Source organism: Dermacentor variabilis, chromosome 4 (assembly GCF_050947875.1).
Source record: "Dermacentor variabilis isolate Ectoservices chromosome 4, ASM5094787v1, whole genome shotgun sequence".
Lineage (NCBI taxonomy): Eukaryota > Metazoa > Arthropoda > Arachnida > Ixodida > Ixodidae > Dermacentor > Dermacentor variabilis.
The window spans coordinates 150,741,460-150,885,638 of record NC_134571.1 but is presented as its reverse complement, the minus strand read 5'-3'; the positions used below and the strand labels follow the sequence as shown (position 1 = coordinate 150,885,638).

General features: G+C 47.6%; 2 non-coding genes across 2 annotated transcripts; one reads left to right on the top strand and one right to left on the bottom strand.

Annotated features, from left to right (window-relative positions):
* Window positions 1-133,220: 133,220 nt before the first annotated feature.
* On the bottom strand, window positions 133,221-133,295 carry TRNAS-GGA (transfer RNA serine (anticodon GGA)). The gene has a single exon. It is a non-coding gene; the product is annotated as a tRNA-Ser (tRNA).
* Window positions 133,296-133,379: 84 nt separating this feature from the next.
* TRNAS-GGA (transfer RNA serine (anticodon GGA)) lies at window positions 133,380-133,454 on the top strand. Its single transcript has one exon. It is a non-coding gene; the product is annotated as a tRNA-Ser (tRNA).
* The last annotated feature ends 10,725 nt before the right edge of the window (window positions 133,455-144,179 follow it).

Here is a 144,179-nt window from a genome sequence, read left to right as displayed (position 1 = left end):
TCGTTGCGCAGCATTTCGTCGACTTGTTCTCTTATAGTTTCACGTTCTCGCTGTGAAACTTGGTAAGGGCTCTGGCGGAGTGGTCGAGCGCACTCTTCGGTGATTATGGGATGCTTTACGACTGGTGCCTGTCGAATCCTTGATGACGTCGAGAAGCAGCCTTTGTATCGTCGGAGCAGACTTCTGAGCTGTTCTTGCTTAATCATGGGGAAACATGAATAAATGTCGTAGTCTGGTTCGGGAACCACGGTCGTCGGGATAGATGCGGCGGAATCCGAAAAGACAAGCGCATTACTGGTTTCCAGAATTTCCTCCATGTAAGCGATCGTCGTGCCCTTGTTGGTGTGCTTGAACTCCTGGCTCAAATCGTCAGCAACACTTCAGTTTTCCCTCCGTGCAGTCGTGCGATCCCTCTTGCGACGCATATTTCACGGTCGAGCAGTAGACGTTGGTCACCCTCGATGACGCCCTCTACGTCGGCAGGTGAATTTGTGCCGACGGAAATGGCAATGTTGGAGTGAGGCGTGATGCTGACTTGACTTTCGAGCACGGTTAAAGCATGGTGACTACGAGAGCTCCCAGGCGGTATCGCTCCATCTCCCGAAAGCGTTAAAGACTTCGGTTTCAGGTCGATAATTGCACCGTATTGGTTCAGGAATTCCGTGCCGAGAATGACGTCTCGCGAACACTTGGAGGATAACGAAGGTGGCAGGGTAAGTCCGGCCATGAACGGAAATTCTCGCCGTGCAGATTCCAGTAGGCGTGATGAGGTGTCTTCCAGCGGTCCGAATTTGAGGGCCTTCCCATGGAGTTTTTACTTTCTTCAACTGGGCGGCGATGGGTCCACTAATGACGGAGTAATCGGCTCCTGTGTTTACTAAGGCGGTGACACGAGGCCGTCGAGAAACACGTCGAGGTCGGTGGTTCTCTGTCGTGCATTACAGTTCGGTCTTGGTATGGGATCACGGCTGCGTCGCGTTGACCTGTGGCCGGTATGTGACGTCGTGAAGTCTTCTTTCATCGTCGTATTCTTTGCTTCCACACTTCGTCGGGACGGCTGCGTGTCGTTATGTCGTCGAGGTAGTTTCCTCGGCGTCTTCGTCGGCGGCGGAGGATCTTCGTCAGTTCGACGAACAGCAACCGTACCTCCATCGGTTGCTGCTTTTAGTTTTCCATATATGGGTTCGCTGACCGGCCCTCGGCTAGGCCAGTGTATGGTTGGCGCTGCGGCGACAGGTAGCGGCCTGGTGATGGCGAACGAGACGGTCGTCGAGGGCTCCACTGTGTGGCGGCGAGGTAGTCGATGATGTCGCGAGGTCGTTCACCAATTTGTGGTCGCGGCGCGTTAACGGCGAACCCTCGCAGTCCCATCTCCCGCCGTGGGCATCGGCGGTAGACGTGACCCACTTCTCCGCAGTGGTAGGAGAGCGGGCCGTGGTCAGGAGCGCGCCAAATGTCCGTGTTCCTCGTCTAGCGACGAGCGGGCGGGCTGGCAGCGGCGGCGGTGGACGACGTAATTGCGGCGTTAAAGGGCCACAGCGCGGTCATGCAGGGGGGCCTTGACGGCCGGCGACGGCGGCGTAGGTCATCGCGTCCGGCTGGGGCTGTGGGGATTATGGTTGCACCTCAGGAACTCCAAGGGATCGCTCAAGCTCATCTTTGACGATTTCGGCGATTGAGGCTACTGGAGGCTGCGACCTGGGGTACAACTTCTGCAGCTCTTCCCGTACGACCACTCTGATAGTTTCGCGCAGATCGTCGGTGGCCAGTGATTGAATTCCTGTGTAGTTGGTAGAGTTCGTTCGGCGGTTGAATTGCCGGTTCCGCATCTCGAGTGTCTTCTCGATGTTCGTGGCCTCGCGAAGAAACTCGTCGACGGTCTTCGGTGGGCTTCGTAAAGTTCCGGCAAAGATTTCCTCCTTCACACCACGCAGATCGTCGGTGGCCAGTGACTGAATTCCTGTGTAGTTGGTAGAGTTCCTTCGGCGGTTGAATTGCCGGTTCCGTATCTCGAGTGTTTTCTCGATGCTTGTGGCTTCGCGAAGAAACTCGTCGACGGTCTTTGGTGGGCTTCGTACCGTTCCGGCAAAGATTTCCTCCTTCACACCAAGCATAAGAAGGCGGTCTTTCTTCTCCTAGCGCATATCTGGGTCTGCGCGGCGGAGCAGACGGTTCATTTATTCCGTGAAGATGGCAACGTTCTGGTTAGGTAGCTGCACTCGGGCGTCCAGCATGGCTTCGACCCTTTCCTTGCGCACGACGCCCGTAAAGGTGCGCAGGAAGCCGCTACGGAAGAGGTACCAGGTTGTCAATGTCGACTCCCGGTTCTCAAATCACGTTCTGGCGGCGTCTTCTAAGACAAAATATACATGCCGCAGCTTGCCGTCGGAGTCCCAGTTGTTAAAAGTCGCGATTCGTTCGTCGGTCCCCAACCAGGATTCCGGGTCTTCAGTCGCTGCTCCATGGAAGGTCTGTGGGTCCCGAGGTTGTTGTAGGATAACGGGGGACGCTGGGGCAGCCATTTGGGTTGCTTTGACCACGATCTTGGTCGACTCCTGAAGAAGTTCGTGCTCTGGGGGCATTCCTTGCAGTCTGCGGCTAGCACGCTGGTCTTGGGCGATGTTGGTTTTGTCCTCGGGCTTCGGGCTTGGATCGCGGCTTTTCGGGGGCGTTCGGTACATGAACGCACTAGCACCTCCGCCAGATGTCACGTGGTAGTGACCGTTACGAAGGTAGCAAAACTGTGATTAACGAAACGAGCGTTTTATTGGGCAAACTTGTGCGCTCAAAAACAGGCTACACTTAAAGAACAACGGTAGTGGCGAACACACTCGGCGATCGTCGAAAATCTTATCAGCAAGTCAAGTGCATCGGCTTTTATAGATCAGTCGTCGAATGCTCCAGAGTAATTGCTGGAACCCGCATGCCTTCCACAATGTTCTACGCCATTGCCGTCTTGCATACATGCAATCAGATTACACAGGGTTCGGCGACAACAGAGAGCGGATGGAACCATCGCTAATATTCCAGAAACTTCCGACACATGCAAGCGCGTCCTGCGCGGTGTCTTAACATTTGTTAGGCGGTGAAACGTGTCGCCAAGAAAGACAAGTACACGTGTCAATATAGTAACGTCGTCCGCGTAGAAAGAATAACCAATACCCTAGACAGTGTCCAGTATATTAGCCAACTTCGACATCGCCAGATTGAATAACGTAGGCGTGAGTACGGATCGCTGTGACATACCACAGCACCCCAGTTAAAAGGCTTCCGATGTTATCTTCTGTGACCTGAAACATGTCCTTCTATCCATAAAGAAAGCCTTGGCGAAATGGAAAACCCGCTGCATGAGATTCAAGTCCGATACCACTCGTAGAATGAAAGAAAGCGGATTTTATCGAAAGCTTTTTCCACATTAGGTCCATTTAGTGCCTTCATATCCCTTGTCCGCAGGTCATGGAGCTAATGATTGATCCTGATCATAGTACCCTGAGTTGAGAGGGTGGACCGAAATCCTATCATCGAATGCGGAAAGAACCCATTGCCTTCAACATAACGGGTTTGCCTATTTAAAAGAGTGCGCTCACCCACTTTACCCAAACACGATGTCAGGGGAATGGGGCTGAGATTTTTCAAGCAACATGGCCTCTCCCTGTGTGGTTAACAGAACAGTAGAAGCAAGTTTTCACTCATCTGGGAAAGAGTATTCCTTCCATCGGCTGTTGATTTCCCGCGTCAGGAACTCAGTGCACCCTTCCTCTAAATTCCGTAACATTTTATTTTTGATTCCATCGAGCCCTGATACTGATCTGACCATTATGATCCTGCTGCACCACCTTTATATAACTTTCAGTAAATTCCTTATCCATATCTTTATCCTCTTTGCCATTATATTCCAAGATCACGTCAGGTGTATCGTGCCAGGTCTCCAACGGAAGGTATCTGTCAGCCAGATCCTTCAGCAACTTCTCCGTGGTGACCGGGGACGTGGGGATAGTCAAGCTGTTTTTAATACAGCTTTTTTCCCTCATCTCAACTACTTATGGGAAACTCCATGTGGTAGATAAACTTGAACTAGAACTTGGGTCCCGACACGTCCTCTAATTAGATTTAGCCTTTGTCTCATCTAGTAAATGTCTGAGGAAACTGCAGGCGCCTCCCCTCTATATGCGACCATGAATAGGATTACATACTGCATTTGATTGCTGCTTGCAAACTACCGGATAATGGTCTTCAATTTCCCGATTAACCATTGCTGAACACTTTCTAAGCCTTCTATTCAACCTCTTACATTTCCATCTTGCTAACATTGACTGCTTCGCTTCGAACAAATGCGCTAGGCGACTATCTATTTACTTTGTGTCAATATCGGTCTTTACCTCCTTCAGTGGTCGCCTCCACGTCCCTTCTAAACTGACTAGTACACTGTTCCAAGGTCATTTCACTTCCCTCGTCTTCGACTCTCTGCGCTCTTCGTTCCCTAAATGCATCCAAGTGATCCATGCGGAATGTGCGCTCCTTTTATTAGCCACTACCAAAGTAATCGTGCGTATGTAATGGTCGCTACGAAAATCTATGTTAGAATTGGACCAGGATGAATCCAACCCCTCCGCCGAACAAAAGTGAGATCCCGTATCGAATCTCTACATGTCGACATGCCGCATCTGTTGGCATACGAAGGTTGGGTAATTAGAGTTAAATTAAAGTCTAGTGTATGCTGCCATAGTATCCGCCCCTTAATAGTGCTATAAACATACTTCCACACATGATAGCGTGGATTAAAGTCCCTCCAAGAAGCAACGGCGCACCATTAGCCAGATAGACCGGCTTGGTCAAGAGAGGTTTGAAACGCTGCTTCGTGTCACGGGGGCTGCTTTACAGATCCGTGCTCCTCGGACATGCCCGTTGCGGACCTAAAATTACCTCCACCATAATATATTCATTCTTGCTACTCGCCATGTGAAGATCATGCCTAATATACGCCTACGTCCTATTACTGACAGTTGCGGTGCCCTGCTCATTATCTCTAACCGCTGCTTGCTAACCCGTTAAGGTCAGGCTAGACGTCAGTGTTTCCTGTAACATGATAACCTCAAGTTACACCCCATGCGTTCTAACAAACTGCTGCAGGTACTCCTTCTTATGGTTGAATCCCCTACCATTCCACTTCCAAGTACTAAATTGACTATTAAACAAAGCAATCTTGACCATATAAATTCGGTGAACTTGTTTTGAGCTTAAGACCAGTCGGCGATTTCTCCTGCCGGGCTAGCAGCCGAGAGCACTCCCGCTCCATAACAGGGACCATCGTCTAGTTTATATATACTTTAATCTTGCCTAATCTCTGATTCGTGATATTTTCCTGCTCTTCTTTCCACTCCAGCCTACTAGTGATCTGGTTTAGACTTTCTTGCAATGTCACCATTATTGCTCGGAACCGACCTTGCCATGAGTGCGTGCCGTCGAGAGTAGGGCCCTCTTTTTCGGAGCCGGCGCCGCATCGTCAACCATGTTCTCTAGTGCAACCTCCACAGACCTCGATACCTCAACCAAGCCATCATGTTTGCTAGGCTTTTTTAAGCTGCCGCCGTTACCGAACGGTAAGCCCCTCCTAAGTTCAGATATCTCTTTGATAAGCCCGTCAACGGCTGCTTTTAAACTATGATTATCTCTCTCCAAATGGGCAATCATATTTTTATCCCTCTTACCACCCACATGCTCCTGGCGCTACCCGTCCGGTGCTCATGCCGCCCTTGACCTTGTCAGCCAAAGTAGTCTGGCCTCCAGCTGCGCATCAACCTCCACCAGCTGCAGGAAAGCGCACCCGCGCCTCCCTAAAAACGGAACGGTTCCTGGTGGATGGAGTACCAGACGGGGGTCGCATCCTCGACCTTGCAGTGCTCCTAGAAGGCGAGTGCCCCTCGGAGCGTTGGGAAGCGCTCGCGAGCTTCGCCTTCTCGGCTGTCTCCTGTCCCGTCGCTAGCGCCGCCCAGGCTCTCTCCTGCCGTCCAACACGCACGACGCAGGGAAGCCGATGCCGTTGTCTCCATGGTTTATCCACAGTGAAGTGTCGGCCGCCACAGAGCTTGCCATAGGGCACTCAGTTATGATCCTCTTCATGGTTCCGAGACCCGCATCCTCAGAATTCACGACAATGGGGCAGCAGACAGACATCCGCCCGATGTCCAAGCTTGCCGCACAAATAACAAATAACCACCTGCTTTCGATACAGGAAACACCAGACCAGGGTTGGCCAATGTCTAACGAAATTGGCCACCCTTAGCTCCTCAAAAACAATAATAATCGATCCTCTATTTTATGGATGTTTGGAGCGCAGTAGCAAGCGGATTGCGATCATTAACGATGTTGAGCTCACGTGTCGCAGAGCCATCCATAATGTACACATTACGAATGTCCCCTTTACACGTAGTGCTTGGGGCCATCTCGTATGCAGTCTTCAAAATCCCTGTCTGTCACTCTGATAGACCTGAGTCTCACATATCGTTCAGGATTGCTCCTTTCTGGCATACTAGCCACCAAGATCTTTTGCATAAGGTTAAGGCAGATAACACCTTACTTAAACTGCTGAGTACATAAGCCTGCCGCCTCCACGATAGCATTGCGCGCGGCTGTAGGGCTTTGCAAAAATTCAGTCAACTCGGGGGGGGGGGGGTCAACGACGACTAATTTGCTGTGTTCTGGCATCGGTGGCATGTGCAATGCCTTCACAATGCCATTCTTGATTACCGAGCCTCCGCTCCGTTCACCTGCGCCCCTTCTTTGAGGCATCTCACCTTGTCAATCGGCCTCACCCAATACAGGCTTCGTCATAACTCTACATTTTAGGTTGAACACTGTCCGCCAACTCAGGTCTTCAGTAAATGAAGTGAAATGAATGAATGAATGATGCCTGTCTGATGTCACATTAGGAACGCATAACCTTTAACTCAGAAACTCATCGTTCATTTTCACAGGGATGTACTCGAAATATCATGGTCCCGGCACCAGTTAACTTTCTTCTCCCAGGTCTTCTAGGCAGACGATTCTTCAGTCTTCGGCACCTTCCGGCGACAGCTCTCCATCAGAGAAGCTAACTTTGGAATACATCGGTTTGTATTCAGAAGTTGCGAAGCACGTAGCGCTTCCCGCACATGTTTCACAGTGAACATTACTGTTGCGTAAGCTGCCGTGGCAACAGCAGCTTGCGACAGGGGGGGAGGGAGTGACGTCACTAGTCTTCCCTGTATAGAAGATCCAGCCTAGCAATTGATTTCAGTGTTGTTGCAGTACCGCTACGGGTAGGCTACGCATACTTGCTCTCCCGAGGAGCAGCGTGGATAGGATGATCTGGAAAAGGAAAAAGAAATGGCAATACGATCAGCGGTGGCTTGCTGTGAAAATTACCATTACTGTAAATTACCACTACTACAATTAGTTTAAAGCAATAAAGCACTGGAAAACTTCCCACAGCAGTTGTAGTAGTAGTTTTCAACAGCTTCTCTGGACATCCACTTCCACAGGGCCGGGATGGCAAGTGAATTTTTGAATCGAAATTTTGGGTTGAAATGCGACGATCCGGCAGTACAGAAGAGGATTTCTTTGGGGTCTTGCTAGCGCAGGGAAAGTAGATAACGGGATGAAAAGGGTGCTTCCGTCGTCTTAGCGAAGACGAGTTGCGAATCTTAGAGAAGACAATTGGCAGAGCGATGTCCTGTGCGTAGTCGGAGGGGTTCAACAACGTTATTGCTACAATGAAAATGCGTTCATAATGCGCATGTAAATCCATTCTCCCCGGCAGCTCCGAGTAGCCATTGCGAGAACTGGCAGGCAGCCATCTTACATTCTCTTCGAAAGGGGTCAGTGTGCAACTATTCCGAGAGAAAAACCCCGTTTCTGTGGCATATTAATGAATCTTTAATGCGCAACGTCCCTTTAACGTGATGAGTTTTCTTGCTTTTGTTACGTAGCGTGGCAGACAGTCGAAGTGGGGAAGCCCAAAGAGGTTTGACAAATTATAGTGGGCTAATGGCGACAAAGGTGAAAATCATAAAATAACTATTTTTTTCGGCCTAGTCTTGCATAATCAGTGCTGACATGTCATATGAAAGCAAAATTTCTTCCGATTTTCGTGATGCCACGTGACGTGCGAGTGAGGTGGATGTCGCGCGAAACACTTTTGACCAAACGGGCAGGGCAGATTGCAGAAATGGAAGGGAAGCAATTTGAAATAGCTTTAGGTTAGGGAAGCTACGTTGTGTTTTTGAACTACGCTGTGCACAGTCTGGCTTCTGTGCGAACATGGTTCTGCAATCTGGAAGAACCTGCTGTCAACGTGGTGGACGCCTGTAATAATACATTTCGACAGTTTCGCAATTAGCAATCATTATCGAAGGAGTTCTACAGCGTGAAAATGGAATGGGTGCGCTCTTTATGAAAGTCAATGCCTTCTAAGCAATGATACAATGGAAGGCAACATAACGTCTCACACGACTTTACTAACCTGTTTTCATAACTATTCGAGGAGTGCACTTATACCTCACATTCGTTTACAAGTTACAGGAGCTGTCCGAAACGAAGTGCCAGATAGAGACAGAGAATAATCTTTATAAATAACGGGGGAGATATGTAAATATATGCTGCGTTTTTAAACTAGCACTACACTGTCGTCTGCTACATAGAGCTTGCACTGCCGGAAAACCGTGAACTCATGCTTGCCTTGCGCGAAGTCGAATCGCAGGACGGACTGCATGCGACGGGCGCTACGTTGCGACATGAGGGGAAAATGCTTCACTTCCGGCACTAGTCAGAAAGTCTTGTGAAATCGAACAGACCCATTGGTGACCACGCATATGCTGCAGCGTTGGCCTGCAAGCTCTATCCGTTTTCAGTGAGTCAGCTGGGGAATAAGAAAGCAGTGAACAGTAAACGCAACTACGCAAAGGGGCGCGTTAACTATTTCTATATGCGAAGCCTGTGTACATTGAATCATAGTAGTGTCATTAGTGATTACCTTACCGCAGTGTTTAATGTCAAAGATAGTGAAAAAATATTACAGCGACTGATGTTTTCTTCGCATTAAGGTGCTTTTTTTCCACAGTGTTGATTCAACCAATCGCCCGAACACCGCAGGTTTTAGCAACATTCGAAGCCCTGAAATTACAGAACAGAGTAGCCTGAAACATTTGTAAACAAGCGTAGAGCTGAAATATAAATGTTCTGGGTAATTTCTTCCTTAAATTACTTCAAAAGCTTTGTTTCTGTTTTCATGCGCAAGCGTTTTAGTCGGTTAAGTGGCTGTCTATTTCTTTGTTGCCCGACAGTGAATTAGTAACGGTAAGTATTGGCATTGAAGTTTTCTACTAAAACATATTTGTAGGTCACTGATTCCCAAATAAATTGAAAACAGTACTGATACAGGCTACAGTCGGTGACAGGCGCAAGGCTGGAACCAGCTAGCGCCCCACAGTGCCAACTGAAGATCGCTAAAAGGTCTTCGTCCTGCAGTGGACATAAAAAATAAGCTCGTCATGATGCCGACAATTACGGTAGTTGGTGACAATCAGACAATTACGATTTCTACCTGCAATACCGTAGCCCAATTTCCACTTGTTTTTTATCTGTGAAAGAGGGAAGACTAAGGTGAAGTCGGTTCACTGCTTAACGACATTGCTCTGTTAATGTACAAGCTACGCTACTTTGAAAATAAATACTGGCAGTTTCCAGCTTAAATATAACCTTTGGATACGTAATGATATCAGCATAACCCACAAAATTTGCCACTACATTTAGTCTTCATTCCAAAACCAATCGCTCAAAAACAGATCTCTACGTTACAGACGGTCGTTTCAGACGCGCAAAACCGCTTGAAGTCATGGAAATAAGGGAACCTAATAAACAACCCACTGCAGCTTCTACGGTCTTTATAAATTTTGTGTGCTTATATATACACAGTGTTATGGCACAGTACTTTGGAAACAGATGTGTTTTTAAAGCAAATTTTTGGGCGCAGTTAAAGGCACTTTTTGGTACGTATCTGGCCTCTAACACGCACCGCGTGTAACGGGATCGCGGCACGGTCTAGGAAGAGTTCAGTGAAGAGGTAGTTTACCAATTTGTCGTTTCTAGCATAGAGGCTCATACAACATTTACAACACGGAACTGTGGCGTTAGCGTCTACTGAAACTAAAAGCAGGGCGAATAACCCAAGTTGAGAATCATGGTTAGCAAATGGATTTGCATAAACTTCGTCCTCTTGGCTTCTAACGACGCTGTTACTTTGCAAGCTCAACGTTTTCAAAAAGGCTTAGCGCTTCATAGACTAACTAGAGAGAACTGCGGCGCTAGTGTCCACGGGAGCTGCAAGCAGCGCAGTTCCACTAGAATGGGAAGGATGCGTAGTACATGAATCTGCCTAAATTTGTCCTTGTGGGTTTAAATAGCAGCGTGACCTTGCTGAGTGACCATTTGTAAGAAAGTGCTACAATATAAATAACTAAGTATCATTATTAATATTATCCGATGGCAGCATTCGAACACTGGATCCGTAGCAAAGAAGCCACATACCTGTAATATTTTCATTTCGCAACGGACACATGGACAAGCCGAACCACTGCAATCAGTAGCGATTATGCTTGCTTGCAGAGTTCTATTACATTTTCCTTAGGAATGGTATAAATTACTTTGAAATTTAGGCTAATTTAGGCCCCGATAAAGCGTAACAGATAATGCGACAATGAGGCCTATACAAAATAAGAACGCCCGCTTTAGATAACATTCCGTATTTAGCCACGGAGACATTCTCCAATGTGATATGGGGTTCTGTAGCCTACTATGTTGATCGTTTTCTCAATATGCACTTTCATAAAAATTCAAAAGGAGAATGCACATGCTGCAAAGCACTCTAACAGAGAATTGTGGCTTGAACAAACCGCATCAGTGCCTAATCAGTATCTTATTCTATTCCGGCAGACCTGTTAAAAACTTGACAGTGCCTTCTGAAGCAGCGTTTGCATTTATGAAGCTACTGAAAACTCCATTCCTTCCTGTAATTAACGAAACCGCCACGTACACTGCCTATACATACAGGTGCACTGCATGAGCGCATGACAGACGTTGACGATATTCTTTTTTTATCCCTGTTGTGCTGTGTAAGGTTTGCGAGAATGTGCTGTAGAATTCGCTTGTTCTGACATGTACGCTTCATCAATGGAAGCATAGACCGCGTTCGCTTCAAAACATCAGTGTATGGCAAACATGAATGCAGATTTGCCCTTTTTCGTCTAGTCGTTCGCGGTAAACTAAAGACTGATGTAGATACGCCGTTAAGCACACTGTTAGGCTGGTCATTCATTGCATCATTCCTTTGCATTCCTAGGCTTGAAATCTTGTAATGATATGGAGATATTTCCATACATAAAGGACTGGGGGTGCAAAGTCGCATTCTTTTGTATAATGTTCTTAAAGGTACTAGAGACTTTCAAGTACGGGATACGTTGCGTTTTTGCCATTTGTTCATATTGCTCTTAATTTGAGAGCAAAGGAGTGCAGCGCGTGTGAGGATTTTGTTTTCATAGTGCGTAGGCCTTCAAAATTATCCGTGCAATAATCGCTTTTTATCAAGTCTGCAAGCTTAACATTGTGAAACTATGATGTATTGAATGTCTTGTGCTTTGGCTGAGCAGGCAATTTCTCATGGCTATGTTGTATACCAATAGCGTGCAGGCTGCACGTCTCTATTTTCCCCCTTATGTCTGTCCAGCCTTTGCAAATTATTTTTGTGTTGGTCTCACGGTTGATGTTTGAGAAGCATAACACACAACGTGTAAGCGCATTGTTCTTTTTTGGTTCTTGACATCGTGCCATGCCTTTCACCAAAACTCCTTTCCTATTGCTCTTGCGCAATATGATGCATTTTATGAAGTGTCTGATCCAGCATTCTTTCCTGTGCAATTACCAAAGTAAAAAAGAAGAAACAAACTTTTTTTATAAGGAACCACTGCTTCCTATTGTGTGCAAATAAGAAAAGCTTGCTCAAGGTTGCAATAAAGACAGCTCTTATGGCTTAACTTTTCCAATCTGCATTACCTGTTTCAGACTCCCTTGGGTTTTTTGAGGAATTTGGCTGCTTTTTAACTAAGTAAATTGAGATCCGCTAGTTTAACACGGCTGTATGTACGGCTTGCTGAAAAATGAAATATGAAGACGTTCCTCTCCCTAATACACGACGTATTAAAGATTTTAATAGCCACAGTTAAACCAGAATCCGAAGCATTGCTATCAAAACCTAATAATATTGCAATTGTTTTGAGCACCTTTTGTTATTCCTTGATTCATGAGAAACAAAGAAAGTGTCTTGTGTTGAATACCACTGTTGTTGTATGGCAGTTTTCTTTTGTTATCTATATTTTTCCTTTTTTTCTGTTTTTTCCAGGCTCATGTGTATTTTTACAATCCACTTCCTGTTCGGGCCTGTGCAAAGGCGTACAGTATTGTTAAATAAATAATATATATAAACATCGTCGTCATTTCATCGTGATCGTTCATTGGCATTCATGCGCGGGATACGCATAGTTGACTGTCGCATGCTAACATTGAGCAAAGCATTTCACGGTGAAAATGTATCAAAGATAATTGGTTGTATGATTTTATTTACAAATGGTCTCTAAACAAAAGTAGAACTCTTTACATACACCAATGAAAACTTCGCTTGAACCGATTTTCACAGCGCTGGGTATCCGCTATTTTTTTTAATGCCACTCATTCTTTCCTTCATTCTTCGTACTTTGCGGTTGGTGAGTAAGTAGGCACGTGCATCGACTAACTGTCATCAAAAAGAATTTGAGGACGCTTAAGCTCTGCTTTTAGGAGTGGAACGCGATAGCATTCAAAGATACCTGACTCCTTCTCACGCTTCCCGACCAATGTGGCTGATGTAACTGTAGTGTTTACCTTGAAACGCTGGTTCCGAACGCTGTGCACGAAGGCGAGCATTCTTGTAAATTTTAGTTGGTTTTCCCCAAGCAACCGCAGCACTTGCCGCGGATGCGCGGCGGCAAGCGCCATCTGGATGGTGTTCCTAGGAACCGAGAGGGGAGCGCCGCTCCTAGTAAGCCAGATCTCCAACGCCAGCTGGAAAATTGCTTTATATTTGAGTTCCCGCGTAACAGAATTATGTTTTCTCATATAATCAAATTACACTCCGGCTCTATTATGTCTGTCGATTCTTTGTAAGTCGTGCTTAGCGAATTTTCCGATGCATATTGCTTTGTGAAATTCAATTATTTCAGTAATGCCGCTGTGCCATGCCGAGGACCTGTGTGGTTCGTGATAATTTTTCTCATATGGGCATCGCCGCACGCACAGAAGGGGGATTTTCTGCGGCATCGGGCCCTTCATACTGTCGCCTTAATATAATTATGTCTGACCGCTGGGTGAAATGGAAACTCTGCCTCGAGAATGGCAGCCCAGGGCTCAATGCCCTAGGCCGGAAAAGCAGGCAAAACATCTCGTTCCAAAGGCGCCAGCTTTCAGAAAAACTCGGCGCGTGTGCCACGTGCTATTTGTTGCCTACTTTTCCTGTGAAATTTCGCGCTTTGAGGAGCCGTGTTAGAGTGCACACTCTCCAGGACCGGATAAATTTCTCCCGTACTTTCTCATAGTAGTTCCCGCTTCGTAGAAATTCTGCGAAGTTTTACCAACCTAACTAAAAAAAATTACAATATGGGGTTTTCTCCCAACTTCATGATGACCCAAGTTATTTATGTTCTAACATTTATTTGCTGGAGTACAACTCCTATCGCTTTATCATAAATTCTATGACATAATCATGCGTGCGTGGGATTGTATGCCACGTAGTTGCTGATGACGTCGCAATTAGGATTTCTCTCGGTCCCGCTCGTTCACTATCCATGTAGAAGCCAAGAATCCTCACGTAATGTTTTTCACTATTACGTTTAAGCGCATTTTCGTACAGCTCACAGTATTCCCTAAACAATGGTTCACAACTGCAGCCATCACAGTTCACAGAAAAATCCCATTCATCGGGTAAATGTTTGTGTATGGTGTCCTAGCCTATCAGTTAACGATTCGCTGCCTACGTATGCATATTTTACCCTACGAGAATTTGCACCTTGCGTGCAGGACACGAAAGAGACTGGTGTTTCTTCCTCCTGCATCTGTGCCCCTTTGCGAATTGCATGTGCTTGAATGTTTGTGGTTAGGAGAACATACATATACTGTTACTTTTCAAGCCACTTTCTTTACATCAATGTGCTTGCACGTGGCATACCGTTTTCTTCTATATTTAAGTAAACTATTTGCCATTCAGACAGAAAAGTGATTACAGTGACTTGCATCCAACAGACGTTCTCTTTTCCTTTCAAAGCTCCCAAACTTCGCGCGAACAGATGTTTTAAGAATACACTGACGAGACAACGTTGCTGAAGGTCGGTTGAAAACCTGTGTATGCGACAAAGCATATCGTAGGAGAGTCTAGGAACGTCAAAAGCTGGAAAAGCTTTTGCTACATGGGTCATTACCTACTTGTGAATAAGTGAATACCTTATAATGAATGAATTTTTGAATTAATGAATTTATTTGAGTGAATTTGTGAATACCTTATATAACGCTCTCACAATGGCTCGTGTGATTGCCTTGCCTCGTGAGTTGTTGGGGAATCTGATGAGTATGCGTGTACTTTCAGTATAATGACGCTACCTCATTATTAGATACCAAGAAGTTTGTCTGGTAATGTTTTATGTTGGAAATACTATTATCAGTCAAAAAAAATACGACCCTGCCGTGGTAGAGACAATGTTGATCGCAATAGCCGGTGCTAGCTACGTCCAAGCCCATCTGCTGCATGGAAAAGAAACAAAATATAGCTGGTACCAGCTAAGCCTCAAGTGCGGCGATTGGCCAGTAGGTTGCCTACAAGTCACGCCAGTGGGTTGCTATTTGGAGTTGTTACATGGAGCAGAGTTATGTGACTTCACAAAATACATAAAAAATTGTCAATGGTTAGCACACCATCCTTTTTTGTGGTGCCGTCATGACTTCAGCACTATAATCACAGTAGCAATATCAAGCCAACAAATGCTAAATTCAATACGCCTGAAGGTTACTTACAGCGCAGCAATTGGCTAAAATAGCAGACACCACCATTTTCTCGAATAACGGCTTCTAGGAATCAGAAGGTGCTAGTGGGACGTCATTATATTGCTACTTGTGATTTATGAATGTCAAAGATGGGTACACAGAATTCAGACGTAATTAACAAACGCTAAAGGACATTGGCGCGAGCCAGAAGAATACAGGACTCCAGGCTAGACTATCGCTTGTGTATTCTAGTGTTCTGTGTGCTTCCCATCCTCTTTCTCCTCTTTCTAGCTCTACGCATTCTCTTAGTTCGACAATACGCTGGAACTTGCCCAATTTTCCTCTATAGAAGATAGATAAAGAATAGAAGGAAAAAATATAGTGGGCACCTGTACTAAATTGGTGGAAGCACTTACTCACTGGAAGTTATACCGCCTGTCACACATAACATGAACCGAATTTTAAAATATGTTAATGCCAATTAGCGGTATAGAACCAAGGTGATGTTATTTGCTGTCGCTTTTAGATACTCAGATTACTTTCTGAATTCAGCCTAATTGCATAATTAGTCTCAATTATTTATTCATATCTTCTCAAATATTATAATTACATAAAAAGTGTCAATGAGAAAGCAGTAGAGCAAAATGAAAAACGCTCGATACAGGTTTATGTTGCTCGATACGTGCTACATAAATGTGTTTTGCAAGCATGAAAGAAACCCGCGAATACAAAAAAAAATTCCGCACGACTGGATACTCAAGGCACTTGCGTGTTTTCGTGGGCATCCTTCACCTTAGAAAGACACTTTTATGTAGCACGTATTGAGCAATAGAAAGCTCTATCGGAAGTTTTCGATGTTGCTCCACAATTTTCTCATTGACACTTTTCATCTAACTATATTATTTAAAGATTTGATGAAAGAACTATGAATAATTATGTAATTTGGCGGAATGCAAAAAAATAATCTGAGTATGTCGAAACGACGGCAAACATTGGTTTGGTTCTGTCCAACAACGTGGCGTTTGCAAAGTCCTAAAGTTGTGCTCAAGGCACGTGGGAAACTATATAGAAGAGCCAGTCACTCGCCCAGCCCAAGTAGGCCATGACTGGCCTAATTTTTGTCCTCATCAGGGCACTGGTATTCTCGCTACTGTGGAATGCATGGCTAATGCGCCTACACGTTTTTTAAGCAAAGCTGCGGTTCCTTTCGTCCTCTCCTTTCTTTTTGCCGGTGTTCCCTGCGGTCTTTGCCCACGGACTGGTCCCTGAATTACTGGTATTACCGCGAAGCTTTGCAGTGCTGCTTTGGTTTAACCGGCTCACTGCTGTTCCGCGATGAAAGCCAAATCAACACGCCACCATCGCTCGCGAACGGAAGGGAAAGTAAGCAGTTACCTCGACTAGCAATGTGGGCTAACCGGGTATTTATGGCAAAACTTGTCATCGCGGCATGATTCTCACGCGTTATGCTAGGAGAATGCCAGCAAACTTGAGAGTAGGAAAAAATCGAGAGGCAGACATAGACAAAGAGACAGGAAGGTGGCTGGACTAACAACTGAACTTTATTCATGAAAACGACGTCCCCCAAGTCCGTACTGAACATGCGCAGGCACAACCAAACAAAAACACGGTCAACACCATATCTATACACGTCTATCTATACACGTCAAGGTAGTTGTGGCCTCTCGACTGAGAGTTATATGGAACTGTTACTTTTTTACCTGTCGGCAACTTTTGTTAAATTCGATGGCAAGATGTTTTTACAGAAGAATGGTATCTGTATAGGGTCAAGTGTTGCGCCGGTACTGTGCGCTATTTTCTTAGCGAAATTCGACAAGTCGTTGTCAGACGCCATTACCGATTACCGTGTTGCCCGGGTGTTCAGGTACGTCGACGATTTCCTGGTTCTCTTAAATGTCAGACGAGGGGATTGTCTCCCTGATATCATTTGCAGTATTTTATCAGTTTTTCAGCATTGCTCTCGGCATCTTAGTTTCACCCACGAGGCACCACAAGGAAATTCCATCAAGTTTTTAGATCTGACTCTAACCTTTCACACTCAAGGTCACATTTGCTGGGCTTATAGTCCAAGAACAAAAAAGACGTTGCTACCGTACCAATCCGCTCACTCGAAACTGGTCAAGCGTAGCATAGCCTCTTTGTGCTTGTCGAATGCGGTGGAAAAGAGTTGTACGCATCTAATGCAAGACAGTGCCGCCCAGCAAGAAAGGAGACTGTTAGCGGCAGGCTATCCAAAGGCTTTGATCACAGCAGTGGCTGAATCTGTGTACAAGCGTTTGAAAAAGAAAAACAGGGAGGATGGCGAAGTGCGCGACAAAATACAAAAGAACTTGGTGGTCATGCCGTATGTACATGGCATTTCTCATAGATTGAAAAAGGTTGCGGCAAGAAACGACGTCAGTTTGGTTTGTTCTGCGCCTTGTAAGCTTGCAAAACTTTGCAGTAGGGTCTCGCAGCACAGTTCGCGAAAGAGTACGTGCAATACCAAGCATGTTGTGAAGCACCGCACGTGCGACACATGTGTAGTGTACAGTATTCCTTTGACATGTGGTAGAGATTATATAGGACAAACCGGCCGCTGTGTCAATGATCGCATGCGTGAGCATGCAAATCTAATACCCACAGGCACAGGAGGGAATCTTCCGCTGCATTGTAAGGAGTGCGGTTGTAATCCTATCTTCAATGACGTTTCAATCTTGGCGAAGGCTAAGACTCAGCAGGAAAGAGAACTGATTGAAGCCTATCGCATTTATAAACTTGGCCCCGAGAAGTGTGTAAGCGCGCCATCTGTGTTCCTAACCAAGAAAGAGCTATTATTTCTTGATAACTGTAGACGTGTATAGATATGGTGTTGACCGTGTTTTTGTTTGGTTGTGCCTGCGCATGTTCAGCACGGACTTGGGGGACGTCGTTTTCATGAATAAAGTTCAGTTGTTAGTCCAGCCACCTTCCTGTCTCTTTGTCTATGTCTGCCTCTCGATTTTTTCCTACTCTCAAGTTTGCTGGCATTCTCCTAGCATAACCATGTACCAACTAGCCCAACAGGCCACTCTCATGATCTCACGCGTTGTTGTCGGCAAGCCATATAATCAAGAAATATTTCTCTTGGCGCACGGAGATATCGCAAATTAAAAAAGAAAGACATTTACTAATTCAGCTAGCAAGTACAACTTTGGGCGATGATGTTCAAATGGGCAAGGAACACCCGCAAAAATTGTATTGCTACAAAGAATGCTGCGAACGTTTTACCTTAGGATGAAAGTACGCCATCGAGTTTGAGGTTGACGGTAAATTTATTACCATTTGCGAACTAACGGGCAAAGCTGATAGCTACATCTTGTGGCGTTTTGTACAGCTACAATGCAGTGAGAAAAAGTTAGCCGTACCTCGGTGTTACTGGCGAAGTGCTGTACGTTAAGAATTATGTCACTTTTAACGCTATACAGAAGCATTTAGGTCTCATATATAAGTAAGTGCAGTATTGCCTTTGTGTGCTTGCTGGTCAAGTTCTGTGTCGCAGGATTTCACTACCATCGTTGTTGCTGCCGCACACGTCCGTATGTAAGGCCCCGGGCGCTGTTGGAAAGCTGTCTACCAACACCAATACAATAACATAAGGACAATTGCAAAGTACAAGTATACACGGCAGTTTTTCGCAGAAATGTCCAAGTCGCACGCGACCTCACATACATATTACTTCTTAGACCAGGACATCCCGTTATGCATAAATGAATTGTCGCAGTTGATATTGAAGTAGCGCATGATATTCCACCCTTTCTTTGATTTCTGACATTTTGGCTATAGCATTTCACTTTTTCGCACCAGATAATCCTGTCTATACAGCACTCAAATTTGAGAGACGCAATACTGCTAGTGAGCGGCTTTCTCTTCGGCGTAATTCAGCATTAGGTATCGACATAAATCTGGTACACCTGTATACGGTCGGATTGTGAGTCTCTAACACACACAGACCTTCATATAAGGTGCTGACCATTCTGAATTAGTTCTTTGATTTTCTTAAATTTCCTATAACCTGGTTGCCCCTTTATTCGGTCACTGGTGCCGATTCTTGGCCTATGATTCAAAATGCCTATGCGTCGTTGTGACACAAGGGGTGAAAATATAAGCCTAACTGATCTTGCAAGACGTGTCGATGTTTATGCAATTTGTATTCGAGCAATGTAGCAATGCATGGTATTTCTGAAGCATATTTGCGATCTCTTGCTGGCCTTTACAAGACTTGCGTTGCTTTGGCAGTATGTGGCGTAATCGGGTAAGCTCGCATGTGGATATGGCCCTTGCTTGCGAACGTCGCACATGAACATGGCCATCTGACGACGGATGTAGGCGCCTACGTGCTGATAACTGTGGAATGACAAAAAAAGGAACGTTGATGGACCGACAATAGATAGAATTTATTGACAGGAACGACAGAGAAGTCGACCTGAGCTAGTATGCTCTAGTCTGTTACTCCGCACTGGGGGACGGGTCACTGACGCGCGGCTGTTCATTAAACAGTATGTCGAGTGTAGTTGCTTCGGTCTGGGTAGTACCCATCCCACTTTCATCAGCCGAAGGCGACAAGAGATTTAACATTTCTCTAACATTGCTACGGATTGCCTCTCTGGCATCTGGCTCCTCATACTGGAGGCATTTGTACCTTGGATCGAGAAAAGAAGCTCTCTGGCGTGCTGACACCGACCTCTGCTGGGCGTCCCAGTCCAAGGAAAATCGCCGAGATATCTCCATCCGAACTACTTCTTTGAAATTCTCGACTTGAGTGTCACCCGTGCTCTGAAGCTCTAGTTTCTTCACTACTGCTTTCGCCACTGGCCGAACCATGGAGACTGGGGACACTGTGTCGCTGCAGAGAATGGTGGTTGCAAGATGAAGAGGCTCAAGGACCTCACAAAGTTCACTGATTACATTCCATTCTTGCTGACTGATCTCAAGGTTCTGCGCTTTTTTTTGCTGCGACAATTGTTCGGTCAGCAAGAACACTTTGTATAGCAGACCGATGCTTGATAAGCTTTGTAAGCATCTGGTAAGTCGAGCTCCATCTTGTCGTACAGCTTTGCATGAGGCGCTCTGTGGGTAAGCCGAGTAGCTCCTGCCGCCTACTCAACTCATCGCTGGCGACGGTCGAAGGCCTAAAGTGAGCAACCAACCTTCCGCTCTTCTGGCAGAGGCCATCAATCTCCGTGTTAGACAGAGCTTTTTTGATGCTCAGGTGGAGACTGTGCGCTGAACAGGTAACGTTATTTGGTTCTAATATACCTTGCAGCGCATTCACAGCATTAATGCCATTAGATGCATTATCAGTGACAACAGCCGTTACCTTGCCGTCCAACTCCCATGCCGAAATTACTTCTTGCATTCGCTGCATGATGTTTTCTCCTGTGTGGCGTTCTTGCATCTCCTCCGTTGCTAAAGTGAATGCTTGCGACTTCCACTCGCTGTTCAGAGTGTGCGCAGTCACTGTAATATATGAATCCTGCACCCTCGACGTCCAACAGTCTGTGGTGAGGGCAACAGTTGTGGCTGCGTCGATTTCAGACATTATCTTGTCTCTCAACTGATTATGCAGAAGCTTTATTCGATTTTTCAGCTTAGCAACTGAAGGTGGGCTATAACTTCGCTCCACTACTCCCATGAAATGCCTAAATCCGGCGCTGGCTGTGAATGCCAAAGGCAACTGGTTAACAGCGACCATTTTTGCTAGCGCCTGGTCAATATCCTCCTGTCTTTCAGTGCACATCTTCCGTCGTTTTCGAGGCTTAGGCGCCGCAGACGGCCCAGGACCAGTAGCAGAACTGATAGTTTCATTACCATCAGCCGGATCATCCCCGGAAACTTCATCAATATCGCTGACAAAGCCTGAAAAAAGTAAATATATATCGGTGAAATCCTCCCCCCGCCACTGATTAGGACAGTAATATAATTAAAAGAGTCCAAAGAATTTTATTGAGTAATTTTTCACTAAATAACGGGTCTACTAAGTATAACTCAAATTAAAGTTAGGTAAGCATGTGTAAGTATCATCAGCAAACTGAATTTCTAAGGGAACCATCAAAAAGAGGCAAGTTGGGGGCATTTGGGGGAATATTTGAGGCGAAAGTTAATTTTTATAGTTTAACTGTGTGTCCTGAGCCTAATAGCAAGTGCGAAAAAATATGTTTCTCATGGAAGCTATAGAATCTATTTCGCCAACAAAGCTATCTGTTAGGGCAGGTATGTGAAGCATTCCTCATTCAGAAACCAATTCATGGCAAGGAACCTGCTCTGATGTACGTCCTCCTAAAGATATATCATCCACAGAATAACGTCGTTTCGAAATGTTTTCTTTCTATTAATTTGTTTGAAAGTGACGAATGCTTTCGATAAAAAAAAGCACAGAGATCACGTTTGGTACAAAAACTCGAGTACCTAAACTTTGCATTCTATGAAGACGTAATGGTGACGCTCGTGTCGAATAATGGCCATGATACGTTCAAGAGAGTCAGGCGCGCAAAACATAATTTCTAGTATATCTGATGAGCTGGGTAGACTCAGTCTTCGCAAGTACGACAAACTTCTTTAATAATAATTTTGACGGCCATGGATTAAATTACGTGAATGCGTAAGGGAACATTTATATCCCTCCAAGGCCTGCTGCGGAAAGCAAGTAATCCATCGAAACGACCCATTTCAACAGCTATTCGAATAGAACATTCCACTTACGAGTTTCGGTTTGCTGGCTTCTTTAGAAGTCAATGTTCATTCCGAAGGTGCATAGCGAGAGATGAGGTTGACATATTAACGCGAAACTGCTCATTACAAACGCCGCACCTTGCCGTGGTGCCGTCCGAAGATCTTTCGACATGTTGCCATACCCAACTCCTCAACTTGCCCATCACTAGCGATGAAGCGATCCAGCACACCACTATGGTGGCTAGAAGAGTAGGTGGGGTGTCCGGACCGGTCCGTCTGGAGCATAGTTCGCCACTTCTCCGCCTCATGAAGCAAAAGTGGTGCTTCGCTCAGTGCAACGGTTTTCAGTGACGCATGTAGTCTGGTACTTCTGGCAGACGGCGCGCAATAAATGAAGCACGCAGAGCGAAAAACTCATCTGTAGCCTTCAGTTTGTTCAATGAGGAGATACCGATCTCTGTTATTGCGTGTTTGCAAGTTGCTAAAATATGTTAAAGCTTCTACGACCAAAAGGCGAGCGGCATTGCTAGCGGATGCTCATATCCGATGGCGAATAAGCGGAGCCCGCACCAAAGAGTGGCGGTATTTCTGCTTCAGAGAAGATCAACATGCAAATTTATTTCTTCACTCTGAACTATAAATCATGGGGGTCTAACACAGCAGCGGACACTGCTTGTGGGTGAAGGACACTTTTAGGAACACTTCTTCAAGCGCTATTTTACCTACGTTGTCGACTACGATAAGTTTATAAAAGAGGCAATAATATGATGCTTCCGCTGCATATCTATAATATGATGCCCTAGTAATTAAGGGCGAACATCATTTGAGACTGATTACATCACGTCATTATGATCACAAACCATCGGAGAGATCAGATCACCAAGCTGCGAATGAACCCTTTGCAGATTGCGACGGCAATATTTCTGTGCCGGAGCTTGCGGGGCTACTCGTCGCGTACATACTGCATCATGCTCGGTCACTGGATCTGGAAGTGGAAGGTTCCAGGGCTGCTGCATTTTCTATTTTAAAGAAATGGTTGTTTTACATCACGCTCAATAATTATAGCTCAATTGGAAGCGTGTGAATTTTTTTGCAAGCAACTGACGGCTGCACCCCATAACTCGGGAGGAAAGGTAAGTTCGCTTATTCCTGAAATATTGCGAGCTACGACGTAAACAAATATAAGGATGTATTAGTACGCTTAAAAAAAGGGGGTCGACAGCAAGGCTTAATAACAACGGGAGTTGTAAATTGAGCACCAAGTGCAATATCCTTGCTCCAACCAGAGTTCTTACCCCTCGTGATGGTTCAGTGGTTAGGGCTGTGTTGCTGGCGATGAGGTCGTGGATAAATTTATCTGCCATAGTGGTCGCGTCTTGAACGGGTCGGAATACAAAACGCTCGTGTACTAAGGTTGACGCCGATGCTAACGACAATCAGGGCACTCCGCAATGCCCCGTTACGTTGTCTCTCATAGCTATCTCATGTGATTTTGGACGTTGAACCTAATTTATTTGATATATCGAAAGTTGGGGGGGCTGCAGGAAATCTACGAAAAATATCTGAGTAGTTCACAGTCTAAAACTCAAAAATACCTCCGCACTCCTTCAAAGTATCCAAAGGTGTAACGATTTCGCATAGAAGCTGAAAAAATGTTTCAGCACGTCGTGTTTTCAGAAAATATCCCAAGTACCCATAAAGCTTTGCTTGCGCTTGACATAATGGTATTTTAAGCATATCAGCGATATCTTCAAACAGGCATTTGAATTTTCTGCGTACAGACGCTCTTCCCTACGTGCGGACGACGACGCGTGCAGGAGAGCCATTCAACTGACTACAGAGCGATTTTTTCGTCATGATGCGGAGAAGCTGTGCACTAGTCTCAGTCGGCACGTCTACTCCTTTGCCACCAGAAAGACAGTGCTATTTCTCCAGCGCTCTTCCTCCTTTTCTACAAGCTGTTAGACATGGTTCAACCGTATTTAGTGCACCACTTGCTAAAGAAATTCGTTAACGAGAAGCCAGATTGAGAAGCCTCTCTTTTACGTCCGATGGGAGCAGACGACGGACAGACAAGAAAATAAAGCAGCTTCGCGTCACTCTCGAGCTCCAAAAGCAATCTTTTTTGTTTTTTTTTTGTTTTTTGAAAAGAGTTGCAACTTAAATTGATTGCTTCCATCTGAAACCCGTTGTTCTGATTATCGGTGTCTTGAAATCCGGATAATCTGATAACCGGTTTTCAACACCGGATTCGCTTCCCGTTATCCGTCAAACCGGATAGCCGGTTTAACGGATATTTGCAAGCAATTAGGTACCACCGCATAGTTTTTGTGATTCCTGTTCATTCGATATCCATGTCGGCAGGGTTGGCGATTACTCATGGTCTCGGTAAAGTTACGTGGTGTCCAGTAACTATCCTCCACGTGGTCTACAGTGCGCGAAATGCCCACAATCGCAGACCTTGTTCGAAGCCCGATCGTTTTATATCAATGTCAGTATTGTTAGGAAGCGCGCATGGGCTGGCGAAGCATGAGGGAGGTCACGTGACGCCCTTTCCCACGTGATTTGACGTTCGGCTCTTGAGTACCGTCGCATAGTTTTTGCGAATCCCACTCGTTTGATATCCATGTCGGCGTGGTTGGTAATTACCCATGGTCTCGCTAAAGTTACGTGATGTCACGTGACTCCTTTCCACGTGGTTTGAAGTGCCCGAAATGTGTACCATCGTAGAACTTGTTCAAAGACCGCTCGTGTGATATCTATGTCAGTATGTTTGGGGACCATGCACGGGCTTGCGAAAGGTACGTGAGGTCACGTGACACCCTTTACCACGTGATTTGAATTTCGCTATGTGGGTATCACCGCGTAGCTTTCGCGATTCCGATTCATTTGATATCCATGTCGGCGTGGTTGGTAATTGCCCATAGTCTGGCTAAAGTCACGTGATGTCACGTGGCTATTTTTCACAAAGTATTACGTACGCGAGGAGCGTGCCATCGCTAACCTTGTTCGAAGCCCGATCGTTTTATATCCACATCAGTGCGATTGGGAATCACGCAAGGGCCAGCGAATATACATGAGGTCGCAGGACAGCGTCTATCACGTGCGTAGCATCGCATAGCATTCGCGGTTGCCGCTCATTTGACACTCATCTCACTGTGTTTGTGAATCGCATGTGGGCTTTCCAAAGTTACGCAAGGTCACTTGACACCCTTCACCACGTGGTCTAGCATACCCTTCGCGGGTACTATCACAGAGCTGCTTCGAAGCCGGATCGTTTGATATCCATGTCAATATGGATGAAAATCAGCAATATGCCGGCGAAAATACGTGAGATCCTGTAACACCCTCTTCCATGTGATCTCAGATGCGTTACTTGGTTATAATCGGAAAGTTTGTAGAAGCTCGTTCAATTTGATATCCATGTCAACGGGCCTTGTAAATAACAAAACAAAATGATGAGAGGTCACGTGACGCTCTTTTCAGCTGTTTTTATGAACTTAGGAATCACCATTTTCTTGCTGGATGCCCCTTTGTTTCAATGCATGTCAGCAAAGCCATCAAAGAGCTACGTTTTGCATGAGCCTGTTAACGGCAGAAATTTAATGTCCATATCACTGCGACATTTCGATGATATATCGCGCGGGAAAGGCATTTCATTAGTCCGACGACAGTGCTCTAAAAGAAAGCCCTTCAGTTTTGCTTGGTCGGCGCAAAATTACAAGATTTCGCTATTATTTTGAACTGCTATAACACTTCAGCAAAAGCATCTTTGGATTAATTCACTGGTGTTATGATTAAAATATATGGCGCGTAGAATATATTATATGGCGCTGTGATTAAATTGACTTACGCTTCGAATAATATAGCTGGCGCTTGGAATAAGTTCAGGGGGACAACCTGTGGTACTATTTTAGAGAGCACAGCAATTCGGAAAGATAAACTTAAAGAACGAAATGTAAGGAACGAGACAGGAAATCGGGCTCGTGCGAGCGGCTGCAAAAATAACCACGAAAGACTAACAGAAGGGAGAAAAAGGTAATTTGTGCAGACGTACAGATGCGCAAATACCAGGGTATTCGAATATCCGGCTATCCGAATATCCGGTTACTAATAACCGGATAACGAATGGAATATCCGGAATAGAATATCCGGAATATCGAATCGGATAACGAATAGAATAACCGGAATCGAACCGAATAACCGGTCACTCCGGTTATCCGGTTTTCAAATTCGAATAACCGGCGAATCGAATAACCGGATAACCGGTTTTTCCGCAAAACCGGTTTTATGTTGCTGCACTAATTACCTCAATCGTCACTCGTTTCTGTCTGGCCTCGTGAGACGCTGCAAAGTCTAGTCAGCCGCTCGCACCTGTCGAGTGGTGTCAGTTTGTAACAACTGGTGGAGCCGTGAGATCCGACATCCACTGGTTTTCTGCGCGAGGTGAAACACTGCATCGTGAGTGTCCACGCTGGATTCTTAGCTTCGAGATTTGATGAATGCGAGATTTTTCTAAACAAAGCAGGTAGAATCTGTCATTGTCACCTAGTTTCTGTGAACTTCAAAGCAGCAGTGTGTCCGGTAGAGAAAGCAATGCGGAAATCGGTCGTGAACCGGATTTGGTCGAGCTTTTGTCTGGTTTGTCGCGAAAGAGTTGTGTCTGGATGTATCCAACACACTCGAAGAACCAGAGTTGATTGAGGCCTTTCTAGCGTGGGAAGCTGAGAATGCGGAACTTTCGAAATGCTTTGAGACCATTCGGGAAAGGGTAGAAGACAGGCAGAAGCACGCTAGCGTGCACGTGAAAGTGAAGAGAGCGAACTTCAAAGGCAAGAGCACGAGAAACAGACAGCGCGAATTCGCACGTGGAAAAATGCGGCATGATTCCAAAGTAGAACGCCTTCGAGAAGAACGTTTAGGCAACAAGGCGCCCTGTGCAAGAGAAAGCTTTGAGCCAAGAGAAGAAAATGTTCCTGCGAAATGGGGAAGAAGAAGAAGCCGACGGAGTGCGGACATGCTTCGTGTCGGCTCCAGTACTTTCCTATGTTTTTAGCAGATTACTGAACTTCTCGTGGAAAATCTTACCAGCGATCGGCGGAAGCTTCAGGACTTCCATGATTCCAAGTTTTGTCAGGTGGGCCCATTTTCTAGCCGATAAGCAGGCACCTTGTGTCCCGCCACGCAGGTGGGCAAGCTAAGCCTAGCATCTCCACGTACGCCACCATTGCGCGGCCGGCGCCAGGCCTAACGTGTCGCAGGAGCTCATTGGAGCTCCCACTCTCTGACGGCAACGTTCTAGGTTTTTCCCGGCATTAAATGGAAGTTGCCCAGATAGAAGGAACAGAGATTAGGCCGGAAGATTTCAACGAGGGAGTGAGGTGGTGCGATGTCAAGAGGAAGAAACAGGCCGTCGGTGCGACCGAGTCGGCGCATAACCAGCAGGTGCGCATGCAGTGAGGGACGTTACCCAGGTCGACTACGGGATTCACCACAGCGCAGTACCAAAGGAAGGACGCCCGTCAAGAGCATAAGATTGCCACGGCAAGCGGAATGCCAGAGTTACCGCCGGACAATTACAATATCGTCGTACGCCCCCGAGGCGGTTTCAACGTGCGCGATTACGGGACGGATCGCATTTACTGCTGCCTACGTAACGCGGCGGGTGTGGGCAGAGAAGCGGCCGGGGAAGATAGCATCTGCCTCAACGTTAAACAGAACGTCATGGTGCTCAGCATGCCGTCTGGAGATAGAGCCAAACATTACGGAGCCATTAGCTAGCTTTGCATAGGAGATTCAGAATACGAGGCGAACGCCTTTCAAGCCGCCCCGGAGTACACATTCAAGGGCCTGATTAGGAACATTTTCAAGACCGAGAACCCGGCAAACGTCATCGTAAATCTAGTGACGCAGCGCTACGCCGGAGTGCTGCACGTTAAGCGCATGGGTAACACGGACAACATGATTGTTTTGTTCTACGGATTCCACGTACCGAGATAAGTATATTACGGACCTATGCTCGTCAGATGCTCCCTCCACAGGAAGCGGATTGACATGTGCTACGAGTGCGGGAGGCTGGGACACCGCGCCGACGTCTGCCACAATCCCAACGACAAGATTTGCCGTGGATGCTGACTCAACAATCCGTCGCCTGACCATCGATGCGAACCGCGGTGTCAACTGTGCGGCAAGGGACACTTCACGGGAGACCGCAGGTGCAAGGCGAGATACAAGACCCCATACATAGTCAAACGTCGCCAACTGGAGCGAAAAATACAAGAAGAGGAAAAAGCGACCACAACGTAGGGCAGCGGCTACAACAGCAGCAGCGACTGTAATGTCAACACAGGCTACTACCTCATTTCTCCAGAGATATGCCATCATTCAGTCACCGACAACCGAACAGGACGTTCGACTAGCCGCCGCGGGAAGGGTGGCGCGGCAAAATCCCGATCCTGATACCGCTCTCGCAACCGGACTCCGACGCTGAGAAGCACGTCGATGATGCGCAGTTGTGCCAGTCTGGGCACTGCGGCTGTCGGCGATATCAATCAACAAAGTCAGCAGCAGCAGCCGTGGAAGCAAAAACAAGGTCACAGGAGCACTGGGCAACCGGTGAGCTGGGCGGCTGTCGCCGCTTGTCCCGCCGGCGGTGGTGCTGCGGCGGGCCACCTCGGCGGGCTCGCCGTCGGCGGCAGCGGTGAGAACGAGCTCGAGCGAGCGATAGAGCGAGTCCTACAACATCTAGAACCACTCGAATCAATCATTGCCAAGCTTAAACGCGAAAATGCACACCTTAGAGAGGAAAATTTCAAATTGAAAGGCGAAGCTCCACGACCGCAACAACCGCAGCGACATCAACCGAGGATGCCGCCGTCCTCGGCGCCTCGATTGCCGACTCCGTCACGGCCTGAGCCAGTCGTGATGGACAGTGACGTCGAGAGCAGCTCGGTGGAGACGGCGGACGAATGCGACGATCGTCCAGTTACCACGAAGAGGATCGCACTAGATCCCGCAAGACCTGACATCAAACTGCGATGCTGCCGTTACGAGAAACTACAGAAACGAGTAGACGGCATCTAGAAGAGCCTCGAGGAACGTTTAGCAAAACAGACCGCACATATGAACTAAATGTTTAATGATGCGGTAGCTAAGCTCTCTGAGCAAATGGCACAAATGACTACATAGAAGCCAGGCTGTCGCCGGCTGCGGTCAGACCAATAAGAACGACGAGCAAGCCCCACGCTAGACAGCATGAACACAATCAGCAGCAGCGAAACACGCTCACAGATGTAGAGACGCAACCGCCGTTCCAACCGTAGCAGCAACCCAGTCGCCTCGATGGCCACGGGTTAAATTAAACACAAGCACCAACATGGCTGCACACGAAACGAATCACACTAACACTAGGAAATAACAATACACAACCTGGCAGTGGAACTGCCGGGGCTACAGGAGGAAGCGGGTTATTCTCCAACAATGCATACGCAGCCGCGAGACGAAACCGGACATGATCCTTTTGCAGTAAACAAACCATCCGGTTAAACTAGCTGGCTACAAAGCCGTGACGGACAACAGACAAAGAAGGAAGCGGGCTACACCCTGCGTGGCGGATGGCGCGGGCCGCGGACCGTGGGCGGTGGTGCCGCACCGGCCATCGCTCCTGCCACGCCCATCGCCAATCGCCGCCCAGCGCATTCAACTTAACGTCACTGTGGCGCAGCACGAACGTCCCTGCGTAAAGACACCTCACGTGTTTGTATAATTAATTCCTAAGAGCGGCTGAGGACTTTTCGTACTTAACGTGTGCAGTAAACACACGCTGCAGCACCGATTCGGAGACCTGATCAGGGGCGTGCGAGCAGCTTCCGGCGGCGAGCCTCTACTTGTTCTGGGCGACATTAACGCGCCCCACGGAGCCATGGGCTACGCCCTAGAAACACCCAAGGGCAAAACCCTTTAGGAAGACTCGCAAGACCAAAGGCTTGAACTGATCGCGAATCCCGCCGATCCTAGACGCAGAGGGAACAACGTGAGTGTGGGCTCGCTACCAGACCTCGTGTCCGTTTCGAATGTAGTCACAGCGCTCTGGCAAAATAAGCAAGAAGATTTGGGGAGTGACCACACGCTGATCGATATCACGATACGCACGGGCCCGAGCGGTCGTGAGACTAACGCTGAAGGCAAATGCCGTAAGCTCAAACTTATGAAGTGTGACACGTTCCTCAAGAAACGAGAAGAGGGTCGAGGCGACGAGCCGATTACGGACATACACGAGTGGACCGAGACGCTCAGAAGGGACGTAGACGTGGCAGCGAGCGAGGTTCCGCCCGAGGCGAATCTCGAAATAATTTACAGCAGGCTGCTACACATGGGGGAAGCAAAGCGAGCACTTCTAGATGGAAATGTAAAAGACATAATAAGGCGTGGCGCAAACGCATAGCAAAATTAGACAGACACGTCGAAGAACACGCACTCCAGGTATGCAGGGCACAGTGGGAAGACACATGCAACGGCCTCGAGAGACACATGACCGAGACGAGCGATTGACGCCTCTTTCGACCCCTATTAGATCCGGAAGAGACTCGGGCCGCTCAAGGCCACAAGACTCATAGACTAGTAAGAGATTATAAAGGCGATAACTTCCTCGACGCAATACGTGACAGTTACATTAAGAAGGGCGAAAGCATCCAGCACGCCGAATACGACGGCGTCGCAAAAGAGAAACTGGACACGGAATTTAGCGAAGCAGAAATACGGATAGTCCCGTTTGAACTAAACACCCTATCGGCGTCCTGGCCGGGCCGGGTTACCAACAAAACTCTCCATAACCTAGACGACGATTCAATCTCCCGACTCGCGACCTACGTCAACGAGTGCTGGTGATGGGGCTGCCTTCCCAAAGCGTGGAAATTGGCCCGCGTTATCATGCTTTTTAAACCAGGCAAGCAAGTTACGCTCGATAATCTAAGACCGATTTCGCTTACGTCTTGTGACGGCAAAGTTATGGAACACGCAGTTCTCACCCGCATGACCGACTTTCTTGAAGACCGTGACGCGTTCCCGCACATCACGCTAGGATTCCGCCGCAATCTCTCCACACAGGACCAATTGCTTCAGCCTAAACAACAGATCGTAGACGACACTATTAGCTCCACCAAGGCAATTCTCGGCCTAGATATTAAAAAGGCCTTTGACAACATTAAACACGAAGCGATCTCAAACAAAATTAGAATATTAGGACTAGGCCAAAGAACGTATAATTAAGTTAGAGGTTTCCTCGCTAGCAGGCTCGCATGCATCCTCGTCGGCGACGAGGAATCTCCGGAATTTGAGACGGGTCCGACCGGTACGCCGCAAAGATTCTTCATGTCCCCATTAGTCTTTAATTTAGTTCTACTTGGTGTACCCGAGAAATTGACAGAAGTAGACGGATTGCATCACCGTCTCTACGTGGATGACATCACCCTCTGGGTTCCTGGGGGAGGATGTGACGGTCATGTGGAGCGAACGCTACAGGCAGGAGTAGATGTGGTCCAGAATTACTTGCGTGGAACTGGCCTGGAGTGATTGGCTACCAAGTCCGAACTCTTAATCTACAAACCCACAGGGAGAGGTCGTGAGACTCTGCGCGACGAGGAACGGGAGTACTCCAAAATACCGATTATTTTGGCAGATGGTACTACCGTACCGCACGTAGAAAAAATTAGAATCCTGGGTTTACCCCTGCAGGCAAATGGCCATAACGGAGAAATGGTGTGACGACTTCGTCGTTCGGTAGATGACACGATCCGACTGTTGCGTCAAATCACGAATAGACGCAATTGTATGTGTGAAAACTGCGCGATCCGTCTCCTGCAGGCGTACGCGATGAGCCGCATAACGTATGTTGCACCCTATCTGAAGTAAATAGGGTGCGAAAAAGAACAAGGTCGAATGCAATGTAAGAAAGGCTTTCAAGAGGTCGGCTGGCGTTCCACTCAACGCGAGCACCGATAAGTTTCTAGAGCTCGGACTTCACAACTCGCTTGAAGATTTAATCGAGGCGCACGACGTTGCGCAGTACGAAAGATTATCGAAGTCAAAGACAGGTCGAGGGCTCTATGCACTCGGCATCGCGTACCACACTCAGCATGTAAAAAAGACGGCGGTTCCGGACTCTGTCCGCGACTCCCTGATAATCCCGCCGCTTCTCAAGAACATGCACCCGACGCACGACGTCGGGAGACGCATCAAACGAGCAAGCGACCTTCAGAAGAAGTTTGATAACAGCAACAAGGCGGTGTACGTAGACGCAGTGTGATGTGGAAGAGGGAGAAGCGCACACGCGATCGCGGTCGTAGGCAGCACGGGTAATTAAGTGCCTCGCGAGCGCCACGGTGACCACGGGACACACAGAGGCGGCCGAAGAAGCCGCGATGTCTCTAGCACTTGCCGCGATGCCCAACGCTGCGATCGTGATCGGAGACTCGCAGGTGGCAATCCGCGGCTTCGCGCGCGGTCGCGTCTCGCGGTAAGCGGCCCGCATACTCCAAATTTGTGACAACGGTGACTCGTCATCGCCTTCGCAACTCCGAAATTCTACAGTCTTCCTCCTTTGGACCCCGGCGCACACCGATGTCCCGCTCGCGGGCAACGAGGCGGCCCATGCCACGGCTCGAGGTCTCACAATCCGAGCCGCCGCAGATTATGTGGCCGCCGCCTCCACCCTCGAAAGCGCAGAATCAGATCTGCCGGATCGGGCTACGACACAAATGCAGCAACGAGAATCACAGTGGGCGAGGGGCGATGGCCTAACCACGTTCAAGGGCCTCACCCAACACGACAGACTCGAAAGACGCACATTCCGGCCAACGCACGATAAATAAAACAGGAACGGGGCCATAACTTTACGCTTTCTCCAGACACACACCTACCCTAGCCCCTCCGTCTTACATCACTGCTACCCGGGTTTATATCCAACAGATGCGTGTAGAACTTGCGGACAGAGAGCAACGCTGCGACACATGCTCTAGGAATGTGCCGGCAACAACGGTAATGAAACCACCTCCGTAAGCCACGCACCCATAATCGCGGCCGTTGCCAGAGTACGGGGAGCCTCGACCTCGCTTCTTCCCGACGCCGCCCTGACTTTGGGGCCCGCCCGAGGCCATCATTAATCAACGCCGCCAAGAGTGAATTCGGTCAACCCGAACTCGAGTTCCTCGGTCATATCGTCGACGCTAACGGCATTCGACCTCTGCCGTCCAAGATTCGCGTCATCGAAAACCTTCCCCGACCAACCACACTCACCAAGCTTCGCCAATTTCTCGGATTCGTCAATTTCTACCGCCGATTCATTCCCGAGTGCGCACGCCTTATGGCTCCGCTAGACGCTCTCCTTGTAAACAAACGCAAACAAGTGCTTCAGTGGACTGAAGAGGCCACCGACGCTTTCACAAGAGTCAAGTCTGCCCTCGCCGACGCCACGCTGCTTAGACACCCAAAGGCAGACGCACCCACTGCCATCATGACCGACGCTTCAAACACCGCCGTTGGTGCCGTCCTGCAGCAATTCATCGACAATGTGTGGCATTCACTCGGTTTTTTCTCCAAGAAACTGAAGCCTGCGCAGTCCCGCTACAGCGTGTTCGGCCGTGAATTACTCGCTGTTTACCTAGCTATCAAGCATTTTCGCCATTTCCTCGAAGGCCGTGCGTTCACTGTCTTGACGGACCACAAGCCCCTTGTGCACGCAATGAATCGTTCGGCGTCCTGTTCGCCACCTTTCCTACATTTCCGAGTTTACAACAACGTTCCGCCACATCACGGGCACCGACAATGTTCCAGCCGACGTCCTCAGTCGCGTCCATGTCGTTTCCACGTTGACATCGGAACCTTTCATCATCGAGGCCGACTTACTCGCCAGTCAACAGCGTGACCACACTGAACTTCGTAAACTCCGGAATTCGTCAACGTCCCTGAAATTGGAAGACGTCGTTGTGACCCCAGATGGCACGTCCGTCGTCTGCGACATTTCTAACGACACACCTAGACCATACGTTCCGGCATCCCTTCGCAGACGTCTATTCGAAACCGTGCACAACCTGTCGCACCCTGGCATACGCGCGACACAGAAGCTTCTTTTCAGTCGTTTCGTTTGGCCTCGGCTAAACGCGCAAGTTCGCGATTGCGTTCCCTGCTGTTTGTCGTGTCAACGTTCGAAGATCCAGCGTCACCCCATTCCGCCTGGCAAGTCTTTTCTTCCACCGGATGCTCGTTTTGCCACCGTACACCTGGACCTCGTCGGCCCTCTCCCGCCTTCGAAAGGTTACTGCTACATACTGACATGCATCGACCGTTATACACGGTGGCCAGAAGCTACACCTATATCTGACATCTCAGCGCCCACTGTTGCAGCAGCTTTCGTTTCTACGTGGATCGCAAGGTTCGGCTGCCCATCCACAATAATCACAGATCGCGGTCGGCAGTTTGACTCAGCACTCTTCAACGAGCTACTCAAACTACTCGGAACGACACGTTTTCGCACAACTGCTTACCACCCGCAGTCCAATGGACTAGTTGAACGTTTTCACCGGCATCTCAAGGCCTCCCTTATGGCACATGAATCGCCGGAGAAGTGGGTCTTACATTTGCCTCTCGTTTTACTTGGCATCAGAGCCGCACTCAAGAGCGGCCTAGGTTGCTCCTGTGCTGAGCTAGATTACGGCACTCACCTACGCCTTCCGTGCGGTTTCTTTGTCGCCACCCCCCAAACCCCTATGCCATCACCTGCCGAATACGTCGCCGAACTGCAAGCTTTCTTCAGCCAGATACGCCCCGTGTCCACACGTTCACATGAAGCAAGGTCCCTGTACGTTTCTCCCGCACTCACCTCTGCTACCCACGTTTTCGTGCGTAACTGTGCCGTGCGGAAGCCTTTGCAGCCACACTACTCCGGGCCATATTGTGTTCTAGAGGGTCGTCCGACGACGTTTGTTGTTAAGGTCAACGGCCGATCAGACACGATTGCCCTGGAACGTCTCAAACCCGCCTACATCAAAGCACCCGCGCCATGAGCTCCACCAATATGCGCCGCCACTCTGCTACATCCTTCGCCGCCTCCTGCGCACGTGACACCCAAGACCAACGCCAAGACACGCCGCGTCACGTGGACTTTTCATCGTTCGTCGAACTTTCCTCCTCTCTAGGGGGGGGGGGGGAGCCCTCTGTAGCGGCAGCAGCATCGGCGTCGCACGAGAGATGACGTAAACGCTCGCGTCTACATGGGGCTCGAGCGGCTGGCACGCTTCGGCACGGGCTAGCGTTCCGAAAAAGATCACTAAAAAGAATGCTACGCTAAGAGATCGAGTGTCAGTTCTTCCTCTCCTGCGAGAGCCCGAGACTTGACCGGTCTACGTGGTTGCTCGTCGCCACCACGTGGCGTCGCCGCCAAGTGGTGGCGGCTCTCAAAAGTTCAGAGTTGGCAGACCAGATCTGGGCCCCCCGGCAAACCCAAGATGCCGCCCGAGACCAAGGATTTCGAGCCAGCCACCAACCACCACAACAAAAAGACCAACCACCACAACAAAAACTGCCGGACCATTCTTTATTAAAATTTGTTCTTCTTCGAAATGGGATGGTTGCGAAAGGTCGCGCTGTTGGACTTGTTTTGCAAGAAGCTTGATGTAGATGCAGCGGTAGATAAGACGTCTCGCTCTATTCGTATAATCCTTTTAGAAAGTGATCTTGATTACACCAAGAACAAATACTTTCTCTAAGTGATACTAAGATAGGGACCAAGGAAGGAAGAAATTTGTGAGTGAATAGATGCACTGAACAAAGAGATTAAAGAACTGAGACGGGAGTTGTGCTGAAAAGGACAACGCCATGATTGTGAGCGGGCGGTATGGTATAAAATCGTGAGCAGGGTTCCGTCAAACGCTTGTGGGCTCGTTAAAACGCCATTAGGTGAGAAAACGACGGTTTAGGTGATGCAACTACATGAGAAAAGCCGCGCGCTAAGATTGGATAGCGCCCACGCATTGAAGCCGAACGACCTTCTCCGCGGAAGGCGTACTTGAGACGGGGTTGGTTTCAAGCACCGAGCCCGTGCAGATTGTGAAAGCCTCCGCGTTAGAACCGAACGAGATCGCTGCAAAAAGCAGTATTAGTTCCACAGCGAAAAGTTCCGCGCGGCAAGAACGAGTCAAAAGCCCTACGCTCTGAGATCCCAAGTGCATTCTCGTCAGAGCTTAATAAGTGAATCGTGAATGAGCACGCAGCAAACGTGGTAGCTCGGGAAAGGCGGTTTAAAGCTCCGAGCACGCGTCAAAGGTTCACATAGTTGAGACTCCTGAGATTCAAGCATGCCCGCGTTAGTACGGAACAACAACGCCGCGAATAGAAAAGGTCGAGTGTCTACAAAATTCAGGAATTCCATCGGATGTTGCGGCATTCCGAGATCCGTAGCACCTCGGCGATATCGGCCTCGAGCTGCACCACTGGAAAAGCTGGCGCCACTGTCGGCGTGACGTGCTATTAGGGATCACGTGGACATAGCGGCCGCGTCGGCTGCTTCGGGAGCGCCGAAGCGAGCTTAAAACGAGAGTTTAAATTCCCGCGTACGCTGCGGTCCTTTATTGGCGAGATTTTCCCGCATCGAGTGTCATCTTTACAACGCTTGAAAGCACTACAATAGGTATGGGCTGCCTTTGAAGGCGTGTAACATGGTAGACTACTGCTCGGTGTCGCAGTTCAGAGCACCCAGCAGTGCCCGGTCTCAGCGTTATTCACCCGTAGCCGCAGGACAAGAAGCTACATGAAGCTTCGCTCGCGAAACATAAAACTGGCGAACAGTCAACGGCTACAACTCGAGTATGCAGCAAGCACAGGCGCGAGGAAGATTTCTGCTGCGGCGCCGGGTCTGCGATGTTCGGATATGCGCACTGAGACGTTCGCCCGAGCCCGCTGCCCGACTAATCTCATGACGGTTTGGTCTATGAACTTGTCGATGCTATAGACACGGGCAAGTTCACTGGAGTGGAAAAGGAGCGGTAAGACGCACATTAAAAAAGCATAGCATATGTTTATATATGTGTTATGAATTATAGCACTGGATTACAAAAACGAAGCAGCGGGCAATGGCCCGCTGAGAATACCGATAAACATATAGTGCAACACAACTCGAGCAATAATATAGAAACGTCCAAGAATTTAGATGAAAAACAAAAGGATTGAATCATTGCGACGGCACAGCACAGTCCCCGTAGGCGTCGAACTCTTTACAATGAAAATATTTTTGAACAGCTGCTCTGATAGCGCCCACGTAACAATGGCTGCTTGTATACTGTCGTTAGGTCATTTTCTGCGGCCTAAACCTCATGGCACGGTGCGAAAATGCGCACGCGGCGAAAGCGAAACAGTGCGCAGACAAGCATGCAGAGGCGCAGTCGGTCGCTGCGAATCTGTGCGATCGCTGCATTGAGGCTTCATTCTATTACGCTCTATTTAGTTATAGAAACACTATAAGAACATATTTCACATAGTTTGCTCTCAACGTTTACATACCTTTCACGCAAGAAGCTGGTTCAAGAGACTCCATCGCGGCGACCGCGCGCAGTGGCGTTCAATGTATGTATTCGGTAATGACATAGCGTCTGTAAACGATTCTGTGGTTTCAGTTTGCCCAAGATTATTATTTAGACAGTAAAGAACTTCTCTCGTTTCGAAAGTACTTACAGAAATGTCCGGGAGTGCTCGTGCGTGGTGTTTTCAGTGAGAGCTGACAGCAAAACCTATGAGGAGTGGTCCGCGTGATCCCTCATACTACGCCAGCGAGGCGCTTCCGATAGATCGCGACTCCGTAACAGCTCGCCGCCAATACCACGGTGTAGATAATTCACCCCATGACATGGAGCCACACACCTTCGCAATAGAGAAGAGGCGTGATCATGATGAGACTTAAGTGCAGCAAACCCTAGAGAGATCGCCTGAAACTAATTGGATAGATAAGTCAACACCGACAGTCTTGACGTCTACATCAGAAAGCCAAACAAGGCTAGTGATTAGCAGTTCCGCCTTGTTCCCCGAGGAAAATGACACCCCCGGCCTAACATGTAGGGTTATGATGCAAGCGAAAGTGCAGCACAAAGTAATGTGGGCTTTCAAGAGAGCCGTTGCTGTGCAGCAGCGAAACGGAGTCCGCTGAGCTGATCGTGCCTCTCATATCGTTGGGACATGATGCGCTTGTCGTATGTAATCGATACTATGAGGACAGAGGTCTCAGAAAAACTGGTCGGTTCGATGATACAGAGCAACTTGTGAAAAAACGCGACAGACGTGAATGTGTAAGCAAGCCAGCTGATCAAGCGCATACTCTAGTAAGGTAAGGACGTATTTTCTCATATTGTTTTCAGTGGCTCGTGTACGACCCAGTGATAGAATTACATAGAGGAAGGCTTTAATGACGCGCAGCAATCGTCAGACGAGAGAAAGTCTAATGCTAAATATGGAGGCAATATCTACTGCGAGTGTATAGCAGAAACGCGTAAGGTTGAGCTTTGCGATCCAGGGCTAAATTGCCTAGAGCTACAAGGCTTAACATTCAAACTTGCGAGGTGTCGGGTGGCAGAGGGCAACGTAATTTTCCCTGATGACAAAAGTGGATGGGATTTTCGTGTCATAGAGGGGAAACCATTGCGAGCCAATACCCAGACCATAAGAATAAACTGAGTACGTAGGTCAGGGTCGTGAGCCCGGGACGCCATTTATTTATTTATTTACCCATCTATTTATTAATAATTAATTAATTAATTATTGTTTTTATTTATTTATTTATTTCAAGGTACCTCAAAGGCCCCATGATGAGTGTTTAGTAAGGGGGGCATAACTTCAAGAAAGTTGTACGTGAGAATACCGCAAAGGTGAGTGCAAATAATCGCTGCAAAACCGGGTTACAGACAGGGCTAGTTGTGATGTATGAGGTAGGAGATGGAAAGGAGGAACATTCCGTTGTCGATGGATGCATAAAGTGGGCCAGTCGAGTGAAGGCGTAGAGCGCCATCCATAAAGGGTGCTCGTGCGTTGTATTAGCTGTTCCTGAATTGTCAGGCGTCCTTGCAAGTTTGAGTTCGGTTATGAAATGCGTCGCTGACGTCAACGTTCCGCAACAGTTGCTATGCATACAAATGTTCTACAAGAATGGCCTACTGCTGCGCCATAACCTTGCCTTGTAGAAAAATAATTTGGAGCTTCGGACGAAAATGTGTGTCACAAAGGCAAAGCAAATTCAAATTCAAATTCTCCATTTCTGCCTTGTACCAATACAGGCAGCGGAGGCGCAGAGAAAGCTGTCAGAAACAGCTTGTCAAAGCCACAACCCCCTTTCGCTTAGCAGCGGCCTCACAGCAATGCTTTTAAAACAAAGGCAATTACAGTCTAATAACAGTTACACAATAATGAACAAGTACAAAAGAAAACATAATAGAATTGTACAATATTTAGACAATATTCACCAAAACGAAAACAGAACCGACATGATAACACACATAGCACGCAAAGCACTATTTTAGGCACTAAAGAGATCAAAATTATTATATGCATAAACATTTAAGAGGGAAGGAAGTGTGAATTGCAGGCGTTCTCTACCGGAATTTATTCGAGCGGTCGGCACTACCCAATTCTCCGCATACCTTGTCTGGTAGGTTGCTTCTCGGGTACACAAATCAGCAAGGTAACGTATGTTATTTACTTTTCTCCGTGATTACAGTTTAAACTGGAGACTCAAGCGGTATTTGTACAAGTTGTGGATCTTCAGCACACTACTTTGCACAAAGATATCCGCGCTCGGTGAGCCCCAGGGGATATTGCGAACAGGACGAAGAAACTTCTGCAAAATGTAGACGCGCTGAATACAGCTAATTGTGGCTGTGCCCCACACTAAATCACAATAGTTTAAATAGGAGCAAAACAGGGACTTATAGAGGACTAATTTTACTGGCCTTGGAAGAACGTATCTGGGATGACCTATAACCCAAGTTATTTCAGCCAGTTTCGTTATGATATGGTCGACGTGATGTTCCCAAGACTTACAGGAGGAAAAAACTACTCCGAGACACATACATTGCTCAACCACATCTATACGTCATGAATTTAGCTTAATTTCAAGGGTGGAAGGAACTGGCTTAGCTTTAGGACGGAATATGACAGCTTGTGTCTTCTTTTCATTTATACGCTTGCACTTGGATTCGGACCATTTTTGTTACTCGTTCATAGTGTCATTGCATTCCAGAACAAGAAGATCAAAATCATTTCCAGCAAAAAAATGCTGGTGTCATCAGTGTAGATGACAAATTTAGCAGTCGAGTGAATTTTCGAGATATCATTAGGGTACATATTAAATAATGATGGTTCCAATATACTGCCCTGCGGAACGCCAGAAATAACAGATTTTAGTTCAGATTTCATGTTGTCTATGCTGACAGACTATTTTCAATGCGATAGATGTGATTTAGGAAGCATTTGAGCCTGTCCCCGCAAACCATACCTGTCTAAATTATTTAGGAATGTAGTGCGGTTCACTGAGTCGAATGCCTTCGAGAAGTCCACGAAGACTCCAATAACGAAGGCTGCCTTTTTAAACTGTGTTAGTATGTGTCTTTTGTTCGAGGAGTGCTAACTCGGCCGATTTATTTTTAGAAAAGCCTAATTGGTTCGGTGGCAGAAGATCATACTTATTAATAAAATTAGACAACTTAGTATACAGAACTTTCAAGAGAAGATTGGATGTATAGATACTGGTCTATAATTTCCTAAATCATAGTGGTCTCCTGTCTTATACAGAACTGTTACTTTGGCTATTTGCATTTGATTAGGAAATGTGCTGGTAGCTAAGCATAACTTATATATATCTGCAATAACCGGCGCAATGGCTCCTACAAAACACTTCACAGGCCTTACTTGAATGCCGTCAATGTCGTGGATACGGCTGTTATTAAGGTTTTGTATTACTGATATAACTTCTGTTGTAACCAGGTACAGAAATAGCGTGTCATTATTGTTAGAATTAATGAATTTATTAGAATCACGTGGCAGGTTGTTATGAGCTAAGCTTGTAAAAAGTTAAATGAATCTGCCAGCTCTTCTCCAGATATATCTTTATAATCTAGCTTTAGCGTACTTGGGGCAGCTTGTCGTTGTTCATGTCTCAGTAGGAAATTAAACCTTGACCATAGCAAATCGTGTTGACCATTTTTAACTTCAAGTAGTGCAGAGTAGTATTCCTCGCATGCCTGCGTACTTATTTTGATAACCTATTTTTGTATTTCCTAAACATCCGCAGGCCATCTGCTGAATGTGAATTTAAGAAGATTTTGTAATACTTGTTTTCGTTTTAATTTTTTGCGTAACTCAGAAGGTACCCAAGGTTTTCGAGTTTTACGTTTTGATCCACACACATTTAATTTGAAGCAGGAGTGCTAAAGCTTGTTGAATACTTGGAGAAACTCATTCTAAGCCTCGTTAGCGTCATTAGCAGTGCCAATGTTACCCCACTGAACTTGTGCCAGTGTGTTGCGAAATGAATTCAGGGCATGATTAGTTATACACTGATACTTTGCTTCTTCCGGTCGGTACTTTAACGCTCGAGTCTTATTTGTGCTCATGAATACTGGAAGGTGGTCGCTGATTGCGCTTCATATTGCGCCTGTTTCAGCTATTGGTTGGGAGAAGTTTGCAATTAGCAGATCGAGAAGAGACGCACTTTCTGTTGTGACCCTTATTGACACTGTGACAAGGTTAAAAAATTCATTCGAAGCCAAGACCGTGCTAAAGTCTCTAGTAGAAACACTATCCTTCAACAAGTCAATATTTAAATCCCTTCAGCTATTAGTGTGTATTTGCTCTCAGTTATAAACGAAATTAAATCATCATGAAATTTCATGAACCTAACTACATTTTCCTTGGAAGGACGATAGCGAACCGAAAACACGAATCTGCCAGTACAGACTGATGCGATTTCAAAATCATCAGTAATTAGACAGTACGAGTCGAATTTGTCGCGCTCAATCTCATTAGACACCAGTAAAGCAATGCCACCCCTACTGTGGCTGGAGTGATTCATCAAATAAGTTTTATAGTGGCTCAGGAAAACCTGTGACAGAAGAATGAACTTCGATGAGTATGAATTTCTTGTGTTGTTTCTGTTTCCTGACTCAGTTCTTTGAACTTTTGATTCTGTCTTGCTCTTTTCGGTAAGGAAGTGTTTTGTAGTAGGACAAATTCATGACTTAGATTTACTGCTTCCGCTTCATTTTGGTAGTGGTAGCCTAGTGGAAATCAGGGAGGGAATGTGTCGCGTTTGCCACCCATGCGGTTGAATTTCCAGTTTGGCGTCAACTGACGCCGGTGTCGTGAACCAGAGGCTGCAGCTCTAATTTACAATGCTTTTAGCGGAGTTTTTGTGACGCGGAACGTAGCATCTATCTGAAAAATTTCGTCGACCACCTACCGGTCGGATGCTGTGGCACAACTGTTTGCGGCTACGACAAACAGCGCAGTATACGGAGAACGGGTGCTCTCCGCTGCCCACTGGAATCTCCCTCCCCCAGTGTGGCAGCCTGTTACGACTGGCCTGTTCGATGAAGAACTTTTGTGACGCCGCATAAGCCACGCCAAAAGCCCGGACGTTGCAAGTACGCCGAGCCACTCGGAACCTTTGAAAAATGCCTCGGAGATCGCGGCGGCAGAAATCACTAACCTTTCTTGACGCATTGTCCCCTATTGCACAACGCGCACGCGACGCCCTAATGTTCTCTTTTAGGGCTCGCTAATGCTGTCTGACTTAGGTGAGTGGACGGTTAAGCTTCGCGTATGCATTCTCTCTCGGCGCAGAAGACACCGGTGGTGTCTGTGTGTGAGCGTCAGTGCGTTTCTCTCTACTGCACGAGTAGTGCTTGGAAAATCCATCGAAACGGCCTGGAACTGACGTTGAACGAGAACAGCTTATCATTGCCAAGTTCACAAAGCGCGCGATATGAAATTGTTGATGCAGAAATAATATAAGACTATTCAGATGGCACGCTGGTGCTGCCTGGAGCAGTCACCGAAAATCGTCGTTAAACTGCGCTACGAAGTTCTCGCATGCGAGCTCACTCGAACGCTTTGCTTTGGAGTTCACACCGCGCTTACTTAACGGTCCTCGTTTTTCTTTGCAAACCTTCCAACGTGCATACAGGCATTTAGCCTGTGGGTGATAAATAAAGGTTCTAAAAGACACCAACTGAAGCAATGCACCAATCCAAGAGGCACACTTGTTCAGCCCGAAATAACGAGACGTAAAATAATACGTAAATAAAATTAAGTAACACTAATGAAGGGTGTATGGGCAGTGTAACGATACCAAACGACATTACCATATTGGTCAGTTATACGGAAATGCACTCGAGCAGAGCAACCTGTCAAATAAATGCATTCTGCGACATGACAGCAACAGCAAAAAATAACACATGGACTACTCACGAATTGCTCTCGTAGAAGGAAAATATTCTGAATACGGCTTCTGCACAAGACTTGCTGCCTTGTATGCCAATTAATTTGCTAGTATATAAGACGGTGTACTTGTTGCAGACCTGCGCCAAACAGCCTCCAATATATTTTATTTCTACACTTTTGCCGTTGTAGCTAATTAATTTATAGTTCTGTCAAAAGAACAAATTCTAGTCTGAGAACATTTTCGTGCTGATCTTTAAAGCATGTGCGTCGTGCAAAAGTGAAACCAAATACGTGCGGCTGCGCACTTTCATTCAACAGCTTAGATATAGTTCCAACGCAGAAACTGATTTTGTTATAAGGGTACAGAAAAGCCCCGCAGAGACAGTGTGTATGTCCCGCCTACGCTTTGTAATTGCATATGTAGCGCAAGTACTAGCTCGAAGTTACCTGGAGACATCTGTCATGCACTGGACAATACAATGAGCCCATGTTTCTCATTTCTATAGTATTGCCCCATTTATGCAACGCTTGCCACTTATGTTTCCTCCCATATACATTGTTTATGAACGCTTATGCGTGCTGGTAAAGCAAATTGAGCATTTCCATTCAAGCTCACAAATTATGACATTTTGCTTCATTTGCAGGCGTGCATTCTTGGTGGTAGCGCAGCCAGGTGCTCTTGTGAAGCCGAACTGAATAAATATGAATAATCCAATAAAGAACCCGTTAATTATCGATTGACTCTGAACGTGCTGCATTTGAGATAATAAAATACGAACGGCATCTTTTTTTCTTTACTAAACAATAAAACTCAGCACTATTTTGCGGGGAGCTCATTGTCTTACACGGCGGATTCATTTCTGCAGCAGAGGTAGAGCAGCCTATAAATGATCTCTATATGAAATGAACTTGCATTTTGTCCTGTTTTCATAATGACTCCCGGATAACGCTTCTCTGCCACAGCAAAAAAAAAATTGACTTGCTATTCTATATCTATATTCGCGCTACGTGAGGTCCTGAAACCTACTGCACATATGTACTGATCAGCCGTAGCTTTCCGTAGCTACGAGCGATGGAGCACACACTCTTTCAAGGCAAACCAAAGGCATGATGTAATTGAAAATCGTAAGATAAGATATATGTTCGAGAAAAACGAGAGCCTGCATTCCGCTTTGACGAAACTACTTGGTTTGTTTGTCTCAACTTTTATCACGGGCACACTTGCAGGCAAACGTGTCTGCATGGTATTATTTTATAATACAGGGTGTCCCAACTACCATGCACCAAGATTTAAAAAAAAAGGAGCACTTGGATTACTCGTAGAAAACCTAGGGCAGATTGTTGCCAATGTTGCCAGCAATTTTGTCGTTACTTTGATTTATTGTGTTATTTATGATTAATTATCTAACTCGAGATGTAAGGTCGTAATTATGAAAGTGTCAAAGAGGCGTTTGTAGGCACCCCTGTATGACATTTAACTGCTGTATTTTCAGCGACGTACTAACTGTCTACTCCCTAAATATACCTCCCTAAATATGCAAAATAACACATGACTGTGCTACCACCCGAATCATAACGCAGAGCCCTCAAATACGCTGATTGAAAACAACTGCTTTACCGGTCGCTAACAAGGTGAGAGATGGTGTCACCTTGATAACGGTAAGGTGGAGCACCAGCAGCATACTTCACAGTGTCGCAGCGATTCCTTCCTATCATTTCTACGTCACACTTCTGATCCGTCTCTCAAGGCCAACTGATCACATTTATAGCAAAAGCCCTTTGATAACACAGCTGAAGAGCCGCGTTGACCATGAAGAACCGTTGGTCATATGACCGTGGACATACGCAAAGCATGTTTCGAAATTCTGACTGCTCGCACCGCATCGACAGAGCGCATGCGAAATTATATTTCGCGCAAAAAACTTGCTGCGCACCAAAGTTAACTAAAGTTACAGTTTTATATTTCATGAAAGTTTATACGTGCAGCAAACACAGGTACGTGAAATGAAATAAAAACAAGATGACCAGACCGGCAAGCAACCCACGTGTAGAGAATTGGCAAAACCGATGCGGTCAAGAAAGCGAATGTACGACTTCCAAATGTACTGAATTGGCAATCGGGACGTCTACAAAAACAAAGAACAAAGAAAATGTAAGATTTCAGTGTGCCCATATTATCTGTGCATACGTAAGCACCGTTGAACACTAGCTGCCGCCTAGAGCGCATGTTCGAATAGGTCTCATCTGCAGCTACGCATTACCGAGTTCGCTTTATGACACGTTCACTGACTTTATGACCAACGCTAGAATTATGCGTCAGACACCCGTTATGCTTGCCGTACGCTCGTCCGAGGTCGTTGTCGCGATCATATAAACACGAACTTTCAAATTACCTGGAAAAAATACATCAAGAGCAGAGAGGTCATGTGACCTAGCCGGCGAATTTACTAGCCCGCGGCTTCCCCTCCAATGCGCATGAAAGATTGCATGCAGCCAGTTCCGTACTCGGCTGCTGTTACCGCATCTTGCTGATACTACAGAAGCGGAAGACTTGGCTGCGGGACTTCGCTGAGGAACTCATCCACCATTCCTTCAACAATGGCATCCAGGTAACGCTGTCCAGCCAGTGTGTAATAGAAGATGAGACCAATTATAACATCGACATAATTCCGCACCACAGATTGAACGACTACTATTACAGACGCCGAGTATGCTTCACATAGTGTGGCTTCGACGCTCCAATAGTTTCAATAGTGTGCTTTCGAGTCACTGTAGCACACGAGGTGACTGGAATGATAGAAAACACAGCTTTAAACCTTTGCAATGAAATTCTCAAATCGGCTCCTTGAATATACGTTTTGTAGCAAAAAAAGAAAAAGAATCATCCGTGCACTTTATGCTAAGACAACAGCTATCATATCTTGTTTCTAACTAGCACCAAACGTGACATATTGCTTCAGCCGGGGCGCAGCAGTTAAAGCAATAAGGCTCGACTACGATGTTTCCCTTTATTTCCGTTATTTCCTTCCGACTAACACAGAAGAAGCCAATTCGATGGCGCTGTTTTACGATGCGGTTGGCAGCGCAGTCGCGTGGTATTTTTTAGATTTCGCGGAGTTTATTTTTCCGCCAGAATATTTTAGTAAGCAAATATTATGCCACACGAAATACACCAGTTAGATGTTCCTTGGCTCTGTCTACAAGTGCCTCATGGACAATTTGGTAATTAGGACAGGACTTCTCGAGTTAGATAAAGTTACAATCAGTTAATTAAATCTCAGTAACGGAAAAATTACTGGCGAATACTCCACTGTACCGAGAAGAATATGCGCTACGTTATCTTCAACCACGGTGAATGGGTCTGCAGGATCGGTGATCTTTCCTGCAAAACCTTCCACCATAAAGATTCGACTCTCTCACCAGACTACATCGACTGCCGCGGAGCTTGCTGTTATTCGTTGTGCACTTCGGGTAATTTCTGAAGAACTACCCAAGAAATGGAGCGTGTTCACTGACTCCAAGGCTGCACTTCATTGTTTGGTTTCTGCCTTACGCCGAGGACCCCACGAACAACTAGTTCTAGAAATCAGACTGCTGCTTCACCACCTCGTCGAGCAAGGACACGACATCACGTTGCAGTGGATTCCAAGCCACTGTGGCATAATGGGCAATGAACTTGCCGACGCAGCAGCACGATCTGCACATGAGGAGGGCTTGCAAGACTCCATTCCCTTCTCAAGAACAGACGCTGCAACGAAAATTCGTGTGCTTGCAAATGAATCCATCAAAACTTTATGGAACACACCAAGCTTACAGCATACACGTCTACACCGACTGGACCCATCCCTTCGACTTCGACCCCCATCTGGACTCTCTCGACTAGAAACAGCAGTACTTTGCCGACTGTGGCTTGGTGTCGCCTACACAAGATCCTTCGCCTTCCGAGTCGGTATGGACGACAGCGCGGCTTGCAGACACTGCGGCGGCGAGGAGACCATCGAACACGTGCTCTGCCACTGTCCTCAATACAGCGCGCACCGGCTGTCACTAGCGACCACGTTGGCACGCCTTGACGACAGGCCACTTTCAGAACAGTCAGTTTTGGAATGCCGACGTGAACTGTCGTCGCAGCAAAAGTCGGTCAAGGCTTTGTTGACTTTTCTACGTGACAGTGGCCTATTAGAAAGACTATAAGGACCCCATTTCATTCCTTTTCATATTTTTTTCTCACGCTTTTATTTTTGTCACGCTCTTCTTTCCGTCTTTACTTCCCCTTTCCCTTCCCCTAGTGCAGGGTAGCAAACCGGAGGTTTTAAGTCTGGTTAACCTCCCTGCCTTTCTCTCATTTGCATCTCTCTCTCTCTCTTGAGTAACGGAATTGATGTTTTGTTTTTAAGTTTTGGTGCACGATAGCTGAGATACACTCTATACTGCCACGTTGTCGTAACGGTGAAAAACCACAATGCCACGAAATTGGCTGCTTATTGGGTAAAGAAACCTGTGCCCGGCAAAAAAGTAAACCTCAGCAGAATTACAGCAACAATCATACCCGTCATTAGTCGAAATCTGATTTGCGGATCATAAGCGTCAGCTATTTATGCATTACTCATTGAACCTTCAAGAGTATTCGCTGATGCTCGCGTATGTGCAGGAATTTAAACCTGTGTTATCGTCGCGCATGCAATCTGATCACACGAGGCTCCGCGACAGAATAAATAACAGATAGAAGCAGCAGTAACATTGGAGAAATTTCATTGTGTCACGTGTGCCCACGATTCATTTGCTTCATGGCAAGAACTCGCTCGACCCCTTTAGCAGTACGTCGATGCCCAGCTGATGCAAAGCAATTGTAAAATTTTATTTGGTGCCTTGATCACTTCATGTCACGACGAGCAGATTTCTCTTACGTTTTATTGAAATGAATAATAGGAGCGGTTGATGCCCTTATGGCGGCACCGGCTACTCCTTGTGACTTAGCAAAGGGGGAAGAAAATATGCACACAGAAGAATAATCATGTCCCAAAATATCCCAATCCGTATAACACCCATTCAACAAAACTGTACAGTCTAACACGGAATCAATCGCAAAGTTTTGCGCATGAGTTCAGTACACATACGCATATATGCAGTCTAATAAGTTGAATAGCCAAAACAAAGAACACACGTAATCACACTGCAAGCACAAAACACATGTAATTACACATGGCGTAAAAAATACGATCACCACATAAATCAATTTTGAACACGAAACGACGTTTATATCACTCACTTGGGATATTTGGATAAACTGCAATTAATAGTTTCTCAAAATGTTGGTGTCCTCGAAAAGGTATTTCAAAGAAAGAAATGCTCTTTCTTGAAGCCCAGCACTTGGTCATGGAGAAGTATATTATGTAATGCGAATGGTCGTCTCTATAAAATAGCAAAAGTGCTTCAATACCCTTTGTTGTGGATCATATTTAGTGCACTCGAGGAGGAGATTATGCACATCTTCTTATCAATGGCCATAAGAAGACTGCGCACTAGAGGCGTGTTTTAATCTGTAATAAAGTGTATCGTGATACAGTACCAATCAGAGAAATTCATTGGCGTCCAAGTTGCTTGTGTGCTTCAGTGCATGAAACGACGTTTTGTGAACAAATTAACTAGGACGGCACTGCATTTCTCCGCAATGTTTAGGAATTTGTATATCGAAACTGCTGTGATCTTGAAAATTGGTTTCAAGTGGATCCGCCTTGTGAACTCCGCGGCTATAATTTCTAAATTGCAATAAGGGTCATAATGTAATTAGTTACAAATTTAGTGAATTTTAATTATTAATCGATTACGCGTCGCAATTTTTTGTGCAAGTATTGTCCACCGCTTGGAGTAGACCAGCTCATGAACTGGAATTGTGATATCTGCCACAGGCAACTTTTAATGACTTTTGAAAGTGTTCGCTGAAACACCCTGTCTAACGACATCAGAGATATTTCGAGAATGCTTTGGTCGAACAGCAATTGGTACGAGGTCTTCCGTAGCTTTAAATTTTTGCAGTATAATCCATTACAATAATTTTCATAGGTGGTATTTAGCTGCTCTACATTTACAAAAAAGAACATTACCAAAGATAGCACATTCAATAGAAGTAAAATGTGATTTTGTTCTGCGATGTGGTTTTCCGGTTACTTCAGCAGACATTCCTAATTTCTTGCTTCAAAGAAATAGCAAAATAAAAAGAGGATCGCCGTATAACCGCTTCCTGAAAGTGGCCAAGATTTATTGCTTTTTGAAACCAGAAACATATCGGTAAAATATTTATTTGAGAAATGATTGGCAACATTTCTGGCATTCATCCTTTCGGCCATAGAATGTCCCTTTGCAGTCCTTAGGTGACGCTGCAAAGCACTGTCTATTTCCTCCAGGGAAATAACGCTCATTTCCGCGCAAACTGTGGCCATCCGGCAGCTTTAAGCAGGCAGGGTCTCTTGGCTTCGTGCATGAAGCGCAGCACCTTTTGCAGCCTTGAACCTCATGTAGTGTACCTGCAGATTCAGAAAAGTATCTGTATTGTCATTTGTACAAGATACGCCCCACCTGCTGAGAATTATAGGGGACATTAATACTAAGGGCACACTACCCCACAACACAATTCTCGCAACACAAGACGTAACGGCACTGTATACCAACATTCCAATCCCTGTTGATTCATTTTCGATAAAACAAACGCGATCTAAACACAATGCATAACACTCTACTGAAGTCTACTTGTCTCTCCTTCAATTAGTTCTAACACATAACTACTTCGAACTTGAGGATAGTTGCTACCTACAGATACAGATACATGGTAAATGCATGGGTACGCCTTTTGCACCAACCTACGCGAACATATTTATGGGGATTCTAGAAACAGATTTCCTAGCGCGCTGCACTGCCAAGCCCCACACATACCTACGATACATAGACGACATACTCATAATATGGGGACATTGTCAAAACAGCCTAGATAAATATGTAGCATTTCTAAACTCTGTTCACCAAACAATACGATTGACATCAGTATCTCAACTCAGCGCATAAACTTTCTGGACACAACAATATACATTGACAATGGGGAGCTAAAGACAACGCTGTATAGGAAACCTTTCGACAAACAACAGTACCTAGAATATACCAGCCACCATCCCAGACATTGCAAACAAGGCATCTTTAAAGGCCAAGCCACACGACTACGTCGCATTTGCGTTGAAAACCAAGACTACATTGACAGACTAGATCACCTTAAAGAAACCCTATCAAACAGCAACCACCCAAACTGTGACCTTCAAACCGCCAACACCGCTGCAACCAAACTTGATCGAGCCGAGGTCCTCAAGCTCCGCCCGATGATCACAAGAAAAACAACGCCTCTTCTTACTACTGAATTCTCAAAGGCACTCCCAAACGTAAAGAACACCCTCAGTAAATACTACCCAATTCTCACCAGCAACCAGAAACTGAATAACATTTTTCCCGACCCTCCCAGAGTAGCCTATAGACGCAACCTTAATTTTAAAGATGTTTTTGTACACGCCAAACTAAAGTCAGAGAGGAAGTTGGGAACCAATCCCTGTAGCCGCCCCAGGTGCTCTACATGCAAAGATATTCACTCTTCTACTACCGTACAAAGTACAGCGTCGAATTACACACTCAAGGTAACTTCGGCATTCACCTGCACATCAAGCAACGTAGTCTACTCTCTAGAATGCACCGCTTGTAGCAAACAATACATAGGTGAAACTGGACAACAAATTCACACAAGACTCAACTGTCACCGCGCGGACACGAAACAGAATTTACCTAAAGCAGTATCCAGCCACTTTAATGAACATGGTCATATATTTGACAAAGCAAGGCTCTTTATACTACAAACAAATTTCCGTTCCCCTCGCAAAAGGAAGTATACGGAATCATACCTCATACACAAGTTTAATTGCTTACACCCGACAGGAATTAATTTGGCACGCGGCAACTTAGAATCTTTAAAAGCGGTAACTTAAATGTGAAATTCTCATATCATCAACCAAGACAGAAAACACACTACGCCACCAGCTAACCTTAATTCTTAACCTCACCTACTCTTCCGTATCGCAAAATTTTTTCGTGCCGACTACTCGATTTAATATACTCTTTCAGGTATTTACACCTATGTCAACTGCACGAACCCCTTGTCCCAGGTACACTTGCCCCCGCCCGCTTCTGCCCACGTCACCCTCCTGTTTGTTATTCCGGTTTTGGCCCCTCCTCTCTTTTCCTTTCTTTTTTTTTCCTTTATATATTTTTTGAAACCCCCTCACCAAAACATTCCGAAGTCAATATGCCTTTTTCGGGTTCTCAACCCAGCGTATCGCCATTTCTGGATGCCGCCGTAACGACACCAACGTTGAGCGACTGGGGCAATGCCCCTTGAAAGACCATGCCGCTGCCTTTCAGTCACCGCATACATTGCACCGCAGGCTCCTCGTCACCGTCTTAACTACTTCAAAATTACTTGACTTATTGCTGCTATACTACTCAAGTCCCTCTTTCAACTCGTTTTTTTTGTGTTACTCGCGCACTGACCGCCTGACCGGCTCCTCTAATGCCACAAGAACATACCGCCAACGATACCCCTAAATGCTTCCTCACCTCCCGCATCCCCAACACGTTCCCAGGCCCCTGTCTTTCTTAATTTTTTCTCTTTGTTGTTCTTGCTCTCTCTCTATTTTTCCTGTCTTATTGTCGCCCTTTCTTCCCCCTTTTTTTTCTTTTTACTTTTCTTTTTTTCTTTTCTCCGCACGCTCCCACTCTTCCGCTCTTGTCCCCCCGTCTTGAGAACGAAGCTCAGAGACGTCGGACGACAGCGCTCGTTTCCTCTGAAGTCTCTCCCTTTAAAACCAGCCGCGAGTGACAACACCCGCACGTGACGTTACTTTACTAACCGTTTAAAACCAACATGCCGCGGATGACGAGGCCGCCTTTGACGAAGATAGGTCCTCCTATCGAAACGTTGGCCAGTCTATCTGAGGCACCTTATCCCTGTTCACAAACTTTATACCACAATATATTGTCAAAAGGTAATTTCTGGCGCAATAAGGCTGCTTTTAAATATTTGTCATTGAGTTGCTACATCTGCTTTAATTAAATTTTTATGTTCAAGAGTCACAACAGAATGAGTGGTAGCACGCAGTACGTGCTTGCGAGCATACATGCTACGCAAAGCGTTATATTTATGCGACACACATACACTTGAAATGCAATTACTTAAAGGACCAGTTATTGCCTCCTAAATTTGCGATGTCAGGGCAGTACTCTAGTGTTAACCAGCAACAATTGATGCAATACTAACATCGGCAATTTTTAAGCTTTTACCTTACATGTATTTCTTCCCCAGCTGTAAAAAAAAAGCACAAGTATAACTTGTAAAAGCAGCAACTTGATTTACATTAAAACGCAGGTAATAAATCACTTTATCATGGAACAATTCAACTACGGAGAATCTTGCGAGAACAAATACTTTCAACTGCATTTGCATGTCGATTATATGTATCTCACTATATATATGTGCACAATGGACCCGGTGAACACGGACAATACCCGTAGAAGCGTGTGTCTTTTCCCTAAATATTATATACAGTGTCGGCATGCATTGAACGTTCTCTAAATGAAAATAGTGAGATTACCACGCGCACTGTCGGTGAAAGACGTGCTACCAAGAACAGCTGGCCATACACACCGCTGTCAGCACGACTGTATTGAGCTGCGGCAAGCTCTCTCGAGCCTAAGCGTGATGATTGATATAAACACTTATTCCGGTTGGCTTTCAGCGTCTCTCGGTGATAATGCTCGTATCTTACGATCCGTAGATATCTTAAAGTGGTCAGATTTGTTCCCTACGTGTTAGCTTTGTCAGCAAATTGTATCTTCTCCTTCGACAATCATGTTTTGTAGTGAATTTATTAGAGCCAAAGTTGCAAACGGTGGGAATACTGTCAATGAATTGCCAGGAGCCACAATCCTCATGGTGCAGAGGGCTCTTCAAAGTGCATCGCACTTGTGTTTATTATTGTGGCCTCTAGAATTGTACTACAATGTTGCTTACAGCTTATCATCATCATCAGCTTATTTCAAGTCTGGTGCACAGTGCCTTATGCAAAATGTTTATTTACAGCCTGATTTATTAAAAAATGTACATTGTCTTTCCTCAAGCTTGATAATAGTGACAACCAGGTTGGTGGATATTTTTGGTCCCGAAACAGAGAGCGGTGTTATAGGCAATGAATGGGGTAGTCATAATTTCCTTCGAACATAACCTACATACTTCCCTGTGAAAGAGTATATGGGCCGTGGATTCTGCTATGAAGGAGGGAACGAATTGAGTAAGCTTTTCGTTGGTAAGTGCTGTTTTTCATTGGCTGATCGCCATCGCTAATGATTTTGTGACAGCCTAGTATGAGACGGGAAAGCCCGTGTCGAGGACGTGTAAGAGCACTTTATGAGAGCAGTCAACGTGACGTCGTTGTTGTCTCTGTTTTTCTACTTGCGCGCTACTTCAGCATCGTTATCATCGCCTGGCACATACCCGCGACGACCATATAGGATGTGGCATTTCCCGTTCCTTTGGAAAAAAAGGCATCGTCCCGATGCACCAATCTACGAAGGCTGTGCACAGACGGTGCAAAGTTGAGGTCATGAGGAAAAGTATGGCTTCATATGAAGCACGTGCACAACCTCGGGCAGATGCTGCCGGCGTTTGAAGCAGTTACGACTGTCGGGGACTTCATAATTGACATCGCTGATGCGGCGCAGAACTGTGTACGGGCCGAAGTATCTTCGCAAGTGCTTCTCAGAGAGCCCCCGCCGACGAATAGGAGTCCAGACTCACACCTGGTCACCGATATTGTATGTGATGGGTCTGTGTCGAAGATTGTAGTGTCAGGCATCGTATTCCGGTTGTTCTTTGATTGGCAAACGCGCAAGCTTCCTGGCTTCCTCTGCGCTTTGCGTAAATTCCTCGGCACCAGTCTCGTCGTCCCCGCACTCGTGTGGCAGCATTGCGTCCAACATTGTTGTCACTTTCCGGCTGTAAACAAGGTTGAAAGTTGCCACGCATGTTGTCTCTTGGGAAGCCGTGTTATACGCAAATGTAACATATGGTAAAATCTCGTCCCTGTTCCTGTGGTCGACGTCGAAGTACATACTCATCATGTCTGCCAGAGTCTTATTAAAACATTCGGTGAGCCCATTGGTTTGGGGATGATAAGCCGTCGTCTTTCGGTGAGTGGTACCACTTAGTCGCAAAACGGTATCCAGAGGCGCAGCCGTGAAAGCCGCTCCTCTTTCTGTTATAACCACTGCGGGAGCGCCATGCCTTAGCACGACGGCTCCGATGAAAAATCGCGCTGCTTCGGCTGCTGTTCTACGTTGGATAGCACCTGGTTTGGCGTATCGAGTAAGGTAATCTGTGACGACGACTATCCATATATTTCCGGCAATAGTCAGTGGAAACGGATGTAAAAGGTCCATGCCGATTTGCTCGAACGGTGTTTGCGGTATCTGAACAGGATGCGGCAGTCCAGCTGGCTTGCCGGGTAGGGCTTTGCGGCGCTGGCAATCCAGGCATGCCTGTATGTAACGTTTCACGATCGAGGCAAGTCTCGGCCAATAGTACTTTAGCCTAATCCTTGCCAATGTCCGAGGGTAGCCTAAGTGACCAGTGGTCGGCTCGTTGTGACAGGCATGTAGGACTTCGTCGCGAAGAGAAGCGGGAATGACGAGTAGATAGCTGCTGCCACTAGGTTAAAAGTTCTTTTTATAAAAAACGTCCTGGCGTAAGCTGAATGAATGCAGCCCTCTGGCGAATAACCTCGGCACGCTGCTTGTTCTTCCCTCTAAGTAATAGAAAAGAGGAACAAGTTCTGCGTCCTCGCGTTGCTGGCGCGAAACAGCCACAGTATCTAGGATGCCTAAAAAAGCCGCGTCATCATCGCCGTGCACTACAGGCTGAAGAGGAGATCGAGAAAGGCAGTCGGCATCGGTGTGTCGTTTCTCTGATTTGTATACAACAGTGAAGTCGAACTCTTGGAGCCGAAAACTCCATCGTGCAAGCCGACCAGCTGGATCTTTTAAATTAGTCAGCCAGCAAAGTGCATGATGATCACAGACAACGGTGAAACAGCGACCATACAAATATGGCCGAAATTTCAGGACGGCTCACACCAGTGCGAGACATTCTTTTTGTGTCGTAGAGTAGTTAGCCTCCGTTCTTGATAGCGTCCTTCTGGCGTAAGCAATCACTCTTTCGGCGCCGTCCTGCTGCTGTACAAGCACTGCGCCAAGGCCGACATTACTAGCGTCGGTATGAAGAATCGTAGGGGCGTCTTCATCAAAGTGTGCGAGCGCGGGAGGCGTCTGCAGCCGTTGCCGTAGGTCATCAAAAGCCCGTTGCTGGTATTCACCCTACACAAAAGGGACATCTTCTCTGGTAAGATGTGTTAATGGCCATGCGATACGCGAAAATTCGAAATAAACCGTCGGTAGTAGGCGCAAAGGCCCAGAAGACGTCGCACTGCCTTTTTATCTGATGGCGTTGGGAAATTAGTGACGGCAGAGATTTTATCAGGGTCAGGTCGGACACCTTCACTACTAACAACGTGACCGAGAAATTGAAGTTCTTCAAAACCAAAATTCTACTTTTCAGGTTTCAAAGTTAGACCAGCTGAGCGTATGCTTCAAAGACGGTGTTTAGTGTCTGTAAGTGTTCCTCGAACGTGACGGAGAAAACAATCACGTCGTCGAGGTACACCACACAGGCTTGCCATTTGAGGCCTGAGAGTACCGTGTCCATTAGTCGTTGAAACGCTGCCAGCGCAGAACACAAATCGAAGGGGAGCACCTGAAATTCATAAAGTCCGTCGGGCGTCACAAAAGCGGTCTTCTCACTGTCGCTCTTATCAACTTCTATTTGCCAGTAGCCGCTTTTCAAGTCCATCGACGAAAAGTAATGTGCGTTTCGTAGGCTGACCAGTGAATCGTCGATACGCGGTAGCAGATAAACGTCTTTCTTTGAGACCTGGTTGAGTTTTCGATAGTCGACGCAGAAGCGCAGGCTGCCGTCCTTCTCTTTCACCAATACGGCAGGCGATGCGCAAGGACTCTTAGAGAGCCGAATAACTCCGTCCTCAAGCATGGTCTTCACTTTTGTATGCATTGCATCGCGCTCTTTAGGTGCTACACAATAAGGATTCTGCCGAATTGGTCTGGCGTCGGCTTCGGTGACAATACGGTGCTTAGTGAGCGGCGTCTGGCTAACCTGTGACGTGGATGAGAAGCAGCTCTTAAACGCATCGATGAGCTCAAGAAGGCTGTTGCGTTCCACGGACGATAAGGTGGGACTAATGTCAACCACAGGGGCAGGCATAACCACGGTGGACGTCGCGTGCTCCACTGAGAGGCAGTCCTGTATTGAAGTAAATTCGTCGAAGTAAGCAACAGCCGTGCCTTTAACAATGTGTCGACGTTCCCCGGTAAAATTTTAGCATGTGCTTCGTGTTCGTTAATTACGGCCCTGGCGATGGAAACCCCTTGACTCAGTACCAGTGAGTCGATGTGTTCAGCGACGCCAGTCCCGATGTTCAAGTTGTCGCAGATTACCGGTACGAGGGAACTGCTTCGCGGCGGAAGCGTGACGTCGTCGTCGGCAATAAGTAAGCGGGCTCGCTAGTGTTCTGTGGGATCGACGTCGTCTGAGCTCGTAGAAAATGTGACGACAAGGTCACGGACAATAATCACTGCACCGTACTCTCTCAGGAAATCCATCCCCAATATAAGTTCCTTACAACACTGAAAGAGAATGACGAGGGTGGCGACAAAGGTTGCACCGGCGATTACTATCCTGGCTGTGTATTTCCCAATCGGCGTCATCAACTGGCCGCCTGCAGTTCTGATGTTGGGCCGGGTCCACGGCGTCTTCACTTTTCTCAGCCTATCGACCAGCTTTTTACTTATTATCGAAAAATACAAAACAGTGCCGACGGGAGCGGCCACGTCGTGGCCGTCAATGCAAACGACAAGATCGGCACTGACGGCGTCAGTTACAGGGGGTATGGTTGGAGTCGTCGGACTTGTAGAGTCGTCGATCGTCGGAGATCGGGGGCTCTTGGATATCTAGCCGGTTTGCAAACTCACCCCCGGAGGTCGCTGCGTCTAGTTCATATATAACCATATAGGACATGGCAATATGTCCTACATCACTATTGGCTCGCCCAAACTCTTTTAACGTTAGAGCGTTTTGTGAATACGGGCCCAGATTTTTGTCTCCCCCTATCAATGTCACTTAAACTTTAGAACTGCAGTCTTCAATTTCAGTTTGTCGGAGTTATCAACACATACAGGTTTCATGGTTGCATGGGTGCAGCCTCATGTTGTATTTAGATACTTTATCAAGGATAAATTGCCTGTAGTTCTCGAATTATACCCAGCCATTTTTGTAGGAATACAACCCTGTAACCTAAATCTCTCATTAACGTATTGGTTGCGTGCCTGGCTTCCTGAATAAACATTTTGGGCCCCGTAACGTAAAACTATTCCAATATGTGTTTTACTCCATTATTCTGACGTCAAATTTGCGTAACCGCCGACGACCATCGGACAGTCACCCGCCGGGTTGTCTGAACAGACCAATCGAACGCTCTCCTCGATCATAGGAGGCCACATTTGTGTACCTAAAAAACGAATATTATTGTCTACACTGAGCGACCTAACTTTTCTAATTTGCTGGCAAGAGGCGAGGAACACGCTCAAGTGGAGAGGAATTCGATGGGGCCTAGCCACTGCACTGAAAATCAATAACCGGATGAAGAGGATAGTGCCGGCGTCTGCGATTGGTCCGCTTTCCCTCACTTAGCTTCCGGTGGCTGGTCAAAATCGCGGCGGCATACAACAGAAGCGTAGGAACGACGCTAGAACGAGGTCGTAAACGTGCCGAAAGCGCTCTAAAACGTTACATGCACACGCTGAACGTTTTATTATACGCAAATGAACCTATTCTCCTCGGCAGTTGCGAGTAGCCAGTGTCTGAGCGGTCGGTGGCAACCGTCTTTTATTCCTGTCGGAATGGCGTACCCTGCTGCTATTCAGAAAAAAATTCAGTTTTGTTCGGCATATAATGCATCTTTAACGCCCACACGTCATTTTGACGCTGCGAGTTTTTGCGATTTTGTGACGTCGCCTGACAGGCAGGTGAAGCGGTGGTGGTGCAAAAATGTTTCTGACCAATCGCGGAGGGCTGATTGCAGAATTGGAATCGAAAAGTTTGGAATAGTTTTACGTTATAGCGCCCCTTATTTATCCTTTTCTCGGTGACTGCATTTCGCCCGCTAACAACCTAAAGTCATCGCTCAGTGCAAAATGCGCCTCACTACCTACTGGAACGTTATCGATGGTTCTATCCGTTGCCTGCTGCCACCGAAGCTTGTGTAAACTGATTGAATGCGCGGCGCATAGTGTGCATACTCCGTTCCATAGATAGCAGTCAAGGCTGTGGAGGCTAGAGAGACTTCTTGCAGTGGTCTTCGTTCGCACTTGGATACAGTTGGATGTTTTGGACCGCAATTGAGCACAACTATATTTATATAGGTTCAGTATTGAATGGAACATGTTTCAAGCCTCAGAAACAAATACACTGTGGTATACGGATGCTATTGCGTTGTTTCTGATCAGTTTTATTCTTTCTTGTCCTTTTCGGATTTTTTCTTTGCCACCCGTCGTGAGGATCCTCATGTGCATGCTTGTGCGAGCAAACGCAATTGGCGCGCAGCAAGGCATGAACGGAACGCCGAGGGAAGCAGAGATGGAACGCGCGCAGTGATAAGATTTCTCGACCAAACTTCTTACGTACCTTCCACAGGGTTGACTGCGATATATCAAACGGAGTGTAGTACTTTTACAAAGTCACCCCAGCAGCGGCAATCACTCGAACTTTCTATGGCTCATGTATAAAAGCAGACGGACTTGACCGCCAGATCAGATATCCGACGATCGCCGACTGTGTTCGGCGCTATCGTTGTTTTTTGAGCGCAACTTGCTTTTGTGTGCACACGTTCGCCCAATATAAAGTTATCTACAGTTTCGCTGCTGTCTTCTTCCCTGTCACTACTACGCGGCACATGGTGCATGCGCTTGCGCGTTCATGTACAGGACTCTCAAATTTGCGATCGAAGTGGACAACCAGCCGTAACTTCGCCCCGCAACATCGAGCAAGCCGCAAGCTAGAAAACCTGTCCCGGAGCAAGGATGTTTGCTTGAAACGACCAAGAAGATTGTGGCCCATTTAACAACACTGACGGCAGCCCAAACGCCTCCCATCGTGCTGCAACAGCCCACGGAGCGACCGACCTTCCGTGTCTCATCGTTTGAAGACTCGGGAAACTGGCGGGAAACATACGAAATGGTCGTTGCATTCAACAACTGCAACTCCGACTTTTTCTTCTACCTAGAAGACACCTCCAGGACGTGGTTTGAGTCCACGCTCGCAACGCGGACCTCACGCGGAAGTGATGACTAACACCGCCGCAAGGCTTCGTCCCGTTTCCCATCCGCGCCCATGCCGGAGCCCGGTAAAGCCGCAATTGGATCGTCCAACGCCGCCGCCACAATAGAAAGAGATCGCCTCACACAGTATTCTAAGGAGGACTGACGTACAGGGTCGGTTTTGAAAGTGTTAAGAGTTATTTTTTATTTATTATTAGAATACTACAAACGATTAGAATTTTTAAATGTAGCACCATTCCGCATCTACGCACTGCTGCCAACGAGTTTTCCAGTTTTCCTACGCCTCCAGGAACGCCTGAACCAGAATGCTGTTTAGTTGCTTCGTCACGGCCTGTTGAACTGCCTCTACCAATCTGTGATGCTCCCCCTTGAGCGTCGATTTTATTTTCAGGAATAGAAAAAAAAGTCTGGTGGGGCCAAGTCGGGGTTCTGGGGGGCTGAGGTAGCGTTGTCACCTTGTGCTCGGCAAGATACTCCACTACGTGGAATGCTCTGTGGCTCGGCGCGTTGTCATGGCGCAGCCGTCAATTGTTGGCGATGGCTGGGCGGACATGAACAATGCGTTTTCGCAGTCTTTTGAGGATTTCCACGTCAAAAACTGCATTTACCTTTGTCCGTGTGGTACAAACTCTTAGTGAATTACTCCATGTCGATCAAAAAAGCCAATGAGCATGGACTTGTGCTTTGATTTGCGCATTCTGGCTTTCTTGGGGTATGGAGAAGATGGGGTGGGCCATTCTGAGCTCTGCCGCTTGCTCTCTGGGTCGTAATCAAACACCCACATCTTGTCACCGGTCATTACATTGCCCATAATGTCGCGATCCTCATTCACATGATAAAGAAGATCCTGGCAGATCGCTTTCCGGTTGGCCTTTTGCTCCTCTGACAGCACTCGCAGTACGAACTTCGCACACACTTTTCTCATGGCTAAGTTTTTTCTCGCGATCTCAAAAGCTTCAGTTTGAGGAATGCTCAAGTCATCAGCAATCATTATGATGCCCATCCTACGATCACTGTTCAGTAAATTTTTCCCTCGCGACACATTTTCCTTGGTCTTGCTGGTCGAAGGGCGTCCGGAGCGGTCGTCGTCTACTACCTTTTCCCTATACCTTTTCGGAACAGCGCGTGTCACTCAAAAACACCTGATCTATCCATGGCGGTATCACCGTGGGCCTCCTTAATCATATCGTGAATCTCTTTGAATATTTTGCCAAGCTATACACAAAATTTGATCGTGTATCGCTGATGCAGTCAACGCTCCATGATTCTCCGTGACGAGGCGTTCGACAGGGGTTCACAGTACAAGCGACCTGCTATCTTCAACGGCCGAGAGCCGGCTGCCAATTTTTCCCAGCGTTTCCAATAACCACTTCACCTTTCCTGCGCCAGCATACCACCTCTCGTCCGCCCGTTCGCCCAGGAAAAAACCAGTCCTACTACTTTCAGAACAAACCCTTTGTGGCGCGCACGCGATCCTCGCGTGCTCAGCCATCGCTGCGGAGAAGCGGGCAATGTCTACCGTTAATATTCAAGCCATGACTTCGGACTGCAAGGGTTCGCCGTCAACGCGCCGCACCTACAGAAAGAGGAACGACCTTGTGATATAGCTGACTACCTTGCCGCCACTCAGCGGAGCACTCGACGACCGTTCTCTTCGCCTAAACCCGGCCGCCGTCTCCCCCCGCAACGCCGACCATATACAGCCCCAGCCTGAAGCTGGTCTGCAAGCCCATATGTGAAAAAATTAAATGCAAGAGCCAATCGAGGTGCTGTTGGTGTTCGTAAAACTGACGGAGATGCTCCGCCGCCAAGGAAGACGCTAAAAAGCCAGTCTCGACGACATATCAATGAGACGCCGCCAACCCGACGAAGCCTGACGACAAAGAATAAGCCGACAAAACAACAGCAGACGAAGCGACGGTCCATGACAGGTCAACACCGCCATGATCCGACACCAAGACCTAACAGCAACGCAAGAGAAAGTACCACCAACCTCGATTTGCTCGTCAACGGCCACTCAGCCACCGCCTTAGTGTACACATGAGCCTACTATTTGGTCATGAGAGGACGTACTGCTGCCCAGTTGAAGAAAGCTAACGATGCATAGCAAGACAATAAAATCCGGAACACTGGACTTGAGGGCCAAATAACACCTAATAACACCTACCGGAAGCTGCACGGCAAGGATTAGCATTCATGACCGAACCTAGCCTGCCACCCAGTTGAAGAAAGCTAACGATGCATAGCAAGACAATAAAATCCGGAACACTGGACTTGAGGGCCAAATAACACCTAATAACACCTACCGGAAGCTGCACGGCAAGGATTAGCATTCATGACCGAACCTAGCCTGCCACCTTTGTTATGCTCCAGAATGTTCCCGAGAAGCGATTCATGATATAGGCTTCCTGAACCAAGACGGTAGAGTAATCGACCTTAAGTCGAAGCCGATATCGCTATCGGAAAATCACGCGATAGCACCAGAGAGCTATCGTAATAACCACGCCTTGAGTGTGCTTGAAAATGAAGTGAGCATCCCGCAACGCACTACCATATTCATTTAAGTCGCCACTAAAATGCCCACAGACGGGCAAAGCCTCAGCGAGTGCGGCCACCGTCTACTACTTGATCGCGACATTTGCTTCGTAAGAGGAATCACTCGGCTGCATCCTCAATCGCAGCCGTCACTTCTCCACCAACCTTCCCAGAAAAAGTTACATCCCACCTGTCATCATGAAAAAGAAATGTTTTGCTTCCTCTTGTTAACCCCACCCCTTATGTAAAACCCCCTAAGTCTTTAAGGAAATAAAAGGTTAATGAAAAAATAGAGGAAAAACGAAAATGATGCTGACTAACGTCTGGCAGGAGTTCAGTACGTCAACAAGGAAACGACATGCCTCGAGGAAACTGTGGAAATCAGGAACGCGTTTATCATCTCTGATCCTGCCGCATCTACTTCCGCCGCCATAGTTCCCGAATCAGTCTTCCAGATAGATCCAAGCCTCCACTTGAGTAAGCAACAACAGCTCCAAAGTCTTCTCTGACGATACAAAGACGGCTTTTCTACTTCTCCAAGGATTCGACAAACAATACCTGCAGAATATAGCATAATGACCGAAGGATTCGCTCGACCGCAATGCCAGAGCCTTTAGCGAGTGTCTCTGCGAAAACGATAAGTTATTAGCAACGAGTGGATGAAATTCTACGTGAAATCATCCAAGCATCGAAAAGCCCGTGGGCGTCTCCTGTGATCTAAGTCAAGAATGATGGAACTCCACGCTTCTGTGTTGATCATCGCCGTTGAACAAAATAACGAAGGACGTATACCCCCTCCCACGGATAGACGAGCTATTGGAGCGACTCTGCCATACTAGGCAGTTTTCGTCGACGGATCGCTAGACTAGATCTTGGCAAATTGAAATAGAAGAAAGGGATCGAAAGTAGACCACGTTGATCATGTCAATCGGTCTGTTAGAGTTCAAAGTGACGCCATTCATGCTTCGCTTTGGGCCTGCCACGTTCCCGCATGTGATGAACACAGTCTTGGCAGGACTGAAGTGGCAGACTTCATCTGGTCTACTTGCATGACGTTAAAGTCTTTTCCACGAATATCGACGATCACCTGAGGTGGCTTCAGGCAGTACTACAGGCTATTAAGTCATCTGGACTCACCATAACGCAGGAAAAGTGTCGTTTAGATTACGAAAACCTTCTGTTCCCTTGCCACAACAGCACCAAGTCTGGAGTCTCTGCCGACCCGCGGAAGACTGCTGCCATCGCTAAGTTCCCACATCCCATCGACAAAAAGGCATTGCGCAAATTCCTGTGTCTGCATGCCAATTACAGGCGCTTTGTGACAGATTTTTTAAAGCATTGCGTTACCTTTACCTCAGTCTACGAAAGCCGACATCGACTTCAAATTATAAACACGGAAAGATGACACATTTCGGGAGCTGAAACGACGGCTGCAATCACCGCCGGTGCTTCACATCACTTCATAGAAGTGTTTCGCTTCATATAAGTGAAACACTTCTATGAAGACGCCGAGATGGAAATTCACACCGACGCAAGTGCCATAGGCCACAGTGTCATGCTAGTTGAAAGGAAAGACGGAGTTGAAAGCGTAATTACTTATGCTAGCCGGCCATTGTCAAAAGTGGAAGCGAAATATTTTACAACGAAGAAACAGTTCCTAGCGATTAATTTGGTTACGGGCAATTTCGACCTTACATATGCGGCAACCACGTCAAACTGGAAAGCGACCACCACGCCTTGTGTTGGCTGGCAATATTAAAGGGTTCTTCAGGTCACCAGGCACGATGGAGTTTTTACTACAAGAACTCGACATCATCATGGTTTATAAGTCGGGGAGGAATCATGTTCAGGTCGACTGCCCTTCGCGCGCCCCTATGGACTTGCCACCGCAAAGCGAACTGGACGACGACGCCTTCCTAAGTACAATAACTGCAGTCGAGTTCGCCGAGCTGACATGACGTTAGAAAGCCTTGTGGTGTAATTAGAAGGCAAGGCCGGCGTGGTTCCTAGAGTATTTTGGCGCGAACTTTCTTTGTTGTCTTTGCACAGCGACATCCTCGTAAAAATAACTCCGTGCGCACTACCTTGTCGCTGTGCCTGCAGCCCTCTGGCCAGAAGTTCTGCAGGACGATAAACTAGCCGGGCACCACGGTTTTTCGCTTACGTTAGCAAGAGAACAATAAACGTGCAATTGGTCGCACCTGACCGCCAACCGGTTACGTAAAGACATGGCTTGTCTGCCAACAACGCAAAACACCAATAACAACGACAGCGGCATTACTATTGCCGATCGAGCCTTCTTGGCGACCATTCGAGAATAGGAATGAATTTGTTGCGACCCTTTTCGACGTCAACATCCGGAAATAAGTGGATTGTCGTGGCGAAGGACCACCTCGGCCGCTTCGCTGAAAGCTGTGCCATAAAGTAGTGCCACCGAAGTGGTGAAATTCTTCGTCGGGAACACCTTGCTGCGATATGATGCACCAGAAGTCCTCATCGCAGAAAGAGGAAGGGCCTTTACATCAGAGTTCGCCGAAGACATTCTGCAATAAAGCGATACAAGCCGTAGGAGGACAACTGAATTCTGTCTGCAGAGGGAAGGTCTTACGGAGCGGCATGAACGAGGTCCCCGCTGACAAGGTGGCAGTGCTCGTTGACGTCGAACACATGATGTGGGATGCCATTCTGCCTTACGTAATCTTCGCTTATAACAAGGCTGTGAAAAAAACAACGCAGATCCCACCATTCAAGCTGATCCAAAGCAGAAACTCCGCCGAAGAAAATCCGAAGAAAATCTAGACGTCGCCGCCTATTCCCAGTGGGCCGAAGCAGCTCGACAGCTCAACCGCTTTGCATATAGAACTAGCAGAAGACCGACAGGTGGCACTAGAATCTTTCACGAAACTGCGTGGAATGCCAGCCCGGCGATGGTCCTCGGCCCTGGGCTCCGATATGCCGACGAAGACTCAGCGAGAAACTGTTACGATTCTATTTCGCACCTTACAAGATCATCCGACTTAATGGCGCACTAGAATACGAGGTCGTTCCCGACGGCAGTTCACAATCACAGTGGCGCCGAGCAACACATGAAGTCGTCCACTTGTTGCATCTAAAGCCTTTCTACGCTCGCTGACGAGCTTGGCAAATTTGTTTCTTTGTTGCTTTGTTGTTTTTTCTTGATATGCGTGGTTGTGTTTTCACTGTCGTATCTTTTTTGTAGTATTGGTACGATCGTTTTCAAAGGGGGCACTGACACGTGTACTTAATTATTCTTTCCTCGGGGACTGCATTTCCCCCGTGCACACCTTAGAGTTCTCTCAGCTCAAGACAAGCCTGCATGAGTTGAACTACCTGGAATATTTTCAATGATCTATCCGTTGTGTGTTGTCACCGACGCTTGTGTAATCTAACTGTATGCGCGGCACGTTTTGCATAATACTTTCTGGAAGACACGCGAGCCCCAACGAATACTCTGGAACCTTCGATGACTCATGTATAAAAGGTGACGCGTTCGACGTGCAGATCAAATTCGAACGATTGCCGACAGCGTTCGCGGCTATTGAGCTGTGAGTGTAACAGGCTTTGGTGGGTGCAGGTGTGCGCAATAAAAGTTACGTTTTTTACAGTTCTACTGCTTTGTTCTTCCGCCTCACTACTACGTGACAATATTTATGTGCCAAAGCTGAGTCCTTGAGGTTATGGCACTCCGTGTCCCCGACAACTACGCCATACCTATGGCGAGGTGTGCCACAGTGTTTAGCGGAAGGTGTCGCACACATTGCTTTGACAAAATCAGGGTTTACTGAAGGCAGAGATTGAGAACGCTGTTTTCTGAGATGTTTTTGAACGGCCACCCCCTCCACAAAGTTTAATGGGCTTTTTTGGGCAGACAGCGGAAGCCAGCATTAAAATGCCGTAGAATAACAGCGCTAGAAGTCCGATCGTCTGACAATCAAACGAAGCACTAGTGAAACGGCTGCCCCATTGCTGCACTCCAGGCATTGTTGCCGTTTTTTTCCAATTGCTCTATGTGAGTTCTTCAATGTGAAGGGAACAAATATAATATACTAAAATGAAGATTCTGTAAGCTACTAAAGCCGCGTCAAATTGCTCTTGGCTAGCATGAAAATCATCAAGAAACAGACACCTAATAATGTTTATTGAACACATTTGTTTATTATCTAAATATAATATTTGGTTTATGCAAAAACACATAGACACATTTCTCTTCAATTCTGCTTTAAGCGTATTAGGCAAAGAAATTGAAAATTTTGTTTCGATAATTTCGACGTAGTTTAGGTTGTGGAAGGTTACGAGTGAAGGACATGTTAGGCGTGCTTGCCAGACAAATTGGCAGTTATAAGCGTGCCATGAAAAACGGCACACAAGCAACAAATTGCTAATAATAATAATAAAATTATACACACACACACACACATATATATATATATATATATACATACACACATATATATATATATATATATATATATATATATATATATATATATATATAAACCCAGTAGGATGAAAAGGGTATGCGATGGTGTTAGTCGTGTGATGGCAGATTTGCTTGCTCTTGAAGTTTTCATGAAGTCGAAAGGTATATAAGTTTCCTACAACGTATTTCATTACCTTGCCTGACTAGGCACGAATGCATATTACGGCGCAATTATGGCTCTTACGCTCAAACACGATATGCAGTTTACTAGTGCCGAGGAGTGATATGGTGGTGGAATCTCAAATGTCGCTCAATTCAACTCCTACGAAAGATGTATGATAAAATAGAGGGTGTTTCAGCGAACGCTTTCAACAAAGTTTAAAAGTTGCCTTTGGCAGGTATCGGAACTCTAGTTCAAGTGCCGGTCTACACGAAGCGGCGGACAATATTTCCACAAGAAATAGAGATGCCAAATCAACTAAACAATGAGAATTCATGATGAAGTTCTAACTAATTACATTATGGCGCATATTGCAATTTACAAATTATAGCCCCGGAGTTCACATGGTGGATCCACTTGGAACGAATTTTCAAGATGTCACCAGCTTGAAGATATTAATTCCCGAACTTTGCAAAAGAAATTCATTTGCGTTCCAGTTAAGTTGTTAACAAAACGTCGTTTCATGCACTGAAGAACACATGTAAATGGAACGCCAATGGATTTCACCCCAAAGTCTGGGAAATTATGCCTCAAAACTGATGTCGTCCTGAGAATTCATTCCAAGAGGATCCGCCTTATGAAGTCCACTGCTAGAATTTGTAAATTGCAATATGGGTCATAAAATAATTAGTTAGGAATCTGATCCTGGCAACGTTTAACGCTAGAACGTTATCTAGTGAGGCGAGTCTAGCAATGCTATTGGAGCAATTGGAGGGTAGCAAATGGGATGTAATAGGGCTCAGTGAAGTTAGGAGGAAAAATTAAGCATATACAGTGCTAAAAAGTGGGCATGTCCTGTGATACCGGGGCTTAGCGGAAAGACGAGAACAAGGAGTCGAATTCCTGATTAATAAAAATATTGCTGGTAACATACATGAATTCTATAGCATTACCGAGAGGGTGGCAAGTCTTGCTGGAACACTTAATAAGAGGTAAAATTGAAGGTCATACAAGTCTAGGCCCCTAAATCAACTCATGATGACCAGGTAGTCAAAAGCTTCTATGAATACGTGGAATTGGTGGTTGGTAAAGTCAAAGCAAAATAGACTTTTCTCATGGGCGACTTCAATGCCAAGGTAGGCAAGAAGCAGGCTGGAGACAAGTCAGTGGGGGAATATGGCGTAGGCACTAGGAATTATAGGGGAGAGCTCTTAGTACACTTTGCAGAGCAGAATAATAAACGGATAATGAGTACCTTCTTCCGCAAGCGGGATAGCCGAAAGTGGGCGGTGGAGGTGCCCGCATAACGAGACTAGAAATTAAATAGACTTTATACTCTGCGCTAACCCTTGCATCATAAAAGATGTGGACGTGCTAGGCAAGGTGCGCTGCAGTGACCATAGCATGGTAAGAACACGAATTTGCTTAGACTTAAGGAGGGAAAGGAAGAAACTGCTAGATAAGAAGCCGATCAATGAGTTAGCGGTAAGAGGGAAAATAGAGGAATTCCGGATCAAGCTACAGAACAGGCATTCGGCTTTAACTCAGGAAGAGGATCTTAGTGTTGAAACAATGAACGACAATCTTATGGGCATCATTAAGGAGGGTGCAATAGAAGTCGGTGGTAACTCCGTTAGACAGGATACAAAGCCGGCAATATCATTACTAATATGGATGAGATAGTTCAAGTGGCAGAGAAGTTTTATAGAGATTTAGAGAGTACCAGTGGCACCCTAGACGATAATGGAAGAGAGGGTAGTGTAGAGGAATTTAAAATCCCACAAGTAACACCGGACGAAGTAAGGAAAGCCTTGGGAGCTATGCAAAGGGGGAAGGCAGCTGGGGAGGATCAGGTAACAGCAGATTTATTAAAGGATGGTGGGCAGATTGTTCTAGAAAAACTGGCCACCATGTATACGCCATGCGTCATGACATCGTGCGTACCGGAATCTTGGAAGAACGCTAACATATTCCTAATCCATAAGAAAGGGGAGGCCACAGACTTGAAAAATTATAGACCGATGAGCTTACTGTCCGTTGCCTACAAAGTATTTAATAAGGTAATTGCAAATAGAATTAGGAACACCTTAGACTTCAGTCAACCAAAGGACCAGGCAGGATCCCGTAAAGGCGACTCAACAATAGACGATATTCGCACTATCAATCAGGTGATAGGGAAATGTGCGGAATAAAACCAACCCTTATATATAGCGTTCATTGATTACGAGAAAGCGTTTGATTCAGTCGAAACCTCAGCAGTCATGGAGGCATTAGGAAATCAGGGTGTAGATGAGCCGTATGTAAAATACTCAAATATATCTATAGCGGCTCTACAGCCATCACAGTCCTCCATAAAGTACTGAATACTTCCGAAGTCCGACTGAATAGTAGGCGAAGTCGTGTGTACTTACAGCCAGTATTTGTTTCGTCGCGATGTGTTAATTAACTAATTGCTTTTAAATAATAAACTTTTTATTATTGATTGAATCCCAAACATATCAATTCCAACGTCCCAGGGCACCTCCAATAAGCTTGCTTTCCCTGCTGGTTTTTCTGAGAAAAAAAAAACGAAAGTCGCGAAACTTCCAAAACGCGCCACCGATATGCGCGCGCACGCCGCCACTAAAGCAATCCCACGCGAATAGCCACAAATACACGGCGTTACAAGCGGCGCAGCTGGATAAATGCCTGTGCTATATGTGATGGTCGCGGTATTATTAGAACATGCTGCTGACGCATTGATTAGCGTAGCGGAACCTTAAGGAGGGGGAGGGGCGATTTCGTAGACGGGAAACCGTGACGGCGCACTGGAAACTGTAATTTTGTGTGCTGAGGATGTTCTGTTGATAGCCACGCCCAGGACGTATGTTCCTTTTGTTCCCTTTAACAAACTAAACAAGCCTTGCGCCGGTTTTGTCCATCTAAAGCGGTTTGGCAGACGTTTACGGCCAGTATATGCTGTTGTCGATTACGTAAATCATTTTGTTTGACTTGTCAGAGCGTAGATAATAATGCCAGATCTCAACGGTGCCACGCCAGTGACCTGCTCTTCAGGAAGGCAGCCTGGCCCTTCACAAATGATCAGAAGCCTAAAAAGGTCCTGGCTCTGGGGGATTGCACAGCAGCAAGAGGAACCCAGCCAAGCTATTCCGACTGTGGAATTCTGGAGGACGCCGTAGTACGTCCACAATACGTAAAACGTACGAAGTCCTCTGTGAGACAGGTAGCTTCACAAGAAAGCGACACAGGACTGCGTTGGTAGTTCAAGAATCGGAAATGGATGTTGCGGAATTCCTTGATGCTAACCCTCACGTGAGTGTGCACGATGCCAGTGCGGAGGTCGGAACCTCAAGGTCATCAGTGTGGAGAATTTTAGTTAAAAAGGTCACATGGCACCCGTACCATGTACATCTTCATAAAAAACTTGTAGACTGACATTTTGAAGAAAATACTTCACTTTCCCTACGGCAAAACTCAGCATCCATTGCCATGATAGATTATGGACCCGGTGTCGCGCGCTCGGGCGCTGGGAAAGCGCGGCGTACTCGAAGGCGCTGTGTACTGGTGCGAAAGGAGGTCTAGCGCATAAAATACGCAGTGCTTGTGCACCGTATACATTTTTTAAATACAGCCCGGTACTTAACCACTAAGCCACGCCAGCAGATGGTGGGGTGTGAATAATTTGCCATATCAATACTCAGATGCAGTTTTAGTTTCGCAGACGCGTCTCGTACATACATCGACTGGCCAGTCGCGCGGCACTTTAGAGTGTATTCGCTGGGTTCTTTCAAGCTTGGAAAACCCTCTTATGTAACAGGTAAGGAGCAACAGCAAGCTGTATCGGGAGTTTTTAATGCTGCTGTACAATTTTCTCAATGACACTTTTCATCTGGTTATAATATGTGAGAACTCAATAAATATTAAGAATAATGATCTAATTCGGCAGGTTGCAAAAATAATTCTGAGTAGCTCCAAGCGAAAGTAAAACACCTTACATTGGATCTATTCATTAACTTGTATTTGCACACTTCAATCTCGGTATATGATAGTTGGGACACCCTTTATAAGAGGAGTTATAAGAGGAGTCGCGAAATGTCACCCGTGCACTGCCACGCGCCATTCTTTCACCTTTTGTCTTTACTACAGGTATGGAAGCTATGCAAAGTTATTGGGTTGATGCAACAGACAGTAGCGTCTAGGCCCTGCTAAAATATTCCCATGAAAACGGTTGGATACAAAAAGGCAGCGTTAGTTCTCAATGAAAGCTAGAGGTAATAATAACTTATTCCACTTTCTGTAAGCGCGAGAACGTAGTCTTGAAACCATATTGAAGCGCGCGCAGGTGGTACTTCACATTTCATTGTTCACTAACAGCAGATGGTTAATGCCAGTAATCTAGGATCGTCAAGCATCGTTTGCACATGCAAGCTCTCTGATAAATAGCGCTAAAGCATGCGAGGGGGGAACGATGGCACCCTCTTGTTCTGATGAAGGACTCGAAACACCCTGTGTTTACCTATTGGGTGCGAGGCCAACATTGGAAACGCTGGCGCTGCCGTCGGCGAGTACCACAGTCGGGGATAATGCTGACTCAGCTGGCATGCTAGCTGCGTTGGTTGGGCACAGAGAACGCAGCTCACCTCTGTACGCGATGACCATGCGACAACTTCTATTAAAAACGGTAAGTGTCCGAGAAATTCATCTCCCCTCTCTCAGATGGCAGCTAGGAGCACTTGGGTCCTAGCGACATCTTCGGCTTGCCTGATTACTTGTAGTGGGACCTCACTGTATGAGCTGAGCAGCGAGGTCTCCCACTGCTACGCGTTCGTATGTGTGTTGTTTGCCTCATGCACTATGTTGGAGCAAGCGCACATTATGCGTCTTAGGTACGCCCGCTGATTATAGTCATTACAACTCTCTCAGTAGAGTTCTGGGTAACAATGATTATAAGCGATCGGGTTTGAGAAGGTGTTTGTATGTAGTAGGTGACATGCTGTCGCCTGTTGTTTGGTTAATGAGGAATGTGGTGGAGCTAATACTGCCTTACGTATCTGTAGTGTTTGAAGATTTCATTATATTTGACAATGCGGTCTCTCTCCGCACTAGGATCAGGCGTTGTTCCGGCCCCTGTTCGGCTCGCTAAATCTCTAGCTAGGATGTGTGCGGTTTCTTTGGCCGGGCGGGAGGAGTGGGTGGACGTCTATATGACATGAACGTCACGCTCCCATTGAAAGTTAGTCATTATTCTTAGCGCCTCGTTGGAAACCCTTCCCTTAGAGGAATTATGAAGGGTCACCGATTACGACGCTGGCCATTGTGGAGGCTAGAGCTCGCGCTATGGCCGCTTCCTCCGCAATTTCCGAATTTCCCGTTTTAATGGTGCCACTGGCAAGCTGGCAGCCTGCTTTATTTGAGGCAACCGCTGTCATGTGTCAACCGTTTGCATATTCTACTACGTTTACATAGACCACGTCCGCGTCGTTTTCAAACCTCTTGAGTAGTACATGCTTTCGCTCCTGCATTCTTCCGCTCTTGGCGTTGTTCAGGGTCCATGTTTCTGGGTAACGGGGATATCATCGCGCACTTTATGGTTTTTGTTGGGATGTCGCATTTATCCCCGCTTTGCTCAGCGTACGTGATACCGAGCTTGTGAAGGATGTGTCTTCCCATGTTGTGTCTCGTATACGAGACACTCGGCGCGAGTGTCTCGTATTGTGTAATTTTATGAGCATGCATGAATTCGTGAAAACTTTTATGCATTTCTAACGCCTTTAGACGAGGTGACTGGTAGGCCGAGGGCTTCTTATATGCCTTTTTTATGATGCAGTGTATTTATTGTTTTTGCACCATTTGTAACTTCAGGTACGGGGTCACATACACTATGCGGCTGAGGAAGAAGGCTTGGATGAGCCTCACTAGGTTGTGTTCTTTCATGTCGCAGTTCTTGTTGGCGACTTTTCGAATCAACCTGATGGTTTGCTGCGTGCTGTTATTCAGTGTACTTACTGCCTCTCCGTTATGTCCGTTCTAAGACATTCAGAGTCCCAGTACTGTTAGGTGTTTCAGCTGGGGAGTTGGGTGTTTCTCTGCGGAGATTGTTTTTTTTTATTACTGCACTAGCGTCCTCTGCAGTAGCTGCGGTTTTTTGGGGCGAGAATTTCAGACTCTTTTTTCTCCACGTACCTGACTACTTGCTGTAAAATCCCTTCGATGAGGCACTCGCTTCCGCCCCTCATTCATAGGGTGATGTCGTCACCATACAGACTGTGCTGAAGCCCTTCGATGAACGGAACATAACGGAGGTAATACAAGTACAACTTGGTGGTCGGGCCCTTCAGCGGGTTGAGGATAAAATCCAGGGCTAAGAGTCCGTCCGCAACACCATGGCCTTCGAAGAAGGCCACAAGATAAATTTACGCCTTAATAAGCCTTTCAACAATAGCATAAAGGGAGAGCCAGCGCGCCTAACACTAATGCAGTATCTCGTGGAGCTTCACATCGAGGAGCTGTTGCACACACTTGTAAGCTACGGCTTGCTTGTACGACAAGAAATCATCATCATCATCAGCCTGGTTACGCCCACTGCAGGGCAAAGGCCTCTCCCATACTCCTCCAACAACCCCGGTCATGTACTAATTGTGGCCATGCCGTCCCTGCAAACTTAATCTCATCCGCCCACCTAACTTTCTGCCGCCTCCTGCTACGCTTCCCTTCCCTTGGGATCCAGTCCGTAACCCTTAATGACCATCTGTTATCTTCCCTCCTCATTACATGTCCTGCCCATGCCCATTTCTTTTTCTTGATTTCAACTAAGATGTCTAACTCGCGTTTGTTCCCTCACCCAATCTGCTCTTTTCTTATCCCTTAACGTTACACCTATCATTCTTCTTTCCATAGCTCGTTGCTTCGTCCTCAATTCGTAAGCCTCCAGGTTTCTGCCCCGTAGGTGAGTACTGGTTAGACACAGCTATTATATACTTTTCTCTTGAGGGAAAATGGCAACCTGCTGTTCATGATTTGAGAATGCCTGCCAAACGCACCCCAGCCCCTTCTTATTCTTTTGATTATTTCCGTCTCATGATCCGGATCCTCCGTCACTACCTGCCCCAAGTAGGTGTATTCCCTTACGACTTCCAGTGCCTCGCTGCCTATTGTAAATTGCTGTTCTCTTCCGAGACTGTTAAACATTACTTTAGTTTTCTGCAGATTAATTTTTAGACCTACTCTTCTGCTTTGCCTCTCCAGATCAGTGAGCATGCATTGCAATTGGTCCCCTGAGTTACTAAGCAAGGCAATATCATCAGCGAATCGCAAGTTACTAAGGTATTCTCCATTAACTTTTATCCTCAATTCTTCCCAATCCAGGTCTCTGAATACCTCCTGTAAACACGCTGTGAATAGCATTGGAGAGATCGTATCACCCTGCCTGACGCCTTTCTTTATTGGGATTTTGTTGCTTCCTTTATGGAGGACTACGGTGGCTGTGGAGCCGCTATAGATATCTTTCAGTATTTTTACATACGGTTCGTCTACACCCTGATTCCGTAATGCATCCATGACTGCTGAGGTTTCGACTGAATCAAAAGCTTTCTCGTAATCAATGAAAGCTATATATAAGGGTTGGTTATATTCTGCACATTTCTCTATCACTTGATTGATAGTGTGAATATGGTCTATCGTTGAGTAGCCTTTACGGAATCCTGCCTGGTCCTTTGGTTGACAGAAGTCTAAGGTGTTCCTGATTCTATTTGCGATTACCTTAGTAAATACTTTGTAGGCAACGGACAGTAAGCTGATCGGTCTATAATTTTTCAAGTCTTATGCGTCTCCTTTCTTATGAATTAGGATTATGTTAGCGTTCTTCCAAGATTCTGGTACGCTCGAGGTCATGAGGCATTGCGTATACAGGGTGGCCAGTTTTTCTAGAACAATCTGTCCGCCATCCTTCAACCAATCTGCTGTTACCTGATCCTCCCCAGCTGCCTTCCGCTTTTGCATATCTCCCAAGGCTTTCTTTACTTCTTCCGGCGTTACCTTTGGGAATTCGAATTCCTCTAGACTATTTTCTCTTCCATTATCGTCGTGGGTGCCACTGGTACTGTATAGGTCTCTATAGAACTCCTCAGCCACTTGAACTATCTCATCCATATTAGTAATGATATTGCCGGCTTTGTCTCTTAACGCATACATCTGATTCTTGCCAATTCCTAGTTTCTTCTTCACTGTTTTTAGGCTTCCTCCGTTCCTGAGAGCATGTTCAATTCTATCCATAGTATACTGCCTTATGTCAGCTGTCTTACGCTTGTTGATTAACTTCGAAAGTTCTGCCAGTTCTATTCTAGCTGTAGGGTTAGAGGCTTTCATACATTGACGTTTCTTGATCAGATCTTTCGTCTCTTGCGATTGTTTGCTGGTATCCTACCTAATGGAGTTACCGCCGACTTCCATTGCACACTCCTTAATGATGCCCACAAGATTGTCGTTCATTGCTTCAACACCATGGTCCTCTTCCTGAGTTAAAGCCGAATACCTGTTCTGTAGCTTGATCTGGAATTCCTCTATTTTCCCTCTTACCGCTAACTCATTAATCGGCTTCTTATGTACCAGTTTCTTCCGTTCCCTCCTCAGGTCTAGGCTAATTCGAGTTCTTACCATCATGTGGTCACTGCAGCGCACCTTGCCGAGCACGTCCACACCTTGTATGATGCCAGGGTTAGCGCAGAGTATGAAGTCTATTTCATTTCTAGTCTCGCCGTTCGGGCTCCTCCACGTCCACTTTCGCCTATCCCGCTTGCGGAAGAAGGTGTTCATTATCCTCATATTATTCTGTTCCGCAAACTCTACTAATAACTCTCCCCTGCTATTCCTAGTGCCTATGCCATATTCCCCCACTGCCTTGTCTCTAGCCTGCTTCTTGCCTACCTTGGCATTAAAGTCGCCCATTAGTATAGTGTATTTAGTTTTCACTCTACCCATCGCCGATTCCACGTCTTCATAGAAGCTTTCGACTTCCTGGTCATCATGACTGGATGTAGGAGCGTAGACCTGTACAATCTTCATTTTGTACCTCTTATTAAGTTTCACAACAAGACCTGCCACCCTCTCGTTAATGCTATAGAATTCCTGTATGTTACCACCTATATTCTTATTAATCAGGAATCCGACTCCTAGTTCTCTCCTCTCCGCTAAGCCCCGGTAGCACAGGACGTGCCCGTTTTTTGGCCCTGTATATGCTTCTTTTGCCTTCCTAACTTCACTGAGCCCTATTATATCCCATTTACTGCCCTCTAATTCCTCCTATAGCACTGCTAGACTCGCCTCACTAGATAACGTTCTAGCGTTAAACGTTGCCAAGTTCATATTCCAATGGCGGCCTGTCCGGAGCCAGTGATTCTTAGCACCCTCTGCTGCGTCGCAGGTCTGACCGCCGCCGTGGTCAGTTGCTTCGCAGCTGCTGGGGACTGAGGGCCGGGGTTTGATTGTTGTGTTCATATAGGAGGTTGTGGCCAAGTACTGCACCAGGGTGGCCAATCCTGCGCTGGTGAGGGAGTGCGTTACCGGTTCTGGTCACCGGGATCAGGCCACACTCCTGGCCTGTTTGTGCAATTTTATCAACACGCGGAGTTTTTTTTTTTTTAGTTGTAAACATCTCGGGCTAATTCCTCGACGCCTCTAGAGAGCGCTTTACAGGCATAGGAAGCACATAAGTCGAACGAGGGGCACACGCCCTTTGCTATAAATAACCCGGTTTTGTCATTCTTCACAAGAAAGGAAAGCGAATTTTGATTGTCCCACATCACATCGGCACCATCAGCTACGATTCCAATCATGCTTTTTTAGTAGTCAAGGTTTGCGGCTGTCAAATATGCATTAATTTGTGCAGCCCAGCAGCGATACCACCCGCAACAATAATAAATGACAAAAAGACATCCATAACGCACCCGTACTCCTATAAAACTCTGGCTACATGGGCAAGGTTTCTAATTCCACACCTGTCTGTTGACTCATCAGCGATAATCGAGAATGGTTATGTTTGCAGCCGTTCCGGAAGACTTTGACTGCTCCCTCTTGCGAGCACGTCGTTTATAATGGCAATGCACTTGGTTCTTGGGCATGTTGCGACTTCCGAATCGGGGCACGCAACTCTTATCGGGGGAAATTGGTGGTCTGTAAGAGCATGCGGAAGGTTGTGCTCTGAAATAAAAGCTGCTAGCCGTATCTCACACTCTTTCACCATTTTGTCTGATGGTGAATTTCTACTCACACTCGGAATGTGAAAAACCGTGTGCGTCGATGCCATGCTTAACGCATTGGCTTTACCAGCCACGTGTCTCTCGATCTCGGGCTTTCGCCCTTTGCGCTGCTCATGGCATGCGTTATGGTAAAAATGCAGTGGCCCTTTCTAATTTGGTTTTAGCCAAGCTTGGTATTTTGGCTCCTCTTCCTGTTTCTCAGGGTACCTTTGGTCATAAACCTTGAATTTCTTTCGGGGCCGGCGGCATTCAGATTCACTTTCGGAACTCCTTTGCAAGTTTATTTCTGACAGTAATGTCAGCACGGCACTTGCACAAGGTTATTATTCGTCTATAAGCGCACCTTTTTCAACGAGTTATCCTGGATACTGCAAACTGACACAGGCTGCTTTTTCCAGCAGGGAGACCAGGCGCGCGCGGCGGCTTTGGAAGTTGATATTATGGGCGGGATACTGACATTACGCAGCTAGGAGCTCTCGCAAGCCAAAAACCGTTGTCGCTGCTTGCTCCTCTATTTCTCTCTCCTCAGTTGCGAAAAAATCTACAGGAGGGAGCATGACTTTACGGAGTCAGCATGCTAAAAGCAACCTCATCCGACGTCACTCTCTCCTGCATGACTTCACTCGCCAAATCGCGCTTTTTATAGGCTCCGCGCTCCTTAAATTCCTTGGTTCGTAGTAGATCGGAATGCCGCTGGAGTTTTACGCTCGCGTCACTCGATTTGTGCTCGCTGCATTTTATGCCTTAAGATCTTGACCTCGATAGATAGCTGAAAACATTGTCGCGATTGCAGTGGAAACGTTTACTCCGAAGCGTCCGCTTAATTCGCCATGTGTCAGAACTTCCGATTGGCGCGGAGAACAAGCAGACGACAAGCCAAGCGTATTCGCGCTCATGTGGCTAATCTAGGTGCGCCTTGCGTTTTGTTGCCATCAGACAAGCGCTAATAATAATAATAATAATAATAATAATAATAATAATAATAATAATAATAATAATAATAATAATAATAATAGTGAACGATTATTATTTTTCAGGCATGATTGCGGAAACCAAGGAAAGCAGGAAAAGTACTCATCCTTCGCGGCGGCTATGCGGCTATGGTGCTGCACTGCTAAACAAAGTCCCTGGATGAAAATCCAGTAGCAGTGGCCATTTCAATGGGGGTAAAATGCAAAAACACTCGTGGAGCGGCGGTGGGGTCCCGTGCATTGGGGGCACGTTCAAGATACCCTGTTGGTCAAAATTAACAAGGAGTCCCCCACCATGACGTGCCTCATAATCAGATAATGGTATTGGCACGCTAAAATTCCAGATTTCAATTCAAAGAAAAAGTGCTAGATTTTACTGCTCCGCAGGAGTAAGAGAACGTGCATTAGCCAAAAGTAGAGAAGCTGCAGGTGCACGATAACATGACCATGGAGCTTCTCTCCTGCGGAACAAAAATACTCAAGGTAAACTTGTGTTCTGTATAAGAAAGCAGATATAAGTTCCTGTCATCTGATGATGATTGAAGTTTATTGGCGCAAGGGCATCTAAGGCGAAGTTGCTGTCATCTAACGGCCTCAATAGCTCCGCTGATCCGTATCGGCTAACTTGTACTCTGTAATAGCTTTATTAAAGGATGACTTCGGTTCTGCGCTCATCATACAGACAGGTGTTTTGTCCAGCTTCAGATAATTATTTCGCCAAAGGTCCGCAGAAAATGACCGCACAGCTAAGCACGAACGGAAATAGCTCAGAAAGAGTGACCCGTTAACTGCCACAGGATGTCCACACCTTGTCGTTTACTTGACAATATGCGTTCACTGAGCAACTGTACGATTATAATTCAGGTATACTTAGCATGCCAATGCGAAGTAATTTACGGCGTCACTTCTGTAGTTCCATCGTGACAGTGGTTTTCTTCTTTCATGTTTCGTAGTTTTTGACAAATTTCAATTTTTCCCTAAAGGCGACGTTGATTCACTAGGTCTAGGGAAATATTCGAACAGTTGGCGGCACTGCTCTGCGTAGCAACGCAGCGCCATCTAACGTCGGCCACTAGGTTCGAGTTAGGTGTGCACTGCGCACGCGTGGCAAATAGAGCTGGGTGCCTGCTTGTTGATTCCTTGTCCAGTTCCCACAATGCGCGTTCGCTTTGCGACGCCGAGGCCACGCTGCCTTCCTATGTGGCTCGAAGGTGACGGTGCCACGGCACCCAGTGCAGCGCCGCGCTGCCATGTTCTACGCGTGTAACGAGGTCTCCAGGCAAGCAAGCGCGAGTGATAGTCGGTGATCACGCTCTGCATAGCTGGCCAAGTTTACATTCTGTAAGGATGCAAAATGCGCATCTCCGTCGTTCCTGCTCACGCAGCGCAAAGACAGGCGAACAGGCAACACGGATGGTAAGCATGGTGCTTATACGAACAATTACAGGATAGCTAAGCACTTATGAGTTGTGCACGCAAGAGCAATGACGTCAAATTGAAAGCCGCAGAACAGTCTATGTAGTCATGAACTTCTCGTGGGCAAGCGAACGTGTTAAAGCCCTACTGCAACAATATGTCCGACCACGTAGCAAGCCCAGTTTCAGATAATTTACACAAGCAGTAGCCTCTTCGCAATATGTTACGCTTCAAATTCAGGTCAATGCATAACAAAGAGCTGGCAAAAACCTGTTTTTTATACCGAAACTGAAAAATAACGCCACCATTATTGCCCAGCGGAAGTGACGTACAGTGAAGAATGTGGAGAACCAGCACCCGTGCTGTCTGCTTTCCTGGCTTGTATTCCATTCCGGTGTATTAGAGAACAGGTCCCGCACGTCCGCCAGCCACGGAGCTAAATACACAGCTGTTTCGTGCGCTGTGACAACGCCGTTGCGTGCCCGCGATGTTCTTCTAATGCGAAGTAGTCTCCTAGTCCAGCGGGGTTTGTCGATCTGGTTGTCTACGTTGAACAGCTGACCGCCAATGCGTTCTGCCTACGCTAGAAGAAGAGCGCATTGGAGTGGCCAAGCTAAAGGTGTGGTGCGTACGCCTTAATCTGGATGCAATCCACGCGTGCCGCAGTTCCGCTACATCCGGGAAAAATGGACGCTGTACAGTCTAGTGTCGCATGCGCGGGAATTTAACATGTCCTACCGCATGCCGGAGCAGCTGGAACAGGGTGCATCGCTCGCTGGCTTGGCTGACCAGCAGCATGATTTTCGATTTCACTGAAGCGAGCGTGTCGGGCTTGCCCCTTCGGACAAACCAAGAAGCGCTCGCATGCCGCGCGCTTGTCCGCTAGCGAGGCGTTTACACTTGATCACCTCGCTGCTGTGGGTAATGTTTAAACCGCAGGGTAGCATTTCACCGAACGTAGCTTCGGCATACGTATCCAATTTCACCGGCCGCTGCCTGGCCGCCTGGCACTAAAGTATACTAGAATATAGTTGAGTGGGACGAGCGGCTGGGGCGGTGCATGCTTTGCAGTGAGGCGCGCGACGAAGAAAAATACTGTGGCGGCGCTGCGATCGTAGTAGCTTGGGCCAAATCAAGGTCGCGCCGTTGGAAAGTGCTGGCGATTCTGCTCGGCTGGGTCACTCGTATTCCTTATCGCACTGCTATTTGAGATCAGGCCACTCAAATGGCTTTTATAATTGGATATGACATGTTTTTAGCCCTTGACTATCGATGGTCTTTCTTTCTCTTTATTTCATTTTATTTATATTTAATGCCGCTCCGGTGACTGCCCGTGCATTGCGTCTGCGGTGTCGGCTTTCCTTACGCAACGTTATTCTACGATTTCCTTTGGAGAACGAAAATTTCCCTTGTTCTTCAAGCAGCATGTAGCTATCATGTGTATTTTTGCGCATATAGTTTTTCATCAGTAGGTCTTGTGAAACGCAGACGAAAAAAAAATACTTATGTAAACTTCGTCCCTGCCGCTGCAAACAAATGAAACATATCGGCCCCAACCCGCGTCCTGTACTCAGATTGACTGGAAGTATTCTTATCGCAAGAAAAAAAAAAGCTACCAGTGCAACATTCCATTGATGGCTCCATGGTCCTCGCGTAACAGAACGCGCAGTACATATATATATATATATATATATATATATATATATATATATATATATATATATATATATATATATATATATATATATATAATTGGAATGGGTTCTTTCATTACGTTCGGCACTCGGGCGCCTAAAACAGTTTTATGTAGCTATTATATATACTGATCATAGGCCCGCAAGCCGTCTGAACTATTTTGCCCAGTCCATCCTTAACAACATCAAAAGTCAGTGCCCTTCCACTCTGTGAAGAAGGATGACCACCGAAGCTGTGTATATTGGTCCCCTTAATGGCGAACTGCACCTCCACCGCGGGTCACCCGGCATTGCACTATCTTCGGTATTTTTTTCTACACACGGGCGCGATTTTGGGGAAAGTAGCCCTTAACAACTTGGCTAAAAAAAACGATAAAAAGCGGTGCACTAGTTTAATTAATAGCTACATAGTGTGTATGGTGTTGCGCTGCTAAACTCGAGCTCACGGGCCCAAACCATGTCGCGGAATTCGATGGGAATGAAATGGAAAAGCACTCGTGTACTTCTGCTTCGGTGCACATTAAAGAACACCAGGTGGTGAGAACTGAACAGGGTGCCGCATAATCGTATCGCCAGATAAAAAACGCCAGAATTTGTTTAATTAAGAAAAGATATGAAAAGAAGGTAGCTGCGCCGTTCGGCTTTCTTCTATGAGCCTAAACGAAAGTAATTATTCTCGCGTCTGATTTCTGAGAATAGCATGTTACGCTTATCTTATATTTCACGCCTAAATGCAATACGATGTGTAAAACGAGAACAACGTGAAAGGAGCCAACGTTTCGGCAAGTGGACTGTCTTCTTTAAGGCGACATATTCTTTCCGCGCCACGGTATATATAGGTGGAGTTCCTATTAAGGGGAGAGGGCGTAAGGCGGGCGGGTGCGGCAACGAGCGCAGGTGTGTTAGCGTGTCGAATTGAGAATAAAGGAGTGCTGTGCAGAAGGACAGCGACACGGCCGTCGGTCATCACGTGTCAGCGACCGTGCGTCAGCCGGCGTGTCAACGGCCTGCACAGCAGCCCTCTGTTACCTGTTTCGCTGGTCGTCGTGGGCTATCGTATCTCTGAAAGAGATAACAGAAGCAGCGGCAGAAACCGCTGCTCGTGAACAAAAAAAATTTAAAGAAAATACTGAAATGTAAAACATAAACAATTAAAATGAAAAAAAACGAAAAAAACACACACTATGCACCAAGCAGTGTTGTTGTGTGTTGCGTGAAATTTAGGATAGCGGATGCATTCTAAAGCTCCTTTTGAAACCTTTCTGCCTATTGTTTTTAATGCCTTGAACTTACGGATAAAGTATGATTCTTTCTATTTTCTTTCTCGTTCAGAACGGAAGTTCATCAAAGTGATGACCTAGTTAGTTGAAATGATCGCCGATGGCTTTGCGAATTTTTTATCTGTGTCCGCGCGATGTCCGTTTAATACGACGTTCATTGATTATCCCGTTTCACCGACATATTGTTTCTTACAAAAGGAAAATTCGAGCATGTAAGTCACATCCGAACTTGCACAAGTGAAGCTAGATTTTGCCTAAATGTAATGCCGTTCCCGACTGTACGTCGGCTCAACTAAGCAACTTCTGGATTATGAACGGCTGCTTTCAGTTATCCGGTGCACTATCATAAGGACAATAATGAAGCATTTAAAGAAACGGCACGCCTCTCATACCCGTAGAGATATTTGTAGATTTGCTGTGTTGAAGATTATAAGTGTGGCACCACATTGGGCACCAGATTTACTTGCTTACAGTTTTGCAGACGTGGTGACACTGCCAAAGAAATGTTTTCCTTGCCTGAACCATATTTGCAGATTTACAGGCTGTCTCAAAACGAGGTGTTATATTGAATGACAGCTAGGCACTTGTTTTGCAGAATATATTAGCGCCCGTGCGTTATTTCTCTCAGGAACTGATGCGTCTCTAGGCAACTGCCATGATTCTCCAGCGGCACAATGATTCGGATTAAGACTGCTCACTTGCATCCGCCCCTTACCTTTGGCACTTCAAAAGTGCAGTTGATCGTAACATTCTAATGCAATTGACTATTCAATAATTTTTAAAAGTAAATTGTGAAGTCGAATATACGATCTCAATAGCAAATACCACTAAAGTAGACTAGTTCTTTCTACTTCATTTCCCCTGCTTGCACATTGAAGGAGATCACCACACAAGGCACGGAGAGAAGTGGTTCTTGCGGGGAAGGAGAAAAGGCTGGCGCTATTTTCTGCAACCCATGCGGGAGCACGGCTCAGCGCCAGCAGGGTCGTGGGGATGGGGTTAAAATAGAGAGAGGGTAGGAGGGAGAAAGGTAGAGGGACGTAGAGATGGAAGCGAAGTGGTGGCCGATCAGGAAGCCCGACGTGGTGGGATGGCCGTGAGGCCATCCGTCTTTGTAGAAATGTCCTATAGTCTCGCCGAGAGCCCCGACGAGTCGAGGTACTCGACGACACTTAGGAAGGCTGGTAGCTGATTACGAGTGGGGAAGAGGATATCTTCCTGTCGTGAACATGGGAGCCCCAGGCGGTGGAACTCTTGCAGAAGTCGACCGCGGTGCTGCAGGTGAGCAGGGCAGGCCAGCAGGAGGTGCTCGAGAGTTTCTGGTTCACCACAAGAGGCACAGGCTGGCGAGGTGGCTTTCTCAAGGCGGTGCCGGCGGGCTGCCGTCCAGTAGCAGCCAACTCGCAGTCGGAGCAGCAACGAGGCCTCCCTTCGTAGGAGGCCGTGCTGTGGAAGAGGCCGTGCAAGCCGGCAAAGGGATACCCGTTTGTCCGGGTGGCAGGCGATGATGTGCTGGCGCAGCCTGTGCCTCGAGAAGTCTGCGGCCGTTACAGCAGGGCTAAGGGGGATGCTTGAGTGGTGGCCACTTTTTGCCAGAGTGTCCGCCTCTTTATTTCCCGGGATCCCCACGTGTGCCAGTAGCCAATGCAGAGATACTGAGCATCCTGCGTCCTGAAGGGCCGTCAGTCTTGAAGAGAGTAGCGCTACCCCAAGGCTAGCCCTGTCAGGGTTCTGCAGGCAGAACATCGCCGCTTTGGAGTCGCTGAAGATGGCTACCGGAGTCGCTGGTAGCTCCTCTGCAAGTAGGTCCACAGCAAGGTGGAGTCCTGCTAACTCTGCTGTGGTAGAACTTGCGTGCCCCGGGAGACGGCACAGCTTGCTCTTTCGTAGGGCCGGTGCAACGCAGGCTGCTGTGGATGAGCCAGTCTCCGGTATCACGGATCCATCGACGAAGATGTGAAGGTGGTCCGCAAGTCTCTCTTGGAGGAGAGAGGCTGCCATCTGCTGTAGGGCACATGTTGGGGAACGATCCTTCGAGACACCTGGCAGCTCCGTCGATATAAAGACTGGTGGTCGTTGTGGTGGGCGAGGCTGCACCACGTTCGCAGGCGTGTCCTCTATGACCTTCTTATAGAGGCCACACAGCCGTCCCATGTGTGATGCTGGCCGGGAGCGTAGGCGGGTCAGGAGTGCTTGACCATCTGCGGCATGGTGTAGGCGATCAATGTGTCGTAGCCCCTGTTGTAGGAAGAGTAATGACAGGGGCAAGGCACTTGCCTCTGCCAAAGTGGCGGCCACTTGTGAGGTTCGGGGAAGGCCAAGACAGAGCCGTATTGCTGACCGATGCTGCAGCTCCACTTTCCGCAGGCGGGGTGGGGGCAGCGCCACAAGAGGGAGGGCATACAGTAGCCGTGAAGTGACTGCAGCTTCAAATAGCTGCAGGGCCCATCTGGTGGTACAGCCCTGTCCACGGGCAAGGAGCTGTGAGATAGCCTTGCGGACCCGAAGCGCCTGGGCGCACAGGGCCGGAGATTACATTGGTAAAAACTTTCCAAGGCACAAGGCAAGGCACGGAGGCACAAGGCACAAGGCAAGGCATGGAGATTACAACACACAAGGCACGGAGATTACATTGGTAAAGACTTTCCGCTCACCCCGATTCAGTCGGAGCACTATGCACCATATTTTCTCTGACCCTGTTGTTCATATTAACGTTAAATAATTGCCTTGATTCCCTTTCTCGGAAAGTCGATTGCTTCACCTGGGGCTGGAGTAGCTTTTAAAAGAAACACGCTTATTCCGGTCGGGAGTTTCAACTTTTGCAATCAGTGCATTTAGAATATGTGATAATGTTTGTCTTACATGTATGGCTCTGATATACACCTCTGGGTACCCTTAGATTTACATAGAAGTGCACTGGATATCTGCATCTCTTCGCGCCACGCAGTCAATAAATTTGGTTTAATTTACTATAAGATTGTTTTCTTTGATCTTTGTATCTGATCGATATTCTACCAACAAGAACAGCGCGTAAAATGACGCGATATCAATAAAATTTTCTTTGGCAGCTTCATGTTGTAGATAAGCGGCTTCCGTGGCAAAAATGGCATGTTACTTTTAGAAAACAGTGTTAAAAATTGCTCTTCACCTCGCTTAAAGTACACCTGCTAGCGGCCTACAAGAGTCGCTCGCGCACCAAAGGAAGTAAAACCATAAAAATTTTACCCCACAGACTTGCTGCGAGAAAAACTGGGTGCCTGCGAGCGCCTGCGCAACAAACGCGCGCTCGCTAGCAGACGACACACCTGACAACGACAGAAAAATTGAAGAGGTCATGTTGTATAACCCAAGCCTCAAATGTGTATGCGTCGCAAAAGGGTGTCAATATAAATTTGCAGTGGAAGTAAAGTACCATTATAAGATCGTACGCGAGCAATTGGTCTCAGCGCCCGCAGTCAAATTACGTTGAATATGCCGCGAAGCGCGTCTCCACCCCAATTCAGTTCGCTCGCAGCGCCCTCGCAAAATTTTCCCACACGCGGCGCCTAAGCGGCAAAGGAGGAAGAGGAGGAAAAACATTATTTGCTCTAATTGGTTAGAGATTAGCGGTGGCAGATATGGTCGGCCGTCTTCGTGGTCTTCTTCCCCTTCTGCGCAGGGTTGACGCCCCTATTCCAGGGCACCACTGAGAGTGGCTACTCGGTGAGCGTGCCTTACTAGTCCATGCTGGACTTTTGGGTCGCTGCTGGAGAGAACCCTCTCCCACTGCTCCGCAATCGGGTCTTTTATTTGAAGGGATTGTTGATTGTGCACGCACCCCCATGTAATGTTATATGAGGTGGGCTTGGCACCGCACCAGGGGCAAATGTCTCTATACTGGGTGGGAAACATCTTGCTTAGTGTGTTTAGATTTCGGTATGTTCCTGTTTGCAGCCTCCAACAAGAGGTTGCTTCATGCTGATTTAGGCTATTGTGGGGTGGAGGGTATTTGATTCGGACCCCCTTATAGTAATTCAGAATGTCTGAGTAGCTTGGGTTGACTGGTATGGGTTCCTCAGGGTCGGTGCTTGTGGCCGCTCGGTTTGCGAGCTCTCGAGCTGCCTTGTCCGCCCTTAGGTTCCCTTCTATTCCAGCGTGTCCTGGTACCCAAAAAAATTGTATGCCTGACTTTGTTGTTAGCCCTGCAGGAGCGGAGGATGCGAAGCGCTCTGCGTCCTATTCTGCCGTTCATGTAATTCCGACACGTAGCTTGCGAGTCGGTGACTATTGTTAAAGACCTTTCGGATCGGTAGCCCTCCACTGCCGTTAGACCTACGGCTATTTCCTCAGCTTCCGTTACCGAGCAGTCCTTCATTCACCCGCTGCTGATCTCTTCGTAGTCCTGGCTTATTACTATCGCAGCTGTCTTTACTATGTTCGTGTCTCTTTGCTTGGCGTATACTGCAGCATCTGTGTATACTGTTGTGTTTGTTGTGGCCAGGTACTTTTCGACGTATTTCGCCCTTGCGTCCCTTCGCGCCGTGTGGAGGTTTGGGTCCATGTTTTCGGGTAGGGGGCTAACAATGCATGTTTTCCGATATTCATCAGGAATCCCCTCCGTTCTTTGGTTTTCTGTGATTGATTCCGCGGAGCCTAGCCTTATTAGCAGTTCCCTTCCCGTTTGGTCTGCTGGAGTCTCATGAGCTGTGCGATACTTTGGGCTTCTTTTAGTTCTTCGAAGGTGTTGCTTAAACCAAGTGCCATTAGTTTCTCTGTCGATGTATTGTTCTGCAGGCGAAGTGCTGTTTTGAACGCTTTGCGTAAAATGGTGTCTGCTTCTTGTATTTCCTGTTTGGTGCAGTTGAAGTACGGGAGTGAGTATGCGACCCTGTTGCCACCAGGTTGCCAACCAGCTTAAGTGTGTCTCCTTCTTTCATCCCATATCTCTTTTGTGACATGCGCGTGATCATGCGTGCTATTTGGCTTGTTGACTGCTTGAGTGTTTTCAGCGTGTGGGTGCAGCGCTGGTTGGATTGCACCCACATTCCAAGGATCCTGATTTGTTGGCTTTCCGGTATCGGCTGCCCCTTTAGCCGCATGTTAAAGCTTTCTTTTCTTTTCTTGCCCCGTGTAATTCTCAGAAGCTCGGATTTATCGGTTGAGCACTCAAGGCCTCTTTCCCCGACGTATTCTTCCACGCAGGTGGCTGCTTCTTGCAGATAGCTTTCTTTTTGGCCCAGCGAGCCTTTAGTGGCCCAGATGGTGATGTCATCTGCATACATGGCGTGATGTATGCCTTCAATTTTGCTTAGTTTATGTCCTTAGTTTATGCCCTTAGTTTATGCCCGATACTCTTTAACATCGCAATGATTGGCCTAAGTGGGAGAGTGCCGGTGTGGCAGCTTATTATTTCTAGTACACTCTACCGGTATGTTTGCGGCATGGCAAACACTCTTTCATTGGTTCGCGCGCTTAAGCTGGTTGCTTATTTTGGGCTAAAACCATTTGATAGCATTTCGACACGTCACATTATTAACTTTGGGCGAAGTAACGTGTTTGCGAGCGGATATTTGATCTCGAAAAATTGGTTTCGCTCGTGAGCCATGCGGAACATGTCTGCATCGAAACCGGATTGTGGTTTAACATGGCTGCTTGAATGGTCCTGTAATATTCGTCTCGTTAACTTACAGTTGGAGAGAATTAACGAACTAGATCCGGCATTACCTATCGGCAATCACGAACCTCCGTTGCTGTTTCCAAAATGAACCTTTTGTTGGCCAGCGATCGTTAACACACATAATCGCGAAAGAAAGAAAGAGTGATATCGGAACGTGCGTCATGTTTTTGAGCTTGTTGGAGCCGTGGCTATGGACGACTGCGTCGCCGTGTGAATATATTTTATTGCGATAGCAATTATATGGACACTCTAGGTGCATTTCCACCGTCGCCGTCGCCATGAAGTTCCGCATAAGAAACAACGGTTATAAAATCGTCGCCCCTGGCCGTATTCTGTATGTGCGAGTGAAAGCGTGAGAGGGTGAGCGGACGATCGCGGCTCATTCTCGGGCACGCAACGAGGAAAGTGGGGACAAAGCGTGCCACCTTCCGTCGCGCGCAAGGCTTCAGGGGAAGGTAGCGCGGGCGCATTCTACACCCGTTAGACCAGACAGCTGTGTCTTGAAAGCCAGCGGCGACGGGTACCGAGACCATGCTGCGCTGTGTTTTCGCGCTGTAGTTCGCGTTGATGCGAGCGCCAGGTGATGTGTAGTTCGCGTTGATGCGCCATGTGTGCAGCAATCCCGCAGGAGTAACAAATCTTCCGAATGTCTGGTGTGTCGAATGGGTTTGCACGCGGCTGTTACTGTGGCACTAACTGGGCGAGAGATGGCGAGGTCCGCGTTGGTGCATAAAAAGCGGCACCGGTCGGCATTGATGTCATCGTGGCGACCTGCGCGTAGGTGAGGGACGCAGCAACAAATGTTTTCTTAGAGGCAGTAGTAATGTACTAAGCGACTTGATCATGGAGGACGTGCTACGGCGTGGGCTTTAACGAAATGGAGGTTATCTTCGCGGAGAGAGGCACCAATGAAAGTTCGCGAGTCACCTCTTCGCGAAGAACTTTTTAATCTGCGCCATCAGCGAAAAAACAGCGGCGGCAACCGTCAAGGCAGAAAGAAGCTGCCAGTGAACTGCGCGTCGCAAGCAGCTGCAGGCGTAACTCATCATAGTTCTGGCAGAGGGCCACTACAACAGACACAGTGCTAGAGTTCTTTGCCAACAGCGTCTGAAAGGCATCGTCGTCAACTCTTTTAAAATGTGCCTGATCCTGTCGTTTTCCACTATTACGGCATCGACACGCTTGCAGAGATCCATGACATCCTCGATGTAACCACTGAGTGTCTCACCGCACTGCTGGGCTCCCTCTTGCAAACGTTGCCCGGCACGAAACTTGCGGACAGCAGGCCGCTGAAACGAATCTGCGAAGTTAGACTCGAAAGCCATCATTTGGAAAGGCTGGGTTCGTGGTTGCAGTACCACAAGATCGCGATGTCTCTTAGAATATGGCGTTATTCGCTTCCATCCTTTCGCCCGACTCGTCATGGTTGCTCCCCCTTTCATAGGAGGTGAGCCAGTCCACGTCATGGTCTTCGATTCCGCTCAAAATGGCAGCGTCACGCAGACACTATGCCTCCGAGCCGGACACAGAAGGCGTCGTCGTCGTAGGACGCTGTGATGGGTCTTCCGCAATGACCGGAATAGATGGCAGAGTTCTGCTTCGAAGTTTCACGTTCAAAGGCGTACGCAGCACGTCCCCTAAATGTGGCGAGGTTTATTGGCCTTGTCAAGCGACAGCCATAAACAGAGTGGCTGCAACGATCAGCTGGATCGGTGAAACTGTCGCGCGACAGCGATGGCGACGGATTTACAAGTGCCATTCTTCTTCATTACAGTGCCTAGGTGCGCATGCTGCCGCCAGTCCTCTGCCCTATACTGTAAACTCAATCACCACCACCGAATACAACTGTTAGCCTATCGGATGCCACCACGAAAGCTTAAGTATTTTCTGCGGGAACCTCAGTAGTGTAAACAAAATATCTGTACCAGGACGACAGTTTAGCTCGAAACCTACACAAGACGACTTGGTGTCAGTGGCGGCGAATATACCACGATCAACGAGGCACACGCGACACGTCAAAAGGATGCACTCACCCCTCCTCTCACATTAAAGACTTTCAAAATAATCGTAGAAGACCGCTCGTTACGTGGCTTGCTCCGCTTCGGCCAGAATCTTGCCGTAAACCCACTACGAAGTCAGCTATGAACTGACGAAGGGGCAGCAGTCATTCGGAAAATCAAAGGCAGCGGTATCGGGGCGCTGTCGCACGCACAGATTGTTCTTCACTCTTGATCTATTGCGAATTTGCGTGAGTGTTGCGATACACCGAAACCCGTGGACGCAGCAGGGAATAAGCTGGTATTCGGTGAGGTCTCGTACGTGAATCCTCATGCAAGAAATGTGTTGTTGAACAGCTGGTGCGCTGACTGACTGTTAGGCCTATACCTTCAGGGACAATATAGACAATGTTTCGGCTAGCGTGACTTGTTACTTTCCACTCGCGTATTGCAGGTATGAAAATTATAAACTTTTTATACCTGCATTTTCAAGTGAGAAAAATACAAATTATATATATCGCCATTTTCAAAGTCAAGTGCAAAAAACCAGCAGTTGGGCGAGCAGATTCGCCATATTTGTTGGAAGAGTTGCTTTGTGATAGCGTTAGCTATTACAAAATTAGTATGGCCACTTGACGATTTTGGCAGAATGGAAAAGAAGTTCGCGTTGAGATTTGCGTGGCTGGCGACAATTATTCCAGAGTCCATCACTACGGGCATGCCTCTTATTAGATGTTGGTTTTCGTACGACAAAGAGAATCCGTTGTGTTATTATACGGATTGCCAGTAGAGCCGTTCACTTTTATTCATATATTTAATTCAACTACATTTGAAGTGTACGGGGCTGAGAACTTCTTTACTTACCGGTGTCGTAGTACTTGTGCACTATCTGCAACATGCGCATAGTTAAATCTAGCACCTTTTGCATTCGTAGCTAGGGTTGCACACAGCTCAAAGCATACTTGCTTGCACAGTACGTTAGCTTATAATTCGCCCTACAGTTAATATTAGCCGCTCTTCAGCATTGTTTGATTGCTTTTGCTGTTTATCTTAGAAGAATTCATAATGCGAACAGTGATAAGCTTTTCCACGATGGAATGCAGTAACTTAGGTGAGTATGTACAAGTGCCTAATACAAAGCAAGAAAAGCTTTTGCGCTTAAGTACAGTATAGATTTGAGGGGCGCCTTTATTTTGTTTGATTTATTTCCTAAATGGAAGTGACATGGCTATGGATTCCGAAACCGTTGGCAGTTTAGCGCCTGAGAAGGTTGTGCGACCGTTTCAATAGACAACGTCGGTACAGGTGTAAAGGTAGGTGATAGCCTGCAGTTTTCTATTGGATGAGTGAAATATCGTAAGGCTAGGTTGGGGTGCATTAGGCAATCAATGAGAGCTGCACCACTGTTCAAGAGGAGCTTTATATCTGATAGCTTTCTAATTGCTCAGTCACCGAACCTAAAGAGGTTGCACCATTCTAGTCTGATCACTTTTCCGCTACGAAGGAAGTTGGCACGAAAGTATCCACCTAAAGTACTTATTGTTCTATAACAACGGTACTTCTTGCACTAATCTTACAGTTCTTTGGAAGCGCTTCTTCTGTTATGAAGATGAACATGTAAGTGAACAATATCGTGCGAAACGAGATGGTACTTATTTAAGTAAAGGCGCACCGAACTAATAAACTTAAACTTAAAGAAAACTTAATATCTTTTATTTAGCGTGACGTCACGTAATAAAGGATCTTTTTTTTTTGTTGTTGACGCGTTCAGTTAGTGCCAATTCGTAATCATATCATTCTCGTTTTCTTACCAGGTAGAGCGCAAAAATAACAATTGCCAGCGTGAATGCATTTTTATCTCAAATAAAAATTATATTCAGTATTTCTTTTCATGAAAGGCAGTGCTTTTATATATTATAATTCGTATGAAAAATTTGGTGCCAAACGTTTTCATCTCATTTTAATGTAAACTCCTTTAAAGAGATTATATTCAAGCATCTTAAGAACAAGACCACGGAGTGCGGGCGTGCTTCGTGTCGGCTCCTCTATTTTCCTATGTTTTTGGCGGATTATCAAGCTTCTCGTTGTAATTCTTCATACCAGCGATCGGCGGACTCGTCAGGACTCGCCTGGCACCAAGTTTTGCCGGGGTGGCCCCATTTTCTCTCCGATAAGCAATGTCTTTTGTCGCACCACGCAGGCGGGACAAGCTAAGCCTAACTCCACGTAGGCCACTATTGCCCGGCCGCCGCGGCGGCGGGGCGTGCCAAGCCTACCATGTCGCCGGACCTCATTGGAGCTCCCAGTCACCGATGGCAAAGTGCCAGGCTTCCAGTCTCCGATGGCAAAGTGTCAGTAAGTTCTGAAATGCTTGACACGTGCGCCGCGTGCCACTTCCTTGTCCTGTCGCTACAGCTGACGCTTTGAAGAGGCTATATCCGGGACCGCCTCACTTTCATAGCCGTTTTCGCTACGTAGAAACTGCAACGTTAGACTAGGTTCATGACCGCCCAAGTTCATAACGATTTATTTCTTCGCCAGTGTACAAATGCCATCGTCCTTTTTACATACACTATATGACATAGCCATTGGCACGATCCAAAATGAGCACGTTTCGGGGAGCAGAAGAATGCGAAATTCATTTGCAAACACGGGGACTACACCCATGTGGAGCTCCCCAAAAGTAGACACGGCGGCAGCGCGGCCGTTGAGAAGACAGGCGCGGACATGCGACGACGCTACCTTGGAGCATCGGACGCGCTGTGGGAACGGTAGGATGCAAGCGCGCACACGCTACAAACATACACGTGTGAGGTCATCGAATTTCCTGCGACGTACCCTCTGTCCGTAAAGCAAATATAGTTTTTTTTTACTCAATGTTCTTGGTACTAGAGATCAATGAACGAGCGCGCTTTGAGATCGCAGCGCGCAGCCGCTATAACCATTGACTTCAAAGAGCTTCGGATTCAGCCGAAACAGTATCACAGCTTATCGCTGTATCTGCGGCTGCTCCCGACTGTCGCCTTGCAAGAAGCACGCGATTTATTTGAGCCTCACTGTACTGTCGTCGTCTCATCTCCCAAGCCTGCAAGTCTCGTATGTTGAGTTAAAAAGAACACCAAAGGGAAAAAGAAAGAAATACAGGTAACGGACTCTTATCATACCTTACTTGTCACCGCGTCATCTGCGAAAGTGCTACAAACTAATTTAGAAGCGTTACTCTTGTAAAAATAGAAAAAAATAGTAGTAATTTTTATTTCTAGGTGGCGCTAAAAACGTCAAGGTAGCGTTCTGGTGTGTGTGTGTGTGTGTGTGTGTGTGTGTGTGTGTGTGTGTGTGTGTGTGCGCGCGCGCGCGCACGCGGTTGCAACCGTTGTAGCTTCGTTTTCCGCACACTTTTGCATCAGTAGACATGGTTACCGCTAGGTCCGTAGTCGCATTTTTTGGTCGTACTATTTATTGTTTACGCTAGAAATTAGGTTTTTCTTAAACATCTATGAAGGTTAGTGGATGAGAAATTATTGTTAGTTATTTAGCGGTTTTCCAGTGCCGGTATTTTGTGTTTGAAAGGTTTTTATAACTCAATACGATAGTGAAGATGTGAACGGCATTCGGACTCAGTTACTTGGTTGCAGTTATGCGGTGCTTCACGCCTCGTGCTTTGTGATGAAACTATTTTTTTTCTTTTCGGACATCATGACGCACATTTTAATGATATGCTTTAACGACGATAAGTGAGACGTTTATCTAGACGACGAATCAATTTCCCGACTCACGGCCTACGTTAACGACTGCTGGCGAGGGGGTTCCTTCCCGAAGCGTGAAAACGTGCCCGCGTTATCATGATTCCTAAACCTGGCAAGCAAGTTACGCTCTATAACCTAACACCGATTTCGCTTACGTCTTGCGTCGGCAATGTCATGGAACACGCATTTCTCACCAGCGTGGCTGACTTTCTCGAAGATCATGACGCGTTCCCGCACACCATGCTAGGATTGGGCCGCAACCTCTCCGCACAGGACGTATTGCTTCAGCTTAAGCACCAGATCGTAGACGACGCCACCAGCTGCACTAAGGCAATTATAAGCTTGGATATTAAAAAGGCTTTTAACAATGTTAAACACGAAGCGATATTAAAAACAATTAGAACATAAGGACTAGGTCAAAGAACGTATAATTGCGTTAGAGATTTCCTCGCGGGCCGCCGCGCATGCGTCGTCGTCGGCAACGAGGAATCTCGGGAATTTGAGACGGGTCCGTGCGGCACGCCCCAAGGATCCGTCATATCACCATTACTCTTTAATTTAGTTCTACTCGGTCTACCCGAGAAATTAACAGAAATAGAAGGATTACATCACAGTCTCTACGCGGATGACATCACCCTCTGGGTTGCCGGGGGAGGTTGTGACGGTCACGTCGAGCGAACGCTACAGGCAGGAGTAGATGCGGTTCAGAATTACTTGCGTGGAACGGGCCTCGAGTGCTCGGCTAGAAAGCCCGAACTCTTACTCTACAAACCCACAAGGAGATGTCGTAAAACATTGCGCGACGGGGAACGGGAATACTCCAAAATACGCATTACATTGGGAGATAGTACTCCCGTACCGCGCGTACACAAAATTAGAATCCTGGGGTTACCCCTGCAGGCAAATGGCCATAACGGAGAAACGGTGCGAAGACTTCGTCGTTGGGTAGATGACACGATCCAACTCTTGCGTCGCATCACGAATAGACGCAGTGGTATGCGTGAAGAGTGCGCGATCCGTCTCGTGGTGGCGTACGCGATAAGCCGCATAACGTATGTTGCCCCCCCCCCCCCGCCCTACCTGAAGTGCATCGGGTCCGAAAAAAACAAAGTCGAATGCATGATCCGAAAGGCTTTCAAGAGGGCGGTCGGCGTTCCACTCAACGCGAGCACCGACAAGTTTCTAGAGCTTGCACTTCACAAGTCAACGAGTTCATCGAGGCGCACGACGTTGCGCAATATACGAACGATTATCGAGGTCAAAGGCAGGTCGATGCATCCTCGAGTCGCTCGGCATCACGTACCACACTCAGCATGGAGAAAAGACGGCGGTTCCCGCCTCGGCTCGCGACCTCCTGATCATCCCACCGCTTCCCAAGAACATCCACCCGACGCACCACGCCGGGAGACGCAACAAACGAGCAAGCGACTTTCAGAAGAAGTTTGGTAATAGCAACGAGGCGGTGTACGTAGACGCGGTGCGATATGGAGGATGAAGAAGCGCACACGCGATCGCGGTTGTAGACCGCACGGGTATGGAATGAAATGGAAAAATTTATTGGTTCTTTAAGATATTAGCGGGTTGAGGACTAAGTCTTCATTTTTCAAAACTTTCGGTCCTCTTCAGCCTTAAGTGGGCCCCTAGTCCAGGGCACCACTGAGTCGGGCCACCTCGCTTGCGTGTGCTATGAGGGCCCTTTGGACCCCTAGCTCGCAGCTGGTGAGCCGGCTCTCCCATTGCGCCGCACTTGTTGTTGTATCTTTGTGGAATGTCTTGTTTCTCTCGCATTCCCATGTGATGTGATATAGTGTTGGCTTTGCTCCGCGCTATGGGCATACGGTGCAATATTGTGTGGGGAACATCCTGCTTAGTATGTAAAGATTTGTAAAGGAACCCGGCTGCAGTCTACGCCATCCTGCGGCTTCCTCCTTCGTCAACGCTTTGTGTGGCGGGGGGTATTGGAATCTTAGCCCTCTATATAGGTTTAGCAGCTCTGAATAACTGTACCTGCAAGTAATCTGAGGCTCTCCCGGGGGTACTGAGGTGCCCGCTCGGATGTTTAAGCCTCGAGATATCTGTCCGCCCCTTCATTGCCCTGAATCCCTGCGTAGCTTGGTATCCAGATTATGTTGCGTGTAGGTTGTCCTTCATAGAGCGGGGCTCTACTAAGGATCTTGAGTGCCGTGCTGCTTATTCTACCCCTGATATAGTTTCGGCACGCCTCTTGTGAGTCTGTTAGGATGTTGAGGGATTTTCCTATCCTGTATCCTTCCTCTGCTGCCAGTGCGACAGCTATTTCCTCTGCTTCGGTTATGTCTGATACCGTTGCCGTGAGACTCGTAATTAGTTTGCTTTGATTATTAGCTACTACCGCTACTGCGTGTTTCCAGTGTTCTTTTGGATAGAGGGAAGCATCTGTGTAGACTGTGTTGTCTCTCTGCCCCATCGTTTTTTCATAGAATTCTGTCCTAGCCTGTCTCCTGCTAGTATGAAGATTGGGGTCCATATTGCGGTGGACAGGTTGTATGCGTAGTTTCTTCCTTAGCAGGTCCGGTATTGTTGCCCTACTACTTTGCGGTTGTTCTATTTCCCAACCCAACTTTGTCAGGAGCGCCCTTCCTGTTGTTGTGTTACTGAGCCTTCGCGCTTGTGCCTTGAGCTGGCATTCTTTTATTTCTTCAAACGTGTTGCTGATTCCCAGTTGCATCAGCTTGTCAGTGGATGTATTTCTTGGGAAATGAAGGACTGTTTTGTATGCCTTCCGAAGGATTGCTTCGGCTTGTTCTCTTTCGGCTTTGATGGTTACATGGTACAGCAGGGAGTATGTGACCTGGCTGACCACCAGGCTGTTGACCAGCCTGAGTGTGTCTTGCTCTTTCATGCCGTATCTCTTGTGCGGAACTCTGCTGATCATGCGGCCCACTTGTTCCCCGCTCTACTCAGCAGGCAGAGGGTGTGGCTGCACCTGCGACTGCCTTGCAGCCACATACCAAGGATCCTGATCATTTTCCGTTGCGGAATATTTTGGCCTTCGAGTTGTACTTCGAGTGGGGCATCTGTTGGGTGCCTTCGCACTCTGAGAAGCTCACACTTCTCCGTGGAGCATCTGAGGCCTCTTTGCTGCGTATATTCCTCGATGCAAGCGGCGGCTTTCTGTAGCGCTTCTTGCTTGTCCCTTAGAGATCCTTCGGTGGTGCAGATGGTTATGTCATCTGCATACATGGCTCCCTGGACTTCGTTGTGCTTCTTGGCAAGGTTGACCATGGCGATAATTAAAAGTATCGGCGAAATTACCGAGCCCTACGGAGTGCCCTTGCATGGCGTTTGAAAGGTGTCACTCCGCAGGTGTGACACTGTGTAGCTGTTCTATCTGTGAGGAAGCTTCTGACGTAATCGTGTACTTTCTTCCCGCAGTTGGTAGTGTTGAGTCCTTGCATAATGGCGGCGTGAGATACGTTATCAAAGGCCCCTCGGATATGAATGGCCATGATGACGTTCTCCCCGTTTTTCGGCATTGTTTCACGTACCTCTTCTGTTAGTTCTAGCAAGATGTCTTGGGTGGATAGGTTTGGCCGGAAGCCGAACATGGTGTTGGTGTACCATCCTTCGTCTTCTAGGTGCGTTTGGATTCGTCGGGTCACAATTCTCTCAAACAGCTTGCCGAGGCACGATGTGAGTGAGATTGGTCTGAGGTTTTCAATTTGGAGTATCTTGCCGGGCTTGGGAATCATGACCACCACGGCGTGTTTCCACTCCGCTGGGACTGTTCCTTCTTCCCATAATGTGTTGAGATAGAGGGTGAGTTGGTCTATTGCTTCTTCACTTAGGTTTCGTATTAGCAAGTTGCTAATCTTGTCCGCCCCGGGTGCCGTGTTCTTCGTGGTTCCACGTATGGCTTGGATAACTTCTTCCCTAGTGTGGAACGAACGCAAACTCTGATACATCAACATGCAGGACAACACCAACTAGAGATATGGCAATGGAACTGCACGGTCTACAAGCGCAAACAAGGGCACTAGAGGAACCCCACCAGATCTCATACCTTTACAAGAGACAAACTGTATTCCAGCCTTAGAGAATACACTTGCCAGGAGAACGGACGAACAGCTACTCTCATAAGCAACAAAATTACCACCATTGCACACAAAGAATTCGTGGATACACAGCTCGAACACATAGTAACCAAGATAATCCCCAAGGGGAAGGTGAAAGCTAAAAGTACCTTCATAGTTAATCTATACAGCCCACCTAAAAATAAGGAAGACTTCATTAAACTCTTTACAGAAGCAAAAAAAGCTAGCGGGACAAAACACCCTGATAATAGCCGAGGATTTTAACGCAAAAAGCCCGCTATGGGGCAGCAGAGCTGAAGAAAAAAAGGGAAACAGCATCTGTACAGCAGCAGAAAACATGGGATGCGAACTACTCACAGATGAGGGCCATCCTACTAGACAGGGGAATAGTGTCAGTGTGGACACATGTCCCGACCCAACTTTTGTCAGGGGCGCCAAGCAAGTGGAATGGGAAAACTTGCAAGAAAATTTGGGAAGCGATCACTCCATCATTAGGATGAGCACGGAAGTAGAAAGCATCAAGATGAAAATTGGTAAGGCAAGCATAACAGACTGGGATGCCTTCCAAATCCACTGCAAACAGCTAAAAGGGGATATAACTGCAGTTGAAGAATGGAGCCCACAACTCAAGCAAATCAGGGACCTCTACACCAAAGAGGTAGATCGAACAGAACAAGCGCCGGAAGTGGACAAGCGACTCCTTAGACTACGGGAGGCACGACGGGGCCTAAGCAAGCGCTGGAAGCGCCAAAAACTAAATCGGAAACTAAAGAAGAAAATTGCTCAAATAACACAGTAAGCGGAGGAATATGCAATGCAGCTAGCGAGACAGGGGTGGCAACAGTTTAATACCTCACTGAATGTCACCCTCAGCACAGCTAGAACGTGGCAGATCCTCAGAACGCTAATGGACCCAAGCAAAAGCAAAACAGAAAGCAGCAAATCTATCTAGAGACTAATTCACCAATATGAAGGGACCGACGACCAGCTACTCCAAGCAGTTCGAGACAAATGCTATGGGACAGACTCGGTGGAAGGCTATCAAGGCGACTACCAAGGAGAGAAGAACCCCACAACAGACCGCACGGGTAAATGCCGCGCGAGCGCCATGGTGACTATGGGACACACGGAGGCGGCCGAAGAAGCCGCGATAGCCCTAGCACTCGTCGCGGTGCCGAATGCTACGATCGTGATCAGCGACTCGCAGGCGGCAATCCGCGGCTTCGCACGCGGTCGTGTCTCGCGGGAAGCGGCCCGCATACTCCAAATTTCTGACGATTGCGACTCGTCATCGCCCTCGCAACCCCAAAATTCTGCGGTCCTCCTCCGCTGGACTCCGGCACACACCGGTGTTTGGCTGGAGGGCAACGAGGCGGCCCACGCCACGGCTCGAGGTCTCACACGCCGAGCTGCCGCTGATTATGTGGCCGCCGGCTCCGCCCCCGAGAGTGGGGCATCGGATCTGCCGGATCGGGACACTACAACAGAAATACAGCAACAAGAAACACACTGGGCGTGGGGCGATCGTCAAACCACGTTCAGAGACCTCACCCAACACTACAGACTCGAAAGACGCACATTCCCGCCACGGCACAATAAACTGAACAGGAACGAGGCCGTAAGATTACGTTTGCTCCAGACACACACCTACCCTGGCCCCGCTATCTTACACAACAGCTATCCGCGTTTATATCAAACAGACGCGTGTAAAACTTGCGGACAGAGAGCAACGCTGCGACACGTGCTCTGGGAATGTGCCGGCGACAACGGTAATCAAACCAGCTCCGTTCGCGACGCGTCCAATATGGCGTCCGTTGCCGGAGTACGGGAAGGCTCGAGCTCGCTTCTTCCCGACGCCGCTCCGGATGCGGTAGCCACCGGGGACCATCTCTGTAGGCGTCGCCACCGCTGGGAGACGGCTATCAAAAGTTCAGAGCTGGCAGACCAGCTCTGGGCTGTCCGGCAAGACGAAGATGCCGCCCGAGTCCAAGGACTTCGAGCTGCCACCTGAGCACAGCAAGAAGCAAAGCAAGAACTGCCGGACTATTCTTTAATAAAGTTTCTTCTTTTTCTAAAGGGATGCATAATAAATATCTAAGAATATAGAGAAAGCCCTTCAATAACATTCCTAAGGTACGATTGCTATAGTATTTAGTCATTATTCGGGGTAATTTCATTGGATGACATCGGCCACTTGGCGAAGCACGCGATTTGGGCCCGTGTAGCAGGAAAGCAGTTTTTTCACAAAGGCTAACTTTACGCCATGGTGACCAAAGCAACACGAGGATTCCGGGCACAAAATTTACATCACGGTGATGGAGGTCGTAGCGTTGCTTTCGTTTGTCTTGAGAGACTTGTAGACGAGCGCGCGCAAGTTGGCAAGCGTGGTCAGCATGGGCGGTAACATCACGGGCATAAGCGCTAGTTGATGCTGTGGTGGACGGAAGCACCGTGTCCAGTGGTAGCGTTGGTTCACGGCTACACAAGAGGTAAAAGGGAGAAAAGCCAGCAGTATCAAGACGGGAAGAGTTGTACGGAAAGGTGATGTAAGGTAGAGCCTAGTCCCAGTCACGGTGGTCGTCTGAAACGTATTTGCATAGCATGTCTGTAAGGGTGCGGCTCAAACGCTCAGTGAGGCCGTTCGTTTGCGGGTGGTAGGAGGTGGTAAACTTATGCTGCGTTGAGCAGGCACGCATGATGTGGTCAATGACTTGGGCTAAGAACGTAATGCCACAGTCTCTTAGCGATTGGCGCGGAGCACCATGAATCAAAAAGATATCATGCAGGAGGAAGTCCGCAACATCAGTTGCGCAACTGCTCGAAAGAGCGCAGGTTACGGCGTAGCGGGTCACGTAGTCCGGCGCGACTGGAACCCACATGTTTCCTGATTTAGATTCCGGAAATGGGCCGAGAAGGTCTAAGCCGACATGATGGAAGGGCTCGGCAGGGATGACGAGCGGCTGCAGGTAACAAGCGGGGAGCTGGGAAGGCTTCTTGCGTCGTTGGCAAAGTTCACAAGCGGCGACGTAACGTCGTATTGAAAGGGGAAGGCCCGGCCAGAAAAAACGGCGACGTACACGGTCAAAGGTTCGAGATACGCCGAAGTGTCCTACCGTGGGTGCGTCGTGAAGCTCTTCTAGAACGGTTGAGCGGAGGTGTTTAGGTATCATAAGTAGGAACTCAGAGCCGTCCGGATGAAGGTTACGACGGTACAGAATACCGTCGCGGAGGACGAAGAGGCGTAGTGTGGCGTCGGCCGGAGAGTGTTCAAAACGGTCGATCAGTGCTCTGATGTAAGCGCCACGACGTTGCTCGTCGGCGAAATGAAGCAGCTGCGACACAGAGAATACGCAAGCAGCACTGGTAATATTTGAGGAGTCAGGGTCGTCAACAGGGTAACGCGACAGCCTGTCAGCGTCTTGGTGCAGGCGGCCAGACTTGTAGACAATGAAATATGAAAATTCCTGTAGCCTCAAAGCCCATCGACCAAGCCGCCCTGTAGGATCATTTAGCGATGAGAGCCAGCAGAGAGCATGACGGTCAGTGACTACGGAAAAAGGGCGACCGTAAAGGTAAGGACGGAACTTCGCAACCGCCCAGACAACAGCAAGGCATTCGCGTTCCGTAATAGAATAGTTGCGCTCCGATGGTGCGAGAAGCGGCTCGCATAAGCAATAACGCGGTCCTGGCCACGCTGACGCTGAGCTAAGACGGCACCTACGCCATGACCGCCGGCATCTGTACACAATTCTGTAGAGACATCAGGGTCGAAGTGGGCGAGTATGGGTGGTGAGGAGAGAAGAATAACGAGACGAGAGAAGGCGGCGGCTTCTGCTGTACCCTACGAGAATTGTACGCCTTTCTTCAAAAGATTAGTGACGGGGCTAGCAACTGCCGCAAAATCTTGAATAAAACGATGAAAGTACTAGCATAGCCCTACAAAACTTCGAACGTCTGCGGCTGTCTTCGGAACCGGAAAGTCACGGACAGCGCGAGTTTTGTCGGGATCAGGCTGAACTCCGGAAGCGTCAACGAGGTGGCCCAGAACAGTAATTTGGCGGTGGCCGAAACGACATTTGGACGAGTTAAGTTCCAGCTTCGCCTTGCGAAATCCATCAAGTATAGCTGTTAGACGCTCAAGGTGAGTGTCGAACGCGGGCGAGAAGACGATGACGTCGTCGAGGTAGCTGAGACATGTGGGTCATTTGAAACCTCGGAGCAAGGAGTCCATCATACGCTCAAAGGTGGCAGGGGCGTTGCATAATCCAAACGGCATTATTTAAATTGCTATAGGCCATCAGGTGTGATGAACACGGTTTTTTCTCGGTCCATATCGTCCACAGCAATCTGCCAGTATCCAGAACGATGATCAATAGAAGAGAAATAGCTGAAACCGTGGAGGCAGTTAAGGGCGTCGTCTATCCGTTGGAGCGGGCAGACGTCCTTTTTGGTAATGTTGTTCAGATGACGGTAGTCTACACAGAAGCGCCACGTGCTATCCTTCTTCTTAACCAACACTACGTGTGACGCCCAGGGACTCGAAGAAGGCTCAATGATGTTTTTATCTCGCATTTTGTTGACTTCACTTTGAATTATTCGGCGTTCCGACGCAGAAACTCGATACGGTTGTCGGTGAATAGGAGTAGCATAGCCAGTAAGAATCCGATGCTTGACCGCGAGCGTCTGGCCTAAAGGGCGATCGTCGAAGTCGAAAATATCTTTGTTGGACGATAATACTTGGTAAAGGTGTTCTGCCTGCGCAGAAGACAGGTCCATCGCAACCATTTTCTGTATCTTGGGATAGGCGGCCGAGGCTGGCACGATGGGCCTGCTAAGCTCGCAAGAAGCATCGGTCGATAAAGTTGCCACGTGATGGTCGCCGAGACAATCAACGTTGGAAAGGCAAATAGCTTGCGGTAGAATTTGCTTTGCCAATACAAAGTTAAAGATAGGCATGAAAGTGCGGTTCGCAAAATTGTAAGTATACTGTGAGGCACGGTAACGTCATACTGTAGTGGAATGTCGGGCAGAGGAGTAACGAGGTACTCGCCATCAGGGACTGGTGGGGAAGACAAGGGTTGAATATAGGCTACTGATTTTTGCGGCAGGCGAATAAAGCCGGTGGGGCGTAGGCGGCACTAGGGTGCGTCAGAAGGTTCTGTGAAAATCGGCAACTCAAGGCGAAGGGTACATGCAGAGCAGTCAATAAGAGCAGAATGGGCGGAGAGAAAATCGAGGCCGATAATGAGGTCGTGGGGGCAATGAGCAATCACGATGAATAGGACAGGAGTGTGGCGGCCGGCGTTGCTAACACGTGCCGTACGCATGCCGATTATAGGCACAGTACCGCCATCTGCAACGCGGACGACGCGTGCCGACGCTGGGGTGAGCAGCCTGTTCTGTCGTCGTCGGAAGGCAGCACTCATAAAAGAAAGATGTGCCTCTTTATCGATGAGTGCTGTGACAGGATAGCCATCAACGTCAACCTCAAGAAGGTTTTGGTTCGTGTTTAACGTGAGCAGAGGATTTGAGGGCAGGGTCGACAACGCAGCTTCACCCCCAGAAGCTGCAGTGCCTAGTTTTCCGGCTGGGCCCGGGAGGCGACAGGCGGCGAAGAGAAGGGGCGGGGTTGGGGCGAACGAGACTGATGGCGTCGAGGTGAGGGCGAGCAGCTGTAGCGAAGGTTCGGAGCAGGGGCATCAGCGACAGTGGGTTCATGGCGGGTGGCATAGGGAACAGAAGTTCCAAAGGTGCGGGCATAAGTGGCGGGTATATCCGAGGAGGGGGTGGCCATCGGCTGCGGCAGTGACGAGCGACGTGGCCAATGCGACAGCCGTTGAAGCAGATTGGTCTATCATGGGTACGCCATTCGGACGGGTTGCGGCGAGATGTGGTAGAAAAGGACTGTCGGGGACGAGGACGGCCAGTAGAGAACGGGGGAACGCTGGGTTGAGATGTTGAACACACGGAGTTCAGAGCCATATTCTCAAATTCCTGTCTGACTACGGCCTGAATCATGGCAATCGTGGTCGTTGGCGGAACGGGAGGTGTCGTGGAGAAAGCTGGCGAACAGACGGCTTCAAGCTCGTAGCGAAGAATACGGGTGACGTCGTCACAAATGGCGGCCTGACGCGGTCGACCCTCACATATCAGCGTAGCAGCGGTGTTGGGTAGACGCGGGATGTGGTGTGTAATACGGCGGCTCTTGGCTTCTTCAAGGCGACGGCATTCTTTAATGATGGCGTCGATTGTCGAGACGTTGCCGAAAACAAGCAAATTTAAGGCGTCGTCGGTGATTCCTTTTAGAACATGTTACACTACCTGATTCAGACATAGCATCGTCAGCTTTGCGCCATAGAGCCAAGGCGTCGAAGATGTATAATATGTACGGCTCTGTAGATGTCTGAACACGAGACGCAAGAGCCTTTCTCGCGGCAACCTTGCGGAGAATGGGGTCGCCGAAGAGTTCCCGTAGCTTTTCTTTGAACGTGTCCCAACTGCTTATCTCGTCGTCATGCGTCTGGTACCATACGTGTGGGCTGCCGCCAAGATATGACATTGGCCAGCATAATGGTTGGGTCCCGCCTGTTATTAGCGCTGGCATGCTCATATAGCTTGATCCATTCGTCAACGTCCTGTCCCTCCAGGCCAGAGAACACACCAGGGTCGCGATGTTGGGCAACCGTGACGATTGGAGCAGTGCGACCAGCCGATGCCGTTGCAGAGGCGGGCTTGTAACCGGAAGGAATGGTGGCAAGCTCGATGTACCGACCACTCCGGAGTTCCGTGGTGAGGACTGGGATCGCTGACCTCCACCAGAACGTTACGTGTAGAAAGGCAGAGACGAAAGAGGCTATTTACAGGCTATTTACACTGGACTGTAGCCAGAGCGCCAGGCCCACATTCACTCGCGCCAAGGGCACAGATCCACTTCGTCGCCGTTCTCGCGGCGGCTCGTCCCTTGAGCACCGCTCGATGATATCGTAATACTATAAACAAACCTCATTCTCCCTTACTTTCGAGTTGCAGCACGCCGAAAAAACACCTGAGACTTCTTTTATATTGCTGCTGAGCTTCCCCCCTTTCTGAAGCCTGGGTGGGTGGAAGAAGCTTATCAGGTTCTTGATTTTTAGGAAAGCGTGCCTCAACACAACCGAGAGAGGAGGGTCCATTGTGGCCTATGCACCTTCGCTTTCGGACAGCTCTTTTGGCACTACTCATTTCGTGCCAAGGGGGCGATGGCGGTTTTTCCGCAGCGCCGCCTGGGCAGAGTCTGAGGTCTATTGCCACCAACAAGGAAGCCAAGTGGTTAGCAGGTAACATGCACCTCAGCACACCGGCACTAGCTAACGCAACCGCTCCCGTTCTTTCATCGCTGCTGGGCAAACCTTTTGTTGGTGCAAACGAGATGGCACCACCAAAATCATGTCGGCGATTTTTTTTCGTTAGCGGTTGCTTCAGACGATGCAAATTTCGATTCATTCTGGCAGAATTGGCCAAACATCTGGCGCAGAACGTCGTGCATACAAATTAAGGTTCTGCGCAGCTTCACATCTTTCGCGAAAGAGTGGCCCGGCGTGTCTCGCTCTACAATACTATGTCGGCACCCTCGCGCGCAGCAGACCTTAGGCATTCTGCGGCGTTGACATGGCTGCTCCACACATCAATCCACAGAACCACGAGATGAAAGACGAGGTTTTCGAACAGCTCACATGAGGAAGCAGTGCGAATAGGACGGTCGAACAAAGAAAGCGCGTCGCGGCAAACGTCAACTCGCCCCTTCGCCCGCTCAGTGCGGACAATCGCTCGCAATGGGCCTCGAGGTGGGTAAGCGTGACGCGATATCCGGTTCGGCCGGAGCTTTCGGAGGATGCCGATAGGTTGTGTGATTTGAGAAATATTCACTAAAATAATTACTTTTCGCTCACTTCTCCTCAGAAGGAGTATTGTTTTTGTCGCTCTCGGTGCGACAGCTATCACTGGAGACAGAAACCTCGGCGACAAATTTTTTGTTCACTATCCCTTTAAAATTCTGGCGTGTCAGGTGCCAAAGTATTATGTGAATTTTAGCCATATCATAGCGGTGGATTCCGGAAAATTCGTCCACCGTGGGATCTTTACCCAGCCCCGAAAGAACTGCACGCGGGCGTTGTTGCATTTCACCCCCGATCGAAATGCGGCCGCCACGGCCAGGAGTTCATCCCGCGACCTCAAGCTTAGAAGCGCAATGCCATAGCTACAATTTCTTTGAGAGAATGAGATGCAGAAGATAAAGTTAGGAACATTAGTAATCTATATAAAGGGAGAACAAATAACCAGGAGCACCAAAATAGATATTTCATCAGAGAGCAGTTACGTACCCATCAGGATGCACCCGAAAAGCAACAACACAAAGCGCGTTTGTCTTGGAGCGAAGGCAGCAGTCATTTGCACCGTTCAAAGCAGACAAAACTCTCCTCTATGCAAACGGAAAAATGAACTTATTATCTGGCTAGCGCCGGATAAATACCTCTTGACGCCGGAATGTCTTTCCACTTTGCCTCTACGTATGCGAATAAAAGACTGCTTCGGAGCTTCAACTCCATGTTTCGACACATCGGAAATATATATGTATTTTTTTTGACGAGGACATTCCCTTCTTTACGTTTCGACTCTCGTCAGTGCGATATATCGGAAATGAGCGGTCGTTTGCCTCTTCTTTCGAAAGTGGCACTTTTATTTTCAGCTATCGTTTGTGATCCTAATGATCTTTGTCTCTTATCAAAATCGTGTGGCGTTTATATGTGACGTTAGGTTTGAAACATGCGCGAGTCTGTCTGTCTGCTCAAAATTTGCGGGAAGAAACTTAAGCTTCATCTTTAAGAGTGTAACGCAATAACATTAAAAAAACCCTGACTGGTACTTACGCTTCCCGACAATTGCAGCTTATGTCACCGTAATGCTTTCCTGGACACAGTTGCGGCGAACGGTATGCCCAAAGGCACACTTTCCGTCTTTTTTTTTGATGGTGTGGCAAGGTCCGTAACAGGAAGCATCACTACTACAAAGGCATACCTGAAACAGCCGCAGGAAAAGGGGTTTGTGTTTGAGTATCCGCGTAACAGAATTATATTTTCTCATATATTCAAATTACAATCCGACCGTATGATATCTGTAGGTTGTATGTAAGTCATATTTGGCAATTTTCTGACGCATTTGCTTTCAGAAATTTATTTCTTTCAGTAGCGCTAATGCGCCACGCTGAGGGCTGTGTGGATCGGATAATCGAGGCAGGCCTACGTGGATAATCCACAAAGGCCACAAAGGCTCAAGCCTGCGTGGTTCGGCGTGGTTCGGTATAATTTTTTCGGCCACGGACGCCGTCCCTGACGCCAGATTTTCTGCGACAATGGGTCCTGTACGCTATCACATTAAAACCGACATATGAATGCGGCAGTTAGGAGTGAAGCACTGATCCTAAATTTGCAGTTTCTACAATAAGAAAAGGCTCGTTTGCTGAGAACTTCCTGTTATTCTCTGAATTGTAGAGCACAGATATTTTCGCACTTCATGAGAGCTATCCGCTGGGCATTCTTATACCAAGAGTTTCAAAAAGTTCTTAAGGTGGATCTGTCAGTGGTGTAGCTGCATGTCACATATACAACACTTTTTAAAGCCCACGTGGTCTACCAACTGTGCGCTAGGCACACAGTAGTTTAGTTCTACAATGCAGCGTGGGAATAGCTACACCAGAGGCTTCGGGAATATAGCTAACAGGTACTACGAAAAACGTGGTAAATTTAGTAACCCATTTTTAAGTGAGAAAACTACAAATAAAATACTATCGCTATCTTTTAAGCCAAGTGCATAAATGGGAACACGAGTAGTGTCACCAAATCGTCAAGATTTGTTTAGTAATGTGTTTTACGATAGCATTAGCTAGCACGAACTTAGTATCGCCGCATCGCGATTGAGGCAAAATGCAAAAAAAAGCTCGTGTTCGCATTTGCATGTCTGGTCAAAATTATTCCCGAGTTTCCACAACGGTTCGCCTCGGTAGGCGTTGTCCTGAGTTGTGTTCAATTTTGTTCACAATCTTCATAGAAGTACATTAGAAGTACACCCTCTTGAGAACGTCTTAGTTGTCCGGAGTCGCAGTGCTTGTACACTGTTTGCTACCTGCGCAAAATTATACCAAGCAGGTTCTGCATTCCCAGCCTTGATCGCATGCAGCTCGAAGCGTACTTGCCTGAGACCTGCATTCGTTTATAATGCACCCGCGAGTTGAAATAACCGCCCTTCACCAGTGTTCGATTGCTAAGCTGTGTGAAGGCAGAAAACAAGCGCGTTGGCGCCGATATGCGACGAAGCATTTCGTTTCTCGCAGACACGCACCCTGGCAAATGCAACGAACGACGGGAACGAGAGGCGTTTTTCACTGATTAATTGTATAGTTTCAGCTAACTCCTTTATTTTTATCGCAGAGCAAAAAAAAACATTTTGCGTTATCAAGAATGTCAGCATGATTGTCCCAATTTCAATGTTATAGGCCAAACGTCAAAGTTGGCAAGAATGTCATCTTGATTGCCCCAATTTCAATGTTATAGGCCTAACGTCAAATTTGGGTCACGGTATGATAACAAACCAGGGCTGGCAGCGCCATTTTATATGCGGCGCGCCTACGTAGCCTCTCAAAGAAAAGGGCGTAATGTATAGAATAGTCTTCATTTATGGTTTCAGTCTGCCTACAGCGTGGGTCCCTGGTAGGTAACATGTTTGCGGGCACTAATGACGCTGCGCTTAAGTGAGTAATGATGTGGTGCTTTATTTAAAATACCGCACGTTTTCGTCGCAGCACAAAAAAAATTAAAACCAGATCAGCTATCATAATTGAAAGATATCTGATGTGTCTGTTTAGGTTTTGAAGCTTCCACATTGAAAATGTTGAATTTAGGTGAATGCTTTAAAAGTGCGTCATAATTATTCCTAATTTGTTACCTACGCACATTATAAAAAGTACCTTCAGTTGCTTAACAGGAGAGTGAACAATACTAACTTGCTCGTATAATCCTAACTCAGGCGTGGATTATTTTCTTCTTTGGCTGAACTTAGCTGAAACACAGTATTACTCAGACAGAGGCAAAATATTTGGGTAGACCTAGCTGATAATCGTGTAGATGAAGCAATATTGCGCACTGCTTGCTTTAAACGTATGCCTAATACGGAAAGTGAATTCAACGTCAGGTTTCCCACCATTAAATGCAGTAACTTAGGTGACTATATACAAATGCCTAACACAAAGCAACAAGAGCTTTCACCGCAAAGTGCTATCTAGATTTGAAAAGCGTCTTCATTTGGTGTAATGTTTTTCGCAAATGGAAGTGGCATGGTAATGGAATCCCAAACATATAGCAGCTTACCCCCTGGAAACGATTTCTGATCATTTCAATAGTTAACATGGCTATTGGTATAAAGGCAAGTGATAGTCGGCAGTTTGCTATTGGGTAAGTGAAAAATCATGAAGCTAGTTTTGCATGCATTAGGCAATCAATTATAATAGCACCAGTGTTGAACGGGGGCTTTATATCTGATAGATTCGCAATCGCGGAATGACTGAACCTAAAGTGATTGTGTTTTTCTAGCCTGATAATTTTTTCCGCCATGAAAGAAGTTGACACTTAGGTATTAACCTAAAGTGTAGTTTGGTTTATAACAACGGTACTCCTTCTACTACCCGCAGCGTCCTTTAGAAGCTCTCCTTTTGTTATGCATATAAAAAAGAGAGTCGAAGAAAAAACATCGCATGAAAGGACACCCGTCTCTTTGTAAGTGTAGGTGCGCCTAACTAATAAGGTTAAATAGGGAAACACACGCACAACACACACACACACACACACACACACACACACACACACACACACACACACACACACACACACACACACACACACACACACACATATATATATATATATATATATATATATATATATATATATATATATATATATATATATATATATATATATATATATATATATATATATATATATATATATATATATATAGGTTGCATGACGTCGCCTAAATACACACCTGTTTTTTTATTGACGCCCTCAATTATTGTCAATTAAAATATAGTTCTCGCTCCTAAATGTACGGTAGAGCCCACGAATAACACTATTATGAGTGTGTAGGCCTGCTTCTTGTCAAATAAAACTGATACAGGGTATTTCTCCATGAAATACAATATTGTTATACATTCTGGTAAACGTAAAAAGTATTCTTATGGGAAGTTTGACGCCATAAGTTGGTTGGCCAATATTAATAAATTTTTTTTTATAATTCTGGTGTTTCAGCCGACAAAACTGCCACAAGATTATGATGCACGATATAGCAGAGGACTCTGGAAATTTCAACCACCTCGGGATCTTTACCTGGAACCCAATGAAATGCTCGTGGGCGTTGTTGCATTTTAGTCGTCATCTAATCGGAGTCGCCCCGGCCGGGAGTTGATCCCGCGACCTCACGCTTAGCAACGCAATGTCACAGGCATATGTTTCTTTCAGCTAAAGAGCTGCTGCATAGTATGTTAGGAACATAAGTGGTATATATAAAGCGAGAACACGTAACCACGAAAACCAGACTAAATGTTCCATTTGAAAGCCTTTACGTACCCATGAGGATGCATCCGAAAGGTAACAACGGAAACTGTATTTTTCTTCTAGTGAAGGAGGAAGCAATCATTTGCACCGTTGAAAGCCGGCAAAACAACTCCTCGCCGCGAAACCAACAATGAAATGAAGAGCTTCGCAGTACCGCGAAAATACCTCTAGACACGGAAATGCCTTTGCACTTTGCCTCTACCGATGATAAGAAAATACTAGTTCGTTGTTTTGGACGATGAGGTGGAGGAGTACGAGGAGGAGATAAAGAGAGAAGGCAGGGATGTTAGCCTGAAATGCGTCTGGTTGGCTACCCATATTCTGCCGGACGGGAAAGAAGGAATAGAAAGATAAGATAGCGAGAGGCAGGAGAGTGGAGGAAAGCCGCGGTGAGCTCACGCACCGGTACTGTGCAAATACTTTTTTTCCATCAAATTGACTTGTTTACGTGTACAAACTTTCGGCACGTTGATATATTACAAACATGGGGTCATTTGCCACAGGCTTCGAAGTTGGCACTTTTTTTTTGCTATCGTTTGTTATTCTAGTCCTCTTTTATCTCGAAATCATGTGGCGTTTATGTCTGACGTTAGGTAGTAGGTATGTGCGATTTCAGTTATTTCCCCAAAACAGACCAATGAATGAGGCGGTTTGGAGCAAAACACTGGTACTATATTTGCATTTTAAACACTAAGAAGAGACATATTCCCAAAGAACACCCTCTTCTTCCCTCAAATATAGCAGACTATGAGTATTTCTGCCCTTTATGGGAGTTTACCGCTGCACATCCTAAAACCAAATGCGTCAAAATGCACTAAAAGCACTTTCACTGTGGTGTAGCTGCATGTCACATGCACGACACTTGTTGTACAGCACGTGTGCTCTGCCAAGGGTAGCGTTGAGGAACTCTGCCACTTCCACAGAACGTATTAGCCATACAGTAGTTTAGCTATACTGTGCAGCATCAGATTAGCTGCACCAGAGTTCATTTTACTTCATTGCAGCTAGTTAGAATAAGTGCTGGAGCTGGAGATGGTAAGAGGAACAGCAGTTGTGTTGATTTTACTACACTACAGCTAGTTGAGGCTGGTTTGCCCCTTAATGTGAATGTTTGTTTCAAAAATGACAAGAACAGGAACGTCCGACTTCGAATAATGTAGTTACGTCTCTTTAGAGTGCTTATCCCAGGTTACGTCCGGCCTAATAAGTATTCGATCAAAGCCTTACAGACCATCCTCAGCTAAGTAAAACTTTCGCGCATGTGAGGGTACCTTTCAGGTTTTTCACATGCACAGTTGGACCACACTGACACTGCGAGTCAACAGTGGGCACTCCCAGATCTCTAGGCATAAGTACAATCATTTAATACTGGACAACAGGAACATCCGACTTTTAAGATACCTATATGTACAACCTGTTTCACACTTAGAGGAAAACTCGGAGCGCATTGCATCGTGATGCGGCGAGCGTTGGAGTCGGGCAGCGGAGTAGCTCGCGCAGGCGCAAATTCTCGACGGACGGAGTCTTGATCCCCCGTCTGCTAGTACGGCGGCGCTTGCTTGCCGCATAGTGGGGAAGCGTGCGACTGTCAGGGAGAATGTGCTGATTTCATCGTTACTGCGGGAACTGAGCCGATATTCTTTACTAAGCTTTGTGCGACACCAACCTCTGAGCCCTCACTGGCGATAATAGAGATCAACAAACTTCTTTTCACAGCTTGCTTCGTTTCTTCTTTCAAAAGGTCGGGGTACTGAATGAGTGCACGTATATTTCGGGTACCCCCCTAATACGCAGCGACGAGAAAGAGACACCAAAATTAGCGCCCAGGGTGCTCTGTCTTTTTCGACACGAAAGAAAAACAGAGCTCTCAACAATAAGAACAATGGAGGTCAAACACGGTGAAACAAACGGACAGGAATAAAGGAAAGTTTTAGGTTAAGACAGTGAACTGGAAGTCATTGTTCTCGAGAATGGTTCATTATACTAGACAGACCCTGCCCGCCGGCAGTGAAAAGCGCGCGTCACGCTCCGATCTTCCCTAGTATCTAGTCATGTCCCCAGCAGCTGCGATGACAGCCCCATTTCTGGAGCGCAGTGGGGTGTAGAGTGACTTGGTCAGCGATGTATTCATTCGCAGCACGTCATACTTGTTGACTATGGTGGACCAAAGCCTATCCGTGGACAACCCATTGAGAGAATGGCGCGCCAGCGATACTTTCAAAGAGTGCCAGCTATCTTCAATGATGTTGAGGTCCGGAGATTGGGGCGCCCACTCCAGGGCAGCGACGCCGCCATTTTCGAACACTTCTTGCATAAAACCAGCAGTGTGGATTGGTGACCTATCGTGTTGGAATATATAGTTGGCTTCCGGGAACGGGCCGTTAACAACGCACGGAATCAGTACATCGTCTATGAATGTCCCGCACCTTTCAGGGATGAACTTGCCTTCGAGGCGCATCAGTGGGCCTCGCAAAACGCTTAGTAAAGAATATCGGTTCAGTTCCCGCAGTAACGATGAAACTGGTTCATATAGCACGCTTCCCGACAATACGCCAACGCGCGCCACCCAAGCAGACGATGCGGTTCAAGACCCTGCTCCTCGAGCGTCTGAGCCTGCGTGAACTACTACCGCCACCTGACTGAAGCGCTCGCGCCATCGCGATGCAATCCGTTCCGATTTCTCCCCTAAGTGCGAAACAGCCTGTGCGTTGTATTTATCCCAGGCTGTCTCCAGCCTTATAAGTATTCGGTAAAAGCTTTAGAAGCAACCCTCAGCTACGCAATATGTTCGCGTATATGAGAATACCTTTAGGGATTTTCACATGCATAGTCGTACCAAGCATACATTGGGAGTCAGCAATGAGCACTGCCAGATGCTTATTCATAAAAAAATATTCATTTAAGATTGGACATCCCCGCACTTGAAATATCTGAAATGGGCTTTTAGATACAATTTATTTAGAACCTTTTGGCGAAGCTGCACCAAATTCAGCCACAAGCAAGTGAGAACAATTTCTGGGCGTGAAAGACTTTCTCCAATTTGCTTTTGATCCTCCTCAGACAGTAATTGGATGACAGAACAGTTGCCAGAAACCTACACAAAGACTGTTGAGGGATAGTTTGCATGTTGAAATATTCGTTTCGCCCATCCCATATTTAAAATTCAAGAATGAGAACAGCAAAGATTACAAAATTTGATCGAATGAGAAAAGACAGCAGGATAAATGTCAGTGAGTTGATAGCTCGAATATATCATCAATAAAATTACGTTTTCTGCAATAACAAATAGTGACAAAAGTGAATATGCTGTGTGTGCCAGCTAACGTTAGCCAAGCTGTTCAAAGAAAAGAAATGTATTCAGAAGAACACCTTGCGAGATACAATTATAAGATCTACAGTGCTGCGTTGTCAGTGGTCTCAGAACCGCAGACCGTTGGTTTTAGAGTCGTATCTTACATCGTGTTTTTAATAAGTTCTTTGTTGGACAGTTTGGCTAACGTTAGCTGAGACACCTTATAATAGGTGAAGTTAAGCTACAGCACACACATCAAGACCGCGAACCACTTAGTTCATGCTCGGCCGCATCACCACAGATGGCGCCGCAAATATCTGACTGCTACACTTTCCTGTGTGTAAAATTATTGAGATGAGAGGGCAAAGGTGGCAACAATGGCAACAAAACATGGCGGGGTGGTAATGTCGGCGGTTTATTCTCAAGCGCCGTCAGCTACAGCTTCGAAGCAAAACAGAAACACCCTAGCGGTGTTCAGGCTGCGGCGACGCCAGAGCGTAGCCATGTCAGATGAGCATGGTAGCTGGTACAATTAAACATAGGTATGAAATAAAGACGCACAGCTGGTGAGCGTTGCTCTATGACAAGGCGCACGTGAGATTGAATATAGAATAATATTACCTGAATGAAAAGGGTGCCATTTATATTGTTTCTTCAAAGTTTCCCATTACGGTAATGTTGCCATGAAACATCTGAGGTGTACGGCATACGAAATACTCAGAAATTTTTGTGGAGCACCCCATCGGGATTCACGAACACCACCTTCGTCGTATCAATTTGGTTGCCTTCGTCAATCGAAAACGCGTGAAGAGACATCAGAAGTCACAAAAGTCACGAACAGCGTGCGCGCTCATACAGAACGTCTCTACGCAGCCTGCAACTACGGACAACTTGTTGCGATACTACGGGCCTGCAGTGTCCCTAGGTACGGAAAGACGGAGTACATCATTCAATTAGAGAGCGACCAGTAAAAACATGCCGCAGTTTCTCGCGAAAGGCGGAGCACGGATTGTGATAGGAAATTATTAAACAGTTGTAGGAACTAAGGATAGCAGTTATATCAGCGTTATGAACTTGTAAACATTCACTCAGAAACTAAATTACCGACCATGGTGTTGAACGCGCACAGACAAACAAGAACACTTCTCCCTCAATTACCGCGGACACTGGCTGTGGAACCGCTAGGGTAAAAAATAAAAAACGGCAGCAGCAGCAAGTGAATTGGCAATTCCGGAATCCATTACTTGTCATGGTGACACTGTGAAAATAAACGAGGATGGCTACGACATGCAGGTTCACGGCGGCTCACTCGTCTGGGTTGTGCTCACGTTTCTCTTTTGTGGCGCCGAATAGAGTTGCTTCGTAGAAGTCTAAAGCGCCCTTGCTGTCAATCACCTTGTTCAAATCGCTCTCAATCAAATCTATTAATTAATACAGAGACTTGGCTTGTCCGGTATTCCGGTAAGCGCAGGCGGAGGTGTAAACGGCAGCGGCCTGCATGGTGCAGCCACATGGTGGTGCAGAGCTGGAACAGACAAATGCAGTTAATATTGCGGTAGCCGAGTGTATCTTACTTGCCTGCGAGAGTAAATTTTTTTGTTAGCAACACGATTACGCCAGTTCCAGAAGTTTACACCTGCAGCGAAGGTGAATACACTTATACTCTTGCGTTTACCCGAATACCGAACAAGCTAAACCTCTCTATTATCGTTATCTGAGTAAACGTCCACCCTGCCTAGCGAGTCGCATCACATCTTTTTAACGGCAAAGAGCCTTTCCAGCATACCGGAGATTGAAAAAAAGGAAATGTTTGGGCATAGCTAGCCTCTCCGATAGGTAGAAACTCTTTTTCGAGTCGTCGCGCCACTGCTACAGGAACATTAAAAATAAAATACTGTAAAGAAAATACACTACTGCAAGATTTAACACCAAGTCAACTGCAACTTATTTTGTTTCCTCCGCATCAGCTTCTAGGCAGGTGTTTTAAGATCGACGACCTCATCAAAGTAGATATTTGCCGGTATTTTTAACACATGCCTTTGAAATCAGTGCCCGAATAGTGTCAATGTTTGCTTCTGCTAAGGTTTATAATATTAATATATAGAAAACGCTCATATCATTAATATTTACGTCACGTATTGTCTCTGAGATAAAATCTGCACGCCGGAAGAAGAGCCATTAGACTATAGATCACGTGATCAAACAAACAAAAAGAACAAATGTATATTTTGAGTCTCGAATACACTACGAAGTACTAGGCTTCTGTTTTTAGACTCAAGGTTCTGTAGAGTGCCTCTATCAACGGCCTCACATTACCTTTTATATGACGTCAAAGCATAGGCGAGAATCACGAAGGTCAATGAACGCTGCCTAGTACAAAGCCTAGTACCACCCTATGTGTCAAATAAATGAAGAAAATTCCTTAGCGCGGTATTTTTTGCTCTTTTGTTTGCTGACATTTCAAATCACCTAAACTTCTTGCTTCAACTAAATGTTTGTCGTAGCACATACGCTAGCTAAGACTTTAACCCGCTGCGGTAAGCCAGTGGCGATGCCATCGATCTGTTGAACTTGAGGTCGCGCTTTCGATACGGGCCTCGGCGACAGCCTTTCCATGGGGCCGAAATGGAAAAACGCTTGGGTATTTAGATTTAGCTACATAGAAAAGAACGCCAGTTGCGTGAATTTAATGTGAAGTCCCCAATACGGCCCGCCTTACACTGAGATCGTGAGTTCTACATGTAAGGCTGCAAAGTTCAATTTCCATTTCTTATTTTTTTTTCTTTTCGATGAGACTTTCGCGCTAAATATCGATTAGCAGCAGCAATACGAAAATCCCGAGAAATGCGAGAAACGTGGCCCCAGGGGTGTCTGCGGGAGCAGAGGTATGGTATGTTGCGACACCACGTACCCGACCGGATGATGGTTGCACCCTCTGGTGTGTAGCCGTGATTAGTTAAGCCGTGTCTGGCAAATCGGGTATCAGGGGGTTAGGCTGATGCTGCGTCTTTGGAACATTATGTCACCCCGGGCGGAGGTAACATGCCTGTTTGGCCCCTGCTTCACATAGACAGCGCCTCCAGAGTGACCCACCTGCAGGAAATAGCCCTTTCATGTCCTCTTCATTCTACGTCTTACTCTCTAAATTTGGGCCTTTCCTCTTCTTTACTGGCTTCCTTTTTATTTCAATTTTAAGGGTGGCAAGAGTTAACATGGCGGGGGGGGGGGGTAGCCAATCTTGGGTATTCCATATTTCGTTATAGCAGTAAGGTACAGCTGGCGCTTGCGGGATCTAGCTTACACTTTCTCCAGCATCCTCTTGTGCTCCGTGGTGCGTGGTTGCCCTCGCTGACTGACTGACTGAAAAACTTTATTGGTCGAAGTATTTACTGAGAGGGGGTGGAAGAGTCCTTTAGGGGCCGTTCCTTAATAAGGACTAGGTGGGCTCCTCATTACAGGAGCCCATTGGCTGTAGCCGCGGCTCGGGCATGGCCGACCAGGGCCCTCTGGCTCGCCAAGTCGGAGCAGCCGAGACGGGTCGCCTCCCAGTCCTCCGGGGTAGGGTTGGGTATAGGGGGAAGGTGCAGGGTTGATTGGCATACCCACACCATGTGGAAAATGTCCGAAGATTTTTCCTCACAGTGCGGGCACTTCCCTGTGCACGCAGGGTCGAAGTGTGTTAGGACTGCCGGGCACAGCAGTGCTTTAGCATAGAGGCGAAGGAGTAAACGCTCCTACGCCTTCGCTCCTTCGCTCCTACGCTCCAACAAGATCACGCATTCTCATCAGGGTGGCCTCAGGTACCGCAGCAGGAGCTCTGGGAACAGTGCACTAGTCTTTCGTTTTCCTAGTCACGAGCCCATCTGCCCGTCAGGTACACGCCTCTCTTCTTCCTTTTCTGTTGTTATATTTTCTTGACACTGCCAAGCGGGCAAGCTGCCCCTGGCTCTCCTTCTCCTGTTTCTGCTTTCTTCATTCCCTTCAACACAAAATTTCAAAAGCCTCAAGAGTTGTCAAAAAGCCTACGTTAACATAAGGGGCACTCATAAATTAAGTCCTTCCATTCACTATGATGATCCAGAACCACTGCTTGATTGTGCAAATCCTACAGTTGTCCGAAACTCGCCACTTGTGTTAAATGGCATGTTCGATTCTGTCGTGAGTGCCAGCGCCGGAAATTGCCAGCGGTGAACCTGCGAGATTACTGAATTCAATTGTCCCACCGTGAAGACCATTTGACCAAGTGGGCATAGATCTCTTGAGCTCTTTTTCGCGGTAGCCTCCAAAAAACGAGGTTATAATCCTCGCCACAGATTACTTCACGCGGTATGACGAAGTGAATGCTCTGCCGTGAGGCACTGCTTATGACGCTGCATAATTTTTTATACACAACATTTTACTCTGTCTTGGCGTTCCATCGTGCGTCACAGAGAAGACGTTTTCCGATTAAGTTATACGACGCGTGGAAAGACGGCTGCCTATCACCCGCAAATTGCCTGGCCTAAAGGTTCCACGAAACGTTGACTAGCATGCTGTCCACGTACGTACACGTACAGCAAAAAAAAAACGTGGTATGTAGTACTTCCGTGCGCAAGGTTTGCGTACAACACAACTAGACAGGATACCACACGCTTCGCTAGGTTCTATCTTGTTTACGGTTGTGAAGTCCAGAACATGCTTGAAGCAATGATCTCATGCAAAATCTTTGATAACCTTGACCAAGACGCTGCGCTCATCGTGCAGCGCGCCAAGAAAGCAGGCAAACTACCGCGCACGAACAAAAAATACAGTACGTGGACACACGGCACTACAACATTAGCCCTGGAGCAGTCGAGTACCAATCATGAGATCGGGTTCTCGTTTGAACTCCTGTGCGCTGCACAGTCCTATCCGAGAAATTTTTCCGTCGATACTTCGCACCTTACAATGCGCTGCGGCGAGTGAGTGACGTCAATTGCGAAGTAGTTCCCGAAGGAAGCCAGCGAACTGGACGTTTAAAGACACTATCCGAGATTGCGCACCGTTGTGCGGCTGAAATTGCACAACACTTCCTAAAGACCATAGTTTTTGGATTATGTCATTCTATTGGTGTTTTTAGTTTTGTAGTAGATGAAAATTTAATGTCTTAGTGACCGTACCAGGTCTTCTATAACTACGCGTCAACAAGCGTTTGTGTGTGAATGTTTCTTTGCACGTGTACTTCTACGTTGACCATGTAGTGTGTGTGCCTTTTGTAGCATCGAGTCGATGCTCTTCCGCGCGGGAGAGGAATTTCACAGCCCGAAACTGCCACCACAGAATTAGAAATTAGAAAAAAGCGCGCGCCAGTCAACGCGCAATACGCCGGCGCCTGCTTTGACAGATGCCAATGAAGAGGCAGACGAAGAGTCTCCGATCCATGCGCGGTCGCTTGAGTTTTTCTTGTGCACAGCCGTTGGTTCCAGACGCGGGTTCAACGCTTCAGTTAATTAAAGGTCGCCTGTTATCCGAGAGCACGACAATACATTCCTCATCAGCGGGGCGTTGCTGACAAGTCTTGTTCGTCGACTTTGAAAATACGCTCTGGTAGCATTGTGTATAATACCTTGAGGCGTGATCCGGCACACGCCATGTGTACTCCCGGAGCATGCATTTTCGATGACGTCACAGAAGCTTTAGAAACGTCATCCGGTTTACGCAGTGGGCATGCCCTGAGAACGTGACGGCGATGACGCTGGGCGACATTTCGAAGTGCAGTTCAGGACACGCTTTCTTCATGCCACACCATGTACGCCGCACTCAAGCATTGTGCATCGGTTAATTTTAAAACTATTGCTTTAAAAATATCTTCATTTTAAAACCTAGAATTTCAAATGTTCATTTAGATGGAAAATCTTAAAAAATAGCTACAAGACGCAAACATTGCACGATACATATTGCAAAGTTTTTTTTCCCTCAGTTAGAAACGTTGCGGTTCCTGACGCGGAAAACGCGAGACATCATCTTCGATCTATTAGACAAATTTTGCCAGCTCTCAACATTTTAAATTATATTTCTCTAAACGCCTGTGTTGTTCTTTTGCCCTATTAACCCTGCAATATTTTTGTTGGAGGAGCGCCAGATGTATGCCTAGCATAAAGTTACTAAGTGATGGTAATGAATCAGACAGTCGTGCAGCTTTGTCATCAATGAGAGAGCAGGGTAGGACACATACCTACCATGTCGGCAAAGCCACATCGTTGTTCTGAATAACGGTGCACTTTAGCATAAATACAGTAGATTAGTAAGATTTGCAACTATTTCTTCGGAACTTTAGTGGAATGGAATATTTATATAAAAACATCAAACTATTTTTCTGAACTTTTTGCTGTTTGCGAATGATTCTTGTGCCATTATTCGACAGTTACCTTCTCTCTGGAACGATAAGCCGTCGATCATAATAAATTATTCTACTATAGCAGTTCACCATGTCTGTACTGTCATCATCATCATCAGCAGCAGCCTGCTTACGCCCACTGCAGGGCAAAGGCCTCTCCCACACTTCTCCAACACTACACAGTAAACAGACTAAAAAATTCAATCTTCCAGTTTCAGGTTGCTGAGGTAAAGGGAAAAAAGTGAAATGTTGTTCTTTTGAGTGAACTTATTTGTACCTTGACAGATGACTTTATCACAGACGTAAACCATACAGAAAAATATAGACCCACTCAATGCACACCCAGGAGGTACTCGGCATTACAAGCTTCTTTTTCTTTTGGTTTAGTGTCCCGCATTCTGCCCCTCTTCTTAATTTTTTTTCATTTTGTGTGGCCTCCTGTGAAGTCCAAAGGGCGAAGCACGGCCATCGCTGATTAATGCGTTTGAGCATTGCTCTAAATCTGAACCTTGGTTTCAGCACTTGATTAACGCTTGCTAAAATAGGCAAGGAACCGATTTCCTTTGATGCCACTGTATTTAGACGCGCAAGTTACATTTGCTCATCTCCTGATCTTTCCTCAAATAAAAAAATTCCGCTCCTATAATAAAAGTATTCCCTTCGAATTAAATGCAAGAAAAGGTTAGCATTTGACGCAAGCAAAATAGAAAATGTTATCACGTCTTGGGACAAAACTTGTAGCACTGTGCGAGACTCACCCCTTCTTGTCTTTAGGTTCTGCTGAACTGGCTCCACAGCCACTGTAGTCCTCCATAAAGAAAGCAACAAAGTCCAAATAAAGGAAGGCGTGAGGCAGGGAGATACCATCTCTCCAATGCTATTTAGAACGTGTTTACAGGAGGTATTCAGAGACGTGGATAGGAGAGAATTGGGGATAAACATTAATGGAGAATACCTTAGTAACTTGCGATGCGTTGATGATATTGCTTTGCTTAGTAACTCAGAGGACCAATTGCTATGCATTCTCACTGACCTGGAGACGCAAAGCAGAAGACTGGGTCTAAAATCATTCTCCAGAAAACTAAAGTAATGTTTGACAGTCTCGGAAGAGAGCAGCAATTTACAATATGTAGCGAGTCACTGAAGTGGTAAGGGAATACATCTACTTAGGGCAGGTAATGACGGCGGATCCGGATCATGAGACGGAAATAATCAGAAGAATACGAATGGGCTGGGGTGCGTTTCGCAGGCATTCTCTGATCATGAAAAGCAGGCTGCCATTATCCCTCAAAAGAAAGTGTATAAAGCTGTGTCTTCCCAGTAATCACGTACGGGACATAAACCTGGAGGCTTACGAAAAGGGTTCTACTTGAATTGAGGACGGCGAAACGAGCTACGGAAAGAAGAATGGTGGGTGTAACGTTAAGGGATAAGAAAAGAGCAGAATGAGTGAGGGAACAAACGCGAGTTAATGACATCTAGCCATCTTCTGCGACTCCAAAGCGGCGATGTTCTGCCTGCAGAACCCTGAGAGGGCTACCCTTGGGGTAGCGCTGCTCTCTTCAAGACTGACGCCCTTCAGGGCGCAGGATGCTCAGTATCTCTGCATTGGCTACCGGCACACGTGGGGATCCCGGGCAATGAAGAGGCGGACACTCTGGCAAAAAGTGCCCACCACTCAAGCGTCCCCATCAGCCCTGCTGTAACGGCCACAGACTTCTCGAGGCACAGGCTGCGCCGGCACATCATCGCCTGCCACCCGGACAAACGGGTATCCCTGGGCCGGCCTCCACGGCCTCTTCCACAGCACGGCCTCCTACGAAGGGATGCCTCGTTGCTGCTCCGACTGCGAGTTGGCTGCTACTGGACGGCAGCCCGCCGGCAACGCCTTGGGAAAGCCACCTCGCCAGCCTGTGCCTCCTGTGGTGAACTAGAAACTCTCGAGCACCTCCTGCTGGCCTACCCTGCTCACCTGCAGCACCGCGGTCGACTTCTGCAAGAGTTCCACCGCCTGAAGCTCCCATGTTCACGACAGGAAGATATCCTCTTCCCCACTCGTAATCAGCTACCAGCCTTCCTAAGTGTCGTCGAGTACCTCTACTCGTCGGGGCTCTCGGCAAGACTATAGGACATTTCTACAAAGATGGATGGCCTCACGGCCATCCCACCACCTCGGGCTTCCTGGTCGGCCACCACTTCGCTTCCATCTCTACGTCACTCTACCTTTCTCCCTCCTACCCTCTCTCTCTTTTAACCCCATCCCCTGCACCCTGCTGGCGCTGAGCCGTGCTCCCGCATGGGTTGCACAAAATAGTGCTAGCCTTTTCTCCTTCCCCACAAGAACCACTTCACTCTAGTTGAAATCAAGAAAAAGAAATGGGCGGGAGGGCATGGGCAGGACATGCAATGAGGAGGGAAGATAACCGATGGTCATTGAGGGTTACGGACTGGATTCCAAGGGAAGGGAAGCGTAGCAGGGAGCGGCAGAAAGTTAGGTGGGCGGATGAGATTCAGAAGTTTGCAGGGACGACATGGCCACAATAAGTGCATGACTGGGGTTGTTGGAGAAGTATAGCAGAGGCCTTTGCCCTGCAGTGGGCGTAACCAGGCTAATGATGATGATGATGATCGACTGTCATAGTAAGGTCACCGTTTTTCACTCGGCTGCTGAACTTTCGCCGGCTAGAATATCTAAACAGTTTCTTACAATATTTTAACCCTCAGATTGACGTCACCGGATGTCGTTTGGAGTCAAAACAAGGTGCAATATGTGCTGCAGTCAGTTATTGAATGCTTTTCTAGAAATGAGAAAACCCCTACCATTTTGAATATGACGCTAGCGCATTCCTTGGTGCATGTCAAAATAATACGACATTCCACGTTTAAGTGCAGCCACTTTGACGTAGCACCCACGTCCGTCGAGAATAGTAAAAGAAACATCGACAAGCCTCATTTCTGTACGCTTCGCACAGATTGCTTTTATGTGAAATTTCGTTCTCTATTATTCAGATTTGGTGATACAAACTCACGGTATAGGAATTGTGCCATATTTCTTTACCTTCAATCTGCTAACTGGCTTGCAGCGCAAGAGTTAAATTCTTCGAACGCATGAAGATGGTCCTGCGAAAATATATGTATGAATTGTAAATTTTGTGCACATGTCTTTCGTTTCAAAGTTCTTGACTTAACATTGTATTGGAACGTAAAATGGCTGAAATTTTAATACACGAACTTAGATGATGCTACTTACTCTAAGAAATGATTGCAGTGGTCTTTGCTAAAAAAGCCTGAGAAATTATGCACCCGAACTTTGAAGTTTGAAGCCCAAATATTTGTCTCATGTTAAACACCGTTGGAAGACAAACCGTTGGGAAATAAGAAAATCACTTTATACACAAAGCCTTGTTTAATTCGTCACAGAGAGTGACATAATTCAGCCTAACATTAGGCGGCCGTTCCGGCTATACCTCAGAAACGGGCGCGCATGATTGATCAGAGGGATATAATATTTGCATTAAGCCATTGTTATTCCACATGGTGTTGAGTTATACAGTGTCCTTTTAAACAATAATATTACCGCATCATCGACAAATGCGAAAGAGAGGAACCGCCACGAGAAAGACCATGAGGTGACTGTGCTCTTGGCGCAAGTGAGCCTCTATTTTGCTATCTGGATCAAGTGTACATGCAGTGCAAGTCTCCCTTTTCTGTGTTTCCCTCTCGTAAAGTGTTGGCGGTTTGCGATCCCTGTCTTCTCCAGAGAGCTCCGCGTTGGTCGGTACCACTGAACTTCTTACCATACTTCCCGGTGAAGAGACCGCATTAGCGACAAGTTAGGCTCTTGACGACTGCCTCAATAGTCACTGTTGCCCACCATCGCGACGCTTGTGTGTCGTCTGGCCTGGACAGAGACGACATCAAGGAATAGATTAAGCTGTGTGAAAACGTAATTGCTAATATCTGGTGGGACGCAGCGACTATGCTCTCCAATGCCATCTTTCATGTCATATCAGATGAGTTAGCCAGCTGGGACATTTTCAAAGAAAAGCTACACCAACAGTTTGGCGACTCGCTTTGGCTAGAGGTTGCAGCGACGAAAGCGCTTGCAGCTCGCGTTCAGACATCTACAGATCCGTAAGTTTCATACATCCAAGACGGCTTGGCTCTTCACCGCAAGAGTGACGACTAAATATTTGAAACTGGTAAACTCGGTAAGAGAGAGAAGAAATTTATTTAAGACAAACCTAAGTCCGGGTAAAATAAGAAGTGCGAGGTCTCGTAGTCAGACAGGCCTAGACTCTTAAGGTCTACAAGCACTGCCTTTATAATGCCTTGGCAGGAGTACGCCAGCTACTCGTCCCGGATAGCAGGCCTTCGTGAAGTATGTATTTGAATTTTGCTCCCGTGCATGGATGCATGGCAACCCGGACAATACCAGAGAACATGGGCCTTATCCAGGAAGCCACTGCACGTCTCATCGGTGGGAGACTCGTCCTTACCCTGCAAGTAGTGCTGCATGCAGGCGGGAGGAGAGATTTTGTATGCGTGCGCCCGACTAGGGCTACTTCGCGTCGCGTAATGAAGTGAGGTGCATTACGGTAAACTCGGCGGTTGGCGCGCATCTCGTGTAATCTTGCGCGGTGGTCAGAACATGCTACAGGAATCAATTCGGTACAGTTCATTGGATCTGGCAAATAAAGGGGAGGGCTCTGGAGACTTACGCAGGACGTGGCGCGTGCCCCTTCCTTACCTCTGATCCACGATTGGCCGGGTATTCCTTGTATCCGCACTTGTATGGATGGGTGGGCATCGAAGCGGTTAGCTAGTGTATTGTAATGCGGGTCTGGAACATACTGAAAGGAATAGCGGACGGCGCTTTCAAGTTGCGTGTTTTCGGCAGCGTCTCGCCTATCGACACTATCATAAAAGAATGCCGTCACCTCACACAAGCTAAGAGCGGCCGTATCACGCCCTGAATCACGCTGGCGGGCATAACAGCTGCTACGTCGACTTGTGAGGGTCGATCCGCTCATCCAACCATCTGTGACAATGTAAACCGCATTCTTCTTTCCGAGATCAAGGCGGTCACTTCTCCACGATGCCTTCTGGTCCATCAGCAGTCACAATTGCGATAATCCAGGCCATTGTCCGACAGGAGTTTCGGAACAGGGGTCTCAACTCCGTGTGTTCGTCGACATCACCCAGGTTTCTCCCATTCCTTCGCTGACCTGGTCCCCGGCAGTTTTTTTTCACCACTTCTCGCAACCCATCTGAATGGCGTACCCTGATCACAAACCTTTCTGCTCCTACTGCTGTCGCATCGGCAACGTCATTCGTTACTGCCGCAACGGAGGGCCACCAACACTTACGATATACGTAGGCATTTATTGCCGCACCTCTGGACACACTGTCCCTGTACCATTCGACATGAACGCGCTGCAGCTGATGCTCCAGCTCCCAAGCTCCTCTACGACCGGTCGCCTTCATCTCGGCGCCACCAGTCGCATTCATTCCATTTCTATCGCATCGTAGCCTATCGCAGCCCGCACCCAGTCGGAAAACTACGCAATGTCGCTTCTAGAGGTGATGCTGGGCTCTGGACCGGCCCTGAAAACATGCACTCACGTTACCTGCGAACCAAAAACTTCTTGATATTGACGTTCGCAGCTTTCCTATCACTGCTATGGTCGGTACAGGAGCCCTTCTTTCTACTGATGCTGTGTTCCGTCCACAACTCAGAAAGCTTCTCATTCCAGCGCCGGGACGTGTCGTCCGCGTTGCGAATGCCGGTGGTGTTTCTCTCGTCAGCATGTGTATGGCACCTATCATCATCGCCTACCGCCACATTCCTCTCCTCTGCACCATGATTGCTCATTGCCCCCAAGACCTAATTCTCAGACTCAATTTTCGATGCGCGCAGTCGGCTCTTATTTACTTCTTTGCCAGTACCATTCGTCTTGAGTTGCCTATTCCCTCACAACTTTCTGACGCAACCGCGTACCGCTTGCGCCCCACCGGCTTTATTCACGTGGCACCAAGGTCATTAGCCTGTATTGAAAAATCATCGTCGCTATCTCTTCCTAAAGGAGGGCACCTGATCGCTCCGCTGCCCGACGTTACACTGCAGTATGACATCACCGGGCGTCACGCTGTTCTTACTAATATAGCTAACCGGAATCGCGCGCATATATATGACCCTGTATTTGCCGAGAAAATTCCAGCACTCGGTAAAAACCTTGCAAACGTTTATTCTCTAGGCGGTCACCAAGTGGCGGCTTTATCAACCGTCGATTCTTCCAAGCTTTGCAGGTGCCATCATACCAGCCTCGGGCGCCGATCGCGACAAAAATAAAATGGTTTCGGTCAACCATTACTTTGCGCCGGCACATCTTTGTGAAGTTTTGTTGTCCTACAGAGACATTTGCAGCTTCGTCATTCACCCTTAAACCAGACAGTCCCTGCTAAGCTTCGCGTTTGCAGTGGCGATGCTACGCCTATTCACCGACGACCATGTAGAGCTGTTCCTAACAAGATAGACGATCCATTTTGTCTGCAATTACCAGCAAACATCTGCGTATTCACTCATTTGAATACTGTAGGTGTCCAGGTGCTCGTTCGGGAAGAGTTGGATGCAAGATTTATTTAAGGAACCATCTACGATGATAATCTATGGTGATGCGAAGCATATTTGAATATTATGAAGAAGCAAGCATAATGTGAGGACGTTTTGTGCCTGCAACGTTTCGTCCATTGGTGCTGCTACTGTGCATGTACGCTGCGGCATTTTGCTACTCCTTCTTCTACGCATTACCGCGACACTTGGCTGTGACACTTTGATGCTTTCGTTCGTTCGTACGTTCGTTCGTTCGTTCGTTCGAGAGATACAAGTTTTAATGATATGCTGGCGATGTTAGCTTAGCTGTTTGCCTGACATGCTACTGCAGGTGCGTGATGATCGCTATGATATTGACACGTGAACTCGTTTATCTTTTACGGGTGAGCGCTTTTAACGTCTAAGAAATGTTTGTCACATGTAAGAGGGAAGATGAAACAAAATGGTAGACGAAGAAAGGTTTCAAGAAGACGACGAGGATGGCGTTAAGAATGACGTGGATTAACCGAAGACGAAAGAAGATAAAGAAGAAGTTTCCAGTGAGGTGACAAGAGATGATTGGTGGAGAAGTATCCGGTGAGATGGAAAGCGACGATTGGTGGAGAAGAGAAGGATTACGTGGACTAACAAGAAGGCTATAAAAGGGCGAGGAAGGGCGAGGCACGGGGGGAGAAGAAAGCAGCGGAGACTCGGCGGGTGAGGGACGGTTCGACCGGAAGAGAGCGACGCCGGCTAGTGCTCCGGTGAGCTCGCGTTCTACGGCTTTGGTCCGCAGACTTCCTGCCGTCCCTGAGCCCGTTCCGGGGAGTCCACGGAGGACGCCACCACCTGCTACGGCCAGGGGTGTCTCTACCGCTGTTGCCACCCTATCGAGTGGTGCCCTAACGCCAACATCATCGGCCACACCTCCACGGGCGCTTGGACCGGGAGCGTGTACGACGCAACCAACGACGCCTCCAGCGACGCCAGCCCTCGAACGTCGAACGCCACTCCGACGCCGGCTACGGGACCCACACCACGCCACATCCGCACCGAACCAGACGTAAGCACGAACGCCAACCGCTCTCAATGGAACGCTAGTGGCAGTGTTACCGGTTCGTGTGTACTGATAGTTGTTGTATCTTGTGTGTTAGGTTTGTTAGGTTTGTGTGCTGCTGTTCTTGTCGCGTGGGTTGTATTAAATGTGCATCTGTGTGGGCACGCCTGTCGCCTAGTCCATTCTTTCGGCCAGAGTGTTCTCCGGAGGAGATCCGTGACAATGTTATCGCTCAGCGCAGGACGCGTCTACATGTATCGAAAGTTTCTAGAATGTTATCGATGCTTCTAACCGCCGTCTGTCGCCAGACCTTGTGTAATCTGATTGCATGTATGCGTGACGCGAATGGTGTAGAACTTTGTGGAAGGCACGCGGGTCCCAGCGGTCACTCTGGAACATTCGACGACTGATCTATAAAAGCCGACGCGCTTGACCCGCTGATGAGATTTTGACTATCGCCGACTGTGTTCGCCATTGTCGCCGTTCTTTCAGTGTACCCTGTTTTGTGGGCACAAGTTCGCCCAATAAAGGTTGGTTTCGTCTTTAATAGTATCAATAGTATGTTCTTCATACGTCACTCCACGTGACATCTGATGCAGGTGCGTTTCGTTCATGTACCGGACGCCCCCGACAAGCTGTTATCCAAGCCCGGACCGCAGAGAGCACACCAACGTAGTCCCGGACCATCAAGCAAGCCACCGTCTTCAACTGCTGCCACTGGAGCATGGACTTCTACCTGAGAAGACCAAGAAGATTGTGGCCAAGGCAACCACAATGGCAGCCCCAGTGCCACCCATCATATTTCAACAGCCCAGAGGCCCGCTACCTTCCGTGGAACTACGTAGGAGGATCCGGAAACCTGGCTCGAAACCTTCCAAAGAATCTCAACCTTCAGCAACTGTACCTTTGAGGATAAGCTACGATATGTGTACTTCTCCTTGGAAGATGCCACGAGGACTTGGTTCGAGAACCGGGAGTCCACCCTTACAACATGATACCTGCTCCGCAGTAACTTCCTCAGGACGTTCACGAGCGTTGTCCGTAAAGAAAGGGCCTAAGTTCTGCTGGAAACCCGAGGCCTGCTGCTTAATGAGACCATTGCTGTATTCCCGGAAGAGAAGACCCGTCTTTTCCGGCACACTGACCCGGAAATGTCCGAAGAGAAAAAAGCGTGTTTCTTGATGCGAGGCGTAAAGCAAGAACTTTCCTCCAGACTGATGCGAAAGCCACCGAAGAACGTAGCTGAGTTCTTGAGGGAGGCAACGACAATTGAGAAAATTTTAGAAATGCGCACTAGGCAATATAATCGCCAAGTGCTCACGCTTCAGTGCGCCATTGAAGCACTGTGGTCCGGTGATCTCCAAGAGACCATCAGGGCCATTGTGCGCGACTAACTGCGCGAGGTCTCGCCCTTGTCGCAGCCTCAAGTGGCCTCGATCGCTGACATCGTGAAAGATGAGGTTCGGCGATCGCTTGGAGTTCCTGAGGTGCAACCTGAATTACCGCAGCCCCAGCCAGAAGCGATGACTTACGCCACCATCGCACGCCCTCAAGGTCCCGCTCCGCGACCGCGCCAGGGCCCTGTAACGTCCCAATTCCGTTGTCCACCTCTGCCGCCGCCAGCACGCCCACAAGTCGCCCAACGCACCTACGCGAGGAAGACGAACATGTGTACCGCCGATGCCCAATCCGCGACCTGGGATTGCGAGGCTTCGCCGTCAACGCAGCACCCGAGGGAAGGTGAAAGCCTTTGTAACATGGCCGACTGCCTCGCCGCTACTCAGTGGAGCCCTCGACAACAATCCCGTTCCCCGTCACCTGGCCGCTACCTCTAGCCGTAGCGCCATCCATACACGGGCCCAGCCCGTGGCCGCTCCGTCAGCCCATATACGGAACACTAACCGCAGCAACCGATGGAGGTGTGGTTGCTGTTCATCGATCTGACGAAGATCCTCCGCCGCCTACGAAGACTACGAAAAGACTATCTCGACGACATAATTACACACCGCCGTCCCGACAAAGTCTGGAAGCAAAGAATGGGCAGACGAAAGACCACCTGACGACGCCACGTAGCAGCGACAGGTCAACGCGATGCAGCCGTGATCCGACGCCGAGGCCTAACTGTAGCGCAAGGCAAAGAACCATCGACCTCGACGTGCTTCTCAACGGCCACGCAGTCACCGCCTTAATAGAAACAGGAGCTGATTACTCCGTCATGAGTGGACCCATCGCCGCCCAGTTGAAGAAAGTTAAGACTGCATGGGAAGGCCCGTCAATTCGGACTGCTGAAGCACACCTCATAACCGCGACTGGAATCTGCACGGCAAGAATTGCCATTCATGACCGGACTTACCCTGCCACCTTCATTATAACCGAACAGTGTTCGTTCACGAGGCGTCATCCTCGGCATGTAATTCGTGAACCAACACGGCGCAAGCATCGACCTGAAGTCGAAGTAAATAACGCTGTCGGAAGATAAAGCTATAGACCTCGGACTCTGCCCAGGCGGCGCTGCGGAAAAACCCGTCACCAGCGCCCCCATCGCAGCCTTGGCGCGAACTGAGTAGTGCAAGGAGAGCCGTCCGCAAGCGAAGGTGCATAGGCCACAATGGACCCTTTTCTTTCGTTTGTGTTGAGGCACAGTTTCCTAAAAATCAAGGACCCGGAAAGCTTCTTCCGCCCATCCACGCTTCGGCAAGGAAGCTCAGCAGGACGAAAGTGCGTGTACAATATAAAATAAAGTCGCAAGCGTTATTTCGGCTTGGTCCAACTCGCAAGTACAGAGGGCATCAGGTTTTCTATAGGCATATCAGCATAAATATCTAAGCATTTCACATTGGTTCGTATTGAATATGTCCTGAACACAAGACTTAAGTATCTCCTACATTTTTATGTATTTCATCGTAATGTTTTGTCTCGCAATTATTTACAGAGAGTAAATCCTTTCATAGCCATTTCCAGGGCGGCAAACAGCGTGCGATCACAACAAAAGTAAGTTCCTACAGTGCCTACGCGCTGCATCTTCCTCGCAGGAGCTGCAGCATCGCTCAGTACCTTAATTTGGAATTTTCGCAGACGCTTCGCGCAACAAGCGCGAATAAAATGTAAATAAACGCGACATTTTCTTTTCTTTACATGCGTTCGTTACTTCGCAATTACTCATCCAGTGCTCCTACAGCAACTTTATTAGTGCTCACATTTGAAAAACGCAGTCCAGCAGGCTCAGCACATTGCGAAGCGTGCTTGCAAGGTATCGGCGGAGGACAAACAAAATACCGAACGTAGAAGTGAGCTCGCGATACAACGATGCTCTAGAACAGGATTTTAAATTCATAAACGAACCAAAATGTTTCGTTAAGCTGACCTGCCAAATCTCTCCGTTCCACTTGTTGAGTCAAGCGGAGGCAGACGTCTGTTAAAAGGTGGAGATATCGATGGCACAAAAGCGGAATGGTTCGCAACGTTGTTTCTTCTGTTACCAACGAAGTGGCGGCTGCATATTGAGTTTTCGCTAGGTTACTACGGTCCTCCGTCAGGGCTACGCAACACAATTACAGTAGAACAAAATTGTCGCACTTTCTCATGTGGTTTTGTATTAGAGGCTGTACTTTTATTAGTGTTCTTTCTCGATCTCTTTGCAGGAAATCGGTAAAAGTGAACGTTGTTATTCAGTCCTTCACGTTCATGGCAATTTACAAGACAACAATAGCGTAGATTGCGGCGTTTCTTCGTCGTGCGGAGCTATCGCGGTTGCCGTCGTTTCCGCCATCAGTCTGAAGAGTGCCAGCAAGCGCTTTATGGCAGTTTGGCGGCGCGTCCGACTAGCGTAGAAATTCATAGCTCTCTGTCGGGTGTTAAATGCGCAAAGCACTCGCAATATGGACCAAAATCTAGTCAAATCGTTGTTTCGCAGTCGCTAGCTGCATAGGTAACTTAGCAAGGGAGTCGGGCTTCGCACTACTCAATTACTGCCTCTTCGCACCGGCAGGTGGCGCTACGCTTCTTGCAAAACTCCAGAGTCTGACGTCCATACCGCTGGTGAGCCTTCGTAGTCACCACGCCTTGAGTGTGCTCGAAGATCAAGTGAGCCTCCCGCCTCGTTCCAGCATTGTTATTTCGGTGAGCACCGAAACATCCGCTGACGTAGAAGGCGTCATCGAAGGCGACCAATGTCTACTACTCGACCGTGAAACTTGCGTTGCAAGAGGAATCGCTCGACTGCGCGGAGAAAACACGAAAGTCTTGCTGACAAACTTCAGCAAGGAGGTCATACACATTAACAAGGGCACGACGATCGCATACATTGAGGAAATTCTGGAGACCAGCAATGCGTTTGTCCTCGCGGATTCTGCCGAATCTACGCCGACGACCATAGTTCCCGAGCCAGACTTCTACATAAATCCAAGTCTCCCCATGATTAAGCAGCAACACCTCAGAAGTCTGCTTCGACGAAACAAAGACTGCTTTTCGACGTCATCAAGAATTCGACAAACATTAGTCGCAAAGCATCGCATCATAACCGAAGAGTGCGCTCGACCACTCCGCCAGAGCCCTTACCGAGTTTCGACGTGAGAACGCGAAACTATAAGACAACAAGTCGACGAAATGCTACGTGACGACATCATCCAGCAGTTGAAAAACCCGTGGGCTTCTCCTGTTGTCTTAGTGAAAAAAAAGGACGGAACCTTAAGTTTCTGCGTCGATTATTGTCGACTGAAAAAGATCACGAAGAAGAACATATACCCCCTCCCACGGATAGACGACGTATTGGATCGTCTCTGCAAGGCTAAATACTTCTCGTCGATGCATCTCAAGTCTGGCTACTGGCAAATAGAAGTCGATGACTGGGATCGCGATGAGACGGCCTTCATCACGCCAGACGGCCTAATGAGTTCAAGGTTATGCCATTTGGACTGTACTCGGTGCCTGCGACGTTCCAGCGCGTGATGGACACGGTTTTAGTGGGATTGAAGTGGTGGACCACTCTTGTTTACTCGCATGACATTGTCTTCTTCGCCGAAAATTTCGACGATCACCTTAGGCGGCTTGCGACAGTACTAGAAGCCATCAAGTCATCAGGGCTTACTCTTAAGCCGGAAAATGCCGCTTTGCTTACGATGAGCTTCTGATTGAATAAAGGGAAAATGAGGCATCCACCCGTTCGTAGCAATTGCTACAAAGGAAACCCATACGGGTTCCTCGAAAGAAAAGCCTCATAGTTGAAGAAAAATTCGTCCTGGTCCGGGACTCGAACCCGGGACCACCGCCTTTCCGGGGCAGCCGCTCTACCAACTGAGCTAACCAGGCGGCTAGCAGATGGCTACTACGTCAAACTCTTGCCTTTGCTTCGTGTTGTCGACGAATTCGACTTCGCTCTGCCATCTGCTAGCCGCCTGGTTAGCTCAGTTGGTAGAGCGGCTGCCCCGGAAAGGCGGTGGTCCCGGGTTCGAGTCCCGGACCAGGACGAATTTTTCTTCAACTATGAGGCTTTTCTTTCGAGGAACCCGTATGGGTTTCCTTTGTAGCAATTGCTACGAACGGGTGGATGCCTCATTTTCCCTTTATTCATTACTTCTCTCCACCTTGCGGGTTTCCGCAGAACTACTACGTCAAGCTTCTGATTCTAGGCCACGTCTTCAGCAAATCTGGAGTCCGCCCTAACCCGCAGAAGGCAGCTGCCATCGCAAAGTTCCCGCAGCCCATCGGCAAGAAGGCAGTGCATAGATTCCTTGGCATGTGTGCCTGCTATAGGCGCTTCGTCAAGGACTTTTCATGCATCGCGGAGCCACTAACACATCTAACCAAATGTGATGTCGAGTTCAAGTAGGAAACGCCACAGGCCGACGCATTTCAAGAACTCAAACGACACATGCAGTCGCCGCTGGTACTGGCCACTTTGACGACGACGCCGATACCAAAATCCACACTGACGCTAGTAGCCAAGGCCTCGGTGGCGCTCTAGTTCAGCCGAAAGACGGACTTGAACGGGTTATATATTATGCTAGCCCGGTCGCTGTCAAAAGCGGAAGGCAATTATTCTACGGCTGCAAAGGAATGCCTCGCCATCATAATGGCTACACCATAATTATACCCTTACCAATGTAAGGGTGGAATGAAAGCCATTGAATGTGGCCCGCGACCATCACGCGTCGTCTTGGGTAGCTAATTTAAAGGACCCTTAAGGACGGCTAGCGCGGTGGAGCCTCAGCCTTCAAGAATATGACGTGACTGTAATCTACAAGTCCGGCCGACAACACACTGACGGCGAATGCCTATCACGCGCCCCCATCGACCCCCCGCCGCCAGACGACTGGACGACGGCGCCTTCCTTGGAATAATGAGCGCGGAAGATTTCACTAAGCAGCAACGGGCAGACCCGTAGCTAAAAGTCCTCGTCGAGTATTTGGAAGGGCACACCGACGTTGGCCCTAGGGCATTTAAGCGTGGATAGTCTTTGTTCACGCTGCAAAACAACCTGCTCGTGAAGAACTTCTCGCTCGTCCAAGCAAACTACCTTCTTGTAGTTGCATTAGCGCTTCGTCCAGAAGTGCTGCACGCCCTACGTAACGATCGAACCACTGGACACCTGGGATTCTCCCGGACGCTGTCGAGGATACAGGAAAGGTATTACTGGCAGTGTCTGACCACTGATGTCGCCCGTTACGTCAAGACATGCCGAGACTGTTAGCGACGCAAGACACCGCCAACAAGGCTAGCAGGATTACTACAGCCGATCGAACCTCCTTGCCGACCATTTAGGCAGATCGGGATGGATTTGTTTGACTGTTTCTGACGTCAATATCCGGAAATATCTGCATCATCGTGGCGACGGACTATCTCACCCGCTTCGCTAAAACTAAAGCTCTAGCGAAAGGAAGCGCAGCCGATTAGGCGAAATTTTTCGTCTGGAACATCCTGCGGCGAAATGGTGCCCCAGAAGTCCTCATCACCGACGCTGGAACGGCCTTTACAGCAGAGCTCACCCAAGCCATTCTGCAATACAGCCAGAGAAGCCACAGGAGGACAACTGCCTACCACCCGCAGACGAATTGTCTCACGGAGCGCCTGAACAAAACCCTCGCCGACATGCTAGCAATGTACGTCCACGTCGAGCTCAAGACGTGGGACGTGGTCTTACCGTACGTAACCTTTGCTTACAACACCGCGGTGCACGAAACAACACAGATCACGCCTTTCAAGCTGGTTTACGGCTGTAATGCGACGACTACTGTAGACGCCATGCTGCCGAACGTCTGCAACGAAGAGAATCTTGACGTCGCCACCTATCTCCAGTGCGCCGAAGAAGCCCGACAGCTCGCCCGCCTGCGGATCAAGAACCGACAGAAAACCGACAGCCGACACTAGAACCTACGACGACGCTACGTCGAGTACCAGCCCGGTGACCGTGTTTGGGTGTGGACCCCTATACGCCGACGAGGACTGAGCGAGAAGCTTTCACGCCGCTGTTTCGGACCATACAAGATCATCCGACGCATTGGCGCGCTCGACTATGAGGTCGTGCCAGACGGAATTTCGCTTTCACAGGGGCGCCACTCACGACCTGAAGTAGTTCATCTTGTGCGACTTAAGCCATTCCACCAGCACTAACGAACTTTGGGGACGTCGCATAGGTGAACTTTGGACTTTTTTTGGATTGTCACATTGGACTTTGTTTTTTGTTATTTCGTTACTTTGTTAACAAGCGACCTTTTGCGTTTCACTCTCCTGTTAAGTTTGTAGCATCGGAACGATGCCTTTTGAGAGGGGGGAATTGACACGTGAACTCGTTTCTCTTTTACGGGTGAGCGCTCTTCACGTCTAAGAAATGTTATCGCGCCGTGCAGGGCGCGTCTACATGTATCGAAAATTTCTGGAATGTTATTTGTGTAAGCTGATTGCATGTAAGCGCGACGGGAATGGCGTAGAACTTTGTGGAAGGCACGCGGGTTCCCGCGGTTACTCTGAAAAATTCGACGACTGATCTATAAACGCTGACGCGCTTGACCCGTTGATCAGATTTTTACGATGACCGACTGTGTTCGCCGTTGTCGCAGTTCCTTAAGTGTAGCCTGTTTTTTTGGGCACAAGTTGGCCCAGTAAAAGTTAGTTTTGCCTTTCACAGTATTGCTACTGTGTTCTTTTTACATCCCTCCACGTGACAATATTTACAATGAGAAACACTTAAGCGCACATACAGCCACACACACATATAGTATAAAGATGTTTGCAAACTTTCGTTAAAGCTTGTGGCCCGCAAAAACGTCAGCAGCGCTTTCGTGACGCGTTAAACGAAGGTCATGTTTTGCCATGGGCAGAGAATGTGCCTTAGTTCCAATCTCGAACCCTGATGCAGGTCTAGTGCCACCTTCAAGGTCTCTAGGATACGTAGCGGCAGCAGTCACACATAACATTAGGGGTGTTACATCACGAACTGATTGGCTTACCCCTCAGTTGAATCTCGCAATTATAGTAGTTTCTGTGCGCCGCAGTTAGTCTGATGCGGTGTAGGCATGTTTGGACTTGGCTATTAAGGCATCGCGGCGGGTAAAAGTAACATTACGGATTAATTTTTTTATATTTTTTATAAATTCTTATGTTACTGTTTCGAGTGAGTACTGGACCATTTCTCTCCAAGTGTTGTGCTCATCTTTCGCACCATGGTCAGAGTGGACGCTTAATTGAATTCCGCAGCGACCTGGTAACCACTGGAGCAGAATTTTGCAGAGTGACTCGCATGCTGTATGGCATACGCGTCTGATATCGATGGCAAGTCGTTCCTGCGTTCGTGGCGATGTTGGGGACTGCCAGGCCACTGGTGAACCGGCAATGACTGCCCAAGACTGAGTTATCTGGTCTATGACGTAAATAAAAGCTTCCCGCAGAGCAGCTAGTTAGTGGCTCTACATAAATTGCGGTGACGGATAGCGGCAGAGGGGGTAACACTCGCAGATGGAATCAACACACCAATGGCAGTTGATGTAGGCGCAACGGGGCCATCATTGTAAATATGACGTTGAGCCCTGTAGATGGCGTTACTATGGGACGAAAGGGACAATTTACCATGAAGGAAATTTCCACCGTAGGCCCGTCCGCATCGAAGGGCTTTGATAATTCACCGAAAGCACGCTGCACACGCGGATGACGCAGAATTTTGACAGCGAAGTACATATGAACTAGAAGAAACTCTTTCTGAAGAAGCACTCCAGTCCAATGTAGTGTACTCTAGTGTGGAATGCAAAGGCGTGTCGGGTCTGCTTTCCGCAATGGTTCCTGCAATTGATGTGTTTTTCTGTAGGTTGGGGCACACCATCAAGGATTTTGCTTGCGTACAAGAGAGGGATTCTCTGTTGATTTGAAAAATACCTTGCAGAACAGGAAGGTTGTACCGTAGGAGACGTTCACAGAAAGCCGTATGGGCGTGTTACGCTGGAGTTTAGGTAGAGTAGCGGTGCCTGGTGGCGGCGAGAAACGTTATCTGCGTAGTACCGGCTTGGGTAGTATTGAGCCCTAGCTGCGGCGAGGCACGTTTCTATCCCGATTTTTGCGTCGATTCGCATTTTTTCAGTCTGCTGAGAGTGCGAAAGGGTCGTGACTTCTCACAGACCACGCCGACCACGCTGCGAGCTGCCCGCAGCCTATAGTTTAACGAAAACGGACTGTTCATATGCCGTGAGACGTAATGCTGGAAGCAAAAGGAGTAGCCGACGCCGATCCGGAGAGACCTAGCTAAGCCTCGAAAAAGCGTCACCATCGTAACTGCTGCGTCGTCGGCTGCCGTGAAGAAGAAGGCCTCAATCCCAACATCAGGCTCTACCGTTTTCCTTCAAGGCCTCACGAAGCGGAGCGTCGAGCGCGCTGGATAACTGCATTCGTCGCGCTAGGTAATCGAAACTTCGCACCATGCTGAGTGCTTCGCCTGTCTTGAAGCATGCCTGATTGTCTGCGTTGCTAACATTCGGTCTTTTGCACCTACAGTCCCGACGGCAGCAGAACACAGCAAGTAGCAAAAATGATGGATGCAGTATATATTTACAGGTAAAGTGCAGCATCTTACTTCAGATAATCACTATTAAATGGCAGACCGACATAGCAGCCAGCATGGCTGGTGATTCGCGATTCGAGACCCGGCCACAGCGATAATTAACTATTCGACCTGTGCGAAGTGGTGAAGTGACCAGGTATGTGCAAATGGCTACAAATGGTTGGGCTGATTCGGTGAAAATTCACTACCCCACTACGAGCAGCACAGGTTAGATAGTTAAATGTGCTCATCCTTTACCTCAAGCCAGCACGTTGAGGCAACGTAGCAATGTAGTATTGATTACAGCACATCGATGCTCGAGCGCTGTCATTAAAAGCTACATCAAGCGAGCAGCGCACGAGCTCGCGCTGCAGCGCGATTCGCGAGAACGTTACTGCGAGCTCATAGGCATTGCATCTGTTATTTATCGGTTGCTAAAGGGAAAGGTGGCCGCTACTACAGCGCAGGCATAACTACTTGTCTAGCGGCAAGCAGTCAACAAAGATTGCATGAGGCGCACCATTTCGTGGCATGTCGAAAGACCGCTGCCCTCACGGCGCGTACGATGGTGCGCTCGAGCAGTTCCGTACACATGGTGTCTGCTTATCGCTGCTGCGAATTCATTTATAGCAAGCATTTTCTCGTGTTTGTGCGCCTGAATCTAGCAGCGTGTAAACCTTACCTGAAGTTCAACTTCGTACACGACTCGCTTCACTTGCGATTGACACCTCACTAAAACTTCGCCGTTTATTTCTTGAACGGCGTACACGTATTCGGCGTTGCATTATTTCTTGCCTTTACGCAGCGTGCCACCCCTGAAAGAATCTTCGGCGCCCAATGTTTGCTGGAAGCCATGGCACACGGAAACACAATCGAAAGTGGCAGGTCCATATTGTAAGCGTGCTTTCCGAGGCAGACGACCAAGCCTGGTACTACGCAGTTCAGGGCAGAGGGTGCTCTTTAGCACCATTTTCGAAGCGCCCCCTGAGCAAAGCAGAAGCCCCATAAAAGCGCAGCAGAGCATTCAAGAAGTAGTCCCCATTTTTGCTTGATAGAACACCCAATGTACTCGCGCATGACCGTATTTATTATTACAACATTGGATGTCCACGTCATTAGTCTACTCTAGACAGGCAAGCTAAGAAACTCGTGATTTGACACGTGCTGAATAGGAGTGTGTACAACTTTCAACTTGTAGTACTAGACACCAAACCCAGTGAAATCAGTGGCGGCACAATTTTCTGCTGACTCCCTTAGACCTCGTGCCCATGGCAAATTTTCAATAGAATTGATAGCGTTCTCCAATCTTGCTCGTAAGACCCATCTTATGCCACCACTGTAATATATACAGATGCCATCTGCGTATTTATACGTTGCAGAAGTTACACATATAAAAATGTATTTACAGTATTTACAGTAGACCGAGTGTACCTGCACACGTTAAATCGTCTTCTTCTGACTGGGGCCACTCTTTGTTGCGCCGTAACATAACCTCCGCCTGTAAAGGCGCCGTTTCGGCGTTTACTATAAGAGAACTCGTGGAAAGTAAAGCTTCAGCCGGAACTCATGAACAACGTCCATAAGGACGGACGAGTACAGCGGAGCGATCTCGTAGTTCACATCTGCCAAGCTGATGCCATATTGTGTACTGCCCTGGTAGCGCAGCATCAGCTTTTCTGACAAGTTGACGTGGTGATATGGTGTATATAAGAGGACAACGGAGCCAGTAGAAAATCGAACGTCCCGATGTCCGCTATCGTACCGGATCTCCTGCGCGGCCTGAGACTCAGCCAATCGGGAGCCCGCGAACTGGCCTGCCGTGCCAGCCCGGGCGAAGGCGTCTTAACCCATTCAGTTGGAGTGTTCGTCGACGAATGAAGCAGTTTGTCAAAGGGCAAAAAAGGGTGGCGGCCGAACAGAAGGTAAAATGGCGCAAAAGCCAGCAGTCTCGTGGGGGGACGAATCAGAGGCGAAGGTAACGAAGGCTAACGTGCTGTCCGAATCCCTGTGCTCGTCATAAACGTGATAGACATAATTTCTGTCAACATGCGATTGAGCTGCTCTGTCAGTCCGTTTGTTTGCGGTTGGTAGGCGGTGGAAAGCGTGGGCTCGGTAGAACAGGAGTGAGGTAGTTCTCCAACTACTCGGGAAAGAAGGTTCGGCCGCGATCAGTGAGGAGCTGCCGGGGTGCGTTGTGATGGAGAATGACGTCATGTAAAAGGGAATCTGCCACCTCAGTTGCACAGGAAGGTGCACAGAGCTCGCCTTATCTCGTACCGGGTCGCGTAATCAGTGGGGACAACGACCCACCAATTGGCAGATTTCGACGTCGGAAAAGGGCCGAGAAGATTGAGACGAACGCGAAAGAATAGTTTTAAGGGCGCATCGATGGGGTGAAGGCGTCCAGCGGGCAGCACAGCAGTTTTTGTGCGGCGTTGAAAAAATTATTGGGTTTTCCGTGCGAAAACCACTTTCAGATTATGAGGCACTCTGTAGTGGGGGACTGCGGAAATTTCAACCACCTGGGGTTCTTTAACGTGAACCTAGATCTAAGTACACGGGTGGTTTCGCATTTCGCCCCATCGAAATGCGGCCGCCGTGGCCGAGATTCGATCCCGCGTCCTTGTGCTCAGCAGCCCAACACCATAGCCACTGAGCAACCACGGCGGGTTGCTCACGCTGCAGCGTTGTGGTCGACAGAGTGGTACAGGCCTGGTCAGTAGAAGCGCCGACGTACACGGTCGTAAGGACGCGAAGCGCCGAGGTGGCCTGCAGTAGGTGCGTCATGTAACTGCTCAAGAATTGATGTCCGGAAATGGTGTTGTGCAAGAAATAAAAATTATGGTCCTTCATGGCGTATGCTAAGACGACAGAGAACGTCGTCGCATCGTCGCGAAGCACTAACATGCGCAGCGCGGGCTCCGATTGTTCAGAATTGAGACGATTGATGAGAACACGTAAGGAGTCGTCACGCGGTTGTTCAGTCGCGATGTCGTGCAGATCAAAAATGGGTAGGATGCAAACGTCGGTGTTATGCGCATCATACTCAGGGTGGTCGACAAGATGACGGGCGAGGCAGTCGGCGTCTTTGTCCAAACCGCGTGACTAGCATAAAACAACAAATGAATATTCTTGGAGCCATACCACCCAGCTACCCAATCTTCAAGTGGAGTCTTTAGGTGAGGCGAGTTAACACAAGGCATGGTGATCAGTATCCACGGAAATGTTCCGCCATAAAAGTAGGGTCGGAATTTGGCAACTGCTCAAACTAAGGCCAGGCACTCCCGTTCGGTATTCAAACCTTCCTTTCGGCGGGTGACAGCAGGCAACTGGCATATGCAATTACGCCCTCTGAATTTTGCTGCTATTAAACAAGTACAGCCCCAATTCCATCGCCACTGGCATCCATGTGAAGTTCAGTGGCGGCAGATGGATCATAAAGAGCCAGCAATGAGGGGGGGGGGGGCTTGAGCAAGCGTACGGCGGCGGAGAAGGCTTCGATTTGAGCAAGGTCCCATGTGAAAGCAACGACCTTCTTACGTCGGTGAGTTGGCGAGTGGTTTTGGCGAAATTCTAGATAAAATAAACGAAATACGAGCATAGCCCAACAAAGTTTCTTACATCTGCGGCAGCAGACGGAACAGATAAGTTCTGGACAGCGTGAATCTTGTTAGGGTCGGGTTTAACGTCGGCGGTACTGAGGAGCTGTCCAAGGATGGTAATTTGACGGCGTCCAAATTGGCAATGGATGAGTTAAATTACAGGCCGGCACGTGGAAAACAGCAAGAATAGCGTTTAGGAGCGCTAGGTGACTCGTGAAAGTCGATGAAAAGAGTATGACATCGCACAGATAATACAGATGTATGGAGCTTTAAAAGCCGCGAAGCAAGGAATCAATCATTCTTTCGAAAGTTTCCGGGGCATTAAAAAGGCCGAATATCATAACCTTGAATTGTTAGGGGCCGTCAGCTGTTACGAAAGCAGTTTTCTCACGATCCAAGTCATTTACCGAGATTTGCCAATCGCCTAATGAGAGGTCTCTCGATGAAAAATACGCGGCTGCGTCGAAGCAGTTCAAGGCGTCATCAATCCGCGGAAAGGGATAGACATCCGTGTGTGTGATTTGGTCGTGATGTCTTTAACCCAAACAGAAACGCCAGCTGCCATCCTTCTTCTTGACAAAGACCACAGGGGACGCCGACGGGCAGCAACATCGCTCGAGATAACGCCTTTAGTCAACATCTTATCGACTTCTGGTTGTATAAGTGGTCGTTTAGCATGCGGAACACGGTACTGCCGGCGGCGTATCGCATTGGCGTCTCCAGTGTAAATACGATGCGTGACCACCGATGTCTGTGCTCAAGGGCGGCCGTGGAGATCAAACTTGTCGCAGTAAGTTTCCGAGAGACGGCGGAGGTCAGCATCTTGTGCCGGAAGAAGATAGGGTGCAATCATCTTGTGAAGTTCGTCTTTGACAGTCGGTGAATCGGAAGTATTTCTAGAGGGCGACGGAATTTCGGTGTCAAGAGCCGATATCTCGCAATCGTTGACAGGTGTGGTGTGGTCCAAAGATATGCCTCTCGGAAGAATTTCAGTGCATCAGTTAAAATTAAGGAGAGGGGACGAAATCTGATTACCTGTAACAGTGAGCACCGCCATGGGGAAAGGCCAAATTTCTTTCAAGCGATATGTCAGCGGTGGGACATACTAGAGAGATGCCGTCAGGAACAGATAGGAACGACAGTACAGTTATGTACATAGCGGTATGAGGCGACCGGGGGGTGTCTTGGAGGGAGCATACCCATGGTGGTGACTGATATACCATAGCAGCCGTCGTGGGGTAGTCCAAGCTAAATGACAGAAGACGCGCAATTAAATAGGGCTGAATGGGACGATAGAAAGTCTAAGCCGAGTACAACGCCGTAAGGACATTGTTCCAAAACGGCAAACAAAACAGCCGTGAGGCACACCGCTATGCGAATGCGAGCGGGAAACGTACCAAGCACGGTAGGCCTTCCTCCGTCGGTGACGGGGAGGGTGCAGCGTACGTGAGAACTTTCCTCAGGCGTCGGCGCCATTGGGCACTCATCATGGACACGTGCGTGCCAGTGTAAACGAGTGCTAGGACACTAACGCCATCGACTAAAACGTCCATCAAGTTGTGTTTGGTGTGCAAAGTGATCACAGGGTTTCGCGGTGAAGTCCTCAATGCAGTGCCACGTCCGGAAGTTCCATCGCTTTGTTTTCCGGAGACGGGCGTCCTGCATCGTGGACCGTGGGCGACGAGCCCATGACGATAAGTACGATGGTCGACGAACTAGTAGCGAACGGTACAATTTGTTGCGCTGCAGAAAGAGAAGAAAGTTAACTGAGAGGCCCGATTTTTATTAATTTCATGAGAAGCCTACAAGGCCGCCAAGGACAACATATGGGAAGTTACTTGTGCTTACTAACTGAAATAAAGAAATTATAAATTAATGTCAATGAAATTGGACGAAAAAACAATTTGCCGCAGGTGGGGAACCATCCCATGCCCTCGCATTGCGCGTGTGGTGCTCTAACCACTTGAGCTACCACAGCGCCATTGCCCCATCCACTTTCATGGGTATTTATGTCTTACTACGACAAGCAACCTTGGGAGTGTTAGCCAGTGCCATCACTCACAAACCTTAGCGTCGGATGTAGAACATCCTTTCTGCCGCAGGCGTCACGAGAACACGATTTTTTGGGTGAAGGCAACTGTTCAATAAACCCACACATGCTACCTGAAGGCATCATTGTTGTCGGATTCGAGATCCTCAATATATGATGAACGAGGTCTCGAATCTGAATGGTTTGCCGTCTGCCATGCTGTGTATATATTGCCAGCAGGCAAAAAACATATTTAAGTTACACACAGTTATATTGCCAGTAATAGTTGATGAAACTAGTAGGCAAATTTTTGATTTTACAACCAACTTGAGAGAAAAAACGCTGTTTTATTTTTTACCGCTACGCATTTACAATGAAGATATTTTGGGCGGTCTTACCTAGATCTACCAAACGAGAACTTTCTATGGCAGCTTAGGGTATGTGATTCCTCCCTTTGTTTGAATTAGACACTTAGTGATAGACCTAATGATTTATTCATTATCCAAAAGACGCATAATCAACAGGCACACATCGCTTGT